This window comes from Panthera onca, chromosome D3, assembly GCF_046562875.1.
Source record: "Panthera onca isolate mPanOnc1 chromosome D3, mPanOnc1 haplotype 2, whole genome shotgun sequence".
NCBI classification, from domain to species: Eukaryota; Metazoa; Chordata; class Mammalia; order Carnivora; family Felidae; genus Panthera; species Panthera onca.
In genome coordinates this window covers 26,920,427-27,056,867 of record NC_138350.1, presented here as the reverse complement: position 1 = coordinate 27,056,867, position 136,441 = coordinate 26,920,427, and the positions used below count along the sequence as shown (strand labels likewise).

At 53.6% G+C, this 136,441-nt stretch overlaps 6 protein-coding genes and 1 non-coding gene across 40 annotated transcripts in view; 5 read left to right on the top strand and 2 right to left on the bottom strand.

Moving 5' to 3' along the window:
- The window catches only part of TANGO2 (transport and golgi organization 2 homolog), a 36,617-nt gene extending 9,989 nt beyond the window's left edge, over positions 1-26,628 (top strand). For 3 of the 6 annotated variants that reach the window (XM_060612933.2, XM_060612931.3, XM_060612937.2), the window contains exons 2-10: positions 2,165-2,261; positions 11,033-11,121; positions 14,869-14,988; positions 15,532-15,646; positions 19,157-19,227; positions 21,903-21,944; positions 22,287-22,440; positions 23,910-24,014; positions 25,565-26,628. In XM_060612933.2, coding sequence (XP_060468916.1) covers positions 2,206-2,261; positions 11,033-11,121; positions 14,869-14,988; positions 15,532-15,646; positions 19,157-19,227; positions 21,903-21,944; positions 22,287-22,440; positions 23,910-24,014; positions 25,565-25,685 — 873 coding nt within the window. In that variant the 5' untranslated portion in view covers positions 2,165-2,205 and the 3' untranslated portion in view covers positions 25,686-26,628. Of the gene's footprint in view, positions 1-2,164; positions 2,262-11,026; positions 11,122-14,810; positions 14,989-15,531; positions 15,647-19,156; positions 19,228-21,902; positions 21,945-22,286; positions 22,441-23,909; positions 24,015-25,564 lie in introns of those variants that run through there. The other 3 variants (XM_078435540.2, XM_060612934.2, XM_060612942.2) reach the window with 3 other exon arrangements.
- Positions 26,629-31,953: 5,325 nt separating this feature from the next.
- On the top strand, positions 31,954-68,753 carry DGCR8 (DGCR8 microprocessor complex subunit). 3 transcript variants are annotated; one of them, XM_078435541.2, is made up of 15 exons: positions 31,955-32,122; positions 36,825-37,053; positions 37,152-37,825; positions 38,306-38,465; positions 40,564-40,706; positions 40,869-41,151; positions 43,270-43,467; positions 43,729-43,830; positions 44,593-44,691; positions 46,213-46,295; positions 61,849-61,949; positions 62,280-62,386; positions 64,157-64,284; positions 65,702-65,815; positions 66,793-68,753. In XM_078435541.2, exons 3-15 carry the CDS (start codon positions 37,163-37,165, stop codon positions 66,874-66,876), a joined length of 2,265 nt encoding a protein of 754 aa, XP_078291667.1. In that variant the 5' UTR covers positions 31,955-32,122; positions 36,825-37,053; positions 37,152-37,162; the 3' UTR covers positions 66,877-68,753. The 3 variants fall into 3 exon arrangements, with proteins under 3 accessions (XP_060468903.1, XP_078291667.1, XP_060468904.1); XM_060612920.3 differs by having other exon boundaries at positions 31,954-32,122; positions 36,825-37,825; XM_060612921.3 differs by lacking the exon at positions 31,955-32,122 and adding an exon at positions 32,300-32,485 and having other exon boundaries at positions 36,825-37,825.
- A 563-nt stretch (positions 68,754-69,316) lies between these two features.
- TRMT2A (tRNA methyltransferase 2A) lies at positions 69,317-74,308 on the bottom strand. Of its 3 annotated transcripts, XM_060612924.3 has the most exons (13): positions 74,194-74,308; positions 73,951-74,031; positions 73,149-73,711; positions 72,782-72,890; positions 72,315-72,496; positions 72,014-72,128; positions 71,806-71,921; positions 71,616-71,727; positions 70,879-71,001; positions 70,590-70,665; positions 70,159-70,353; positions 69,946-70,042; positions 69,317-69,825 (listed from the first exon to the last, which is right to left on the bottom strand). In XM_060612924.3, the coding sequence occupies exons 2-13, from the start codon at positions 73,972-73,974 to the stop codon at positions 69,594-69,596; spliced, it is 1,944 nt and encodes a 647-aa protein (XP_060468907.1). In that variant the 5' UTR covers positions 73,975-74,031; positions 74,194-74,308; the 3' UTR covers positions 69,317-69,593. The 3 variants fall into 3 exon arrangements, with proteins under 3 accessions (XP_060468907.1, XP_060468906.1, XP_060468908.1); XM_060612923.3 differs by having other exon boundaries at positions 73,951-74,281; XM_060612925.3 differs by having other exon boundaries at positions 70,159-70,275; positions 73,951-74,268.
- A 210-nt stretch (positions 74,309-74,518) lies between these two features.
- On the top strand, positions 74,519-82,369 carry RANBP1 (RAN binding protein 1). Of its 2 annotated transcripts, none has more exons than XM_078435543.2 (6): positions 74,519-74,684; positions 76,009-76,145; positions 78,314-78,471; positions 80,576-80,704; positions 81,371-81,436; positions 81,947-82,369. In XM_078435543.2, the coding sequence occupies exons 1-6, from the start codon at positions 74,670-74,672 to the stop codon at positions 82,066-82,068; spliced, it is 627 nt and encodes a 208-aa protein (XP_078291669.1). In that variant the 5' UTR covers positions 74,519-74,669; the 3' UTR covers positions 82,069-82,369. The 2 variants fall into 2 exon arrangements, with proteins under 2 accessions (XP_078291669.1, XP_078291668.1); XM_078435542.2 differs by having other exon boundaries at positions 81,944-82,369.
- Positions 81,468-81,593, top strand: LOC144613973 (small nucleolar RNA SNORA77). Its single transcript, XR_013551474.1, has one exon. It is a non-coding gene; the product is annotated as a small nucleolar RNA SNORA77 (small nucleolar RNA).
- A 3,779-nt stretch (positions 82,370-86,148) lies between the features above and the next one.
- On the top strand, positions 86,149-102,138 carry ZDHHC8 (zDHHC palmitoyltransferase 8). 4 transcript variants are annotated; one of them, XM_060612897.3, is made up of 11 exons: positions 86,151-86,442; positions 93,391-93,512; positions 93,687-93,844; positions 93,932-94,104; positions 94,305-94,407; positions 94,856-94,947; positions 95,114-95,255; positions 95,465-95,585; positions 95,658-95,767; positions 97,120-98,120; positions 101,143-102,138. In XM_060612897.3, exons 1-11 carry the CDS (start codon positions 86,339-86,341, stop codon positions 101,366-101,368), a joined length of 2,352 nt encoding a protein of 783 aa, XP_060468880.1. In that variant the 5' UTR covers positions 86,151-86,338; the 3' UTR covers positions 101,369-102,138. The 4 variants fall into 4 exon arrangements, with proteins under 4 accessions (XP_060468882.1, XP_060468883.1, XP_060468880.1 ...); XM_060612898.3 differs by lacking the exon at positions 101,143-102,138 and adding an exon at positions 99,253-100,490 and having other exon boundaries at positions 86,154-86,442; XM_060612899.3 differs by lacking the exon at positions 95,658-95,767 and having other exon boundaries at positions 86,149-86,442; positions 95,465-95,590.
- On the bottom strand, positions 100,420-105,482 carry CCDC188 (coiled-coil domain containing 188). 21 transcript variants are annotated; one of them, XM_060612910.3, is made up of 10 exons: positions 104,847-105,482; positions 104,556-104,663; positions 104,292-104,456; positions 104,052-104,108; positions 103,884-103,943; positions 103,425-103,482; positions 103,129-103,178; positions 102,653-102,851; positions 102,140-102,221; positions 100,420-100,715 (listed from the first exon to the last, which is right to left on the bottom strand). In XM_060612910.3, the coding sequence occupies exons 1-10, from the start codon at positions 105,378-105,380 to the stop codon at positions 100,628-100,630; spliced, it is 1,401 nt and encodes a 466-aa protein (XP_060468893.3). In that variant the 5' UTR covers positions 105,381-105,482; the 3' UTR covers positions 100,420-100,627. The 21 variants fall into 21 exon arrangements, with proteins under 21 accessions (XP_060468893.3, XP_060468898.3, XP_060468886.3 ...); XM_060612902.3 differs by lacking the exon at positions 103,129-103,178 and adding an exon at positions 103,662-103,726 and having other exon boundaries at positions 100,629-100,715; positions 102,653-103,038; positions 103,425-103,563; XM_060612907.3 differs by lacking the exon at positions 103,129-103,178 and adding an exon at positions 103,662-103,726 and having other exon boundaries at positions 100,629-100,715; positions 102,653-103,038.
- Between the last annotated feature and the right edge of the window lie 30,959 nt (positions 105,483-136,441).

Here is a 136,441-nt window from a genome sequence, read left to right as displayed (position 1 = left end):
CTCTGTCCTGTGGGGGCCAGTGGCCAGCAGCCCATCTCACATAGCTGTTCATCTCCCAGCATCCTGCACTTCTGCAGTGGCACTGGTCACCATGGTGACGTCTCACGTGCACAGCCAAGGGCTTTGCTGAAGATAGGGATTGTTCCCCTGAGGTATCACCAATGTCCGTACCTTTGGGGACAGGGAGGAACTTGGGGCTGAGTTGTGGGGGTCCCTCGAGGGCCTGTGGGAGCCAGTGGTGGCTAGCAGAGTGGATCCTTTCTCCCTGACTCCCTCCCCTCACTTCCCATCCCTGCCAGACCAGTAAGCAGAAATGAATGGAGAGGTAGGGACATGGTGTCATCCACACGAAGACTTACAGGTGGCTCTGAGCTGTGGTTGTGTCCATAGTGCCAGCCTCAGGCTTTGGCCCCTCCTTGGCTCTTCTGTGTTCTGTCACCAGCTCCCTTGCCACCTGTCCACCCACCCTCCCACTCTTGGGTACTGCCACAGCTTCGATGGCAGGATTGTTGTGGTGGGAACTTCCTTCTGTGAGTCCTGAAACAGAAAATGTTTTACTTCACAGACCCAAGAACTGGGAGCAATTGCACTGGCATCAGAGAGGGGCTCTAAGCTCTCTTCAGTTCCTACCCACCCCCACGGCTGGGGTAGGCTTCTCTTGGAACTGTTGTGTATGGATGGAAGGGACCCTAGCTTGGGGCAGTGAGCTGGAGCCATCCTTGGCCTACTCCTGCTGCTCCCATGCCTGGGGGGTGGACTGTGCCAGTGCCCCTCATAGCAGGCTGGTCCCCTCCCCTGTGTGGCTGCTCCAAGGCTTGGGGGCAGAGGGGCAGGAGAGGCAGAGTGTTCATGGTTTATGTTGAAACCTGGAGCGAGGATGGGCAGTGTCTGGGCATCTCATTCTACCTTCTCTATGAGCTGGGGGCCAACTCATAGACCTTCTTTACAGATGTGATCCCTCTCCCACCCAGGGCAGAGCCCAGACCTTGCTCTGGTAGGCACTGTGTGCTTAATACTCTTGGGGGACAGGCTACTGCACAGACCCTCCCCAATCCTAGGGCACCCCAGGCTAATGTGCTTGGAGCTCAGTTGCCTCCTCTAGACACACACATGCACACAGTCACACACACACATGCAGATGTGCAGAAGCACACATGTGCACACATACACAGACATGTCCTTATACTTACACATGTGCACAGACCTTCAGGCCTCACATACATGCACATACTTGCCCGTGAGGTTCTTTTGGGGGCATCTTTTTGGTCAGGGCATCTATGCAGCCTCTTTGCTATCCATTTCATGGCTGTAGGAGCTGGCTGTGCCCTGGAGTGGTGCCCTGGCTCATGCACACATACAGGACTAGAGACCCTCAAAGTCACCTCATCCCAGGTCAGTGGCCTCAGGATCTCATCTCTGTTCTCAACTTCGTTTGGGAAAAGACCTGCTGGTCCTAGAGGTCCCCAGGCACAGGGCCTGTGTGTGCAAAGGTATGCACTGAGTCCCCACTCCCCAGCACCTGGATGCATGTCCATATCACTAGCACATGTGCTTTGCCTCTTGTCTGCACCTGCTTACATGGGTGTGCAGGGTCCTCTGGGTCCTCTGGGTCCCCTGGCTCTGTATGTGCTGTCATGAGGGCATGTGCTGAGGGCCTGCTGTGGTCACTGCTGCAGAGCATCCCCAGGCCGGTTAGATATGATACAGCCCTGCCTTGAGGGGCTGGGGGGCTGGAATTGGTGCCATTTCCAGGGGCTAGGATGGATCAATCTGGGTGGTGGGCATGGAGCAAACCACAAAGCCACTCAGGTGTGGTGTGGGAGGGTACCCACCTGCTGCCCCCGCCTCACCACCCCCCCCCCCCCACGTGGTTCTTGTTCTTGCTGCCATGGCCACTCTCCTGTGGTGTGTCAAGGGCCAGTGAGCATTGTAGGCATCAGGGGACAGTCTGGCCTGTGCTGATATGTGTGAACATTTAAGGAGATGGTTATGTAGTGCTGGTGAGTGTCACAGTGTCTGGCACGTGGTTCTGCCATGTCGGTGAGGGTCAGGGATATCACAGAGGTGGTTCTGTTCTGGGCCAGGGAGCATTGCAGGTTCGGGAGGGGGCAGTGTTCTGTTGTCTGCCATTTACTCAATGCATTTTTTTTTCCTTTTTTCGCAGACTGTGTGGCCCCGTGTGAACAAAGCTGCTCTCAGGGACCCATGTGCATCATCTTCTTTAAGTTTGATCCTCGCCCTGTTTCCAAAAATGCTTACAGGTAACCCCCTTGCTCTGTGTCTTCTGTCCTCTGTTTGGCATAGTGCCTGTGTAGGGACTGGCTCTACAGCCTGGGCCTGTCCTGTCCAACAGTGGTCACTCAGTGTGGGGCACAGCAGAGAATACCCCTTGCTGGTAGGAGCTCTGAACTGACGTGCAGAGGTGCTGAGACTTTGCTAACAGTCACTGTGCAGGCAGGACAGAGGAGCAATGGGGTCCAGGTGGGAGTGCAGTTCTGTGGTCTCTGTAGGGGCACCAGGGGCAACAGAGCTGGCATGATGATGACTAAGAGCCCAGTTTGGACTGGCTGGTCTGTGTTGCCAGTGGGAAGTGTGGGTGCTGGTGCTAACACGTAGGGTCTGTCAGTCCTGAGCTGGAGAATGAGGATGGGGGGGGGGGGGTGGGGAAGCTGGGGGACCAGCAGAGGAGGTGGGGAACTGAGGCCAGAGAGGGGCGAGACGTGATCCAGTTCTCCCTGCTCCTCCCCATGACCCTGGGCTCTGGATGGTGCCCCTCCATCTCCCAGGTCACCCCAGTGGGAATCCATCCAAGTTTATCCAGGCTGAGGCTGAGAGGTAGCCCACAGCCAAAAGTGACATTCGAAACTGATCACTAGTACAATTGCCTGGGAAGTGTTCATTGTTTTAAAATCTGTACCAGGAATTATTTGAACGATTTTGACTAACTTCTCAGATTTGAGTCACCATGCAGAATTACACAGACACCATGCTGCCTAACTGTGCTTAATGAAACTCATTCCAGGCCAGGGGCTGGGGAATGAAGAGTTTCCAGTGTTTCCTTCATGCAGAGGAGTGGACAGAGGGGCCAGGCCAGAGTCCTGGAGCTGACCCTGATTAGCCCCCAGCAGCATGAGCTGTATGAGTCAGGATGCAGTGGGTGGGATCCAGGTGCAGTGATTTAAGCAGGGAAGTGTAACAGACAGAATTATTAACTGTAACAGGATTGGAATACCCTGGGCAGAGCCCTGTCCTCGCCCCCAGGCTGAGATTCAGACCTTGCTGGGGGCACAGCCATGGCGCACTAGATAACAAAGTAATCTCTGGGGTGCCACGGGCAGCAGAACTTGCTTGGAGTCTGCCCTCTAGGGTGCTGGCAACTGTTGCAAGAGGATGCTGGGGGAAGGCGCTGGCCACTGGGTGCATGCGGGAAGCCACAAGTGTATCTGGACTGATCTTAGGGAAGCCACACATGTTGCGGGAATGTCCTGAGGAAGCACATTGCATCCAGGAAAAGAAGCCTCTCCACCTGCGGTGTCTCTCCAGTGCCCTCTACTGATAAAACCTAATATGATACTAGCCACAAAGTTCAGCTCCTTTATCATGAGGAGAAAATGAAGGGCAAATTTGGGGCTGAGACATAATAAATGGATAACTGACACAATCTACCCCCTTGCTAGTGAGGTTTCATGTGTGCCCTTCTATGCTCACATGAACTCTTACACACTGATAAAATGACTCTCCTTCCACCTGACAAATGCAGAATTTCTCACACATTTTGATAGCAGTCTGACAGTTACTGAGTCTGTTGCTGGCTATATCATTACTTCTAGATTTAGGGGCAGCCTCACTAGATATGCTGTTTCTGAAGGTTACCTCCAATCTCCTGCAAGTGTGGGAGGAGGAAGGAGGTCTCTTGCTTTCGCTCAGGACCTGTGCATCACTGCTAAGACCTCTCCTTATAGTGATTCATGGGTTGTGATTCAAGATGGCCTCAGTGTTTCTCTCCAGTGTATTTCAAAGCTCTAAGCCAAAAACTATATATGCCACCTCTGGTGACTGACCAAATACACTTGGTGTTTTCCCTGTTGTGGGAGGGCAAGAGGGGCTTCTGGTGGCTGGTCCTGTTCTTGCTGTGGGGCTGTCTGGCCCATGAGAATGGGTGGGCTGCAGGCCCTTGGTATCTGCGCTTCTGTACATTTGTGATGTGAGAAAAGGATGGGAGGAGCAAGGAGGAGGCTGCCTCGGGAGGTACACTGCAGCAGGGCCAGTGAAGAGACACCTGGTGAGCCGAGCCTAGGCTCATCAGAGATTACAGAGGGGCTCCCGGTGCCTGCAGTGAAATGGGGAGCAGGCCAGGCTCTGGGGCCATCAGCGTGATGGGGAGATCCTGGCTATGCAGTGCTGCCAGGAGCCATCTGGGCCAGCAGGGCCTGCCCATTGCCCCTTACTTGGGCTCCCTCCTGCTTTAGCCATCCCTGTCCTGGCCTGGGATGCACCAGCCTCTGCCTGCCGCCTTAACATCCGCTGCTGTGTCTTCATCTTACCCCCATCTATTAACTGGCAGGAATGGGAGTGCGTGCTGTTCTAACCATTTACAAGTGTCCAGCACAGTGGCATTAAGCACATTCACATTATTGTGCAAGCATCCCCACCGTCCATCTCCAGAACTCTTCATTGTCCCCAAATGAAACTCTGTCTCCACTGAACACTAACTTTCCATTGTTCCCACCAGCTCCTAACAACCACAGTTCTAATTTCTGTCTCTATGACCTGGACTATTCTGGGGACCTCATTAGTGGAATCATAATATTTTTTTGTGACTGGCTTGTTTGACGTGGCATAGTGTCCTCAAGGTCCATCCCTGGTGTAGTATTGTCAGAATCTCCTTCCTTCTTACGGGTGAGTAACAGCCCATTGTATGCATGGACTGTATTTTTATCCATTCATCCATTGATGGACACTTGGACTATTTTCACTTCTTGGCTGTAACGCTGCCGTGAAGATTAGCGTTCAAGTGTCTGTTCGAGTCTTGCTTTCCATTTTTTTGTGTATGTACCCAGAAGCAGAATTGCTGGATCATATGGCAAGTCTGTATTTGACTTTCTGAAGAACTGCCCAATTGATTACCTCAAGTATCTTTGATGGCCATGCAATAGGCTTCCCAAGCCATGTCAGCCCGTGTCCTGTTTGGTGGCAGAGTTATGTCTTCACAGTGTGTCATCATTGAGTGCTGTCCAGACCAAGTCCTTTTGCGCCAAGCCAGACAAGCCAGGTGCTAGTGCCACCATCCACTTGGACTCTACTGCCCATAAAGCTGGTACACAGGGCTGGGACCCATTGAAGACCCTGTGCTCCATGCGCTCTCTTGGGCGCCCTCAATATCATCACGTGTTCAGTAGCCTCTTGACCCTCAGTGTAATGGGAAGTACCTGTTTTTATTTGTGGGTTACGCTCATCCCTGAAGTCAGTGTTGCTCCAAGGTCAGATGATTGTAGAGGGGACTTTTTTAAAAAAATATTTATTTATTTATTTTGAGAGAAAGTGTGCATGAGCGGGGGAGGGGCAGAGAGGGGGGAGAGAGAAGCAGGATCCATGCTGTCAGTGCAGAGCCCAGCATGGGGCTCGATCTTATGAACTGGGAGATCATGACCTGAGCTGAAATCAGATGTTCAACTGACTGAGCCACTCAGGTGCCCCAAAGGGGACTTTCATAGCTGGAATGGTGGCCATCATTGCCATATAAAGTTGACCTTTAAACAACATGGATTTGAACTGTGTAGGTCTACTTACATGCAGATTTTTTTTTTAATTTTTTTTTTTTTCAACGTTTTTTATTTATTTTTGGGACAGAGAGAGACAGAGCATGAATTGGGGAGGGGCAGAGAGAGAGGGAGACACAGAATCGGAAACAGGCTCCAGGCTCCGAGCCATCAGCCCAGAGCCTGACGCGGGGCTCGAACTCACAGACCGCGAGATCGTGACCTGGCTGAAGTCGGACACTTAACTGACTGCGCCACCCAGGCGCCCCTCATGCAGATTTTTTAAAGTACAGTACTGTAAATGTATTTTCTGTTCCTTATAAATATTTTTAAGATTCTTAATTGAAAAAAATTTTTTTTAATGTTTATTTATTTTTGAGAGAGACAGAGCATGAGTGGGGGAGGGGCAGAGAGAGAGAGGGAGACACAGAATCCGAAACAGGCTCCAGGCTCTGAGCTGTCAGCACAGAGCCTGACGCGGAGCTTGAACTCACAAACTGCGAGATCATGACCTGAGCCAAAGTCGGATACTTAACCTACTGAGCCACCCAGATGCCCTTAAGATTTTAATTTTTTTTTTTTTAAAGTAATCTCTATACCCAATGTGGGACTCGAACTTATTGCCCCTAGATCAAGAGTCGTGTGCTCCTTTATTTTCGGTAGCTTACTTTATACTAAGAATATGGTATGTAATACACATAGCATATAAAATATGTGTGAATCAACTGTTTACATAATTGGTGAGGTTTGTGGTGAACAGTAGGCCAGTAGTAGTCAAGTTTTGGTGGAGTCGAAAGTTATATGTGGATTTTTGACTGTGCAGGGAGGGAAGTTGATGCCTCTAACCCCTGTATTCAGCGGTCAACTGCATATGTAAATATTAACTTAAACGTTTCCTCTCTGCCCTACAGAAAAGACTGAAACATCCTCACTTTTGATGCTGTGGGCAGTGTCATCCATGGCTCTGCCGTTGCCAGATGCTGATCTCATGGGAATGTGTTTTTTGGCTTCCCAGAAGTCAGTCTCTGGAAGACGAGCGTGTCCCTGTCATGCCCTCCTAGGACTGACCCAGCGATGTTGCCACTTTGCTGGCCTGTTGTGAAAGATGTGGCTCCTGAAGCATCTCTTCTTCTCTTGGGCCTCATTCAAGCATCATATCCTCTGTTTTCCCACAAGAGAAAGTGTGGCCCATTGCACAGCATGTATCTTGTGATCTGTCTGCCCAGATGTAGCAGTTATAGTCTGTTGCTGAGTGGCACTCAGGGGGCCCAGGAAGGGAGGGGGGAGCCAGCGCAGCACGTGCTCAGGGAGTGAATGTGAGCATGGCACCTTCTGCAGAACATCTCCAGGCCTGATACTGGGCTGGGCCCTGGTGTCATGGATCCCACGGGTCTACACCTCCCATCCGCCATGTCACTGCATCTCGCTGTTGGGGATGCCCATCCCTCCAGAGGTGGCAGCCATCCCCATGTCACATTCCACTGGTCCCTCCCCTCCAGGCACTTCCCTGGCATGACCCTCCAAGAGCCCTTGGGCCTTCCTGTCTGTCTTCTTGGTGCTGAGCTGGCCCTGGAAAGGTGGGCTCCTTGAGTGTCACTCTCTCCTGGGGTCACCCCTGACATGGTGCATCATGACCCCTGCCCAGGGGTGTGATTCCCCTGGGTGGTCCCAGCCTCTGCCTTCCATGCCTGTTGTTACCTGCCACTTAGAACCTCCATTTTTTGGTGACAGTTACCCAGTGTGAGGACTGTCTGAGTGCCTGTTGGTTCTGCTTGTTTTTAATTTTAGTACCAATATCTGCAGCACTCCAGCAGGGAGCATAACAGATAAGAAATTATGTTAGCAGCCTATAAGATGCTGACTTAGAAGTTTTGTGTGGGCTGCAGCCTTGCCCCAGGGTCCCAAGTGACCTTACTCCATAGAGGCAGCTGTATTCCCATGGGATTCCAGTTATTTCCCTGATTGTAAAGGGGTATATCCTCTTTCAAAAAAAAGTCATACCCTACAAGCTATACAAAGTAAAATGGGAGCTCCCATAACCCTTGTGGCAGGCTGATGGCCACCAAGATTTCTGCCCCTGCGTACATACCTGTGTCATCTGTTCTCGTAGTTGTGTGTGGGACCATGGGGCTAAATGTGAAGGGATTTTGCCAATGTAATACAAGTCCCTAATCAGTTGACTTGGAGTTCATCAAACGAGAGCGATCCTGGATGGGTCTGACCCAGTCAGGAGAGCCCCCAAGTGGGACCAGACCCCTCCTGAAGAGGTTAGCTGCCATGCTTGGAGGGGCCCACAGCCGGGAACCGGGGGTGGCCTCCAGGAGTTGAGTGTGACCCCAGCCAAGGATGGGAATTCTGCAGTAACCTCAGGAACGTAAGGAGGATGCCAAGTCTCAGTGAGACCCTGCCAGTCGGCACCTCGAGTGCCACCTCAGGGGGCCCTGAGCAGAGTACCCAGCACAGCCTGGCCTGCACTCCTGACTGCAGACTAAGATAAGAAGTAGGTGTTGCTCTAAGCCGCAATGTTTGGCAATTTGTTAGGCCACATAGAAAACCAGTACACTCCTGATCAGGTAACACCATCCTGGCTATCACCTAACCACCATCTTTATCAAAATGTTTGTTTAGACTCCAGAGCTAATTCCCTTTATTGGCTCCAGACTGTAGGGGCTGCTGGGTGAGCTGTCACATCCTTCTGGGGGCTTCCATGTCACTGCTGGTGACATCACTAGGCCATGGGCCCATGCAACTGCTACCTGACACTAAACTGTCCCCAAATGGTGCACAGACTCACCCCCCGCCACCAGATGGTGCATAGGCCCACCCCAGATGGTATACTGACTCAGCTTCTAGAGGTGCACAACTCATCCCCCAGATGGTACACACCCCTCCCCCAGATGGTGCACTGACTCACCCCCCAGATGGTGTGTAGACTCTACCATCCCAGATGGTGCACAGACACCCCCCCCTTCAAGATGGTGAGCCGACTCCATCATCCCAGATGGTGTACACTAACCCCAGATGATACACAGACTCATCCCCCCAGATGGTGTGTAGACTCACTCCCCCAGATAGTGCGCAGACTTACCCCCTCAGGTGGGACACAGACCCACCTCCCAGATGGGGCACAGACCCACACCCAGGTGATGCACAGACACCCTCAGTAGCAGGGTGAGGAGTGCCCGTTGGTGATGAATAATTAGCAGTTTCAGTTATTAGAACAAAACAAAGCCATGGGTGACTTGCTGTCCTCAGAGCCCCTGACTGTGGTTTGCCTATGCCCTGCCCCTGGGTGCTATGGCACAGATAGACTTTTATTGGTATTGAAGTACCCAGAAGTGGTGAGTGAGGGAATACTTTCCCTTACTTGGAGCCTTGATGTGGGTACTCATCACACCCACATGTTTCCGAATTAGGTATTTAATGAAATCCCCAGCAAACCACTAGAAATTCAGCTAAATAGCGACTCTTGCGACAAAAATAACCCAGCAGTTAATATTTCTAGTTAATAACAAATGCATGTCACTGCTCCATGTTTAAAAATAGGAATTGAGAATCATAGGACAGAAGGTTCTGCTCAGTCAGCTTTTTTTTTTTTTTTCCCCTCAATTTTTCCTTTTCTGGAGACTTATGTAAGAATCAGAACCAGAAGCCAACATCACCAGTCTTAATTCAGGTGCTGCCTTCCTGGTCTCCCAGCCTCCTGGCCTCTGCAGCCCCCTCTCCCCACAGGTATCGGGATGAGTGAGCAGAGGAGGGGTGCTGGGTGTCTGAAGGAGAACACTGTTTCCTGACCACAAGAAACAACCTCCACCCACAGGGGTTGGTGGGATGCCCGGCCCACAGAAGCAACCTGTGGGAGCAGTGCCAGCCAGGTTGGATCTGAAATTCAGTCGCAGAAGAAAGGGACAGAGTAGATGTGGCAGGAGGCAGGGGTCTGGGCCCAGCTGGCTTCTCCCTAAGGCTGACTGCCTCAGCCAGGGGCTGGGGTCTGGCACGTGGAGCTACAGAAGATTGTTCTATGGGTGGCTGGGGTTCGTATCAGGGACAGTGACCTCCCCCCCGCAGGGGCCTATCCCTGAGACCTGGACCACTGTGTCGGGATAGAGAGCTATCGCAGGCCAGACAGGTGTCTTTAAGATGGTGAGACTCCCAGGGCAGACCCAGAGGGTTTGATGGCCATCCATAGTCCTTGGCCATGTTGGTGCTTGTGGAGGTGCAGAGTTGGGTGCTCACCCTCTGTGCACAGGATGAAGGCACATCTGTGGTCCTGGGCTGTGGTGCCAGTGCCAGTTTCACTTTCAGTTTTATGAACTTCTTTGTTAACTCACATTTCACCACAAGCAAATGTTCATAAAAATCTAAGATTAAAATCAAAAATTATTTTTGGAAACTTTTTAGGATCTGACCACATATTAACCCCAGCATGGCCACAGGCTGCCAAGCCATAGCTCCTGGCTCCACGTCCTCTGTGCACCTGCCCAAGGTGTTCAGGACCCTTTGGCAGTCACTTCCTAGACCCAGAGGTCTCATGGATGTAGCAGGGGTGGACCCCTTCCATTCAGTCACTGTCTATGGCCTTATTATATTTTAAATGGCAAAGCTGACTAGAAACTTTTGAAACTAGAACTAGAACTCTTTTGAAAACACGGACATCTTTTCTACTTGCCCACAAAATACTTGTTTGATTCATAATGCAAAAATCTAGAGAAACGCGGAAATCCTTACGTTATGCGCTTCCTTTCCCCAAACACCCCAGAACACAGGACAGCAGCTTCCAGAGTTCCTGCGCTTGGCTGCCGGCTACACGCGTCCCCAGGGCCCTTCTGAGAGGCATGCTTACACTTCCAGGAAGTTCATGGGCTCACTGGGGGTGGCCTCAGGGGAAGGAACACATGGACAGAGGGGGAGTACCTCTGCCACCTGAGCACCTGGGACATGCTTGGTGCCAGCTGCTCAGAGCCCTCCCCCGAGTAAGCCCTGATCTTGTGGCCCTTTTTGGGTGGGTAGGAATATGCAGGGTGGGATGGGATACGTACCTTCACCCAGCATCTACTTGTTTCTTTGGCAGGGCCCTGGGGCACAGTCTCGGCCAGAGGCTCCCTAGGAAACAGCCCTATCTGGTGCCATCACTGACCTTTGTCTCCTGAGGGTTCCTGTCCTCACTAGGACTTGCCTATGTTGCTACTGAGGCGAATTCTTTGGTAACAGGAGAAATAAAACATGGCTTTTCTGTTTTCCCCTGAGACCCTTAGTCATCCTTTCTCTTTCAGGCTCATCTTGGCGGCCAACAGGGATGAATTTTACCACAGACCATCCAAGTTAGCAGACTTCTGGGGGAACAACAATGAGGTTCTCAGTGGTGAGTTTTTCCTCCCAGGGGGGTGGCCACAACATGGCAGAAAGTAGGCGCCCCCAAGTGGTTTTATCTGTTCCTGGTGCTGCTTCTGAGTATAAATGTGGAATGAGTAAGTGGACACTCATGGGGCAAGCTCCCAGTTTGGGGTCTGAGGCCAGCATCGGGGCAAGCAGCCCCAGAACTGTTTACCCAGCACTGTCCACATGGTTTTATGTGTTGTGGATTCCCACAAAAGTAGCTGGAAGGATCAGTTGGTTTTATTTGGATTCATCTTTTCACTGTGGGCATATGGTTGGGTGTGTATGAAATGCAGGTTCACACTCGATCACTCTATGAAGCATCATAGTTGTGTGTGTGTGCTTGTATGACTGCACTTATGCCTCCATGTTTTTGTTTTTTGTTTTTTGTTTTTTAAATTTTTTAATGTTTTTTCATTTTTGAGAGAGAAAGAGAGAGTGTGTGTGTGCACGCGGGATAGGGGCAGAGATTGAGGGAGACACAGAATTTGAAGCAGGCTCCAGGCTCCGAGCTGTCAGCACAGAGCCTGATATGAGGCTCAAACTCACGAACCATGAGATCATGACCTGAGCCGAGGTAGGACGCTTAACTGACTGAGCCACCCAGGTGCCCCACACCTGCACTCATTTCTGTTTACACACCAGCACCCCTTGCTCCAGAACTGGCCTGAATTTGGGGAGTAGAGGCTTGGTTGGGGCATATTCAGATGGGAACTGCCTGAGGAGTTGTCATGGAGGTAACAGTCATGTCTCCTGCCAGTCCAGGTGGCAGCCTCCCTGAGTCCCTTAGAGTGCAGTTCCTGCCCATGGGGCAGGCAGGGGTCTACTTAGAAAGATGTGGACAGGTGTTGGCCAGGCCAGGGGTCCATCTGTCTGTAAGCCAGGCATCAGGGAAGCACAAGAGAGCCTGGCACAGCTGACAGGGATGCTCAGGTGCCCAGTGGGCTGAGTGGGTGGCCTCAGAGGCCTGGGGAGGCTGTGTGTGCCCTGCTTTGCCTGCGGTAGCTAAAAGCTCGACTGGGAGCACTTGGGTTGGCTCAGTTGGTTAAGCATCCGACTCTTTGGCTCAGGTCATGATCTCACAGTTCATGAATTTGAGCCCTACAATGGGCTCATGGCTGACAACCCAAAGCCTGCTTAGGATTCTCTGTCTCCTTCTCTCTCTCAAAATAAGTAAATAAACAAAACAAAACAAAACAAAACAAAAACTTTAAAAGTTTTAAAAACCTTAAAAAATTTTTTAAAAGCTTGACTGTGGAACTTCTATGGAAGGCCTCCTGTGTAGACTGGTCAGGTGGTTGTGTGAGGAAAACCCTGCCCAGGCTGGATCGTCCTGGTGCCATGTGGGAGGACAGGCGTGGGGAGACTAAGGAAGGGCAGTGTTGTGGACAGGAAGTCTGGCAGGTGGTGGGGAAAGTTGTTGTGAGTCTGTGAAGGAGGCTCCACTCACTGAGTACAAGAGGGAGAAGAGGCTGGGGCTCTGGACTGTGTATTGGCCTCATCAGAAGCTGCACAGGAGACATGTGAACTGAGGGGTGGGCTGGGACTGGCAAGGAGACCCCTGTATGTAAGCTCTAGGCACCGCAGGACAGTAATCTGTGTGAAGGGGGTGGCTTGTGTGTGGGGTCCTCAGCTGGGCCAACCACGGCTCTCCCAGAAGTGAAGGGGCAGGCCTGAGGGGCTATGTGATGAGGTTCTGAGGGGAACCTACGGGCCTGGCCAGTACCATGCTGGCCATTCTTGGGCTAGGATGGAATGGGAGGGGGTCATGGGGATGGGGCAGTCTGTGCATGTCGCTGTTGCAGGGCATGATTGGGAGGCTGTAGTGGGGGGGGGGATGAGGGGGATGAGGCCCTGATGGCACTTTTTTTTAATGCTTATTTATTTATCTTGAGAGAGAGAAAGAGCACGTGCACGCACGTATGGAAGGGGCAGAGAGAAAGGGAGAAAGAGAGTCCCAACCAGGCTCCAGGCTCAACATGGAACCCAACACGGGGCTCTATCTCACTACCCTGAGATCATGACCTGATCCGAAATCGAGATTCAGACGCTTAACCAACTGAGCCACTCAGGTGCCCCATCTTACATTTTCGTACATGGTGTGAGGTAGGGTTTGAGGTTCCTATCTCCTACTACATCTCCCCAGTTCTTCTAGTCTTATTTATTGAATAGATACTCTTTCCCCTGTTGCATTCCTAGGGCAACTTGGTTGAACACATGTGTGTGGGTCTATTCTAGACTCTCTCATGTCCCATTGATCTGTTCCTCTGTCTTGATGCCAACGCCACACTGTCTTGATTACTGCAGGTTTTTAAGCAAGTTTTGAAATTAGGCAGGATTAAGTCCTCCGGCTTTGTTCTATCTCAGAACTTCTTTATCCATCCTGACTTCTTTGTGTATGCACATAAATTTTAGAGTCAGTGTAGTAATTTCTATAAAACAGAAAGCTTGCTGGAATTTGAATTTCAGTTCTGTTCACTCTTTTAGTCATTTGGAGAGAACTGTCATCTTACCAATATTGAGTCTTTGGTTGAAGAACAGGACATATTTTTCTCTCTTAATTAGAGCTGCTTGACTTCTCTCAGCGCTGCTCTGTGGTTTTTAGTCTTTAGGTGTTACACATTTTTCTTTAAATGTTTTCCTACTTTTTGGTTTGGTTTGGTTTAGTGCTATTGTAAATGGTATTATTAAATTTTCATTTTCTGATTTTGCTACTGTTTACTTACTAGTTCTCGTAGATTTTTAAAAATTAATTTATTATTATTTTTTTTTAATCTCTACACCCAAAGTAGAGCTTGAATTCAGGACCCTGAGATCAAGAGTCATAAGCTCTTCCAACTGAGCCAGCCAGGCGCCCCCTAGATATATCTATATCTATATCTATATCTATATCTATATCTATATCTATATACCTATATATCTATATATCTATATATCTCTATCTCTATCTCTATCACCTATATCTGTACATCTATATCTATATCTATCTATGTAAATATAAATTTTTTTTTGGTTGAGGGGGTAGATTCCTTTTGGATTTTCTTTATATGTTATCCTGCTGTCTATAAACAGACAGTTTTACTTCTTCCTTTCTGATCTTTATATTTCTTATTTCTTTTATTGTTATAACTTATTATTATAAAAATGACATTTTAATGACTTAGTTGCTTTTACCCCAATCTTCAACTAAAATGATCCTCTAGTCTAGTAAGATGCTTTCCTGTGGCTTTAAGGGCCTCACTGACCCTGTGGCGAGGCCCCTTGGAGTACTAACCATGGCCTGGGCCTGTGGGGTGGGGATGAAGCTCACAGGTGGGCCTGGATATACCCCGGACTCCTAGTGAAGTACCCACCCTAAGGACCTGTGTGTCCTACTGGGAGAGGACAGCCAGTGGCCCTGCACCTGATCCAGGGTGTGGGATTGGGGCATGGTGCCGTTTCTAGGACAGAGCTGACACCGTGCTCCCAGCCCAATGCCGGTCCAGGCACCAGCATGCATTCTGCATGTGCCAGGTTTTACTGCAAGCTTTCAGGGACTCCTGTGGGTATCAGATGTCATCCTAGGGGGCAGGGTCTCTCTCATGTGCCCTGTGGGCTTTGGGGCTGTCTTGCAATGAGGAGTTCAAGCCCCTGTCCCATAGCTAGGACTGCTGGACTGATTATGTGTCTTCCTAGGACATAGGGACAGGGCCGTGGTAAGTGCTACTGGTGGTGACACCGTCATCTGTCACAGGACTTGACATGGAGGAAGGCAAGGAAGGAGGCACGTGGCTGGGCATTAGCACACGGGGGAAGCTGGCCGCGCTCACCAACTACCTGCAACCACGGCAGGACCGGGATGCCCGGGGCCGAGGTACCATGGGGCAGTGGTGGAGCGGGCAGGGCAGGGGGTGGGCTTTCCTTGGGCACATGTAGACACAGGAGGTGGAAGAAGGGGAAGAGGGGTGTTTCTGGTCCTGAGGCCCACTGGCTGCCATTACTGTGGGAACCACCTGCTGCCCGGCCCACGCAGCACCCACCTGCACAGATAGGGTTTGCCCCTCTCAGGGAACACTCTCCACATTTGTGCCCCAACCAAAGTGTCACTTCTGACTGTCGTCATTGTTCCCCACCTGTCAAATGTTTGCAGAGCAATACCCCCTTGGAAGACATACATTGTTCCCACGGAAGATTTTTTTCCCTCATGCTGTACTTCATTAGGGGGTATAATTGAAGAAAAAAAAAAATTAAAACCCAACAAAAACAGAGTTCTTGATGCAGACCTCCTTAGCTGCTAGGTCAACGAGACATGGCTGGCATGGTGGTGTTTAGCTCGTACCAGCCCCATGTCAGTCTCCCCATGAAGAGGGACTCAGCCCTGCTGCCTTGGCCACGTGTGTCTGTCCCCTACCCACAGGTGAACTTGTGACCCACTTTCTGACTACAGACATGGACAGCTTGTCCTACTTGAAGAAGGTCTCTGCGGAGGGCCACCTGTACAACGGCTTTAACCTCATAGCAGCTGACCTGAGGTGGGTCTGCTGGGAGGGGGATGGCAACCCACTGGGTGCTGCCACAGAGCTGGGTCATAGGCTTGACAGGAAGTGGGGTTCCCACCCTGCCACTAAGCTTGGGGTACTGTGGTGGCCTCCCCAGGGACATTGCTCCTGTTGGACATGGTGAGGGTCCCGAGGACCAACCGACTATCATGGGGACTCAACGAACAGAGCTCGGGCTTTCTGTGGTGCCGTGAGGGCCACCAGCTCCTGCACGACAGCTGTAGCATGACTCCAGTGGGCATCTCCAGGCATGAGGTCTCCCCATGTCTGTGGCGAAGGAGTCCCCTGTTTTGGCGCTGCCCCTCACATGCCCTGCTCTCTGGTGGCAGAAGCGTCCCAGGCTAGAGAAGGAAGGTCCAAGCACCGCTGACTGGTGTGGAGCCCGGCACCACGGTGTGGTCGGGTGCTGCTGAGCACTGGAGCCTCACGGCGGCTTCTCCAGGGAGGTGTGTCTGAGCCTGCAGCACAGCTCATTTCAGGTTCTGCAAGGCACTCAATGGATAGCTCCCTCGGCCTGTCTGGAGTTGTCAAGGGGCAACAAAGCTGTCCCAGCTGCCCACGGGCCCTGTCACCGGAGGACATGGACACTCGCCTGTACAGGCGTTTGGGGCAAGTCTTTCCCTACTTGGAGTCAGACAAGTAGGCAAGGAGCAGAGGCAGGTGGAAGGGTCCCCAAGGAAGCACGGGCCTGGAGCCTCAGGGGTGCCTGTGCTGGCTGAGAGTTAGGAGTCTGGCTGCTGGAACCCAGCAGAGGGCCTGGGCCATGTGGGAAAGTGGCATTTGGGGATGTTGTCAGGTCCACGTGAGGCACACAGAGGTGCAGCAGCCAGCAGTTACCTGCCTGGCTGTTTGGGGGATGTGCTGAGCCCTTCATGTGCAACACTTGGCACGTCCTCACAGCCACCACCCTGTGTACACCTGATGTGGCTGAGCTCCGACAGGCAGCTGACATGGCTAAGACCCCTGCTGGAGTGACATAGGGCTGGGGTCTTGTGGTGCTTCTCTGGGCACCTGGCTGGGGGGTCCAGGTGCCTCTGGAGACAGTAGTCACATCCCATCAGGTGGGCACCAGGTTGGGAAGAAGCACTGCACGCACGGCCGTGGTGCCACTGGACACCAGCCGGTAGCATCTGTGTTTCTGGGCCACCAGTGGCTGTAGCCTGGCTTCTCAGAGTGTGTTTATCTCTGTGACTCCCATGCCTGGACCCTGGCCACAACCCTGTATTAGCTCAGACACCAGCTACCCTGCTCTGGACCTCCACAGGGCTGCCCGTAGCCCAGGGCCTATTGGTCAGCAGCATTTGCTGAGTGTCAGTTGAGAAGCGGGCACTGCCTGTGGTCCACTTCCCACTGCGGACACTGAGCTTTGTGGTGAAGTAATTGTTGGTGTTTGGTGCAGGTTAGCAGGAGTCATGCGGGACCCATGTCCCTGGCGGGGGGGATCCCAGAGCCCGTGCCTAGGGCTGGCAGTCAGATGGCAGGCAGAAGCAGGGGGATGGCTGGGGTTGCATGTTAGGTGCCAGTCTCCCGCCTGGCCCTGTCTACAAGCATGCAGACAAATGTGCAGACAGAAGAGTAGACGCTATTGACAGTCTTGGTGTATAAGGCAGATCACGTCAGGTGGGGGAGTGGTAATGTCACAGCCACGAAGGATGGCCAATGTGGAGAGGCCCCGGCTGGGTGTTCCCACCTCTGATGCCCCAGGGCCCATGTGCATTTCTCTGAGTAGGCCTTGCAGAGCTGCTGGAGGATTCAGGCATTTGTGGGAACAGCCCGACAAGGTGGGTAGGGTGTCCTGTGCTCCCTTCCACAGGACTTGTGCTTCAGAGATGTGGCCCAGGAACTGTAGGCGTTTTGTGTATTTTGCCCTTCGGTGAAGTGGGCATCCATCTCTCACATTCTCCCTCCCTGCTGCCCTCTCCTTGTGTGCCCCTGCTGCCAATGCCCCAGAGGTCAGTGGAGGTCGTCAGTTTCCATCAGGGTAGGTGGTCAGTGCCCCATGGTTTGCCAATGACCAGATGCCTGTCCTGAGCCTGTTTCCTTCTACAAGGAGCCCTAGGCCCACTGTGCCTTAATTGTCCACTGCATGTGGACACACACCTGCCGCGTGGATAGTCGCATTGATGTGGAGGCTGAAGTGTCCATGGGAGGAGGTGGGTGCTGGCACAGACACTTGTTCCCTTGCCCTCCATGCTCCCCCTGTACAGGGACCACTTTGCCTATCTGTCGTTCTGTGTACATCTGATCCAGTCTGGGAGACCAGTAACCCAGCAGGACTTGGTGCTCAGCAGCCATGTCAAGTGGCTGGGTGATGAGGGCCCTGTGCTCTGAGTGGATGCATGCATGGGCAGGTGGCCCTTATAGGTAGGACTTGGGCCCATCAGTGCCTGAACAGCTCTCCTGGCTCCTGGGGCCACAGGGTTGGACCATATCTCCCTAGACACAGCCCTCAAGGACGGGTGGCAGCCAGGGGAACCCAGTGGGTTATTCCCGAGGGCCAGGTGTGCAGGGCAGAGGCCAGAGGGAGTCAGTGGTAACCAAGCAGCCCTGGCGATAGGTGCCGGGAAGAAGTCAGGGCCGAGAAGAAAAGAATCCCATCATCATCATAGCTGGTCCCTAACTAGGCATGGGGAGAGTTGGTGTCCAATCCATGGGTCTTCATGCTTTCTAGGTTTTTGCCTACAAACAAAATTCCTGAAGTCATTAGCCAGATAGCTTAAGAAATGAGCCAGCAGCTGTGGGGAGGAAGAAGATGAGCAGAATGTGAAGCCATGTGGGGCCAGAGTGGGCATTGCCGGTGGAACTCCCCGGTAGCACCACCTGGTCTTTGCGATTGTTCATCTTGAAGGCTCAGGTCCCATGTGTGGTGGTCTCCGTGCCTCCAGGAGGGCGGCTCACAGGCCAGGAAGAGTCCTTCTCCAGTTTGCAGAGAAGGCAATTCTAAGTCTTAGTAGGAAGATTTGCTATGGTATTTAGTAGGAGTGGGAACATTTTCAGCTCTGAGCATTTTGAACTATTTTTAAATGTACATGCAGTGCATGAAAGTAGGCAAATGTGATCTTTGATGCTTTGTTCTGAAGCCTCTGTTACCCTGGGGCATCCCTCTCTGTCTGGAGGTATCCAGAGATGAGCTGTGTGGGTGGTGACCGGTGTTTATGGGTACAGAGCAGTTATCGACACATGAGCCTGCAAGTACCCATGCCACGGGAGCATTCAATGAGGCAGGAGGGTCTTTTAGATGCTGTCCCTCCCAGGCTGCTCCCAAGCCATTGGTCCCTGCAGTGGGCCGGGAGTCAGGAGCCAGGAGACTCAAAGCGCCTACCTGAGAGGCCCCTGAGAGGCTGGAGCCCTGACTAGCTCCTGCCCTGGCTATGGCGAGCCATTGTCCCTGTGCTGGGAATGGGGCCGTGGGGATTGCCAGGCAGTAAGAGATCAGAACCCCCCATGGCTCCCTTCTGACCCTCTCTCTCCTCCTGTCTACAGCACAGAGAAGGGAGATGTCGTTTGCTACTATGGAAACCGGGGGGAGCCTGAGCCTGTCGTCCTGGCACCAGGTAAGCCTCCTCTGGTGGATGGTGACAAAGTGGGGGCTGCTTCTATAGGGACACCTGTATACTTTTCAGAGCCTGGGTCCCTGTCACATTTCTCTCCTGGGACTATGCTCTTCTGCTGTTTGTGTATCTTACGGCCCCAGAGTCCACATGTCAGGCTGCCTACAGCCAAGGCCACCTGCCCACAGCTTAAGCCTTCCCTAGCACTGAGCTCTTAACTGCCAGAGAGAATCAAAAACTAAGAGGCAAAAAAGGACACAGGCCCCTCTTACCTTTCTTACACAGGCCCCTCTTACAATTCTATGCATTGGCTCAGAGGCCTTTGTGGAAGCATCTGGAAAACACCCCTGTGATGCCCTCCCTCAGTTTATCAGTACTTGAGATTCTGTGACTGGAGATGCTTGTTTTCTGCTCAAGAAAGGAAGGATGGTATAGAGGGAGGGAGGGAAATCATTTCAAATACATCATGTTGTTTCCTTGAGCTTGACCTTGCCTGATCCGTGTCACTTTTTTTGAATAGCAGCTTTGTTGGGGCGCCTGGGTAGCTCAGTCCATTGGGCATCCGACTTGAGCTCAGGTCATGATCTCATGTTCCATGAGTTCGAGCTCCGCGTCAGGCACTGTGCTGACAGCTCAGAGCCTGGAGCCTGCTTCAGATTCTGTGTCTCCTTCTCTCTCTGCCCCTCCCCCGCTCACACCCTGTTCCCCCGCCCTCAAAACATAAATAAACATCAAAAAAATGTAAATAGAAGCTTTGTTGAGATATAATTCATGTATCATATAATTTACTCATTTTAACTGTACCATTCAGTAGGTTTGAGTCTATTCTCAAAGGTGTGCAATTATCACACCTGCTGTTGAACTGCTATTGAATTCTGTCACATTTTCATCACCCTAAAGGGAAACCCCCATCCCCATTAGCATTTACCCCCCACTCTTCCTACCCCTCAGTTCTAGGGAGACGCAGAATCCAAAGCGGCTCCAGGCTCTGAGCTGTCAGCACAGAGCCCAATGCGGGGCTCGAACTCACTAACTGTGAAATCATGATCTGAGCTGATGTCGGATGCTCAACCGACTGAGCCACCCAGGCACCCCTCTTTCTTTCTTTCTTTTTTTTTTAAGTTTATTTATATTTTGAGAGAGAGAGAGAGACAGAGAATCCCAAGTAGGCTCCACACTGTCAGTGTTGAGCCTCATGTGGGGCCCAGACTCACAGACTGCGAGATCATGACCTGGGCCAAAGTCGGGTGTTTAACCAACTAAGCCACCCAGGCGTCCCCCACTAAGCTACTTTCTGTCTCTGTAGATCTGCTTGTTTTAGGTATTTCATATAAATGCAATCATACAATATGTGGCCTTTTGTGACTGGCTTCTTTCATACCATCATGTTTTCAATGTCCATCCATGTTGTAGCATGAATTAAGGCTTCATTCCTTTTTACAGCTGAATACTAATTCCGTTGCCCAGATATTCTATATGTTGTTTCTCCATTCATCTGGTTGATGGACACTCAGGTTGCTTTCACCTTTTGGCTCTTGTGGGTAATGCTGCCGTGAACACTTGTTACAAGTTTTTGTGGGGACCCGTGTTTTCACCTTTCTTGTTTTTATACCTAGGAATGGAATTTCTGGGTGGTAAGGCCCCTGTGTAGCCTCTTTTGGGAGCTGCCAAACTGTTTTCCAAAGTAGCTGCACCATTTATGTTCTCCCTAGCAGCATGTGAGTTTCCGATTTTTCCACATCCTCACCAACAGTTATTATTGTCTTTTTTTTTTAATGTTTATTTTTGAGAGAAAGACAGAGCATGAGTGGGGGAGGAACAGAGGGAGAGGGAGACAGAGGATCTGAAGCAGGCTCCACGCTGACAGCAGAGAGCCTGATGTGGGGCTTGAGCTCATGAACTGTGAGATCACTACCTGAGCCGAAGTCAGATGCTCAACTGACTGAGCCACCCAGGTGCCCTGTCTGTCTTTTTGTTTATAGCCACCCTAGTGGATATGAAGTATCTTATGGTGGTTTCGATTTGTGTTTCTCTGATGGCAAATGATACTGAGCCTCTTTTCGTGTACTTATAATTCATTTACCTGTCTTCTTTAGTCCTTTGCCCATTTTTTAAAATTGGGTTCTTTGTATTTTTATTATTGAGTTGTTCTTTTTTTTATTTTTAATTTTTTTCGCATTAAAAAAAAACTGGTTGCTCTTGATGGATAAAGCACAATGATAACCCAGCCTGGTGGCCCAGCAGAGCCAGGGCTGTCTTCCTTGGAGGTGGCTATGGCCACCTCAGACTTAGTTGAGATCCTCACCTGAAAGCTTGTGGCTCCCTGTCCTCAGTGCATCTTTCAGGGTGCATGACTCCGAGTTCACCTGCCACTGCTGCCTGCGGCTCCAGGGGCCTCTTCACTTCAAGGCCGTGCCTCTCCTTTTTTTGACATGAGAAACCCTTTTCTTTCTTGTCACACATTCTTTTAACCCACTGAGAACTTGTTGGGAGAAAGTAGCGCTGAGACTCTATGGCTCCCCCTTCAGGGTCCTGGCCAGTATAGAGTAGAGGTAGGCCCTGCCCACTCTCACTGAGTGAGGCTCTTGTGATGTTGGCAGGCTCCCTAACCACTGACATATCCAGCATATACCCCTCTGGCCTCAGGTTGCTGATTCTCCCACCCTTGACCTTCTCAGGTGGATCCATACCTTGCAGCTTTTTCCAGCTTAGAGATGGCGGTGAGATGGGGAGATGGTTCCTTCTTGAGTATCCCCTTGCCTGTGCCCAGTCGGAATTTAGGTTGTCTATTCCCTATTATTCTGCCTATCAAGGCCCCTTGACACCTGTGCCTCAAGGTCTCCTGTGAATGCCCTGCTATGTTGAGTTCTCCACTCCTTGCCACACAGACGGGTCAGAAATACACATAGAGAAGGTGCTAGAGTATGGGGTGGCCTGGCCTCAGTACCCCCGGACCATACTCTTGGCCCCTTGCCCAGGGTGGGTAGGTGGGTGGGTGGGAGTTTACCCTGAATTCAGACAGTGAGGTCTCTGCACCGGCTGGAGTATCCCCCTTTCTGCAGGGACCTATGGACTAAGCAATGCACTGCTGGAGACACCCTGGAGGAAGCTGTGCTTTGGAAAGCAGCTCTTCCTGGAGGCCGTGGAGCGGAGCCAGGAGCTGCCCAAGGATGCCCTCATCGCCCAGCTCCTGCACGTGCTCAACAATGATGAGGCGTGAGTGGGCAGGTCCAGCTGGGGCAATCAGAGCATCCCTCTTCTGCCCTAGCCCTGGACATAGAGTCAGGCAGACTCTCCTGTCCTGGGAGGCTCATGGAAGGGACTGGGACACGTTCCTCACCCTGGGGTAGCCTGTACGGACACACTGTTTTTTGCTCTTCTCCTACCTGCTCCCCTCCTGGGCCAGTGCACTTGGAAGCTCAGTGCTCTCAGAGGCTTGATGCAGGCCTTTGTGGGACAGAGAGTAGCTGGAGGTTCGCTGCGTCCGCACACAGCTACTGGGAGATTGTAGAAAGCTCCCCGGTAGTTCAGAAACCACAGAAACAAGCAGACGACCTAGGGGTATGTCATCAGGTTAACTGTCCTTTCAACATGCTGTCCTATCAGTGCTGTGGCACAGACATGCCTGTCCCAGGAATTGCCTGGGGGAAAGTTGCCCCTGACCTGACTTCCTTTAGGCACTTCAGTGGCCTCTGCACAGGGCACCTGCCCTAGGGACACCACCCCCTGGTGTGTCTTGGCCATCAGCTGGGGGTCAAAGGTGCTGGCAAGCTACCTTCCTTCCATTCAGTAATGTGGCCCATACTCAGGCCAGGCCACTATCCTGCCCAGATGCCCCTGTAGCCCCTCAGAGGAGCCTCCACGGGCTGCCTCCCACTGTTCTCTCCTGGGACCCTCCTGGCCCCTTGCTTACTCTCCCTCTCTTCTCCAAACCACAAACCACGGCTCCTTCTGCTTCAGCACAGCCGCCCCTCAGGAAAGTCCTACTTGGGCTGGCCCAGCATCCTATGCTCAGCTGCAAGTCCACGTGGCCCTTGGTCACTGTCTGCCATCCCCTCTGGCCTGAAATGGGGTCCTGGCTGCCTAGATTGACAGCTGTGGTCCCAGCACCAGCTTCAGTGGCTGGTAAGCCACAGGGCTTGAATGGGCTCCTGTCACATGGAGGGATGCCCGTGGGGTACCTCTTGGAGTAGGCAGGGAGTGTGTGGGGCCAGTGACTCCCTCAGCCAGGCCCCCACCCCTAGCACCCCAACCACTCAAACCTCACCAAGACAGGAAGGTGAGTTTGCTCCGGGAGATGGCTTCTGTCCTTCCTGTGGGTGGCCCTGTACAGCTCTGACTAGATGGACCCCTGACATTTGCAGATTCATCAGAGTCTTCCCCAGTGCTCAGCTCACAGGTGCTCATGTCCCTGGGTCCTAGGGAAGGCTCCTGGTGGTTCTGGAAGGGGGACTGGCCCGGCAATCACTATCTGGCAGCCGGGGCTCAGTGATGGAGTCCTGAATAAAAAATTGGACTGAGATTTGAGGCCTTCATCAGGAAAGTGCACAGAACAGTCCTCATGGATTCCCCAACCACTTCGTGAAGCTGGTGGGCTCCTTAGACACCGCAGGCTTTGAGGACATCAGGAGGGGCTGCAGGTTGGGTGGGTGGAGGCAATGGTGACCCCTCCTCTTTCCTTCCAGGCAGCTGCCAGACCCAGCTATTGAGGACCAGGGCAGGGAGTATGTGCAGCCCTTTCTGAGCAAGTACGCAGCTGTGTGTGTGCGCTGCCCAGGCTATGGCACCAGGTACGAGGGGCTGCTAGGTGTGTTCAGTCCTGTCCCATGAGGAACCCGGCCTTCCCTCAACTCTATGGATCCCAGAGCCTCTGCCCTGTCTAAAAGCAGGTGCTATTTCAGCTTGGGGGGTTGTGGGGCCAGCAGATACCACATTAGTTAATGTTAGCATGAAATGCCTGCTGGCTCCCATGGGTGCTGCAAGAATGGTTCCTGGGCTGTTTCCTGCTCCCTACACAGCCATAGGGGAGCTGGGATGGCTACGGGCACCCTTGGGTTGGCAAATCCCTGTGGGCGCAGAGGTCCCACTGCCCGGCACTTCCCCTCGCTCGCCCTATGTCCTTGAGCCTGTCACATTCCCTGTGTGACCAGGGCAGGGATTATTAGGTTATCTCAGCCTGGGGACATCACCTAACGGAAGGGCAACTACTAGTCTCAGCTGCAAGGAGAGAATGCCTGGGAGGGAGGAGCTGTTGGCATCAGTGTCTCCTGTGCCAGCAAGTTCCTTCCCTGTCTCTCTCCCTCCTGGGCAGAGGAAGATTGGCTCCGTGTGTGTCAGGGAGGCCCAGTCCGCCCATGTGGTTCTGCCCAGGGTAGCCCATATGCTATACTTGGACCTGCCTGGGAAGTACAGAAGAGGGTAGGCTTCTGGACCAGCCAGGATGCTCCAGGAGTGCGCATCTGACCCACCTGGCCTATAGGCCGACTGTAGCCGTGTGCACAGCCACATCTGCCTGGACTTGGCTTACACCAGGCCCCGTGGGTACCAGCCTCCTTCCAGGCTGGAAGCTTGCTGTGACTATGATGGATAGGCCAAGCTCTTAGGGGCCCACAGCCGTAAGGACTCAGGGATGGGGTGCTTGGGTGGTGGCAAGTGCTGAGTGATGCCAGGGTGATGTCACATGTACTCTGAGTGCATGGTGATGTTGCAAGTATGCTTGGTGTTCGGGTTCAGGTCAGCCCAAGTCTTCCATCCTCCAGGAAATGACAACTTCAAGCCCTCTAGCTGGGGGATAGGATGGTAGGCAGGGTCAGGGTGGTGTCAATGCCCAGCACTGATGCTCCAGCACCTGAGTGTTATAGACTTGAATGGTGGTCTTTCCATTGGGCAGGGTTTTCCCTTAGCAAGTGGCAGGGCATCAGTTTTTTTCAAGCTTGTCCTCTGTCATAGACTTATTTTCTTATTTTCCTGCTCACGTGTACTCATGTGCATGAGGCAGAGTGCCAGGTCTGCTCCCTGGCTGAGTGTGTGGCTGCTGGGTCCAGCTGCAGCTGGACCAGTCTTCAGCATGTGTGTGCCCACCCTGGGTGTTGGCCTGTGCTCAGCTGCTCAAGGACCTGGTGCCTGCCCTCTGTCAGGGGGAGACAGGAGCTGACTAAGTGAGGTATGGCCTTGGGGAGGGCTGGCAGGAGGAGAGAAGGTGCACTGAGCATTTGGGATGGGTAGTGGGGAAGGAGGACAGGAGAGAGTTCCCGGTGACCGAGGCCTCATTTGGGGCTCTGACAGGCAGGCAGGAGGCTGAGGGCAGAGGGCTAAACGTGGGCCCCTTGCTCTCTTTCAGAACCAACACAGTCATCCTCGTGGACGCGGATGGGCATGTGACCTTCACAGAACGTAGCATGCTGGACAAGGACCCCTCCTGCTGGGAGACCAGCACCCACGAGTTCAAGCTGCAGAGCTAACCCTTCCCCCTGGATGTGGCCACTGGGCTCCAGGAAGGCCCTGCCTCGAGGGCTAGTATGGATAGGAACTATCACATGTACTGCCTGTGACTTGGCCAGCATCCCCCAGGACCAGGGTCCTCTGGTGTTTGTGTGACCTGTCTGTGTTGTCATGTCCAGCTCAGGGTCCACCCTCATGCCAGTGGGAGTGACAGAGTCACATGGCCAGGTCTGAGGGGGGCTCAGGTGTGCTATGCATGTGTGAAGGCACCTGGGCCTACCCCCTGCCCAAGCACAGAGGCACATACTCAAGGCACATGTTTCCACGCATACCTGCAGGTGCATGGTCACACACACACACACACACACACACACACACACACACATGCACATATGAGCAACAGAGAGGTACACACACACACTCCCAGGCATACCCACACATGCGTGCCACACAGGCAGAGGTGTGCCTCTCACATCCACATGTGCTTCTGGCTAGTGGGTCTTTGCTTTGACCAAAACAACAGGAGTAGACTGTTATTTAAGAGTGGCTCCTCCTCTCCTGGCTGTAGTCCACTTCTGGACAACCAGACTTGCTCTTAGAGAGGAGAGGCCCCATTTGGAATGAGAAATGAGAACAACTCCAGAAGAACCTGCTTTCATAACAGAAGCACCGCCTGGTTGGTTGTCCTTTGTGCTCTGGGGGATCTCCTATGTGCATGGGGTGGTCCTGTGGGGGAGGGGAGTGGTCTTGCATGCACCAGGGGTCCTGTGTATGCTGAAACACCTTGCCACGCTCTCAGGCACCTACTTGCCTGCCCACTGGGATCATGGGTCCTGAGCAGGCCCATCTCAGCGATGGGACACAGCCAACCCTTGCTATTTCCCTTCTCCTTGGGGAGTCGGACTTCATAGGAATCTGTCCTTGAACGTGAGACCTTGATAATAAAACTCTGAGGTGTGGTGAGTCCATGCATTTCAGATCCTTGTGTGATGGGGGGACAGCTGTGCAGGGGATCAGTGGGGTTGCTCTCCTGGCCTGCAGGAGCTGCCAAGACATTTTCTTCAGAAGGAGCCTCTTCCCACTTTCTTCTTTTGCTCATGGGTTCCTGAGCACCATGATGGAAACCTGAGGGTCCGTTGACCTATCCATCCATCTGTCCTTGGGCAGAGGCTGGGGTCTGAGAGAGCTTGTGTGTATGGGACACGGTAGGTACCAGATACAGGGCCTCCTGAGCTGGACTGAGGAACCAGGGACTCATCTGGGTGAAGAGGAACCTCCTGAGAGTGTAGTGTGATCAAGCCTGCACTTGGGGTGGACTGTGGAGGCCAGGGGATGGTAGGAAGGAGTGGGTTTCAGGGCAAGAGGACAAGTGGAGTGTCTCTTAACCCCAGGATCCTGGTTTTGGACAAGCACTTGGGAATTCTTGTCCCTAGCCCCAGCTGAGTATCAAGGAGTCCCACGTGTGTCCAGTGCTGAGACCCAGGCTTCCATTGCCTTTGCAGCTGACCCCCAACTTGGCCTTTTCAGAGCCAATGAGAGCTTGGGGTAGGGTGTGGACCTGCACTGGGTCCTACTTGCGTCCTCAACCCTTCCCTCTTACCACCTCAAGCACCCCTCAGGGGCCCAATGTCCTCCTTGGCTCATTTTGAACTCAGGAAAAGTGTCTGAGCACGGTCAAGTTTGAATGGGATCCCCAGCAGCAGCATAGCCCATGCCTGCAGGCCCAGGGGTAAACTGGCCCCAAGTCCCACGTTTGCTGGTTGAGCCTACTGAGCCAGGCTCCTAGCCTGGGTACTGCTGATGCCCTTCGTCTGCCTCAGTGGGCCATGCCACAACATGGACCAGTGCTCCACACCAGCACTCACCCTGGCCAGGCGTGTCGGCCCTCATGGGGCACCACTGGGCTGGTGCAAAGCCATCTGAAGACTTTCCTAGTTGTTTGCCTCTACCCAAGGACAGGGCCTTCATGGAATACTCCTGCCCTCAGCCTGTCCTGAGCTCCCCAAGGGCCTGAGCCCTCTGAAGATAGGGCAGCCCAAGATGTAGTTCTATCATTATGGGTTGAGTTGTGTGCCCCCTGAAAGATCTGTTGGTGTCCTAGTGCCCGTGCCTCAGAATGTGACCTTAATTAGGGTCTTTACAGAAGTAATCAAGATAAAATGAAGTCATTAGGGTGGGCCCTAATCCATTGTGACTGATGTCCGTATCAAAAAGGGAAAATTTGGACACAGGGACAGACATGCATGCAGGCAGAATGGCCTATAAAGACGAGCTATGCTGCATCATGCTAAGAAACTACCAGAAGCTGAGAGAGACCTGGAACAGATCCTTCCCTGGTGCCTTCCAAGGGAGCGTGGCCCTGCTGACACCTTAATCTCAGACTTCTGGCCTCCAGAACTGTGAGACAATAAATTTCTGTGGTTTAAGCCACTCATTTGTGGTACTTTGTTATGGCACTCTAGCAAACTAATACAATTGTGACCTTCGCTCTACAGATGAGGAAATTGAAGCTTGGGGAGATACCATAATAGTGTGTCAGTCCCCTGGCAGGTGGGAAGGCAGAGTCATGAGGCCAGGAGGGAGCAGGATGAGGACAAGGTACATCCTGGGGTGTCTTCCCTTGGGCCATGGCCCTCCCATGTTGGTCTCATCTGCTGCCCTGTACCACCCCCATCACCTCACTTACCTTGCCCTTGCCCCTGCCCCCACCCTTGGCCATGCTTTCTGCACAGCTCCTGCCCCGGGGCCTTTGCACTTGCTGTCCCTTCTGGTTGAAGAACTCTTCTCCCCCTATATCCAAACCACACTCTCCCTCACATCCTGCAACTCTTTGGTAAAGTCTTGGGAGGCATCCCATGTAAAGTTGCATTCTGCCTTGCCTTGGTCCCTGCTCTATTTTCTATAGTGGTTAGCACTGTAACGTGCTATACATTTTGCTTGATTGTTTCTTGAAAGTCTCCCTGTCAGAATGAGAGCTCCAGGAAGGCAAGGCCTTTCCTCTTTTGCCCATCACTGTATCCTCATGCTCAGGCCAAGTAGACATTTGAGCCAAGTATGATATTGCTGGCACTTCCCAAACTGCCATTCATTTAGGCCTTGAAGTGAGACCCTTTTGCAGTTAGAAGGGACCCTAGGAAACTATCCCTTCTAGAAGTGCTTTTGATGTGCCACACGGAAGGCTTGGACCTGACCTTGGCATAGCTTAGCTAGTCCTCTCTGCTCATCACCAGATGCATCGGATCCCTGAGTCCCCTGTATGGGTCCTCTTTTCCCAGATGAATGGGGAATTCACTGCCTCTTCAGATGCCCCTTCCCAGATGAGCTGCTTCTGCTCTCTAGCTCTGAACAGCCAGTTGAGGTATGTTGGCATGGAGTCTGGAGGTGTGGAGCTGACCAATATGGAAGCCAAATCTGTGAGTAAACAAGACCAGTCCAGTAATGCAGCTTGGCCTTGGGGCTTGTCTTGGCAGGTCTGAGCTGCTGGCCTTCTACCTGCAGAGACACCCTCCCATCCCTCTCCCTCCCCCGACAACCCCTCCTCTGCCCCCCACCAACACCTGGTTTTTTGGTCTCATCTGCCAGCAGATAGCATCATCTAGGCTCTTTAGCAGATACCTGGTTCAGCAGATACCTGGTGGAAACAGGAATCCAGAGAGAAAAGTTTCCTCCCACAGCTTGGGCTAGAATTCCAGCTTCTAGGCATCCATCTGAGGATGGAGTCAGATGGAGACTGTGGGAAGCCAGCTGTAGTGTGTCTGAGGTCTCAAGGCTGAGGCAACTTGCCAAGAAAATGACAAAGTGTGGAGAGGTTGCTAAGGCTGGATGGTGCCATGCCAATGGATCCTATGAGCTCTGACCACTGGGCCAGGGCCAGCAGCTTGCCCAGCCACAGGGAAGCTGGCCTCCCTTGGCCAAGTCCAGGAGCCAGAACCTCATGGGGCTCGTTCACATTTTATTGTGAAGTAGCTTGTGCTAACCACTGGAGCAGCCAGGTGAACAGAAAAGGGGTAGGAAGGGACGGATGAGCCTGGGTAGGCCTCTAGCTTCCTCACTTGCAATACTCTCTCTCACCACCTTTTTGTTTTTGTTTTTGAAGTTTATTTTTTAGTAATCTCTACACCCAACATGGGGCTTGAACTCACAACCCTGAGATCAAGAGTCACATGCTCTTCTGACTGAGCCAGTCAGGTGCCCCTTTCCCTACCTTTTAAAATATTTTCATTTTGAAATGATTTCAACTTAACTAAAACCTTGAAAAAATAGAACAAAATATTCCAGTGTCCTTCACCCCAGTTCCCCAACTATTAACACCCTATCATTAGCTCTAGTAATATAATTACGACCAGGAAATTAGTGTTGATATAATACCACCAGCTACCACCTACGTTGAATTTTTTTGTTTTTAATTTGAGAGAGAGGAGAGAGAGAAGGGCAGAGGGAGAGAAAGAGAATCTTAAGCAGGATCTACCCTGGGATCATGACTTGAGCTGAAATCAAGAGTCGAATGCTCAACAGACTGAGCCACCCAGGTGCCCCAGATCTTATTTGAATTTTACCAGTTGTTCCACTTATATCCCTTTCCTGAGTCAGGTTCCAATACAGGTTCCAATACAGGTTCCTGAGTCATGATCCCACATCACACTTAGTTGTGTCTCCTGTAATTGAAGACAGCTTCTCAGTGTATCTTTGACTTGAATGATCTTGACACGTGAAAAGCACCTGCCAATTTTTTTGTAGAATGTACCTCATTTGGGTCTGATCTTTCTTCATTCAGGTTTTGTCTTTTGGGTAGAAATAACCACAAGTCAGTCATGCATGTCCCTTCAAGAGGCCCACAATATGTCCCTTTGCTGGTGCTGACTTTTCTCTTTATTTTTATTGAGGTTACATTAGTATACCACAGAAGGTACATTTTAAAAAATGTTTTATTTATTTTTGAGAGAGAGAGAGAGAGAGAGAGAGAGAGAGAGAGAGAGAGAAAATGCAAGTGGGGGAGGGGCAGAGAGAGAGGGAGACGGAATTCGAGGCAGGCTCCAGGCTCTGAGCTCTCAGCAGAGAGCCCTACCTGGGGCTTGAACCCACGAACCATGAGATCATGACCTGAGCTGAAATCCTAAGCTGAAGTCGGACTTAACGGACTGGGCTACCCAGGAGCCCTCAGAAGGTACATCTTTAAAGTGTAAATTTTATGTTAGGAGGTGTATACATTTGCTGGTGATCTCTTTCATTTGGCTAGGTGGTGTCTCAGGTTTTTCTCCACTGCAGTTACTATTTTACCTTTGAAATTAGTGTCTCGGGGAGAAACTTTGCAGCTCCCTAAAACAACAAAAAAAGTCCGTGCCAGTTCTCACACTTTTGCCCGCTATTTTTAGCATCCATGACTTTTGTCTGCAGGTTTGTGCAGGCTGCCAAAAGGGAGATGTTCTATTTCCATTTATTCACTGGGATTCTGGTCTAAGGATAAACTGTCTCTTCTCCCATTTTACTCATACCCTCCCTTTTCTTAAGTTTCTGAAACGGTGTGTGTTATTACCGAGTGGAAAAATGCCGGACAGTTTAGCATATGTCTGGTTTTTTTTTTTTTTTTGTTTTGTTTTCCTCATGATTATGTTTAATGGTTTTAATTGGAGACGTGTAATGCCGGTCTGTGTACTGTGTCGTCCGCATTATCTAACAAAAAGTTTTTAACGTCTATTTATCTTTGAGAGAAACAGAGTGCAAGCAGGGGAAGGGCAGAGAGAGAGAGACACAGAATCCTAAGCGGGGTCCAGGCTCAGAGGTGTCAGCATAGAGGTCCACGCGGGGCTCGAGCCCACGAACCGTGAGATCATGACCTGAGCTGAAGTCCGAGGCTTAACCGACTCAGCCACCCAGGCGCCCCCATTTTTTTTTTTTTTTTTTTCCGAATGTTTTCCTCCGCAGGATCTAAAGCAGCTAGGCGCCCTGTGCTCCCGGCGCTTCCCGCGCTCTCCCGTTCCCGGCATCCTCTGTGCTCCTCCTTCCCCCGGCATTCCCTGCGCTTCCCGCGCTCTCCTGTTCCCGGCATTCGCCGCGCTCCCAGTTCCCGGCGCTCCTCGCGGCCGCCGCCCTCCTCACGGTGAGCCCCGCCCAGGAGGCGACCGTTAGCGCGGCCGGGGCCTGAGCGCCTGGTTCCGCCCACGCGGCCGCGCTATTGGGCCTAGCGCCGTGGCCGCTAGCGCTGCGCTTCGCCGATTGGCAGCCTCCGCAGCCCGCTCGGCGGTCCCCCCCAATGCGGGGTGGCCGCGCGCAGGGATTGGCCGCGAGCCGCCAAGGCCCTCCCTCTGCTCGCCCCGCGCGGCAGGCGGGTCCCGCCGACCGGAGAGAGCTTGGGCGGCCTTTCTAGATAGCGGTATCCGTGGCGGTAGCGGCCAGGCCGTGAGGGTCTCCCTGCTTTGGTCGGGCTGCGGGCAGCTCGGGCAGGCCGCGGGTGCTGGAGGTAGGTGCGGGGCGCGAGGGGCGCCCCGCGGGGTCGGGGCGGGCGCTGCGGCCTGCGCGAGGGCGCGCCCTTCCCCTCCCTCCTTCTCGGGCCGAGGGCTAAGGGCCCGGGCAGCGAGGCGGGGCGGGGCGGGAGGGCGCGAGGCGGGGCAGCCACGCGGAGTCCCAGTCTTTGTGAAGCATCATGGCCGCGGGCCTCAGAACGCGAGGCGGAGGTCCCGCTGTGGGGGGTGGAGGGGGGGCGGGCCCCAGGCCCAGGTGACGCCGACTCCGGTCGCACTCCCGCCCGGGTAAACAGCCCGAGTGTAAAGAGGCCCCTTACTCTGTGGGCCCGAAGCTGTAGCGTCGCTTTCAGGCGGGAAAGGTATGAACAAGAGTAGTGTTCGCCCAGGACCCTGCCGGGTGTAACAGTTTGGGAAATCTGAGAAGTCGCCCAAGTCTTTTTCTCCACCAAATGCTCATGGATTGAGTGTCACGTAGATGAACGGATTGTGGTTTTGTTGTAACAATGGTCGGGGTAAAAATAAACGGAGCGGGGCAACCTGTTGATAGTGATACCTGTCAAGTATCATTCGATGGACTTGGGTTGCTCATGGTAGGAATTTGATTTGCTGTTCTGCATGCTTGCATGTACCTTGTTATCTGATGCACGGCAGTCCAGGCTAGGGCTGGTGACTGTGAGGACAACCACCAGGTGGAGACCCTCTGTTTCCTGGCCGCAGACTGGACTCCAGTCACGGGGCTTTTGGCAGACTGGCCCAAACCCTGCCGCAGGCTGTCACTCACCAAAGAGAGTGAATGGCCAGTCAGCGGTGCGCCTGTGAGTACAGGATGTGAGGTCTGTTAGAGGATGACAAAAGGAATGGATGAGGTCATACTGCTGCTGGGTTGGGCGGGAGGCTGCAGTGTGAGAGGCTTGACCGAAAGGCAGCAGCCCCAGCATTGTACATCACAGCTGCTGCCTCGATGGCCACCCCAGCAAGTGGACTTCAGTGAAGGGTGCTATCCAAGCCTGTTGGTTTTACCCTATGTGCCAGGGATCCAGGGGAGCCTGCTGCGAGTCTCCTGATGGCTCACAGTCCACTTGGCAACCAAGGTTTACGTCCATATGTTCAGTCAGCTGAGGCAGTAGTGGGGCCGATGGCAGGAGTCACTCTTTGAGCCCCTTTACGGCCAGGCACTCTGTAGGGCACTTCCTGGGGATGATTTTATAATCTGACCATGACCTTGGGGGTAGGAAGCCTGAATTTCACTGGTTTGCCTGGTCTTGGTCCCTCATAGTAGTTGCCCTCCCCCTTTTGGTGGTCTCATCCAGGTTCCTGGCTTTAATGCCCTCTTCCTGACATCTCCCATTGCCTTCTCCAGCCCAGGCCTCCCTTCTGAGCTGCTGCCTCTTCCATATATCCATGTATTACTTTGATGTCAAGTAGCCACGTCCAAAACCAAACCCTGATCTTCACCCACCCCACAACATTTCTCATGCTGCCTTCATCTCCTCAATGCATGACAGCTTTGTTCTTGAGTTTAGAGTCACCTGGATTCCTCTCTTAGGCTTCCGTGCAACACTCAGGACCATTTCTTAACACCTCCAGCTTATCACGCTGCTCTGAACTGCCTGGTGAGCCTCTTAGTTCTTCTCTTTGCTCTCACCCTTGCTCTTCCCTCTACTCACCCATGGTAGTTTTTCTGGACACAGAATGGTACTTTTAAACTGTAAGATAGTGTAAAACCAAGGAAGTGAGGAGGGGAGCCACCTAGCCTGGGTGGTAAAGCAGCTTCACTACTTTCTAGCTGTGTGACCTTGAGCAAGTTGCTTAACCTTTCTGTCTTTAACCTCTCTCCGTGCTTTGTGAGAATGCCTAACACTCTTAGAACAGGGCCTGGCTGAGTGTTGGCTGCCACTGCTGTCCTTGGATCATGTGACCTCACTGCTTGGACCCTCTTGTCCAGTAGCCCATCTCTCAAGATAAGGGCTACAGTTCTTGTCTCACTCCACCCTTCAGCACACTGCTTTTACCTGCACTTCTGCCCCAGGGCCTTTGTTCTTCTCTGTTAACCTGGAACATCCCTCCTCCCACCCCCCTAGCAGTGTCACTCTCTTCTGCCTACAGATGGACTCTGGCTGTGCAGCCTTCAGTCTGCCCTTTCTGAAACTGCTTCCCCTCCCCCAACTCCTTGCTTTGTTTTCTCTGGAATACTTCTCACCATTTCTTAGTTGTTTGTCCATCTCTCCTGCTAAAATGTGAGCTCTGTGGGGCAGAGATTTTGTCCATTGTGTCCTTAGCATCTAGAATGGTTACATGTGCCACATGGAAAGCATTCAGCAAACACTTGTTGAATGAGTAGAACAAGCTTACTAGAGGAAAGTAAGGAACTTACCCAAGACTGCTCCATTGTGAGCTCTGAACCTTGAGCTGCTGCCCGCCCCCTCCCTCCCCCCCCCCCCCCCCCCCAAGGGCTGGGCAGGCTTTCCTGATCTCCCAGGGAGAAAGAATGGTCTCTTTCTCTACAGCTCTCTGACTCCACCTTCTGTACCTCTTCCAGGGTCATTATCATCTTTGCTTTGTGCTTTGATCCTGGCAGCTGCTTGGCCTTATAACATGGTGGCAGGTGTCCTCCTCCTGTACCACCCATTGTTTTCAACCCCCCTCCCCCCGCCATTTTCAGCCCCGAGAAGCACAGATTGGTTCTTGATCTGTGTTCTGTAGTACTGAACATGCTGACCTGTCTGTCCTTCTCTGAAATGATCTTTGTTGGTTGCCAGGAGACTGGCCTTATTCCACTTGGTGCTCCTCCTGCCTGTTCGGCTGTAGCCACCTTAGCGTTTACTGCAGTTCTGTGTCTTGTTATCCGCATGCTGTATTCCCTTGATCTTTAACACCTTTAACAGATAAATCTTTGGGGGAAGTATCATTAAATTTCCATTGAATTCAGAAATGTAAGGACATCTTAGAATCTAGGAAACAAGAGTGACAGCTCAGTGGTCATGGCCCTTCCAACTGCATCCAGGCAGTGGGGACCTTGTTTCTTGTTCGTGGTAGTACATCCCTTAGAGTAGATGGCCAGTGAATATTGATTGAATGAATTAATTAAATCTAAACAAATCTCTGGTTTGTATGTTGCATCACCTTGAAACTACAACCACCACCCTCTAGTCCTTCACTGTAAACTTCTTAAATGTGTGATGTCTGCTGTCTTCTGTTCTATCTGTGCAGCCAGTCAAGCTGCCCTGGGTGGGCATGGGCATGCATGTGCATATCTGCACCCATGTGCATGGCATGTTCATGCGTGTGTGTGTCAGCATGGCGTGGGAGTGTGTGTGCATACACATTTGCGTCTGCACGTGCTTCTCCTGCTTTGATGTCTGGCCCTCCCGCGGACCTCTGGGTTTTTGGATTGTCCCTCTGACCTGCCTTTTCATGTCATCCCTTTTGTTGTCCTTTCTCCGAAGGGAAGCTTCCCAGAGTGACATCCTCAACCCTCTTCTTGGTCTATGTTGCTTCTCTGGGCAGCCTCTCTCCTGTGATTTTGGCAACTACCACCTCGCTGATGTGTTCTGGCCTTCTGTTTCTGGGCCAGTCACAGTTGCAGAGCTGCCGCCTCAGACCTGTTGGACAGGTCTGCCTGGAGGCTCCGTCCATTCTCCTCTGCAGGCTTCTGCCTGAATACTGGAACACGGGGGACCCTCCAGGGGAGAAGCCTCATTCACCTTCAGTTCCCTCTTGTCTCTCCTCTCCACCTCTGCACGGTCAGCAGTGTGGTCAGTTCTGTGTCTTCACTGTTCTTGAGGGCTCCAGCCCTGTCAGCAGAGCCTCTTTCACACCTTTGTCCTCTGGCTTGGAGGACTGCCTTCTATGCCTTGGGCATAGGCACTGGGCCTGGCACAGCAGTCAGTCCCCTTTTTCAAATAGGGACTGAGTTGTGGTGTGTGAATCACTTGACCCTTGGTGGCTCCTTATTGCCCCCAGGATGGAGCCAGGCCCCAGATGGCACCCAGGACTTCCTATGCCTTGGCTCCAGCTGTCTCCTGAGGCTCCCCCGACCGACCCTGGCCAGGTTCCCTTCCCCACAGCCACCACCCCCTCCTCTACTGGGAACAGAACCATGCCACCTCTGGCGACCTCAGCACGCTGCATCACTGTCCCGGTCCACGTGCCACCTTGTGGGCCCAGGAGAGCCCTGGGGTCCCTGGGTAGCAGAGCGCCTGGCCGTATCTCTGAGGCCCTAGTGCCGCAGAGTTGAGCTGAGGGTCTCGCACTCGCCCTCTGACTGACCCAGCCCTAGCAGGTGAGTGGATCCATGTCGCTCTGATGGCCAGAGGGAGGCCACACACCTTATGTGTATTCTGGAAAGGGCAGCCTTGCACCGCGAGCTTGCTTACCTAATAAACTGAGTTAGGGGAATGCTGCGGTGAAGTTTAGCCTAGTTTTTTAAAATCTTTTTTGAGTGTTAAGATAATACTGTTTTTGTGCTTCTGAAGTAGGAATTACAGTGGACAATTAATATATTTAACTTTGGACTTAAATTATAATTTAGGTTTTGAAGGAAAAGCATAGAGCTAATTTGTTTTGAAGCCTAGAAGGTTCTCTAAGGCAGTAGTATTTTAAGTTCTTTACTACACTGTTAATAGCACTTGGTTCTCAGTGCCAATGAAGCAGAAGGTTTCTGTCATTTTGTGACGATGTTTTTAAATCTCTTTGCAGGTGGAAGAAGAAAGGTGCCACTTTGGCATGAAGACAGACTCGCTTAGTCGTCAGTCATTTAAGCTGAGTGCATTGTGATTTCCAATAATTGAGGCAGTGGTTCTAAAAGCTGTCTACATTAATGAAAAGAGCAATGTGGCCAGCTTGACTAAGCCGCCAGCGTGTGCAGCGCGGGCAGGACGGTACCCGGGTCTCAACGGACTTGTGCATGTTAGCTGTATAGATTTATGTAAGGTTTTTTAAAACTCTGGTCTTTTAAAATAGTCTTAACCACTTTTACTATGGAGACATATGAGAGTCCCTCTCCTCTCCCGCGTGAGCCCGCAGGAGAAGCAGTGATGGAGAACCGAGCTTGCCCCCTCCAAGCGCTGCCCCGTGAACAGTCTCCACCACCTCCCCTGCAAACGTCCAGTGATGCAGAGGTAATGGACGTTGGCTCTGGTGGTGATGGACAGGCCGAATCCCCTGCTGAGGACCCGCTCAACTTCTACGGAGCTTCTCTTCTCTCCAAAGGATCCTACTCTAAGGCCCGCCTCCTCATAGACCCGAACTGTAGTGGCCACAGCCCGCGCACCGCCCGGCACGCACCTGCGGTCCGGAAGTTCTCCCCTGACCTTAAGTTGCTTAAGGATGTAAAGATTAGCGTGAGCTTTACCGAGAGCTGCAGGAGTAAGGACAGGAAGGTGCTGTACACAGGAGTGGAGCGCGACGCTCGCGCAGATTGCGGTCTGGCCCTTAGCCCTGTCAGTGGAGACGTGCATGCTTGTCCTTTTGGCGGGAGTGTTGGGAACGGGGTAGGCGTAGGGGGTGAGAGTGCTGATAAGAAGGATGAGGAGAATGAGCTGGATCAGGAAAAGAGAGTGGAGTACGCAGTGCTCGATGAGTTAGAAGATTTTACTGACAATTTGGAGCTAGATGAAGAAGGAGCAGGCGGGTTCACGGCTAAAGCAATCGTGCAGAGAGACAGAGTGGATGAAGAGGCCTTGAACTTCTCCTATGAGGTATGTCGGCGACCCCTCCTTTGGAGCACTCTTAGCAAAACCCAAAGAGAGGTGTTGGGAACTGCAGCATCTTTTGAAAGCTGATGTTGCAGAGAAAAAAAACAAAACCAAAAACCCGTATGAGGTGGAATGACGTTAATGTGGAAAAGAAAAAGCCGTAAGAAGTCCAGGTTTTTAAGTTTTCCAAAGGTTTGGCTGAGTAGTCGACCTTGTACTCTTTATGCAACCTGAGTTGGAAGGTGCTGCCGAGAAGCACTTCCTGGTGGGATGTGCACCTGTATCAAGCATCAAGCATGTTGGTTGCAGTTGTCAGTTTCATCCTGTTTGTTTTTCAGATGATCACGCAACATAAAGGCATACCGAGGCCCCACTTGAGAGTGCCTCATTTCTGTGTCTGTTCTCACTAATGCTGTTAAATTTGCCTACGGTACAGGAACGCGGGCTCCGGGGGCCATGGTGTCTGAACAGCATGTTTTGCAGGATGATTTTGACAACGATGTCGATGCTCTGCTGGAAGAGGGCCTTTGTGCTCCCAAAAAGAGGCGAATGGAAGAGAAATACGGAGGAGACAGTGACCATCCGTCTGATGGAGAGACAAGTGTGCAGCCAATGATGACCAAGATTAAAACCGTGCTAAAAAGTAAGTCAGCCGGTTAGAAAGTAGAGTGTTTGTGGGACAGCAGAAGTGTAGGTTTGAGAGCCCTCGGGTGCCAGGTGGTGGTCTGGGCAGTGGGCACATATTTGATGGAGGACGGCCATGTCTGATGAAGGGGAAACAGATAAGACACAAGGATGTAACAGATGCATGACAACCCAGGGGCAGGTTGGGGTGTCGGCTGTGGATACACACCACAGAGTGGCTGGTGTTGTGGAGAGGAATGGGGAGGGCACTTCTGATGGGGTGAGGAGGAGGGAATGTTGTATGCTGGGAGATGACAAGATAGGCAACTAGAGAGTGTGGAGGCCGAGGCCAGAGGCAGGTACAGCACCACGGCAGGGGATGGTTGCAGTCTGGGTTCTGGATTCAGTAGAGGCAAAGGTATTCCGAAGCCGCACTTGGTTTTTGGGGGTGGTGGAGGGAGTTGGGAGGCACCCAGTGACATGCTTGTGCTGCTGCTTTGCCAGTGTGGTATAGGTCAAAGAGAAGTCGGTGTCAGTTTCTAGCTTTCCTGGCCTGGAGGTACCTGTGAGTGTCCAGGTGGAGATTAGGCAGTGGAAAGGGGCTGAACAGATGCGTGGGGACTTGGACACACAGTTGAGACCTTAGGCTGGGGGCCGGGTTGCAGAAAGTGGCCTGGTGTGATGGGAGGAAATTGAGGGGCCGGTGGTGTCCTGTCTCTGACTAGAGTGGACGTGTCAGCAGTGCTGGCTGCTGGCACGTGTCTGCCTGGGTTAGCTAGTGGTTGGAACAGAATGGGTGTTGGGTTTATCAGCTGTAGATGGGGATAAGCCTAGGGCCTCAGCTTCTGGGAAGAAGGGGTGTGGGGGCAGTCTTTACTTCAGTGCCTCCAGATATTTGCTTTGTACTCTTTCTGTGGTTTCAGCAATCTGAGCAGACAAAGTCCTGTTCATCCTGAGTGGCCCACAGGTTCACAATATGCCTGTGACTGCAGGCATGCCACTTGGCCTGCCTGCACTGGGCAGTCCTGTACCTTTCTCTCTGCAGCCTTCTCCACCTCACCCACCTGGCAGCCTGCCCCATAGTGCAGCCTCCCAGGAGCTGCAGCATGGGCCTCATGCTCACAGGCGGCGTGTGAGCTGCATGTGAGCTCTTCAGATGGCTGAGCCAACTTTATGACTGCTGGTTGTCACAGATGAGTGATCCAGGTGCACCTGCCAGTATTGCCATGTTCTGGTATCAGGTCAGGGGTTAGCACTGCTGGGTGGGGACCTGGCACTGGGATACCACTCCCTTTACCATGAGAGTCCCTGGTGCCATTTTATTGTATGTATATTTTTTAGATTTCATTTGCTTTTTTCCTTTTGTTTCTAAATTTCTTACTTGCACCCAGTACCTGTAAGATAATTAAGTTTCCGTTGAATCTTTGTGCTTTTCCCAGTAACCAGGCCTGTCAGTGGCAGATGTCAAGTGGGTAACAAGTCTTGAGTCTTTTTCTATGACTGCATGTTTACATGGTTTAGCAAGAACTGACTTAGAAATTTATGAATTGTGAGTGTTTCACATGCTAGTGAGAGCATGCAGCTTAGGTACAATGAAGGCATGTTATCCAGTCACAGGGAGCAGTGGTCGACAGACATGCAATTTATTAGCAAAGCTAACCCAGTCCCTGGGGTGCCTCTGGCCACAGCCAAGGCAGGCAGTGAGGAATTAATGCCCTTGATGCCCACAGCTGTGCAGGCAGCAGCTGAGGCTATGATTTGTGTCTTATAGAATCTCATCCCAGGCTCCTTCACGCACCACATGCTGTTCTAGGTCTAAGAGTACAGCAGTGAACAAGGTGGACAGCTTCCTGTGTTGAGGAGGAACTTAGATTCTATGGGTTAGAGCTATGTAAACACAACAATTGAGCAGAGTTTCATGCATAGGAGGTGCTGAGCAGCAGATGGGGCTGGGACAGGCTCTGAGGAGGGCAGGGTACTCCCCTACTCTCCTAGTTCTTAGAGGTTTTTTTCAATACTTGGTTGGCTTTACTGTTCTCATCTGCTTGTAATTTTGAAGACTTCCATAACTCGGAGAGTTTTTGAAGTGATTGTGGGATGTTCTTGTCTTTATGTAGGTCGTGGCCGTCCTCCTACGGAACCGTTGCCTGATGGATGGATCATGACATTCCACAACTCTGGAGTCCCCGTGTACCTACACAGAGAGTCTCGGGTGGTCACCTGGTCCAGGCCGTATTTCCTGGGAACGGGAAGCATACGGGTAGGGGATGCATCAGTCATGAATTTAGTCTTGTAAGTTTGCAGACTGAACACACACACGTTGCACTTGCATCGTAGCCAAGCAGAGGCAGGTGGAAGGCATCGGATGTTCAGACCTTTGGGGTCATCCTTGTAATCTGTGTTGCAATTTCACTATCCGCAGAAACATGATCCTCCTCTGAGTAGCATTCCCTGTCTGCATTATAAGAAAATGAAGGATAATGAGGAAAGAGAGCAAAGCAGTGAGCTTGCCCCCAGTGGGGAAGTGTCCCCTGTCAAGCCGCTGAGCCGATCTACGGAGCTGGAGTTCCCCCTGGAAGAGCCTGACTCCATGGGAGCTGACTCAGGGCCCCCTGATGAGAAGGACCCACTGGGGGCTGAGGCTGCCCCTGGGGCCCTGGGGCAGGTGAAGGCAAAGGTCGAGGTGTGCAAGGATGAATCAGTTGGTAAGTTTCCTTCCTTCCTTGTTGGTTGGGACCCATCTGCAGGGATGTGGCTATATTCCACGCCTTCCCTGCAATCACATTCCTACTGCTGAAGGCCACTTGTTCCTAGTTATGTTTGTGAGGAAGGGGCTTCTGGGGACCTGTGTCCACTCTTATGTGGCTAGAAAGGTGCGTCTCCCTGATCTTAGAACCCGCCTGGTCTGCAGGCCCCACATGGCCAGTGCTGCCACAGAGGTGGCTACAGTCAGTGCAGATCGGCCTTTTTCTCCAGTCACTTTTGTGACCTTTCCTGAAATTCTGGTTTTTCAGCAGGATGTGCTCTCCTGGCATTGTTTTGATTTACCTTGATGGGCCCAGAGTGAGCTTTGTCAGTCCATGGACTCAGCACTGGGGGATGGCCACTATTCTGTGGACATTTCCTGCTTCAATCCCACTATTGTTTTTGGCTGTGTTGGTGTTTCTCTTCTTTTTTTGTGTGTTTTTTAGCCTAGGCCTCCCCATTCAGTTTCTTTTTCTTTTAATGTTTGTTTTTGAGAGAGAGAGAGAGAGACAAAGTGAGAATGGGGAAGAGGGAGAGAGAGAAGGAGACATAGAATCCGAAGCAGGCTCCAGGCCCTGAGCTGTCAGCGTAGAGCCTGACGCGGGGCTCGAACTCATGAACTGAGAGATCATGTCCTGAGCCAAAGTTGGCCGTTCAACCGACTGAGCCACTCAGGCGCCCCTAGGCTTCCTCATTCAACTCTTAGTTTGTCTCTATAGTGGTGGCAGATCCGTTTCAGCCCACCTGCTGAATCTCATTTCAAGGAGGACTTTGTGTTTCTGAGGATTTTTGGTAATTGCTGTTTGGATATTGTCAGTATTGCTGCCCAGCCTGTCTTGTAACTCTTATGTATGAGGAGCCTAGAAGAGCTGGGATCAGGGGAGCACCACTGCTGAAGAAGGGGAGGGTGTCTCAGAGAGGGGTGGCCTCTGTGGAGAGAGGTGTCTGGGGAAAGGCAGGGTGTGTCACTAGCTCCCAGCTTCCCCAGTGGACAGACTGCGTTCTCCCCACGCCTGCCTGCCTGCTGTCTCCCTCCTTATCCACGTCAGCCTCCCCTGTCTTCTCTCCGGGTGCTGGAGCTTTTCTCAGGACCTGTCTGAAGGGAGCTTTTGCTTTCAGCCTTTATCGTAGAGGTTTTTTTCTTCATACTATCTTTTAGGCACACAAACACCTGAATGTGTTCCTGTTTTTTTGAAAACACCTGCCTTTTATTTCTAATTTCATTCCCATGGGAGAGGTTGACCACTTGTACTTGTTTGCAGACTCACTTCCCTGCATTCACGTGTAAAGAAATATGTGGTTTTGGTGCATAATTAAGTAGGTGCAGGTACGTTGTTTCACAGCTTTGTGTTTTAACCGTATATTCCTCAGTCTTCACACATGGAACTCCTCCCTCCGCTTCCACCGGCACTGCTCTTTGGGCTGGCCATGAGCCATGACAGTCCCTGCCTCAGGGCTTACACTTGAGTAAGAGACCAGTTAGGCTGACATGATTCTCTAGGATGTCCTGGGAGGGAGAGGGGTAGTGGATGCAACAGTAAAAGCAGGAGGCCCCTGGGAACTTCACTGAGTGGGGTGGGTGGTGAACAGTGGGGATGGGCCAGGGACTGTGTGGGGCGAGGCATGACAGGTGCCAAGGCCCAAGCCACCTGCTTGTGTTGCTGAGTGTGCTTGGGGCCAGGGTGCCGGAGGGGAGAGTGCAAGGTGTGCACTGGGTGCATAGCGCTTTGGCTGCTGTGGTACCTGTTTTGATACAGGGAAAAAAGGCTTGAAGGCCATCTGATTTTTTGTTAGTTTTTAAAGCTTTTTCTTTTTCTCCTTTTTTCTTATTGTTCTTGTTCCAAATAAACTAAAAGAGCATCCTAGAGGTTTGTAACTTGAGTAATTTGAGGAGCTGCCAGAGTGAAGGGACCTGATCCTTTGCTTTCTTTGCTCTTTGAAAGGAAAAGTGAAAGAATGGGGATGGTGTGGTGGGACCTGTTTGATGGGCAGCCCGTTGCTGCCCAACTTAGTGGGCAGAGAAAACATGACTCTTATGTTGGAAATTAGCAATTTTGTTCTCTGGTAAATCCGCACAGATCTGGAGGAATTTCGGAGCTACTTGGAAAAGCGTTTTGACTTTGAGCAAGTCACTGTGAAGAAATTCAGGACTTGGGCTGAGCGGCGGCAGTTTAACCGAGAAATGAAACGGAAACAGGCGGAGTCTGAGAGGCCCATCTTGCCAGCCAATCAGAAACTCATCACTCTGTCTGTGCAGGATGCACCCACAAAGAAAGGTGAGTTGGGGCTTGTAAATTTTATCATTGGCAGATTGATTATACTGTTGTTTTTCACTTGATGGTCTTAGAACATATGCTTTGTGTGTGAATTGCGTTTACTTCAAAGCTTATGTTTACCCTATGAATGCAGAGGTGCACTGTGTTCATGGTGGTGAGCCCCTAATTGTGAGTGAGTCGCTAACTTGGTGGTGCCAGGTCCCAAGTGCTAGCTTGCGGCAGGTCCTCATGCTGTTGCTGAGATAGGCCTTCTTGTCACAGAGTTTGTCATTAACCCCAACGGGAAGTCCGAGGTCTGCATCCTGCACGAGTACATGCAGCGAGTTCTCAAGGTCCGCCCTGTTTATAATTTCTTTGAATGTGGTAAGTTTGACCTCCCCCATCTCAGCCCCGAAGAATCCTACACCTTGCTGGGGTCATGGCTGGGAGGCGGGAACTGACCATTAGCCCCACTCTTTGGGATAGGAGTGAAAAGGCAGGGCAGGGAGAAGGGCACTGCAGGTGGGCAGGTCATTTTCACAGTAGTGTGCCCCTTCTGAGGGCCAGTGCCTCTGCTTCCCCTTCCATTATCCATGCTCCCTCCACCCCCACCTTCCGTTCATTCCTTGCTCCAAGGAAGGCCTCCCTTGCTGTGTTTCCACCTGCCCCCAGGTGGATGGAGTGGCCTTAGGCCTGCACTTCCCACCAGCTGTCTCCTGTGGCCATCCTCATCACACCTTTGTGAAAACCAGTTTATCCTTTTCTTGGAAGTCTGAACCCAGGAGTCACGCATTATTTTTCATGTTGTTTCTTTGACTTAACTGCATCTGTGTGTCTCCGCTGCTCACAGCCCTCTGTCCATCTTTCATAGACATTGATCCCTATCCCGGCTTGGCCTCTGGCCTCCTGTTTCCCCTCCAGCTTATGAACCCGTAGTCTCCCATTTCCCAAAATTTTCCTGGCATGCTCTTTGCCTGCTGACCAACCCTTGGCCCTGTCTCCATGCCTCGGGAGCCCCTGTCTCTGCCCTCCAGCAGCAGCCCTGACCCTGCCTTGTCTTTTGGTGCCAGCAGATTGTATGTATACGTGCGTGCATGCTTTTAATGTCTTGGCAAGTGTTTTTAAAACAATAATTTTAATTTTAAGAGAACCCAAGTGAGCCTTTTGGTGCCTCGGTGACCATTGATGGTGTGACCTATGGATCCGGAACTGCAAGCAGCAAAAAACTTGCGAAGAATAAAGCTGGTAATGTGCCTATTTGGGTGTCAGAGACCCATGCTACCTACTGTGTCTGCCTCTCCCCTTAGCTGGGGAGGGCTGGGGGTAGAGCAAATCCATTTTATTTATGTAATCATCTACCTTGGTTTTTTAAAAGTATGTGCTCTTTGGAAAAGACTCAAGTAGAGGAAGTAAAGTGTGAGAAATAAAAGTAGAAAATGCAAACCTCTGCTCGGTGGAGGCTGGGCCTGAATCTTCCAACCTTGTCCCCACCACTCACAGAGCTGACTAGGCTGTGCCTAGCACGCATACTAGAGCGGGTTTGTATTTAAACTGAGCAAAACGTGGGCATCTTAGGAGATGACAAACAGGTGGAAACGTATGCAGTCAGCATTCTCCTTGAGTGGTTTTGACATGTGCGAGGACGATTTCCTGAGTCCTTCAAACTGCCATTCATTGAACATAGCCTGTCAGATCCCTGGGAAGGCCTATGTTTCTGGTTAAAATGGAAACCGTTCTGCCTCACCATTAGGATTACTTGACCTCTTCTTGGGAGTAGAGCATATTGCATGGTGCATGTTGGGTGTACCCACACACTGGCACCCACAATTCCATTCTTGAGGTTTCTCTGTTGTGTCTTCCAAAGCATGAAGCATGTTGGTTTATCACATTCTCACTAGGCCTCGAGGGTGGTGAAAGTGCTTTTGCTCACGTGACTCAGAATTTCCTTTGGAGTTGCTTTCTTTGGTGATGTATGCTGAGGATGATTGGGAGAATACGTTACTTTCTATCCTTTCGTCACGGGTTCTCCCTCAAGGCCTGCTGTCCATCTTAGGCAGAAAACTGACAAAAGCCTTTTTCAGCTCAACAAACTGGTGCTACTAAGGTCATGGGGCACATAACCAGCAGAGTGGGGCTCACTGTGGGAGTGGAAACGTCCTGGCAGTGGGGCTCTGCTCTCCCCATGTGCAAGGATCCACTTCTCTGCCCAGACCCCAGCTGCTCTCTTGATTCCTCACTCGGATGTCTTGCCAGCACCTACAACTCTACAGGGTCAGACTTTTGCCCCTCCCCTGTTCTGCAGCACCCCCCACTTCCCCACCCCAGTGGTGAGTGGCAGTCCTGCTCACGCAGAAACCTGTGCTCAGCATTGAGTCATCCCTCTGCTCCATCCTGCAGATGCTTTCTCCAAAGTATCTGTCCAATCGCTCTGCTTTTCCCTGCCACACTCAGCAGCCTGTTCACTCCTCAGGCCTCGCTGCCTGGCCTGCTACAAGTACCTCAGGGCAAGAGTACACACAGCTTGGTGTGGCTTACAAGGCTGCCCACAGTCTTAACGCTTGTCCCACGGCCTCTTTGTTTAGGATGTGCACCTCCCGTCCTCTGCTCTCCCTGCCTGTGAAGTGCTGCTTGCTGTTCCCCAGGGCCCTTGCTTCCCTCTGAGCCGTGGGTACTCTGGCCCTACACAGGAGTCAGCATGTAGCTTGCTCTGGAGTTAGGAAGCAAGCTGGGCCTGAGCCCTCACCCTTGGGGTTTTTCTTTTCATAGCCCGAGCTACGCTGGAGATCCTTATCCCTGACTTTGTCAAACAGACCTCTGAGGAAAAGCCCAAAGACAGTGAAGAGCTTGAGGTGAGTGTTGTGATCCTGCCCTGTTTGGAGCTGTGGTTCCAGTGCAGTGTCCGCACCCCACCCTCCTCACTAGTGCAGGTTATGCTCACGGATTTAGTCACCCAAGCTCTAGGTGATTTTGTTTTGTTCATACTTTATAAAAGGGGAAACTAGCTTGTCTTTGTGCAAACAGGGGGAAAGGTGTTATTTTTGTCAGAGATTTTTGTCCCATGTCTTGCAGTGAGTGGTAAAGAATGTGCATAATAAGTGTATACGGGAGTTCGTCAGCTCTACCCTGACTGGAGATCCATGGTGAGAATGAAACTTTGAGACTGTCTGTAAAAGTTATGTTGTTCTTTGTATTAAGAACTACTTAAAACTACTTGTGAACTTTCTTGGGTAAATATGATAAAATGGATATTTGTAGTAAGGGCTTCTCAAATTCTGAGGAAGGTGTTCTTTTTTATAAGTTCATTAAAAAGATTTTTTTTAAAGTTTATTTTAGAGAGAGAGGGCATGAGTGAGGGACAGAAAGGGAGAGAGAGAGAATCCCAAGCAGGCTCTGTGCTGTCAGTGCAGAGCCCAATGTGGGGCTCAGACTCACAAACCATGAGATCATGACCTGAGCCAAGATCAAGAGTCGGATGCTTAAGCAACTGAGCCACTCAGAAGCCTCTCTAACAGTTTTATTGATGTGTAATTTATATACCATGAGTTTTGCTCTTTTAAACCGTACTGTTGAGTGGATTTTTGTGTATTCAGAGTTGTACAATCATTGCTTGCAGTGTTCTAATCTTAGAATATTTTCATCTCTCTGGGAGGAAACCCCATACCCATTAGCAGTCACTCCTAATTCTCCCTGTTCCTTGCCCCTCAACCCCTGGCGACCACTAATCTCTCTGTCTTGATGGATTTACTAGTTCTGGACACTTCATACCAATGGAATCATATGACATGTAGTCCTTTGTGACTGGCTTCTTTTACTTACCATGCTGTCTTAGCTGTAGGTTTTATCAGATTGAGGAAATTTCCTTCTGCTCTTGGTTTGCTGAGAGTTTTTTTTAGGAATGGATGTTGGATTTTGTCAAATGTTTTTCCTGCTTGTACTGAAATGATTGTCAGGTTTTTGTTTTTTACTGTAGTCATGTGGTGGTATATTGCATAGGTTTTTGAATGTTAAACCAACCTTGGATTTCTGGGATAAATCCCACTTAGTCATGGTGCACGTAACTTTGATGTGTTTGCTGGATTTAGCGTGCTGGTATTTTAAGGACTTTTGCAGCTATATTTATAAGGGATACTTGTTTGTAGTTTTCTTGTGATGTCTGGTGTTGGTGTTGGGGTAATACTGTCTTTACAGAATGAGGTGGAAAGTGTTCCTTTCTCTACTATTGGTGTGGAATATTTCGTGAAAGGTTCGTAGTAATTTTTTAAACATTTGATAGAATTCACCAGTGAAACCATTTGAGTCCAGACTTGAATTTGTCTGAGGTTAGTTAATTACTAATTCAATTTTTTCACTTTTACCTCTGTTCAAATATCCTTTTCCTTTTTGAGCTGGTATGGAAACTTTGGGTTTTTATAGGAATTTTTCATTTTGATCTAGACTAATTCTTTGGCATACATTTATTCGTAGTGTTCCCTTATGATCCACGTTGTTTTGGTAAGTTTGTGCTGCTCCTGCTTTCATTACTGATTTTAGTAGTTGAGTCCCTCTTTTTTTCTCTTGGTCAATTTAAAGTTTGTCAGTGTTGTTGATCTTTCAATGATCTAACTTCCGGTTTTGTTGATCCCCACCCCTCCCCACAATAGCTTTGTTACTGTCTGTTTCATTTATTTCTGCTGTAGCCTTTGTTTCCTTTCTTCTGCCAACCTTAGGTTTAGTTTGTTTTTCTTTTCTAGTGTCTTCAGAGTATGGATTGGAGATCTTCTTTTTATTCATTCCATTTAATGTTATTTTTTATTTATTTATTTATTTATTTTGAGAGAGAGAGAGTACACACGAGTAGGGGAGAGGGGCAGAGGTAGAGAGTGTGAGAGAGATTCTTAAGCAGGCTCCATGCTCAGGGCTCAATCCCACAACCCTGGAATCATGACCTGAGCTGAAATCAAGAGTCAGGTGCTTAACTGACTCAGCCACCCAGGTGCCCCCTGAGATCTTTTTTCTAAATATTGGAGCTTGGGCTATAAATTTTTTTCTATGTACTACTTTCACTGCGGCCCATAAGCTCTAGTGTGTGTGCTATTTTTTGTTCACCTCAAAGTGTTTTTCTCATTTCTCTTGTGGTTTCTTCTTGAACCATTGGTTATTTTTGGAGTGTCTACTTTCCATCTATTTGTGAATTTCCCGAATTTCCCAAATTTCCTTTAGTTATTGATCTTTAATTCCAGTGTGGTTCAAAAACATAGTTTGTATGATTTCAGTCAGTCTTTTAAATTCATTGAAGTTTGTTTTATGACCTAACATACGATTTGCCCTAGAGAATGTTTTATATGCAAGTGTACTATGGAGTGAACCAGATGCCTGTTAGGTCTAGTTGGTGTATAGTGTTATCTTCCTTTGTTGGTCTTCTGCCTAGTTCTATCCGTTCTTGAATGTGGGTATTGGAGTCTTCTGCTGTTGTTATTGAATTATAGCTACTTTCAATTCTGTTTTTGCTTCATGTATTTTGGGGCTGTTGGTAGCTACATATATGTTGGTGGTATTGGGAGGTAATTAGAAATGTATGTTTGGTCTTTGTTCTTGGTTCCTGGTGCAGAGCTTCTAATGTAATACAGTACATTAATGCGTTTTTTGTCCCCATTTCTTTAAAAAGCTGCAGGTTGATAAAGGTGAATGTTTTTTGTTATTTTTAACAGACTCCTTTTTTTAAGATTTTTTTCCTATTTATTTATTTATGAGAGAGAGGGAGAGAGAGAATCTCATGAGGGGCAGAGAGAAAGGGAATCCCACACAACAATGACAGTGCAGAGCCCGAAGTGGGGCTTGAACTTGCCTGAAGCCGCGCTCAAACTCACGAACTGTGAAATCATGACCTGAGCCTAAGTCAGATGCTTAACTGACTGAGCCACTCGGGCACCCCTTAACAGGCCCCTTTCAACCACATCTGAGTTTATGTTAATGAAGTAGCTTTTGGACCATTCCTTTGGATGGGAGCTGGTTGCCCAGGGAATTTACCATCTAATTAGAGGGTTGGGACTTTCAGGGCTTCCCCCTCCCGTGTGTTTGGGGGGAGTCACTGGATGTTGAGCTAATTGCTAATGGCCAGTGAGGTAATCAGTTATGCCTGTATAGTGAAGCCTCCATTAAAAAACTCTTAACTGAAGGGGTTCAGAGAGCTTCTTCGTTGATGAACACATTGAGATGCTGAAAAGATGGCAGGCTCAGAGAAGGCATGGAAGCTCTGTACCCCTTCTTTTATACTTGCCCTATTTATCTTTTCCATCTGGGCTGTTTCTAAGTTATATCCTTTTGTAATAAAGCAGGGCTCTAGGAAGTAAAACGGAGGAAGGGTTGGGAACCGCCAGTATATAGCTGCTCAGTCAGAAGCACAGGTGACAACCTGGACTTGAGGTTAGTGGCAAGTGGTGGCAATAGTCTTGTAGGACTGAGCCCTTAATCTGCAGGATCTGCTCTAACTCCTGGCAGTTAGCATTAGAACGGCTTGGTGTGGAAACACATTCATTTGGTGTCACAAGTGTTCAAACCAGAAGTCAGTTCTGTTTAATGTTTATAATGGTTATGTCACCTTGATGGATGAACTCTTTGTCATTATTAAATATCTTTTATCTTTAGTAATATGTTTTGTCTTAGTGTCTTAGAGTCAGTTTTCTCTGATACAGTCATTCCTACGTTTTTTTTTTTGTTTGTTTGTTTGTTTTTTAATATTTATTTTTGAGAGAGAGAGTGTGAGCAGGGAGGGGCAGAGAGAGAAGGAGACACAGAATCTAAAGCAGGCTCCAGGCTCTGAGCTGCCAGCACAGAGCCCGATGTGGGGCTTGAACTCACGAACCATCAGATCGTGACCTGAGCTGAAGTCGGACGCTTAACTGACTGAGCCACCCAGGCGTCCAGTCATTCCTACTTTCTGATATATCTTTCCATCTTTTTACCTTTAACCCGTTTGTGTGTTTGAATCTAAATTGTGTTTCTTCTACACAGCATAAAACTGGGTTTTGTTTCTATGCATTCTGTCAAATCTCTGCCTTTTGATCAGAGAGTTTAATCAATTTGTTTTTTAAAGATTTTATTTTATTTTTAAAAAAAATTTTTTTTAACGCTTATTTATTTTTGGGACAGAGAGAGACAGAGCATGAACGGGGGAGGGGCAGAGAGAGAGAGGGAGACACAGAATCGGAAGCAGGCTCCAGGCTCTGAGCCATCAGCCCAGAGCCTGACACGGGGCTCGAACTCACGGACCGCGAGATCGTGACCTGAGCTGAAGTCAGACGCTTAACCGACGGAGCCACCCAGGCGCCCCAAAGATTTTATTTTTAAGTAATCTCTGCACCCAATGCAGGGCTTGAATTTATAACCTTAAGATCAAAAGTCAGGGCGCCTGGGTGGCGCAGTCGGTTAAGCGTCCGACTTCAGCCAGGTCACGATCTCGCGGTCCGTGAGTTCGAGCCCCGCGTCGGGCTCTGGGCTGATGGCTCAGAGCCTGGAGCCTGTTTCCGATTCTGTGTCTCCCTCTCTCTGCCCCTCCCCCGTTCATGCTCTGTCTGTCTCTCTCTGTCCCAAAAATAAATAAAAAACGGTGAAAAAAAAAAATACTAAAAAAAAAAAAAAAAAAAAAAAAAGATCAAAAGTCACATGCCCCACCGACTAAGCCAGCCAGGTGCCCCTTTTATTTATTTATTTATTTATTTAAAAAAAATTTTTTTTTTTTTAACATTTATTTATTTTTGAGACCGAGAGAGACAGAGCATGAACGGGGGAGGGTCAGAGAGAGGGGGACACAGAATCTGAAACAGGCTCCGGGCTCCGAGCTGTCAGCACAGAGCCCGATGCGGGGCTAGAACTCCCGGACCATGAGATCATGACCTGAGCCGAAGTCGGATGCTTAACCGCAGGTGCACCTTTTAAGTAAAGTTAATCAACTTTTTTTTCATTTTGGAGGGGCCTTAGTCAATTGAAATGTAATTACTGATAAGGTAGAATTGATATATACTATTACACTGTTTGCTTTCTGTTTTATGTCTTTTTGTTCCTCAGTTCCTTTGTTACTGCCTCTTCTGTTTTAAATACTTTCTAATGTACCAGTTTAATTCTCTTGTTTCCTTCACTGTATATACACATATTTTTAAATTTTTTTTAACATTTATTTATTTTTGAGAGACAGCGTGAACAGGGGAGGGGCAGAGAGAGAGGGAGACACAGAATCTGAAGCAGGCTCCAGGCTCTGGAGCCTGACGTGGGGCTTGAACTCACAAGCCATGCGATCATGACCTGAGCCGAAGTTGGACACTTAACCAACTGAGCCACCCAGACGCCTCTATATAGTTGTCCTTTAATTCAGAAAGGAAAAACAGAATTAGAAACAATATATGTTTATATTGTCTTTTATTTACTGTAGTTAGCTTTATTTTTTGTAATGCCCTCAATTTGTTTATGGTCTACAGTGTCCTTTTATTTTGGCCTGAAGGCACATCCCCCGCCCCCCCCCCCCCCCCCCCAATCCTGAAGGCTCTTCAGTATTTCTTGGAGGGCAGTTCCACTAGCTGTGGATTCTCTCAATTTTTGTTTATCTGAGAATGTCTTAACAATTCCCTTTTAAAAAAAATTTTTTTTAAATGGTTATTTTTTGAGAGAGAGAGAGTACGAGTGGGTGAGGGGCAGAGAGAGATGGGGAGACAGAATCTGAAGCAGGTGCCAGGCTCTGAGCTGTCAGGACAGAGCCTGACGTGGGTGCTCAAACCCTTGAACCATGAGATCGTGACCTGAGCTGCAGCTGGACGCTTAACTGACTGAGCCACCCAGGTGTCCCTTAATGATTCTCTTTTTGAAGCATAGTTTTGCTGGCTGGGTATAGAATTTTTTTTAAGTTTATTTATTTACTTTGAGAGAGAACCAGGGAGGGGCAAAGAGAGAGGGAGAGAGAGCAAGAATCCCAAGCAGGCTCCACACTCAGTGCAGAGCCCTGTACGGGGCTCAAAGTTAATAACCGTGAGATCATGACCTGAGCCAAAATCAAGAGTTGGACGCTTAACTCACTGAGCCACCCAGGCACCCCTGCGTATAGAATTCTTAGTTGACATTGTTTTTCTTCATAGTGGTGATCTGTCTGCCTTCTGGCCTCTATAAGGAATGAGAAATCGGCTGTTAATCTTACTGAGAATCACGTTATTGATGAGTTGTTTCTCGTACTGTTTTCAGATTTTGTCTTTGGCCTTTGACAGAAATGTGTAGGTATAGATTTCTTTAGTTTATTCTTTTTGGAATTTGTTGAGCTTCTTGGATACGTAATGTTTTCCATCTTTAAGAAGTTTCAGCCTTTATTTTCTCATAATTTTTTTTGCCCTTTAGTTTCCTCTTTTTCTGGGAATCCCATTATAGGTAACCTAGTACACTCAGGGTATCCCACAGGTCTATGGGCACTGTTATTTATTTATTTATTTTCTTTGTCTTAATTGATAGTCTGGTGAGATACTGTTCTTATGCTTTCCTTTAATTCTTTAGATGTGGTGGTTTGTTTTAGTTTTTTGAGCATATTATAGCTGGTTTATTTAATTTATTTTTTAATGTTTATCTTGAGAGAGTGTGCAAGCATATGCATGAGCACTTGAGCGGGGGAGCGGCAGAGAGAGGAGAGAATCCCAAGCAGGCTCCAAGCTGTCAGCGCAGAGCCTGATGTGGGGCTTGATCCCACGAACTGTGAGATCATGACCTGAGCCAAAATCAAGAGTTGGACCCTTAACTGACCAAGCCACCCAGGTGCCCCTCCTCAGGGATGGTTTGTATTGACTACTTTTCTTTATCTTGTATGGCATATACATTTGTGTTTTAGTTCATGTCTCGTTAAATCTGGGCATTTTAAATAATGTGGCAGCTGTGGATATCAAGATTACCAGTTAGAGGACAACTTTTTAAAAAAAATATTTATCATTTTTGAGAGAGCACAAGCAGGGGAGGGGCAGAGAGAGAGGGGGAGACATAGAGTCTGAAGCAGGCTACAGGCTCTGAACTGTTAGCACAGAGCCTGATGCAGTACTCAAACCCACTAACCACAAGATCATTCCCTGAACTGAAGTCAGACCCTTAACCGACAACCACCCAGACATCCCAAGGATATATTTCTTGCCTCACAGCTCTGGAGACTGGACATCTAAACTCAAGGTGTCAGCAAGGTTGGTTTCTTCTGAAGGCTAGGAGAGAAAGATCTCTTTCAGGCCTCTCTCTGTTTGGAGATAACAGTTGGAGATAACCGATAACAGTCCTTCTCCCTGTACTGTGTGTTTGTTTCTGAATCTGTTTATAGGGACAGTAGTCATATTGGATTAGGGCCCACCCTAATGACCTCATTTTAACTTGATTATGTCTTTAAGGACCTTATCTGCAAAAAAGGTTATATAATGAGGTACTGGAAGTTAGGATTTCAGCCTATTTCCAATATGTGGGTGGACAGAATTGAACCCATAATAGTGACTTTCCTAGACTATTTTGTGAAATCCAAGTCAGAGATTTCCTGACCTAAATCAGTAAGTCTCCCAGCCTTTGCTAGGGAGCTCTTTATGCATGTTGGGGTCACCTTTAATGCTCTAGTAGTTGACAATTGTGCCTTAGCCTTTACTTCCTTCCCACTTGCACAGAGCTTCTGAGTCAATCAGGAGATTTGGGCCTTCCCAGGACTTTCCTGGGCATGCAAGTGGCCACCTAGATCTCCAGACAAGTTGGAGCTTTTCAAAGCCTTTTAAGGGCATCTCATTCTCTAGCTTTTCCTTTTATGTTTTCTGACCTGTCTCTTGCTTGCCAGCTGGTATCCCAGCCTCAGGCAACTGCCGTATGAAACAGTTGCCACTGATTATTTTTGATAGATTTCCTGGGGAATTGGGCTGTTTTCACCGAATGAACTCTGAGTTGGGTCGCATAAAGGCAAGTTTTACAATGAGCTTTTCTGTAGAGCTGCCACATGGACCAGACAGCAGTGGTTCTCTGGGCTTGGGTTGTTGGGGAACCAGTTTGCCTTCTTCATTGAACCAGCCTTGCTGGTTCCCAAGGCTACCACAGAGCTGGGAAGAGAAGACAGGAATGGGCCAAATTTTATAAATAAAATGCTACAAAGCTCATTGTTCTTAGCAAAATTCAGCCATTTTTTTCTTGAATAAATGCTCCCCAGATTGTTGTCTTTAATTTCCAGAATTCTGAAAAAGTTGATTTTGACAGTTTTAGTCAGTGTTCTTGTTGATCCTGTGGAAGAGCAAAATTTGGAGGTTTTTTTATTCTGTCACCCTAGAACTGGTATAGGATGTGTTTAAAACTTTTTTTCAAAAACAAAAAAGACAAAATATAAAACAGTATTCACCTGGGTGGCTCAGTTGGTTAAGTCTGACTTCAGCTCAGGTCATGATCTCATGGTTTCAAGCCCCACATTGGGCTCTCCTATCAGCGAGGAGCTTTTTTCTGATCCTCTGTCCTTTCTCTCTGCCCCTCCCCTACTCGTACGCGTGCACACTCTCTCGAAAATAAATTAACGTTAAAAAAACTAAACATTTTTTCCAATCTTTTTAGACTGAGACTATTCTAAAATATGGTAAAGTGCCCATGACAGTTTAAATTACACTCGGGTGTCTATTTTTTGTGCTTTATTGTCATAGATGGGCCATAGACAGATCACAGAGCCCACTCAGCAAACAAAATCTCAAAAAGACTAGCTCCTTCAGGAAAAATCACATTTTCAACTTTATTTCTCAATAACCTAACTATGGAACAGTGGTTGTTGAGGGAGGCTTCCAAGGCATGTTGGAGAACTTGTTACCTACACCTCTACCCATAGCCTGCCAAGGCCCTTAGGATTGGTTGTTGCAGTTGATGATGCATGGGCTGTATAGGTTGCACGCCACCATTCTCTGATACGGGGTAGCAGAAACTGGAAGGGGTAGCTATGGTTCTGGTGCTGGGAGTCAGCTTGGCCTAGGCAAGTAGGGGATGTGCGGCTCCAGCAGCCTTTTTGGAAGATGGAGCTTTGCTTTGTCATAGCAGCTCATCTGAGTAGCCTCTGCTGTTGCCCAATGCGGTGGGGATGTGTGTCTTACCTGTCTAAGCATGCAGCACCCACGCCCCACTGCCTGTGGCTGTTGTGGTAAAGTTTAAAGTAACTCAGTAAATTATAGTTGATTTAAGAAATTTTTGACATGTTGAGATAATGGAAAATTCTCCAGGGTTAGTACAGCAAGTGTTAGGAACACCTGGTTTCAAGATAAGATCCAAGACGGTCTCCATTTAGTGTTGTGGCCTCTAAGATACCAGCATCTGGCTTGGTTGGTTATTAACTGAATGAATTAGCATTTCAGTCCAGTTTTTAATCTGAAAGTCTCTGTGCTTACTGTTGGCTTTAGTTCACTTTTGTATTTAGCACCATTGTAGTTCCCTAAGCAGGGACCTCCCAGTTTCATTCTGGCCAGCTTAGGGACCCAGGGGTGTTCCATGGCTCTCCCAGCCTTGTGTGTTGAAGAATGGTCTGTCGCTCCAGTTACCTGCTCTGTCCCAGCTGCTTTTTGCAGTCCCACCACCTGCATGTGGCCTCATATGTGGCTGTCTGGTGGTATACACTCTTGGAGGGCTACAAGCTTGCCCCAGACTGTGATGTCAGCCCTGTCTCTACCTCATGCTTGGTGGTCAGAGACTGGTGGTTACCTCTTCTCTAGGGTGCATGGTTTTGATGATGACCAGCTGGCAGTCTTTGTGCTCAGTTCTTTCATTTTCCACCTTTCCTCCTGCCCTGTACAGTCTGTAAGGTCATTGTGGCTGCACCCTTGTCCCTGGAGCCTTTTACATTAGCACCTCTAGTGAGGCATCTGCTGTGACAGAGACTGCAGGTTTCTGGAATTTGTGCCTCAGGTTGTGCTGGATAGTAGTAAGATTCAGGATCTGGCCATGTACTCTAGGGCTCTTCTGGAAAGTGAGGGATCTTTCCAGAAATAACATCAGAAAGTAGCCTGAGAGGGGTGCCTGGGTGGCTCAGTTGGTTGGGTGTCCAACTTCAGCCTAGGTCATGACCTCGCTGGTCCCGAGTTCTGGCCCCACAGCAGGCTCTATACTGACAGCTCGGAGCCCGGAGCCTGTTTCGGATTCTAGGTCTCCCTCTCTATCTCTGCTCCTACCCCACTCACACTCTGTCTCTCTCTCTAAAAAATAAACATACATTAAAAAATTAAAAAAAAAAAAAGAAAAGGCAAGCTTGAGAGAGGAGGTCTTCCCAGGTAGAGGAGGCTATGTGGGCAGCTCGGAAATCCCAGGTATAAAAGTTCCCTTGTACACACAAAGGACTTTTTCATGTTGGTTCTCCAATTCTCTGACACCAGCTAGGTGTCTGCAACTTTGCTCAGTTCTCACACTATTTACATGGAGTTGGCTCAGTTCCAAAAGACTGCCCACACTTCACATTCCAGCCACAAATGGGGTGCACAGGCCACCCACATTGACCAGCCAACTACAGATTCAGGGGTTTCCGTGACTTCCCTTGGGTTCATTAATTTGCTTGAATGAGAACTTTTTTAGAATTTGCTCTCAGAACTCAGGGAAACTTCTTTACGTTTACTGGTTTATTATTAAGAATACAGGGGCGCCTGGGTGGCTCAGTCGGTTAAGCGTCTGACTTCGGCTCAGGTCACGATCTCGCGGTATGTGAGTTCGAGCCCCGCATCGGGCTCTGTGCTGACTGCTCAGAGCCTGGAGCCTGTTTCAGATTCTGTGTCTCCCTCTCTCTCTGACCCTCCCCCGTTCATGCTCTGTCTCTCTCTGTCTCAAAAATAAATGAACGTTAAAAAAAAAGAATACAAATGGACAGCCAGATGAAGAGGTGCTTAATCATGGTTGGTCTTTCTGGTGACCAGCCCCATCATGAAGCTGTCTAGGCCCTGCCCCCCACCATGCCTAATTAGCATAAACTCAGATGAGGTCCAGAGGGACTTCTTTGAATAACAAAAGATACTCCTATTAGGAAATTCTAAAGTTTTAGGCGCTCCCTGAACTGGATACAAGGACCAGATATGTGTCTGATGACCAAAAATGTCTTCATCCTCTGGAGAGGTTTTTTTTCACACTTAGAATTTAATTGTATATGTGTGTACTTATTTCCCATTTTAAAATTTGTCAGAGAAGAAAGTAGCTTTTCTGTCAGGTTGAAAGTACTAGAGCAGCACAATCGTGACTGATAGGAATTGCTGTCTTGCTCCTGAAAAATTGTGACAGTGTTTCTGTCACATCCTTGTCAGTAGCTTGGTGGGTGGGTGGCAGTCCCTCTTCCCCATGGTGCCCTTGTGGAGGTGTGGCTCCAGAGTTCCAGCTGTGGGGGCAGGATGCCAAGGTTGGCTGGGCAGGCCCTGGTTCTTTGGGAGCTCTCGCTATGCACTGCTGTCCTTGACGTACAGTGGCACAAAGTCCACATGCAATGGTGGTGTGGATATAGAATATCCAGAATTCTAGAATTGCCATGGAAGCAGAGGCTCAGGGCATAGCATGTTTGGTGTTGATTAAAAAGGCAAAAACAGATGAGCAGAACTGGTACTGAGCCTTTTCACAAGACCTGGGGTGATTTCTTCTTAGTATTTTATAGCTTTTTAGGTAGCTGTGGGTTGTGGTTGGTTCATGCTTGTTCTAGAATTTAGTCATTAGTGACTTGGTTTTTTTGGCTCCCTTCCCCCGCCCCCGACTAATTTAGGTTTTAATAGAGAGTTCGGGGCACTTAGGTGGCTCGATTGGTTAAGTGTCCGACTCTTAATTTTGGCTCAGGTCATGAGATTGAGCCCTCCATCAGGCTCAATACTGATAGTGTGGAGCCTGCTTGGGATTCTCTCTCTCCCTATCTCTGTGTCCCTCCTCTGCTCGTGTGTGTTCGCAGTTGCTCACTTTCTCAAAAAATTAAAAAAAAAATTATAGAGTGGTAAATGCACTTTTTGGTACACTTCTGTGAATTTTGAAACGTGTAGTTTTGTCATGTAACCAACAGCGCAATCAAGACATTTTCAAATGTTCTCCCCCTCCCAGTTTTCTTAAACTGCCCCCTTCTGCCCCTTTGTAGTCAAAACTTTCTTTTTACCCAGGTAGCCACTGAGCTATCTCTGTAGGTTAGCCAGTTCCCAAATGTCTTATCAGTGGAGTCACAGGGGAGGTAGCCTTAGAACCAAGCTCCAACTCAGTGATGCACTTGAGAATCATCTGTGTTGGTGCTGGTGTCGATGGTTGGGTAATTTTTGCTGCTGAGTGTGCCTACTGCAGGGCAGTGCCTAGTATGTTCTTCTTACTTGAGGGGTGTTGAGTGCATTTCCATTTTTGGGTGATTAGCATTTGGCTGCTGTGAGGCTCTCCGGTTTTCCACGTGAGTGTAGCTAAGCACCCAAGATGGCCTTGCTGGGCCGTATGATAAGTATATGTCCAACTGGGTGCCTTTGCATGTCTGTCGAGCCAGATGAGCATGTGTGTGTGGGTCTATCTCTGCACTCTGTCTCCTTGATCTGTGTGACCTTTCACCAATGCCATACCTTCTTGATGACATGAATTCTTGGAATCCGTGCGAACCCTCAAACTTTGTTCTTTTTCAAAAGCACTTTTTGGTTACTCCAGCTACTTTTCCCTTCCGTATAGAAACAGTATGTCAGTACAAAAAGTTCTGTTGAGATTTTGATTGGAATTGTGTTACATCTGTAGATAAATTTGGAGAGAATGGACTTCCTAACAGTATTGAGTCTTTCAGTTCACAAACCCAGTGTATCTCTCCATTTATTGAAGTCTTTGATGTCTTTTATTAGTGTTTGGTCATTTTTAGTATGCAGATCTTTCACATGTTTTACTAGATTTGGACTTGAGTATTTCACATGTGTTTTGGAACTGTTGTGAGTAGCACTTTAGTTTCAGTTGTGTTGATTGCTAGTGTATAGCGATCTCATTTACTGTCGTATATTGATCGTATGTCTTGTGGCTTTGCTGAACTGCTTTATTAGTTCCAGTAGTTTTTCTGTAGATTTCTTTGGGATTTCTATGTACCGACCAGGTTGACTGTGATGGTTTGATTTCTTCCTTTCCAATCTAGATGCCTTTTGTTTCTTTTTCTTGCCTTACTACTCTGACTAGAAGCTCCATTACATGTTGAGTAGCAGTGGGGAGAGTGGACATCCTTGTCTTGTTCCTGATCTTGGGGTGAAGCATATAGTCTCTGACCATTGAATATGACGTTAGGTGTTAGTTGTTTGTTGATGCCCTCTATCAGGTTGAGGAAGGATTCTTCTATTCCTAGTTTGTTGAGTATTTTTATCATGAAAGGATGTTGCATTTTGTCAAATGCCTTTCCTTATCAATTGATATTACAGACTTTTTCCTCCTTAATTTGTTGATATAATGTATTATGTTGATAGATTTTTTTTTTTTTTTTAACGCATTCCTGGGCTAAGTAAGTCCTTTCTTGGGCATGGCATAGATTTGTTTTTATGTGTTAATGGTTACGAATTGCTAATACTCTATGTAGGATTTTTACACCTGTGTTTGTGAGGATTATTATTTTGTAGTTCTCTTTGGTGTTAATAAGGGTACTGCTAACATCATAAAATGAACTGGCAATTGTCCCTCCTCTTGTGGTGTTTTGAAAGATTGTCTAGAATTGGTATAATTTTTTTTTTCTTAAATATTTGGTAGTTGTTGCCAATGAAACGATCTGAGTGTGGAGTTTTCTTTGAAGGGACCTTTTAACTACAAGTTCAACTTCTTGAATAGAGCAGTTTGGGTAATTTGCACTTTTCAAGGAATTGGTCCATTTTATTTAAATTGTTGGGTTTATGGGTGCTGGTCTGTCTGTGGTGCTCTCTCAGGGTCTTTCAGTATCTGTTGGGCACCAGTGATCCAAACTTCTTCTGTACTGTTGGCATTGGGCCACTTCTGCCCTTTGTACTATAGTCTCTACATGCTCCTTGCAGGTTAACCTGCAACATGTGACTGTGGCTCTTGGTGCAGGTAATTGTGGTATGGGCCTTTGCCAGCGTCTGTTGGATATCTTTGGGCTTCTTAGTGTGTGTTCTTCTGCCATGTGTGTGTCTGCCTCGGCTCTGTCAGGGAGGATCGTGGGTACACAGGTGGTCTTGCTCAGTCTGACTACAGGTCCACAGCCCAGGTGCCGACTGCTGGTTAGAGACTGGGTTATCAAAGGGCTGAAATGAGAGAGCCAGCCACCATGGATGGGTCGGCTGCCTGGCTAGCCACTAAGGATGGGTCTAGGGCCTGATGTCTTGGTGAATAACTTTCCCTGGAAACTGATCCATGCTGATGCAGATGCTCGTAAGTGGAGGTATCTTGTGGGGACCTGTTGGAAACTGTAGCCAAATGAGAGTAGGGAGATTTCTAGCTCACCAGAATCAGCAATTCCCTTTAGAAATGTCACCTTGCTTTCCTTGACTCAGTCACAGTCCGCTGAGAGAGGAACCCCTGCCTCCCTGCCCAGAGTAGTGTTCTTGTAAGTGTTGTGTTCTTGTAAGAAGAGGGAGGGAAGTGGAGAGAAGGCTGGGTGGAGTTGGGAGTGATGCTAAAGAAAGCTTGGTGCTGCCAAAACCTGGGAAGGTCCAGAAAGAATCTCTCATAGAGGTTTCAAAGGGAACGTGGCCTGCTGACACCTTGCTTTGGGACTTCTGGGCCCCAGAATTGTGAAAAAATAAATAAGCCACCCACTTGGTGGTACCTTGCTATGGCAACCCCAGAAGCCCAGCAGTCCCCACCAGGGAGGTGGGCTGTGCTGAGTGAACTAGGCCACATCCTCCGTTCACAGAGGGCGGCTCAGCAGAGGCCCAAGTCTGGTTGGGGTCAACGCTGCCTCCTGGCTGCTGCCTGCCTCTGTTGTGCAGAACTTCTCTTTTTCCCCCTCAACTGGTTAAGTGGTTTCCCATTAACCCTTTAATTGTTCTGTTCTCTGGGCATAGCAGTTGGTCTCAGAGCTAGGACAGGATGACTCTGTGTTTGAAACAGGAGCCAGGCCAGGCCCTTCACAGCCTTCAGAGAGCTTGGCCTTTTTAGAGTGCATCTCTTTTGTCTGATTTACCTTTTGTCTTCTATAATCTCACTTATGATGATCTTCAAAATTCTTTTCTAAGGTTGTCTGTCTTTAGATTTCTGACTAATTGATCAGACTCAGATTCAGAAAAGGCTCCCAGGCAGCACCAAGCTTTGCCACCCCGTTGCAGCATACTCTCCAACCTAGCACAGCACTGCTTGTCCTGTCTCAGAGGGGCTGCTGGACAATGAGGTGGGGGCGCAATGTGCTCTTCAAGGCAGTAAAGATGACAGGAAGCTTCTGGGGGAAGCAGACAGCATGGGGAACAGCTCCGTGAGGCCAGCAGGCTCGGTCCAGCACTTAGGAGTGGCTGCTTTGTTTTGTAGTATTTTAACCACATCAGTATCGAGGACTCACGGGTCTACGAGCTGACCAGCAAGGCCGGACTGTTGTCTCCCTATCAGATCCTTCACGAGTGCCTTAAAAGGTAGGGCGGGTGCTTCCCCTTCTGAGTAGGGTTGTGTGGGGGCTTTTCTGTTGGTGCCCAATGTCTTTACTAGCTATTTATCCTGGTTCAAGAGGTGATGCTAAAGGCCAAGCCATTGCAAGTATTCCCTGTGTGCACAGAAGCCCCTGTGCCTGCTGGTCAGTCAGAGCCTGTGAGATCGGATCAGGAGAATCCCCTCCTTTTCAGCTGAGAAGTGCGGTTTGGGGAAAGGGTTGGCATTGTCTTCAGAGAGCCTTTAAAGCCTTTCCTGAAGCTGTCATTTCTTTGTCCTCAGCCGATGGCACTGGTTGTCTTTGTTTTTTCTTTAAGAAACCATGGAATGGGTGATACATCCATCAAGTTTGAAGTGGTTCCTGGTAAAAACCAGAAGAGTGAATATGTCATGGCGTGCGGCAAACACACAGTGCGCGGCTGGTGTAAGGACTGCCTCCCTCCTCCCTGTCACCCCACTGCAATTTCCCTTGACCACTGGGGAGGTTGCACACTGCCATGTGGCCTGTCTGGGAGCCCTGAGCCTCTGGGGCTTAGTCTCAGGCCACTACCCTGGCATCACTCCCAAGCTCCTGCCTTGTGTGCTGACCACCCGCAGTCCTCCGTGTCCACTGGCATCTCCTATCGACCTCTGTCTGAAAGCCGGTCAGTCTGAGGTGGGACTGTGGTAGTCCTGCCTGTACCAACCCTATCCTCCTAGTTCCTGGGCTTGGGCTGGTCACTTTGGCTAGGCCATGTTTTCCCCCTCCTGCCACTAGTGCCCCATCCAGCCCATGGTCCCTGTGGTAGGAGGAGGGATGTCCTAGAATGGCAGCAGAGCCCTTGCCCTGCCCTACTCTGTGTCCCTGTGCTGGGTGATGTGCCTGCCCCATTTCTGGTCTTTGTGTACACCACCTGCAGTATTTACCAAATTTGGTTGGTTATTTATTTTTAACTTCTTTATTTAAAAAAAAATTTTTTATGTTTATTTTTGAGAGAGAGAGAGAGAGTGTGAGCAGGGGAGGGACAGAGAGAGAGGGAGACACAGAATCTGAAGACAGCCTCCAGGCTCTGAGCTAGCTGTCAGCATAGAGCCTGATCCAGGACTCAAACTCACAAACCATGAGATCGTGACCTGAGCCAGTGGATGCTTAACTGGCTGAGCCACCCAGGCGCCCCACTGAATTTGGTTTTTGAAATAACTACGTTTTATTTTATCTTATCTTTTAATGTTTATTTTTGAGAGAGTGTGCCATGTACGAGTGGGGGGAAGGGCAGAGAAAGAGGGAGACAGAGAATCCCAAGCAGGCTTTGCACTGTCAGTGCAGAATCTGACGTGGGGCTCAAGCTCACACACTGAGATCATGACCTGAACTGAAATCAAGAGTCAGATGCTTAATTGACTGAGCCACCCAGGCACCCCTAAAGTAACCACTTCTGAAAACAACTTTATTTTAAAAGAAAACTTTGTATGACTACTATAAACACAAACCCAGTGCTGTGTAAACTAGAAAGTAACACACAAGTTGACCTTGGGAAAATCACAGAACTCACAGACCTGGGTGTCCCCTGTGATTCAGCAGATATTAGTCCTCACTGAGCCCCCTTCTGGAGCAGACAGGTGTGGCATAGAAGGAGTGCTGGCACCATTGACCTCCCTATCTGGGAAGTGTGGCCACCTTGGTTTGTCTGGCCATAGGCATCTCCTGGCACTCAGACCCACTCTGTTCTCCAGACCCACTCTGCTCCCTGGCCCCACCTTCCCTCTGCATACATAGAAACTCCTCTTTCAAAGTTCATACACCCTCTGGAAACTCCTCTGGGCTTTCTGGCAGAGCCTCCCTCCCCTGTGCCTGTCCCCAAGGAGCCTTGGGCCATGTGCTTCATGGTGCTCGTTTTGCTTGTCTGTATCTCTGGAAGTGTAGGGTGTGGTGGGAGGGAGGCCTTGTAAGTTATGACCTTGGGCCCATTCTGATTTTCTGAAGCCTTTGAGGGAGCTGTTCTGCTAAATGGGGTTAGGGTGGGTCCTGGTCTCAGCTTTGTGAGACTCCAGTGCCGACTGCAGTGGTGGAAGACGTCTGTACCCCCTCCTGTAGAACATGCCGTTTGCTGGGTGGGGGAATGGCAGGTGTGTCTCCTCTCTAGGCAAGGTGGCCATGTTGACAGCTGAATGTTCTAGTGACTCCCTCTCCACATTTCCTCTTCCTTCCTCACAGGTAAGAATAAGAGAGTTGGAAAACAGTTAGCCTCTCAGAAAATCCTTCAGCTGCTGCACCCACATGTCAAGAATTGGGGGTCTTTATTGCGCATGTATGGTCGCGAAAGCAGCAAGATGGTCAAACAGGTAACCAGGCTCCTCCCTAGGACCTAGGGCAGCCTCTGTGCTTATCATCCTCCCTCCACCGTGGCACACCTGTTTGAGGTCCTGCTGTCACCGGAGATAGTGTTGGGCAGCTCTGCTCTTGTTCAAGGCTGCTTCTCAGGCGCTTTGCTGGGCCATGTCTGTGACCTTGAGGGTGGGAGGTGGTCATTCATGCTGTGTCTCCCTCCCTGAGAAGCCTGGTCCTGGCTCTGGCTGTGTGGGCTGAGCCTGTCCAGCAGGACGTACAGGTGGTGAGTGCTGCCAGCCCCAGTGGAGAGGAAGCTTCTGAGCTGAGACCTGGTGTCTCCCCTTCCCCCACACTGGAACTGCAAGCCCTTGGATTAATTTGAGGACCCCTAGAAGCTTAAGGGAGAGTAAGAGATGCAGGGCACCTCTTCCTGCTTATGAACACCAGTTTTTTTTTAACTAAACACCTGTACACGTCATCTGTTTAGTTTCTGCTGTTTTGCCGGGATCGAGAGATTTAAACCAGTACCCTTAGGTTTGTATGTTTTGTGGGGTGGAGGGAAGTCCTGGGAGGTGTTTACGTTTATTTTTACCCTGATGTTTCCAGAAATAGTCTGGGTTACCTGCATCCCAGTGAGGGGAGGGGTGGCCATGTGGCATCTAAGGAGGTGACACTGGGCCCCCAAGGTGCTTAGAGAGGAACCTCCAGATATGTGTTGCTGAGAAAACTCCAATGACTGCAGATGAGGTTGAGTTCTGCCTTCACGTGCCTTTACTTTTGTGCTGTATCTTGTTTGGGCTAAGATTGAGAAAAGCCTGCTTTGGCCTGTGAGTGGGAACTCTCCCTAAGTTGGAGGATGAGCGTCCAGTCTAGGCACAGCCTCAGCCTGTATCTTTTGGAGGACAGGTGGAGTCTGACACTCGAAGGCACAGCAGGCGGCCTCAGAGATGGCCTTTTCAGACAGGAAGGGCCTCAGGACAGCTTGATCCTGTTCTCAAAGTTGGAGGGTTTGCAGATATGCAGAGAGCGCAGTGTCTAGGGCTGATGGGCTCCCAGCTGGGCCCCAGTGCCAGGGTTTATCCCATTGGGCAGCACGCTGTCCCTGCTGGCGGAGGCCGTACTCTGATCGTTCCACTCTGAGGGTCTGGGCAGTACGAGTGCCCAGCCGATGGCAGGAGTGGAGGCAGCTGGGTGCCAGGATGCCTTTGCCCCATGAAGGGAAGAGGCTGTGGCTTCTGCCTGCTCAGGGTGAGGCAGAAGTGGGGGTAGTATGGTCAGAAAGTGAGCTGGGCAGCTGTGGACTGGTCTGCGTTCTCTGTGGCTGTGTCAGCTGCCAGGTGTGGGTTGGGAGTGCAGCTCTGGCTGCTGGCCGTAATATGTCTGTGGGGCCTGCCCCAGGCAGTCCTGAGAGCAAGGTGCTGTGCTCCCCAGGAGACCTCGGACAAAAGTGTGATTGAGCTGCAGCAATATGCCAAGAAGAACAAGCCAAACCTGCACATCCTGAGCAAACTACAGGAGGAGATGAAGAGGCTGGCTGAGGAGAGGGTGAGTGTGCAGGCCCGGCCAGCACCAAAGGCCCCTCCGCACCCTCATCCTCTTGCCCTCAAGGGAGGGGAGGGGCACCTAGCACAGCCACATTGGCAGCTATGGGAGGGAAGTCAGCCTCAACACTTCTAGGGTAGATGTGCTTTTCCTTGCGTTTCAGCATTCATGACATTTGCATCAGATCAATTCACTTTTTAGTTACATTATAGAACTCTCAGCCCTGGCCTGTGGTTGTGAAGGACCTGCCTTCTGGGTATTTCCACTCAGTACTCAGTTTGAAGGCAGGGACGTTATACCAGCCAGGCCTCCCATTCTCAGGGTCTTGTGGGACACAGACTGCCATCCTGGGCCTCTTCTTCTTTGGGTCCTTGTCATTTCTGTGAGGGAGGAGCATGGTTCACAGAACATTGAACCTGGGTAAGGCTTAGTCCTGATGAAGCTTCCTAAAACCACTTGCCTGAGGGTCTTCTAGGCTAGGACCTTGTGAAGCTGTGGTATTTGCCTGGAGGCCTATATAAAACCCCAGGGAGGGGGAGGTGGGGAATGAGAATCTGTTGTATGTTTGGCCTTTCTGGTCCAAGAGATGCCTCAAGTTGGGGCGGGGAGAGAGAACCTGCCCTCAAGTTGGGATGGGGAGAGAGAACCACCTACGTGATTGTCCCTGGTGGCTGTAACTTCCTTGGCCCTTCACTTCTGGGTGTGTGGTCTGCTTCCCAGGGAAGCACCAGCACACAGTTCTCTGAGATGGCATCCAGGGAGACCCAGCCAGCCCCCATCTGGTCCACTCCTCAGACTTTCCTTCTCATGTGGTATACTGCAAAGCAGTGGTGCCCTCCTACTCCAGAGGCTACCTGGCACCAGTGTGCTGAGCTTGCCCCCTCACATATCCACCCTGCCTCAGGAGCCTCTTGCCTGAAGTTGCGCTTGGCCTCATGTTCCTACTTTGTTGGCATCCCTGACCTTTGTTGTTCTTTCAGGAGGAGACACGAAAGAAACCCAAGATGTCTATTGTGGCGTCTGCCCAGCCTGGTGGCGAGCCCCTGTGCACTGTGGACGTATGAGGGAGGCAGCAGGGTCAGGCGCGGGGACTGCCAGCTCTGCTGCCAGGGAGACCTCACGCCACTCACTCTGCAGCTTCGGGCCTCCGATCTGAGTTCCTCCCCTGCGGCCAGGCATCTGCCGTCAGGGCCAGAGGGGTGGGGCTCTGGTGCAGGGGGACAGCAGGGCCACAAAGCTCTTCCTTGGGGGCCGCCCACAGGTCTGAGTGGGCGTGTTCAAGGATGGACTCTGCTTGTCCACACAGGTGGAAGCCAAGAGCTTGACAATAACTGTGGATAACCTCTGCTTATGTGGACTTGCTGCAGACTGGTTTGATGAAGGTTTTCATGTGTGTCAGTACATAACATGCACTGACAAATGTCAGATAAAATGAGAAAGTGGTGGCAAAGTTCTGTGGTACCCTGTGCCCAGGATTCCCGCAGACCACTGCAGGGACCTGGTCAGAAGGCGCACGCTGGGACCCCCATCCCCTTCCCTGCCTCTTGTGTTTTCCCTTTTTCTCTGAAAAGGTTATAACAGGAAGGAGTATTTCAGACCTTTTTGGTTTAAAATAAACACAATTTTAGAATCAGAACTATTTTTCAGAGATTGTAGGCAAACCCTCAAGGTGATTATTTACCATCCTTGAAATGCATTGCCAGTGTATGTCTGGCTCGTTGCCCTGGTCCTGGGTTGGCGTGCGGTCCATTTTTCTGAGTAAGTCTTAATGTCCTAAAAACACGCCTTCTTAAGACACTGAGGCCCCTCACCTTCACTGGCCTCTGGCAACTTTTTACTAATGATTTTTGCACAGTCAAGTCCATCTGTCCACCCATCAATTTTTAAAGCTTTTATGAAATTTTAGCATTTGGAAAGAAACTTTTACAGTGAGAGTAGAAGGTAGATTTGGAGTCACGTAGCAGATATAAACAAGTTAATGCATTTTAGCATGGGGATTTTAAAAGAGGAAATAAGGACCCTCAGTGCAATCCATCCGTGATCACAAAGTGGCACTCTTCTCCAGACCTGGCATAAACACATGGATGGTGGCTGTCTTCCCTGTGACAATGGCTTCACTGGATTTCAAGGGCAGTTGCCCTATGCAGCCAGACCTGGTGGCCAGCCTGTTACTTTGACCAGCAGCCTGTGTTTTCCAAGTGGCTCCTGTGGACCAGTGCAGGGATAAGTGTGTTCCTGCCCTGAACCCCAGAGGATGTGGGTGTGCTTAGGGCCCTTGGTTGTCCCCATGTGCATTGTACAGGTAGTCATCAGTTCCCTATCACCAGGGCCTGCTCAGGGTGCTGTGTGCTCCTGGTGCACTGTCAGCTGCAGGAGCCCAGTGCTGGGTTGCATTGTCACATTCCACGGGTGTGCCTGTTCTCCATCATGTCCCCCGTGGTTGGTGTTGATGGCATTTGTTTTCAGGAAGACAATGTTGGGTCTTGTGTGCCACCCACAGTGTATCCCTCCCTTGCCACCTATGCGACTGAGGTTGGCTTCTGTGTTGACGTTTATAAACAAAACCCTTAAATCAAGTTGCTGTAATTAGACACTTGCTTCTGTCTTGCCTCCTGTCTGCAGCTGTGAATAATCATTTGACTGTGACTGTTTGCTCTCAGAACAGCCAGATGCGCCATTGTGAACCAAAGCTTCGTGCACACGTTACTAGAGGCAGCGAGCTTTGCTGCAGCCTCCCCGTGTCCTTCCTCTGTCCCTCCTATGTGGGTGTGAGTGTTGTGTGCACACAGCCACGCTGTGGCTGCAGAGGGCAGGTGGAGCCTGTACTGATGCCACCTCCATGTGGCCACTGCCTGTTGTGTACCTTCCAGGTGGTGGCTAAGCTGTGGCTTTAAGGGTGAGCCTTGATTGTCTGAATGCATAAAGCAAAACTGTCCCAAAAGGGAATGACTGGCGTTTGTTTCTTCTAACCATGTGAAGCTATGGGGCTTTGTGGACCCTCAGCTGGCCAGTATCCCCCTCTTTAGCCTGTCTCACAGGGCTGAGGCATTTGCCTGGGGACACTGCTTTTGCAACATCTGAGCAGTGTCCCAGCCTGGCCTTTGGTCATAACAGTGGCCTCCCTTCAGAGCTCAGGGCCAGATTGGGGATGGAACCTCCCCTCGGGGTGCAGGAAGAGTGGTGCAGCCTGCTGGGCTGACCTGCAGCAGATAGGCCTGGCCCCCTGCCATGTCTCCACCCCACATGCACAACTGGCTCTGAGCCATGAGCTCCCGGTTTCTTCTCTTAGGATAATAAGCATGAGATCTGGCACTGTTGGCACATTTTCTGTGACTCCCGGCCATGTGGAGGGACTGGCAGCTGGGGGGGGTCAGACTTAGTCTTGGCAGGGTTCTCAAGGGGCCCTGCTGGCTTCCCCCCGCCCCCCCACTCCCCCACCCGCAGCAGGGGCTAAAGTAGGGGCAGGCCCCATCTGCCAACCTTGAATGCTCATCAGTCATGCCAGTAGTTCAGCAATGGTTTATTCTGACCCTGTGCCCCAGCTAGCCCAAAAGGAACTTGGGAAGAGGAGTGTGGGGGGAGGGGGGGTGGGTAGGGGACAAGAGCGTAGGGTCCATGGGGACAGGCTGACCCTGGTTGGGGCAGCTGTGTCTCATGCTCTCAAGGTGCTTGCCTGAGCATCCTGAGGTGAGGCAAGGACTTGGGGAGCCCCTTGGCTTCTGCCCCAGTGATGAAGACTGGGCCCTATTCTGAAAGGGCAAGTTTCTAGTGCTCCAGGGACCTAGGAAGAGGTGGAAGCCCCAGTTTCCTGCAGGGTATCATCTGGGGACCCTGGTGGGGGCTGGGCTGGAGGGTCCTGGGGCTCCAGGGCCCCTGTGCCATTGGGGTACTCCACCCTCTCAAACAGGATGAGCATCTCACAATGCGGGGTCTGCGGGAACAGGTCCACGGCCATAGCCTTGACAGGCCGGAAGGGAGTGCCCTTCACCCGATTAGATGGGGCCCTGCAGAGGCTGTGGTGAGAAAGGAGTGTCAAGATCAGCCACGTGAGTCTGGAAAGGGCTCCTGTGGAGGAGGGGGAGGTTGTGTGCAGGGCCCCAATCCACCCCAGATCCCCCCCACCTCACACTCACTCGACAAAGTTGCCCATGGCTGCCCGGGGGTTGCAAGAGACATACAGGAGCCGTTTGAGGTTCTCGGCTCTTCGGACAGCCAGGATCACTTTGGAATCTGAGGAGACCCAGATGGGATGGGCATCAGGTCTGAGGCTGCACAGCTTGGTGTGCCATCCCAACATCCCTGCCCACCGTCTTCCCCTTAACAACCCCCAAATGGAGACCACTTACGCAGGCCAGCACGAGGAGGGTCCAGGATGGCAACGAGCCGCTGGGAGGCCAGTCTGCTCACCAGAGCGGGTACCAGGTCCTCGGCTCTCCCACAATGGAACTCAACATTGCTCAACTCTGGACATGGCATGACAGCCCTGTCAGGGGACCAAGGACACTCTCCCCCACAGGGCTTTGCCTGGTGTCCTGAAGTCCCTGGCCAGAGATGTATTAGGAAAGCCTGTTGTCTAGGGAGCCTGTTCACCTTCCCCCATCAGGCAGCCTCAGGCATCCTGGACATGTGTTAAGTTCACGTAATAGGAGCCCTCCTGTACTCTGCCCTCACCCCACCCACCATGGGCCCTAAGAACCACCTGGTGGGTCCCAGGTGCTGTGCTGAGGTATGCAGCAGAGGCATCTGCTGCCCACCTTTGTGGGGCGCTGGCTCTCACCATTGTCTTGGGCATTCACCCGGGCATCTTCCACAGCCTCCTGGCACAGCTCAATTCCTACAACTCTCTTCACCTTCTGAAACCAGTAAAGGACAGACTCATGGCATTCTGACCCATCCTGGGGACTTCTTAGGGAAGGGAACAGCAGGAGGCATTTGGAGAGTGGAAGAGAATCTGGCAGACTACGGTTAACCTTAGTCTTCGGGCTGGGGATCACGGAGGATCATGAGGCAGGTGACAATATGGGTAGTGTGGGGAGGGTATCCACAGGCAGGGCAGGAGGGCTCACCGGGGCCAGTGCCAGGCCAATGGTGCCAGTGCCGCAGCACACGTCTAGCACTGTGCTCCCTGTGTCCAGCTGGGCCCAGTCCTGGATGACTGTGTAGAGCACCTCGGCTGCTGGGGTGTTCACCTGGGGGGTGAGCCGGCAGTGTCAAGGATGTCAGGGGAGCCCTGCTGCCCAAGTTGGCTTCCCCTCCTGCCCACCTCCCCCACTGCCCCATGCCAAACACTTGCATTCCCTGGGCATCTTTCCTGCCTCTGTGGCCCAATTCCTGGCTCGCTCACTTTCTTCCTAGGTCTCCTGATCCTACCCCTCCCCTACGTCTAACCATCAGGGAGCCAGAAGCCTAGTCCTCAGACTGACCCTCAATCCCATGAGGGTTGCCTGGCAACCTCAGTCTCCTAGCTTTAAAAGGCAACGATGCTGATATCACCACCCCTCGATCAATTTTCATAATTGCTCTTTTCTGAGTACTAGAGCTCACACCAGAGCCCTGGCATTACTCCAGCTCCTGTTCTCACACCCCACATATGGCTCTCCAAGAGGGTTGTCAAAGAATCCAATGGCAAATGATCTTTCATCTACTTTACAATCCTTGTGGCTCCCCTGCCTGGACATTATCCCCAGGTCTCTTGCCAGGCTAATCCTTTGTCACTGCCCTAGCCCACTGTCTCCATCACATCTTGATATCATGTCAGGTCTCCCTCCATGTGTCCTCATGATCCTAAGAAATTTGGGGCTACCTGAAAGAAGGCATGAGGGGAGATCCGGAAGGTCAACCCCAGCAGGTCCTCGTGGATGCATCGGTCTCCAGCCACGTGCTCCAGGGGCAGGCCCTCCAGACTGGGAGTCTTTCTGTGGATGGTAGGGTAAGGTCCATCAGTATCACTAGCCCTTGCAGAGACCCACCCCATCCCTACCCAGGGTCCTCACCGCTGTCCCTCCTCTACAAAGTAGAGGCAGGTCACCCCAGTGGCCTTGCCTGGCCCTGCCATGAAGTGCTGTGCCAAGGAGGCCTTCAGCCCAGCCAGTTCCTCAGGGCTCAGCTTCTGGGTAAGCAGTAGAAAAGGCCTTGTAAAGTTGCATCACAACTCACTGTGGCCCAGACACCCTCCCCCAGCAGGGCCTCCTTGCCTGAGACCTGAGGGTGGAAGTAAACAATGGCCATGGCTTGGCCACGGCGGCTGGTGCGCACAGTCAGCTGCTTCCAGTGGCCTGAGTATGTCTCTGGGTTGTACGCTGAGTATGGAGTGGACCTGTGGTGGGAGCCATGAGCGGCCCTGAGTCCTCAATATCTGCCAACCAGGACTGGGCGAGCAGTCTCCCTGCTCTCCCCTCCAGCGCCACCCACCAGATCACAATCCCAGGATCCCCCAGGCAGGCCCTCTGCTCCCACCACCTCAGGACTTCTTGGGGCCCCTAGCCCAGCCATAAGCCCTCACCGGATGAACTCCTGGAAAGCCTTCACCACTTGCTTGGTGGCCCCAGGGATGTGCACGGTGTCAAAGGGGGCTGCCACAGCACATGTCCCGCCCTTGTACTTGCCAAGCCGACAGCCGACTGTGTTGTCCTCCCCATCCACCCCGACGCCAACCAGAAACTCACACTTATTACGATATTCGGTCTGCAGGGAGGGTAGAGGGAGGCAGAGAGACATGCCTGACCTTACCCTGGCCATCCAGCACTTGTGAGTGGACAGAACAGCTCATCAAGTGAGATGGTGGTGAGCAAGAGGCTCTAGTTCCCCCACAGTGCCTGGCAGTCCAGGAGATGGGGCTGACAACAAGTAACAGTCATGTGAGAAATAGGAAAAATAAATACAAAGCATGAAAAGGGATGGCAAAGATAAGTGAGAAGAGCTCCTTTAAGAACATGAGGTGAATTTCTGGCCACACCAGCCGGGCCTGACCTGCTGGGGTGATGGCCTAACCCCCTCCAGCGGGCAGCAGGCCTTGTTGTGCTTGTGCCTCTGTGAGAGCAGCCAGGGCAGCAGGGCGCGGTTGGTGCTCCCAATTTCCCTGCAGGATGAGGTGGGGCCAAGGTTGGACTCAGCCCGCTGCCCCTGCAACCCTCCCCAGCCACTCTCCAAATACCCAGGTCTTCTGGGCCCCTCCCTTGGGATCTCAGTGTCCCCACTGGTTACACATGGGTCTCAGTGGTTAGCTACCCAAGAGACCATGCAGGCCTTAAGGATGTCTATACAGAGCACGGGATGGCTGAACAAGCATAGAGCTGAGCAAAGTTCCAGGGCCAAGAGGGTGATCACCCGCACTCACTTGGCGAGCTTCTGTAGCACCTGCTCGCACTCCAACCGCTTCCGCTCAAGCTGCTCAGCATAGGGCACGGTCCAAAATGGGGTCACTACATCTGCGATGCATGTGGCCGTGGGCTCACCCTCATCCTCACGCCGCCTCTTTCTGGCCATGGGATCAGCCTTGGGTCGGGCCAAGCGCACGCTGAGTGGACGGCCCTTCCAGAGGGCACCGTGCAGCACGCGCAGGGCCTTGTCCCGCTCAGCGGCGCTACGGAATGTCACAAAGGCGCAGGGAGGTTGCCCAAAGAGTTTGGTCTTATGAGGCTGTAGGCCAAAGCGGCCCAGAAAGCGTCGGACATCACTGAAGCTGGCGTGGCGAGGCACATTCTGCAGCTCCAACTTGAAGATCTCCGAGGTAAACAAGTCGTCCCTGATGTAGCTGTAGAGCCCAGGCTGAGGTACAGACTCTGCAGCCACCCCAGCCCCACCTTCCTCCTCCTCCTCTTCCTCCTGAGGGGCTAGGGCTTCAGGGCTGCCCTGGGCACTGTTGCTGTCCTGGCTGCAGCCCTCCATGGGCACAGGGCCCTGTGTGGAGACAGGCAGGGGCTGGGCTGCGGGCTGCACCCTAGAACCTGAACGCCCCAGTTCGCTAGCCCCACATCCAGACCTCCATTAGTGGACCCTATGCCCAGCCTCACCCCCCATTCCCTTCCCTCCTCTCCCAACTCACCTCCGATCCCACTTTTCTCCCAGGGGTTTCCCCCTCCGCCCCCATCTCCATCCCTTCCCACCCGGTCTCCCATCAGAATCTCCCTTCACTTTACTTCACTGTCGAGTTTATCACTCATCGTCCGCTGCCCGACTGGGGGCTCCACGAGGGCTGCCTCCGCCACCTCGTCCTGGTCCTGGCAAAGGGAGGCAGGCGCTCAGAGGGCGGGTGCGACGCCGCGAGGTCTATCCCCGGCTCCACCCCGGACAAGGCGGGACTCGAACCCTCCGTGCTCAGGTTCGGGCCTCGGGCATGGGGTGTGCCGCCTGCCCGCCAGGGGCCTGCGCCGGCCGCTCACCTAGCCGGCCGCTCTCCCGCCGCCAGCGCGTGCAGCCGAGGCCGCGCGTCTCTATCATCCTGGCTTCCGGTGACATCATCACCACGCGTCACCTCCTACCCCCAGCCCTTTTCTCGTGCTCGAGGGGCACGCGCTGCGGTGGGGCGGAAGCGCGCGCGGGGGCCGCCGGGAGTACTCACTCCCCTGGCTGCCGGGAGGGCCGGGCATGCGCCGCGGGCGTTTTGGCGGGAAGCGCGGGGTGGGCTGGACAATGAGATGTCCGCCGTGTGAGCCAATAAAGCTGCACTGGTTTTGAATCGCGTCGCGTTTCCCGCCGCCGGGGTCAGGGGTCGGGGTTCGGGTCGCGGGGCGGAGGGAAGAGCGGGAGGGCGGGAGGCGCCGGCGCCAGACGCGGAGGAAAGGAGCCACGACTAGCCGCCGAGAGGCCGCGGAGCCAGCGACGACCGAGCCAGCCGAGCCGCCGCCGCCGCGTCCCCATGGCGGCCGCCAAGGTGCGGCCGGGCTCGGGTGGGGACTGGGCGGGGGCCGGGAGGCCGAGGCCGCTATCGGCGGCCACGTGGGCGGCCCGCGCCGCCGTTGCCAACCCCTGCTGGCCTGTGGGCTCGGCTCCTGTGGGGCCTCGGTGGCGCGGGGTCGGAACTTTGGGGAGCGCGGCCTGGGGGCTGGAGGCCTTCGGAGCCAGGTCGCACGATGGCTCCGCGGGCTCGGGGGCTGCCTGGCGCCCGCGTGACCTTGGGGCGGTCCCAAGTGGGGCCGGGAAGCTCCATCCAGGCGTGGGGCGGCCCGCCGCCCCGACTCCTCGGTCTCGAGTTTACTTCGCCGCTCGCCTGAGAAGTGGGGCGGGTGGCGGGTTTCCCCTGGCTCGGCCCACTTGCAGGCTTCCCACCAAAACCGTGCGTCCCTTCCTCCCGTCGCCTACGCAGTACTTCATTCATTCTGTTCTCACGTCTTGAGCCGCCACAGGCCTCTGTGGCAGAAACTCACGTTTCAGCGGGGTGGACGGGTCCTGGTCGAACCGACCCAGAGTCGGGGTGGCTTTGTTGTCCGAGGGCATCTGCTCGGGTGAGCTGACCCTGGTGGAGCCGCAGTGCTTATCCAACCAAGGAAAGCAATGAAAGCTTATATATTTTCTTTTTTGGCTCGAGTCTGGTAGGGAGGTCTCCCAGCTTACGGATTTATAGATCATCAAGCCACGTGTTCTGTGAGACTTGAACCTCAAATATGATTCTTTGTGCCCTGTAGTTTAATAAATTGCATCAGAATCTTAGGGTTCATTGTACGATTTCTGTTGACACATCAACTTTCTGATTTAAGATCAAATTGCTGATAGAACTGTGAATTGCGTGTAAGCACTAGCCATCCTGTAGCAACCTTTTTCCTTTCTATTAAGCAAGAGCACAGATTTTTCTCAACCAGTAAAAACCCAAATGGTTGCTTTTTGATTAAAGGGTGACAACTCCACTTGAGACCCTCTTCTGTCATTGCATCTTTTAATCATTTGCCCTTGTGATTATCCACATTTTACAGATGAGGAAACTGAGGTTCAAGTGATGAGGCAGTTTCTCATCTGCCAGTAGGTGGCTCAATTTAGGAGCCCCAGTATGTGCACAGATGTGATTGATGCATCTGGGGAGGGTGCTGAAATTCAGCATCTTATTGCACTCTGTGCATGCAAACCCTTATGTGAAAGACTGTGGGCTTAATCTCTTGTTTGGGGATGAGGCCGTTCACTAGGAGGGGTGCCCACTGCTGAGCTCTGGGTGAGGGGCACGCTCTGGCACCAGCAGAGTCACCTCTCTGCACCTCACTCCACAGGACACCCATGAGGACCATGACACTTCCACTGAGAATGCAGATGAGTCCAACCATGACCCCCAGTTTGAGCCTATAGTGTCTCTTCCTGAGCAAGAAATTAAAACGCTGGAAGAAGATGAAGAAGAGCTTTTTAAAATGTAAGTAAGCTCATGTTGCTCCAGAAACATGTATCTTTTTTTTTTTTTTTTTTTTATGTTTGTTTTTTGAGAGACAGAGTGTGAGCAGGGGAGGGGCAGAGAGAGAGGCAGACAGAATTTGAAGCAGGTTCCAGGCTCAGAGGTGTCAGCACAGAGCCCGACGCAGGGTTCGAACCCATGAACCATGAGATCATGACCTGAGTCAAAGTTGGAGGCTTAACCAACTGAGCCACCCAGGCATCCTGAGAAACACGTATCTTTTAATGTAAGATTGAAGTTACAGTTTTTACAGGTGTCAAGGTCTTGGCCTGACCTTAAATTGGACTGGGGCTGAAGAAAGGGCTTGGAATTGTGTGATGACTAATCCTACGTGGAAAATCAGGGCTGCTGTTAGAATCTACTCTTTGGATAACTCTTCACTGGGTGCCCCTGTTTCCCAGCGGCCAGTGCTGTGGAGAGCACAGGTGCTCCCTGGTGTCCTGTCCCTGCTGCTCTGCCCACCAAGGTGCATCTCCACAGCCTCCTGTTCATGTCACCTTACAGGCTTGCTACCTCCCAAAACTCCCATGGCCCCCTTCTTCTGGTTGAATAGGGAGTCTCTACCATTATTAATATTATTTTTCTTTTGCACGCCAGACTTTGGCATCCTGAAGTTTGTGAACTCCCAATTCAGCGTTTTTAATGCACAAAATAATGCCTGGAATTACAAATGAAAATGGATGTGTTATGCTTATCGAGATTACTTTCTAAATACTATCCTGCATGTGTTTGACACCTTCAGTGTGAGGCTATGACGGCATGTGTCGTTTTTAAGTATTACTGGCACCAGCCATGTGTTGAGATGTCTGCGACAAAATCCACACTGCTGAGACTGACCTGTTGTCTGTACTCAGAATCACAGGAAACGTTAGACTCAGTCACAAGTTAATGGAAACAGGCTGGAGCATTTTTCCTGTCCAAGTGGAGTTCCCCCACCTTCTTCAGATTCTAACTAAGAAGCCAGATGAGGATTTGAGTGCTTTGCTGTGAGTGGGGGGCAGGAACAGTGATCCCTCCCTCTGAGGAAGGCAGACTGGGGAGACCAGCCCTTTCCCACCACCCCCAAAGGCCTGGGGAAGGAGAGTCATATACATCCTCTTGGTCTCAGAGTGGTAGGTGAGTCCCTGAAGATACTGGTTTTCCACGTCTCTGGTTTGCCCGGAAATGGTGCTGCAGCCAGGGGCTGGCTCCTCCCAGCAGCTGGTGCTGCTGTTCTTACCCTCTTCAGCCCTCACAGGGCCGAGAACTGCTTTCGGTGTCCTGGACACAGGCCTTTCCTGAGGGAAGTGAGGCCAGCAGGTCAGGCCTTTGCGTCTGGGCCCTTGGGCTCCAGGTGAAAGCTTTGGGGGCATCCTTGTGAAGGCACTGTCTCCCGTAACGGAATTGAGTTTGGGAGAGAGAGCAGAGTGTGGTGCAGGAAATGGACCAGCAAGGCTGGGGTCCTGTGGGTAAGGCAATGGAGGACATCAGCCTGAAGTCCTAAAGGCAGGACTGCTGGGCTCACCATGGGAGCCCATCTGGGTGGGAGCCTTGGCTGGGCCCAGTGTGAGGTGCTACTCAGAGCAAAAAGGCAAGACTTTGGGCCAGAGCCTCGTGGCCTGAACAGAGAGGTCTGCAGAGGTCTCTCTGGGTTGGGGGGCCTGGGAAACACAGGGTGCATCTCACAGCAGAGGGAAGGGCTGGCCCTGTGGAGGGCAGGGGTCCTCAACCTCCATCTGCTTCCTTGCTACCCTCTGCAGCCCTATGGGACACCAGGGGCTCCCCTGCACTACGGTCACAGGCAAGCCCAGCATATTCAGGAGGTGTCTTTGTTGAGAAGTTGTGTCTTTCTGTTGGAAAGTTTTGTGGTTGTTGTACTCGCTTCGGCAGCACATATACTAAAATTGGAAAGTTCTGTGGTTGTAGAAATCCCTTTTCTTTTTCACTTCATTATTCCAAGTAAATACTAGGAATGTTGTTTTGCTTTTTTGGTAATTTTTTGACTTAATCGTCCTAGAAGTACAAAGAAAGGAAGGGGCGTCCGTGGAGACGCCAGGTACAGGAAATAAGTGTTGTTTGCCAGCAAACGTTTGACTGTTTATTCTGTCTTCACACACATTTAAGCTCTCTTGTAATGGCTTTTCTTGAAGGCGGGCAAAGCTATTCCGATTTGCTTCAGAGAACGATCTCCCAGAATGGAAGGAACGAGGCACAGGTGATGTCAAGCTTCTGAAGCATAAGGAGAAAGGGACCATCCGCCTCCTCATGAGGAGGGACAAGACCCTGAAGATATGCGCCAACCACTACAGTAGGTGGCCTCTTGGGAGTGTGTTTTCACTCTAAGTTCCAGCGCTGCACATGAGGATACCTTTCAGATCTTTGGGCAGGTTGCTTTCAGTGCTGGGCTAGGAATCTGGGAGTGCATTATGACATAGAGTGCATATTTGCAGTGTGTTTTGAACTTAAAATAGGAAATGAAGTTTTCCAGCATGCTCTGTACTCAGAGCAGACCTGCAGAGAAGCTTATAGCACACAAGATGTGGAGCCCAAGCAGAAAGGACATGATGGGGTGGAAGCAGAGCCCCAGTGTGGGCTTAGGTCCGTGGAGCACCTGCCCAAGGATTGGGCAGTGCTGTGAGGATGTGTGCTCCCATTTGTATTTTGATGTGCCCAGTAGGCAGCCTTCCCACTCTTTGGTGTGTTCTGTCCCTGCCGGGTGTTCCCTGGTGAGAACACAGAGGGGAAGGGGTGCAGAGAGAAGGTGGCTGCCTCATCTTTAGGTGTCTGTGAGACCAAACAGGTAGTGGGTGGTGACAGGTTGAGGCCCTTGAACAGGTGTGATGCATTAACCCTGGGCTCAACATGGTTGGGGGATGGGAGGGTCTGGGGAAAGCCACACCAGGCCTGGCCTGTGAAGGGGTGACAGTAAGTCCCCGCCATATCAGTCTTTTGGCTGCTAGGTTGTTCTGCAGTGCTATGTGTGTTTGGAAGTAGATGTGTCTTGGGCTCCATTCCTGATCCGGTGCTGTGTCTGTGTTACTGGGTAGAATGCATGTCTGGCAAGGGAGGGCCCTTCTTCTGGACACCTGGGGTGACCTGGCAGGAACCTGAGCAGAGCAGCTCTTGAGGGTGATGTGGAAAGATGGGCGGGTTTGCAGAAGTCCTGAGAGGTGGCAGGGAGGGGCTTTCTTGCCTTCCTTAGGGGCCATTCTGGTAGTCCTCTTGTGTCTCTCCCTCTTCCCCCACCTGTCTCCTCTGGCCCCTGGCCTCCACTCCAATTTGAATCGCTCCCCAGGGGACTTCCTGACACCCTATGCTTCTTCAGGAGCCTTGTCAGATCACTGGGTTGTTTCTGAGTTGCAGGTGTGTTCTGGGACCCCTACATACCATAGACCCTTAATGTGCCAGGTGGGTGGTGGCAGCAGGAGGCCATGGCATCTCTGTGCTCTGTAGAGGTCAAGGGCTCGCCAGGTGTCTGCATGGGGATGGTGTGACTGTTCCCGGTTCAGGTGGTCAGTATATGCTCAGGTCCCTGGAGACCTCTGCCAGGGGCACAGGGGTGCACAAGTGTGCTCTTGTTCTTTGCGCAGTCAGTTTCTCCTTTTGGGTCTGTGCAGAGCCTGAGGACATGGGTGTATCTGCTTATTCCAGATTCCTACTTATTCCATGGTGTATGTGCATGTCACTAGGGCCCATGGTATCTACTTGTGGTGGCCTTGTCTCCTAGGGACCCTGGCAAGTGCAAAGCTGACTCCATGTCCTCCTGGATGATTACCCCACTTATGGCTTCTGTCCCCCACTTCCCAATGGGCCAGCTACCTGATGGTGTGGTTGAGCAAGGACATAGCTACATGATGGGTGCTCCACAGGAAGGGCTGGGCATGAGTGGCTCTCTTGGCGTTGGAGCCCTTGTTCCAGTGGGATTGGAGATCCTTTCTGAGGTGTTCTTCTCGTCAGGGAGCAGGTCACCCTGTTCCCAGATTTAGGACAGTCCTCTGGGTTTTTTTTGTTTTTTTTCTGTTTTTTTTTTTCAATGTTTGTTTATTTTTGAGAGAGAGAAGGAGACAGTGCGCGAGCAGGGCAGAGAGAGAGGGATACACAGAATCAGAAGCAGGCTCCAGGCTCTGAGCTGTCAGCACATAGCCCGATGTGGGACTCGAACTCACAAGCCTCGAGCTGTGAGATCATGACCTGAGCCAAACTGGGCCACTTAACTGACTGAGCCACCCAGACACTCCAGGACAGTCCTGGTTTTAAGTGAACATGGGACATTTTCAAAGAGGTTTGAGTAAGATCCGGTATCCCACAGGAGTTTGTCTAGGCCTGGTTGGTGGACCCCAAGGCGGGACCTCCTGTTGGCGGGGTAGTCTCGCAGCAGTTGTCAGGATCCTCACATGGCTCTTCTTCCCCAGTCACGCCAATGATGGAGCTGAAGCCGAACGCAGGCAGCGACCGTGCCTGGGTCTGGAACACCCACGCCGACTTTGCCGATGAGTGCCCCAAGCCAGAGCTGCTGGCCATCCGCTTCCTAAATGCTGAAAGTAAGCAGAAGAGCCACCAGGCCCTTGGGTACTGCTTTTCAGGAAGAACTGATAGTGCCTGTGAAAAGCTTGTGGGAGGGACCAGTCTCACTGTGCTGTCTGGTGCTCTCTCAGGGGCAGGAATGTGAGTGCTGCAGTCGACCTGTGTACCCTTGAGGCTTCATGTGGGCTCTGATGAGAGCAGTGCCTTTTCCCTCTTAACCTCAAAGGGAGCTGGGCATCCAGTCTACCCAGGGCAGGCATGTCCCCTCGCAGCCACCTGACTGCCAGCAGGTGCTGGGATCCCAGGCCCATGGTGACCTCTCCCCAGCTTGGATGTCTTTTCCAGCCCTGATTGTCACAAGTGCCCAGTGGGCCTCATCTAGTAGCTACTCTGACATGAGTGGAGAGCAGAGTGTCTGGCCAGGAGGCTCCTGACCCCTTGGTTTTACACGGCCACCAGTGCTGTGTACCATTCTGCCCAAATTGTCACAGAGTCAGGTGGAGGGAGGTGGGCCAACCTAGCTACCAGTCCCTGGAGGGACTTGAGAAACAGTCACTGCTTGGTCCAGGCAAGAGTGAGCCCAGGGCTGTGTCCTTAAGTCACCCATGGGACGAGCCCTTTGTGAATCTTGGCTCTTCAGACCTTTTAGGGCTCTTAGGAGGTCTCTTCTCTTCTTTCTGCAGATGCACAGAAATTTAAAACAAAGTTTGAAGAATGCAGGAAAGAGATTGAAGAGAGAGAAAAGAAAGGTGACGTGGAGTTGGGGGTGGGGACTGCCTCGCAGACTCACTCTGCACCTGGCTGCAGCCCCAGGCGGGTGCTTTTTCCGTCTGCCAGAGTAACATCCCAGGGTGCTGTGACCACCTTGACCTATCAAGGGTGATGCAGTTGTCTGGGGACACGGTGCTTCTGGGGAGTGAGGTAGCCATAGAGGCCCCAAGCATGTGCTCACTGGCCTGGCCTCACAGCACCCAGGCTGGCCGTCAAGTAAAATGACGTCTGGCTAGAGCCCACCAGAGGCCAAAGGGGCTTCAAGAGGTCCTCACAGTCACTTGCTTACTTGGAGCCCGATATAACTGAGCTGCCTGACCATGGTCCTAGGTGTGAGCTCTTAATTTGGGTGACCCTGGAGGCTGCCTTGGCTGGCACATGGTGAAGTGGCCTGCCCTGTGGCCTTCGCCCAGGGTCACAGGAGGTGGGTGGGCTGGGAAGAGTGGTGCTTCTCTGTTTTCTTACTGTGTCCCCCTATGTCTTAGCAGGGTCGGGCAAAAACGACAATGCTGAGAAGGTGGCCGAGAAGCTAGAAGCTCTCTCGGTGAAGGAGGAGAGCAAGGAGTCGGAAGACGCCGAGACCAAGGATAGAGCGGAGGAGGAGCAATAAGCCGCCTTCCCTTGTTTTCTCTTCCTTCCATTCTTTTCCTCTTTTTTCTTTTTTAAAATTTTGCCCTGCCCCTTCTTTTCAGTTTGTTTTTATTCTGTTTTGTTTTTACAAGGGACTTTATATAAAGAACTGAATTCCAACATTCAGGTGGTTTTTTTCTAAGTTTTTGCCCTATTGAAGATGACTTCAGAAAATCCATTCCCCAGTCATGAAAATGTACTGTGCTAACTTTCTTTTCCATAGTGGAAACACTTATTTATAGTCATCAAAAATAGTGAATAAACAACACATTTGAAACCTGCGCGGAGGCAGGACCATGTGTGCGCCGGCCCTGTCCTGGGAGCAGTGTGGGTTCCTCCTGGCTCCAGGATGTTGGAGCAGCGCTGCGGGTCTCACTCATCGCCTCTGGCTCTGCTGTGGGCTCAGGGCAGCTGTTGGTCCCTGGGGCCATGATGCAGCTGAGGTGGGGCAGGTGTGCTGGGGGGGGGGGGGGGGGACTCATGCGGTTCTGCCCTGTGGCAAGGAATAGGCTTTTTTGTTGTTTTTTTGCCTCTGAGGTAGGGAAAGGAAGACTGCCAGAGTACCCTGGCTTTTGGTGCAAGACGGCCAAGTGTGTTTCCAGGCTTTGGTTGAGGCCGTGTTTGGTTGGCCCTCTGCCCTGGTGGAGGGAAGGGCCAGTCCCATAGCACACATGTCCAGTCTGGTGCACTGTGTTGGTGGGACTCGGCCCCACAGCCCTTGTTGGACAGCTCACTGCCATGCTTGGAGAGAACTGTCTTACCCGCTCACTCAATGGTGTCTCCATCTGGGTGCAATTTTGGACATCTGCAGTAGCTTTAAATAAAGGGACGTTTTCAAGAATGCAAATGGGTTAGTGCCATTTAGGGGTTTGTCTTATAAAACAAATGGTCTCTAAACATTATCTTAAGTGGGGGAAAGGCTTTTCAGTGCACCAGCAGGTTTTTCAAAAGCATATGTGGTAAAGGGTCCCAGGAGACCGCCTGGGTTATGAAGTGTGGCCATACTGCCCTCCAGTGGGGGAGGAGCAAGTTAGGACTGGGGTCTGGAGTGGATGCACTCTCACTCGGTTATTGGTCATTAACACCTGCTAGAGGTGCTTTACGTTGTGGCCAGTCTTTTAGCCGTGTCCTGTTCTGTCCAACTTCCCAATGTGTCCTGTGACTTGTGTCTGATTCCAAACCTTGGATCCTTGTTCCCTCTGGGGGATGCACCTCCAAAGGAAGCTGCTCTTTTTTTGAAAGCCAAACAAAACTTTGCTGGTCAGCATTGTGTTCTGGCAGCCTTGGGCCTCTAGAGGTACAGGTCTGGATGCTCTTGAAGTTGGTGTTGGCACAGAGGTCCTTCCCGCCAAGGAAGGACATTGAAGCTTGTGAAATGCACCTTGCCTATCTTGAATTGGAATTTTGGTGTTGTAAAGGACAGGTGTTGCTTCTGTATGGGCCTCTGTTGGATGCACTGATGTGTGTAAGTCTGCCCAGGGCTTGATCCTTCAGGGAAGGGCAGTCAGACATCCCTTTCAGCACAGAATGGTTGTTTAATAGTCTTTGCTTTGGGCTCCAAAACAAGATAAATCCCACTTGATGTAAAACCACAGGCTGACTTCTTTCCTCTTGGGTGATGAATTGTGTCTCCAAGGGGTTAAAACCCTGACAGCGGGGTAGGCCCCTCAGAATGGCTGGGGAACAGAGCTGTGCTGTGACCAGGCTACATTAACGGGGTGCATTTAAAGGTGTGGCTTGCTAAAAAATAAAATAAAAAATAAAGGTGTGGCTTGCTGACAATGCAGAATGTGCTGCAGAAAGGGAGACATGCAGTCCTGACAGTGGGTCTCACCAGTGAGCAGGGATGTCAGCAGGGGTGTGTTGGGGGGTAGGGGGGGCTCTGCCTTGCTCCCCAGCCAGTGTTTTTTCAGCTGGGTTCCTCCCTGTGGCAAAAAGGCAATGGTAAAGTCAGAATTGAGATGCTGACAATATTGGGGCTGGAGTAAGAAGTGAGATGATGTACCTTTCTGTTCCAGGTCAGTCCACTGGGCTGCAAATTGGGCAAGCTTTCTGCTGTGGTTTCCTTCTCCTGGGCATCTTAGCTCCTTAGGAGAGGACTCCTGGGCCGGAGGCCTCACTGGTTCTCCCCCCAGCACTCCTCTCCCCCACCAGGACCCCCCTCTGCCCAGGCAAGTCTGCAGGGATGTCACCAAGGAGGTAACAAGCACCCCTTCTTTCCATGACCAGTGCTTGGCACTCAGAGCTCTCAGCCATCCTGGTACCCCTACACAGACCTGGAGTCAGACCTGGGCAAGAGCCACCAGTTGGGAGCGTGTTGGGAGGAATGCCTCCCCAAGGGTGGGCCTGCATCCAGAGGCTTCCGGGGGCCTGGGATCCCAGTGCTGGGGTTGCAGAAGGGCAGGAACAAAGGCGAAGCTGTGGGTGGGGCATGTATTGGCTGGAGTCTTTGTATGTGAGGACCCTGGATCTTCTATCTGGTGACCTGAGGCCACTAGAGTGCTGAGGCAGAGGTAAGGACGTGTCCGCTCAAGCATCCGTGCTGCCTTAACCCACTTAGTGCTAGGGTATCCCTCAACCCCATGCTGGGCCCCCTGGAGTGGGCTCCCCACTGGGCAGAGGTTACAACTGGGATGTTATGGGAAGAAAAGCCCGTTACCATTTTTACTGTCAGGCAGCAGCATTAATGCTCCAGTTCCGGCCCCCAGCCTGGCATCTTTTCTAATGGCTCACAGCCAGCAGCTTGCAGAGCTGTTGCTGGGGCCTTCATAAGGCTCTCACACAGACAGGGAGGGCACAGGGTGAAGAAGCCCCAGGGCCTGTGGTAGCATGGCCTGAAGAGGTGGCCCCTGGGCAGCAAGGGATTCTGGCCAAAATGTGGAAGTCAGGCTGAGGAGGGTGGGGACCATTCCCTCCCTGCCAACCCCCCCGCCTTGTATTCCCACCTGGGGAGGCGGCTGGTGGGTCTTGGTTTTTGGGCAGAGGGCTCTGGGAGTGTGTAGGAGGGAACAGACTGGCTGGTCCTCACTGTGGAGGCTTCAGAACTTGCCCCAGGTCCCAACCTCCCAGAGGTTCTGCACTGCTGCCAGGCTGCTCAGCCCACTCCAGCCATACCGCAGCTAGGCACTGCAAAGCTTGCAGGTCCACCTTAAGCGGCAGCGGCACTGGCGGGTGGGATTTCCTGCAGGAGGTGGGCCTGCCCACAGGCCTATCCCAGGCAGGGGCAGGGTGCCCCGCGCTTCCCGAGGGGCACTCCACCCTGCTTTGGGGAGGCTGAGGGGCTCATCCGGCCCTAGCTCTCCCACATGCACACATTCCCAAGCATGCAGCTTGGGCCAGGATCCTGAGGCACCAGCGCCCCCTGCCCTCCTTACCCTGCCCACTAGCAGGACAGTTCAGTCGAGGGGCCCGAGGGCTGTGGGATGGACAGGAGATAAACAATGAAGGTGCCCATACAGTGTCACAAATATTCCACCCCCTTGAATGCTAGGGGGGCTCCAGGTGAGAGGGGTCTGGCCCTATCCGGGAATAGCAGGGACATCAACCTGATCCCAGGGACAGGCTCCAAGGTGTTTAGGGAAAAGTCTGCAAATAGAGGCACAGGAGGCGACCTACAGGCCACAGCGCCAGGGCCTGCGGAGTGGGAACAGGGGCCCTGGCGTTTGCCGCGGTGTCCACCCGGCGGGCAGGGACTGCAGGTGTGCGACGGCTGGGTGGCTTCACAGAGCCGCGGGCACACGCCTGGCTGGGGCACCAAGGCGAGGAACGGCGCCGCCAGGCCCAGGTCCCGAACGCCACGCAGGACGCCAGCACAGTCGGGGCCGATGGAGCTCGGTGGCTCCCTAGTCTGGGCGGTTCCAGCACGCAGCGCCCCGGGAGGAGGGCGTGGGGCGGGGCGGGGGCCGGGTGCGTCTGCCTTGGGTCCGAGCTCCGCCCCGCCCCGGCCCCGCCTCTGGCCCCGCCCCAGTCCCGCGGCCCCCCTTCCTCCCCGCCCGGTCCACCTTAAGGGGCGCGCTGACATCAGCGCGCCGCCGCCGCCGCTACCCGTGGGGTGGGATTTCCTCCGCCGCCGCCGCCGCCGCCGCCGCCGCCGCCGCCGCCGCCGCCGCCGCCGCCGCCGCCGCCGCCGCCGCCGCGGGTCCTGCGCCGCGTCCAGCCCGCCCCGCCCGACCCCGGCCCGACCCCGGCCCGACCCCGGCCGGCCCCGCCCGCCCGGCCCCGGGGAGGGATGCGGCGGCGCGGCGCCCAGGATGCCCCGCAGCCCCGGGACGCGCCTCAAACCCGCCAAGTACATCCCGGTGGCCACGGCCGCCGCGCTGCTGGTCGGCTCCAGCACCCTGTTCTTCGTGTTCACGTGAGTCCCCCGCGTCACCGGGGGCACAGGCGACCACAGCCGGGCCAGAAGGGGCAGGGGTCGGTACAACAAGGGATGAAGCTTGGCAGGGCTGGGGGGACAGGGCCCGCGGGCTGGGCAGGGCAGGGGGGCAGGGGCAGGGAGGGCTGGGCATGGCAGGGCTGGCACCAGGGCTATGCGCACGTGAGCCCCCCGCCTGGGCTGAGACAGAAACAGTGAGTGTACCTATCCTGGGGCACCAGGGACAGGTGAGTTCTGTGTGTGGGGACACTAGTGGCTGGTGGGCATCTCATGGGTGTGCCAGGCCCTGAGTGTGAGGAGCTGGGCCCGAATAGGGGAGTGTGTGCTGTGGCTGCCCAAGGTGTGGCTGCAGCCCTCCCCTCCCAACAGGCTGCATGAGGGGACAGGGGCTGTAGAGAGCCACCAGCCTCCAGCAAGGAGCTGAGGGCAGCTCTTGGGTGTCCAGCCCAGTGCCAGAGCCAAGTTGTTCCTGCGTAGGTGTGGCCTGGCCTGGCTGCCACGTGCCTGCCCCAAAGCCACCCTTGATGCTGGCTTGGCAATGCCCTCCACCCTCCCTTGACCTTCTCAGGAAGGCTCAGGGTCGAAGCAGGAGGGCCCAGACCAGGTCACATCCAGGGACACCGGTCATGTCAGGCACTGGGACCCTTGAGTCAGAAGGTAGGCAGAGCCCTGGGCCCATGCAGCCATAGCTTCTTCACCTGAGACAGGTTGGCTCACACATCAGCCTGTTTACAACACAATTGTTGTGGGGCACCCCCCACCCCAGGTACAAGTAGGGGTTGGGGGTTCCAGGCTTTAGCCGTACAGATTTGGGACCACCCCCTTCCACAGGTCCCATGCCGAGACAGCCCAGGTAACTAAAGCTATGACCACTCAAGCCTTCCTGGGAACCTGAAGCCTGACAAGTGGCTGTAGCCAGTGAGGCCTCTGTTCTGAAGCAGGTCAGCCCTGGAGTGTGAGCCCAGAGCAGGAGTGAGCAGGAGCTGGCTTGGCACCCTTGGCCTTAGCAAGAGCGCGGAAGAGTGCGGATAGCAGCTGTGAGGATAGCGAGTCTGCACTGGGTGCCCATGGAGGTGCGGGAGCCCTCTACCTGGAGGCCGGGACTGGGTGGGCACCACAGGCTGCCAAGAGTGTGTTTAAAAAAGGCCTGTGTGGACGGGCTTATTTCTGGCTTTGGCAAGCAGGCATGTTCTTGTTATTCAGATGCTGCTGGCTGTGGGGCAGAGAGGAGAGGGGCAGGTGGGCAGTGGGTGCAAGGTCTTCTGGAGGTGTGGGGCCCAGTCGTCCTGGCCCCGGGGCCAGTGTCTGGGACTTGGAAGGGCCTCAGGTGTGCTTCCTGGTAGCCTGACCTCCACTTACTGATCCTGGTTTCTCACTCCCAAAGTGCAGTTCAGTGTTTTTCCTCTCTAACATTAAAAGTAATACGTGTTCTCTTTCAAGAACTTGTGAAATGCATGGAAATAAATCTTTAAAGAAATTGAAATCAACCTTACCCCAGAGAGCCCGCCTGTATCTCCTCCTAGGCTCACCTAAGCCCCACTATAGTGAGTTTGTTGTGAGCCCTTCCCGTGATTTCAGAGGGCCCCTACAAGACTGCCCTATGAACTCGACTCCCAAGATGTGGGCGCTGATGCTCCTGGACCCTGCCAAGTTTTTCCTTCCTCTGTTCTCAGAGCTGGGGTTCTGGGTTCAGGGTTCAGGAACAACAGCCCAGCGAGGTGCAGGTTTCCCTCAAGGGCACTGCAGGCCTTTTCCTGTGTCCTGCCTTGTATGTGACCCACTCTGCCTGAAAGAAGGTGGCATGTGTCCCTGCGGTAAGATGGGGGTAAAAGGTCACTAGCTGGGGGCCAGGCTCAGTGACCATCTAGCCAAGGGAGGCTTGATTGCCCTTGGGACCGGGCTCCCCTGAGCCTCTGAGGCCACATTCTCCGGGCCAAAAGGCCACTGGGGGCCCTAACCCACCCCCACCCCTGGCTCCCCTGGAGTCCTCCAAGACAACTGGGCTCCTGAGAGGGGTTCTGCCAGGCAAACCAGGCCTAGTGACACCACTCACAGCATGCAGATTCCAGGCAAGCAGGGCTCCCAGTGGTCCCCTCCTTGGGACAAGCCTCTGGTCACCCTAGCCCCCACACTTACACTCTCTTTCTGCAGACTTAGACATGTGCTCAAAAAGGAGCAGTCCACTCCTGTGTCCTCCCCACCCTGCCCTTGGGGCCCCCACAGGGTTCTTCTCTGTCTCTCCCCCTTGAACTTCACTGGGTGCTGTGTGGCCCCAGGCCCCCTCTCTGTTCAGCAAACAGGAGTTGCCCCCTTTGAGGCAGGTCTACACTGACATCATACAGGGTGGGGAGCCAGGAGCCTAGAAGACCGAGGACCCCTTCCTCGGGCCAGTTCACTGAGGGGGCTGGGACAAGCCGGATATTCAGACATGTTGCCCAGGAGAGGCTGGGGTGTGGATAGGATGACCAGAGGTGGGGCATCCCCCTTGGAGGATGGGGAGCATCACACTGAAGGGCAGGTATCCAGAGGCATTTCTCCTCCAGGAAGCCTTCCTAGGTTCCTGGTACAGTCGTGTCCCCTTGGGCTCCAGAAACCCTTCACATTGTGGCTCAGTGCCAGGTTGGGTCAGGTGCTGGGGTGGGAGGTGCCGTTTCTGAGAGCCTCCACCTCAGCCCCTTTCTCCTCCCAGAGCCAGTCTGCAGAATGACAGAGGACCCTGTAGACATCAGAAAACTGGAGCTGCTTTCAGACTACCAACACCTGGGGCCAGGCTAGGCCATCTTATGTCTGTCCAGGACCAAAGGTTTGACTTCTGGGATGTCGCAGTTAGTTCCCAGGACGGGCCTGAGCCTTCCCCATCCTCAGAGGCCCAGAAAGGACAGAAGGCCCAGGTGGACAGAGCTCCTGGCAGGGTCCACATGGGAAGGAAGGAAACTTGAGATGAGCCCCTTGGCAGGCTTCACTACCTGTGGCCTAGGGTATCTTTGGCCTCCTGAACCTCAGTTTCCCCATCTGCTCAGATGTCTGCAGGGACTGGAATGGGTGCACAAGGACAGAGGCCCTGCCTGGCCTGACCAGGGCAGAGTGGCCACAAACCCTCTGGTCCCAGGTGCTCCCGTGTGTGAGCATTATTCTTAAACACAGTGTTAATGAAGAACCCGATTTAAATGAAAACTCCTGAGGTAAAATTTTCCATTCCACATTTAGCTGCGGTGCGCATACTGTCCCTGCAGAACCCCCCACCCCCACTGGGTGGTGTCTCCCTGCTGGGCCAGGCAGACTTGGGGCCTCAGTCTGGGTGGGGCCCATGGCGGTGGCGTGTGGCCCTGACACTCAGGAGGCGGGGGCTGGATGGGGAGGAGGGCTTCTAGCTTCAGAGCTGGGCCATCCCCCACTCGGGCCCACCCTGGGCCCAGAGTATGGCTGCAGCCAGCAAGGGGTGGCCATCCTCTGCCCGGAGTATACAGTCCCCTGGGTGGGAATGGAGTGTTGTACTTGTGGGCAGAGGGGCCCTCCTGGAGCCTAGGATAGATTCAAGGTGGACTGAGCAGTTCTGCCTGCCAGGCCTTGCCCACAGAGCTTTCATGTCCTCACATGTCCTCGCACTTGCCTGGTCCATGGGAAGCATAGGGAAGGGGGTCAGTGTGAGGAAGGGCACGTCTGCATCTATGTGTGTGTTTCTGCACGTGTGCCAGCATGTGCACAAGCGGGCCTGTCTTTGCAAATATTTATGCATGTGTGTCTTGCGTGTCAATACGTGTCGATGTGTGCTTGAATACATGTGCCTTTTGAATGTGGTTATGTATGCACATGCGTCTGTGTGCGTGCATGTACGGACATGTATTCACACAAGTGTGTCTTGGAGCATATTGTGTATCTGTGTGTGCATTGCTTATGTGTATGTGCGTGTGTCCCTGCATGTTCATGAGGATATGTATTCCTTAGGCATGACCCAGGCTAGGACCCTCCTTATGGCATGGCTTAGGGGCAAAGGCCCCCTGAGGGAGGATGGGGAGGACAAGAATGCATGGGGAATGCCTGATCCTGCATCTGAGTCAAGCCTGGGGGCTTGGCAATGGTGGGCAGAGGGGCCAATGGCTCAGGTCCCTGTTCAAGAACCTGCCCACTACCTCCCCAAAAGCCTGCCCAACACCAGCTGAGGCCCCACCCCACTCTCCCTGGTATGTGTGGCCCAGGCATGCAGGGGGTTGGCGCCCACGGTGAACAGAGGCTGCCCACCACCTCAGTGCAAACGTTGCCCCATCACAGTGCAGATCCCAAACATGGGCCCATTGCTGTGCAGGTGCTGTCCACTCCCCCCAGCCCCAGACATCTCATTCAGGGCCACCCATGCAGCCTGGCGGGATCATTGAGGCTCAGGGAGGACAGGCCACCTGGGCCACGGGAAACTCTGGTCAGTGTGGCTGGGGCGTTGCCCATGGGGTTCAGTCCCTGCCTGCCTGCATGGTGGTTAGAATCCCAGCCCAGACGTAGGTTTACCCCAAGGCCTTGATATGTGACAAGCTCTCCTATACCTATTCCTTGCCTCTAAAATAGAGAAAACAGAAAAACACCCACTCCCCACAGCTGGAAGGGTGGATTTCATGTTCTACTGCACAGGGCAGGTAGTATCCACTGGCAAAATCTGGACAACAGTAATGGACAGGGCCCTTGCTCTGGCCTCCCCTATGTGTCCTCTTACCTTCAGTGCCCACCCACCTCCACCTTGTGTGTGCACATCTGCAGGCCCTGGAGCACCTCAGGACCTCTCAGCTCCTTCCTCTCCCAGAGCAGGCTGGCCCCACTGATGCCACGGGACTCACAGGTGCATGAGAGCCCACACTTGCCCTTAATGATTTTGCTGTCAGTGTCTTGAAATTCTTGATACTTTTTAATTTTTTTTAATGTTTATTTACTTTTGAGAGAGAGGGAGAGACAGAGTGCAAGCGGGGGAGGGGCAGAGAGAGAGGGAGACACAGAATCTAAAGAGGGCTCAGGCTTGGAGCTGTCAGCAAAGAGCCTGACATGGGACTCGAACCCACGAAACACGAGATCATGACCCAAGCCGAAGTTGGACCGACTGAGCCACCCAGAAGCCCTTTGATACTTTCTAAACAAGGGCGCCCGCATTTTCATTTTGTATAGATTGCATAGCTAGCCCTTCCCAGAAGGCATCATGGAGAGCTGGCTTGTACCACCTGAGCGGGGCCCACAGTCCCGCACCTCTCCCTGGCTCCTCGGAGTACCTGGTTCTCTTAAGCGGGCAGCTCTCACTTGCCTGGAGAGCCCATCCCCACTGGCATTTTGGCTTCTGCCCCCACCCCGCCTAGCTGAGCAGACCATGCCTCAGGAGCCCACTGTCACTTTGCTGAATGGGATTGGATCAGAGACCACAGCATACATTCAGCACCATCTGTATGCCAGGCTTCAGCCCACAGGGATGGGGAATGTGGAAGGCGTCTACTGGTGGGTGCTCTGGGCTGCCTGGGCAGGGGGTGGTAGAGAAAAGCCCTCCCGGCAGAGGGGACCTGTGTCCTCGGGGAGTGCATCCACCTCCACAGCAGGTCCTGGAGAAGAGGATGGGGTAACTTGCGGCTCCTGGCCCGCTGAGCCTGCTGCCGTGGGAAGTGGAATCTTTAAATAGCCTCTCGCTTTCCACTAAAAATAGCGAAGTTCTGCTACCATGGAGGTGGTTGCTGGGGTGGCAGGGCTGGCTCCTGGCCAAGACAGGCGTGGGTGCGCCAGCGTGGCCAGTGTGCGCTGGGGCGGTGGGTAAGGCCATGAGTACTGCTCACCCTGCTGGAGGCCACGATGCCCTGTCCTCTTAGGGCTACCGTAGGGGATCTCCTCTGGCACTCCCAACTCCACAGAGGGGCTAGTTATGGGAAGGGGAACAACCCCCCCAACTCCCAAGTGGGTGCCCCCCACTTGTCAAAGCAGCCAGGAGCCATGGGAGAGATCAGGAACCTGAGGCCAGAGGAACTTTATGGGAATCAAGTGAATGGACTCAGGGACCCTGCTGCAGGGTCAGGGCAGGGGACCACAGGCCATGTGCCCAAGTACTGGTTGTCTCCAGGGAGGGGTCTCTGATCAGGTCCCAAGAGGGCTGAAGAGGACACTCTCTGTGACAAAACACCCACCAGGGAGGTGTGTGTGACCCTTATGGGGTGCCAGGAGTCTGGAAAGGCTTCCTGGAAGAGGGGGCAGCCTTGGAGCCAAGGGCTGAGGGGTAGAAAGAGATGATGAGTGGTTGCGGGGTATTGTGCTTTTCTAGAGTCTCCAGGTATTCTGCACTGCCATATGGATAGTAAGGTGACAAACTAAAAAGAAGGGAAAAGAAGGGGCTGCCTGGATGGGGATGTGCCCAGTGGCCCAGACACTGAGACTGCACCCCTCAGGGAAAACCGGGGGTGACAACCCACCGTGCATTTACTGACAGAATTTTCCCTGGTGAAGGGGCCTTGCTGGGCTTGGGGACAGGGCTGGGTAAGGGCTGGGGCTGGCCTCTGTCTATCATAGTACACAGGCAGAGTGGGCTCATTTCTCATCCTGGGCTCCCGCCCCCCAGTCTGCCACCCCTCCGGCCCACGGGCTGCTCTGAGCCTCAGTTTCTTCAACTGTGAGTTGAGCTCCTAATAGCCACCTGGAGTATGCTGGAGTTGGTGTTGGCATAGAGGGAGCCAGCACACCATGCACAAGGTGCTCAGCCCCAATGGTTGAGTAGAGGAGCAGCAGGCTGATGTACAGGCGTCTCCCAGCAGGGATGTGGCAGCAGTGGCCTTCTTGACTCCCACGCTGAGCACTGATGGTGGTCTCAGTGGCCCAGTCTTCCTATGTGTGGCCATGCCTAATTCATCTGCTGCCACCTCCCCTCCCCACCCAGCTTCAGCACCCCCAGACCCACCTCTATCCTGCTGTCCAATGCAGGTGCCCATGGTTGACTCGAGCTGTGTCCCCAGCTGTTCCCGTCTACAATGGCATCATCTTTCTCTTTGTCCTGGCCAACTTCAGCATGGCCACCTTCATGGACCCTGGCGTCTTCCCCCGAGGTAGGGCCCTGTACCGGGCACATAATCTGCTCACTTTCACTAGAGTGTAAGTGGCTGACATGAAAGAGCCTGGGGTGGGGTGGGTCCTGGTGTGTGGGCTGGCAGAGATTCGGGAAGGGCTCTCCTGCCAAGGAAGTCACTTTCCTGCCACCTTCCCCTGGTTCTGGCTCACAGCGGATGAGGACGAGGATAAGGAGGATGACTTCCGGGCCCCGCTGTACAAGAATGTGGATGTACGGGGCATCCAGGTCCGAATGAAGTGGTGTGCAACCTGCCACTTCTACCGTCCACCTCGCTGTTCCCACTGCAGCGTCTGCGACAACTGCGTAGAGGTGACCATCCCACCACCCTGTCCGCCCCCATCTCCATGTCTCTCCTCTCCCACCCACTTTGTGCCCTGACTCATTGCTCCTGCCCAGGACTTTGACCACCACTGCCCCTGGGTCAACAACTGCATCGGGCGCCGCAATTACCGTTACTTCTTCCTGTTCCTGCTGTCGCTCAGTGCACACATGGTGGGTGTCGTCGCCTTTGGCCTGGTCTATGTGCTGAACCACGCTGAGGGACTGGGAGCCGCCCACACTACCATCACGTATCCTTGGCCTAACCGCAAAGACAGTATGGGCTGGGGGCACATTCCACGGGGGAAACTGAGGCTCGGGGTGGGTTGGGGACTGCCTGGGAGTCCCCAGGGGGTGGGTTGCCACTCCTGGTTGGGTGGTGGTGGGAATAGTTTGTTCACAGGCACCTGCTCCATGTTTTTGCCTATGGCCATTGGCCTTAACGGGCCAGCATGGCCGTCATGTGTGTGGCTGGCCTCTTCTTCATCCCTGTCATCGGCCTCACTGGCTTCCATGTGGTGCTAGTCACTCGGGGGCGTACCACCAACGAGCAGGTGCTGACCTTAGGAGAGGGCCATGCAGTGATGGGAATGGGGGGGGTCCCCTATGGGCCAAGAGGGCCAGGACTACACCAGGACCATGTAGGGGTGGTGTCAGGGAAAGGGCTACTGGAGCCCTCTAGTGAGGTGGACTGTGCAGCTTCTATAGGGGGAGGATCTGGCCCTGGAGACTCTGGGTGGGGGAATGGAGTATGGGACCTCACCTGCCCTGTCCCCCTGCTCACTCCTACCTGTGGACAACTGTACTAGCAGTAACTCAGGGCCCAGAAATTCTACAGCTTCCTGCAGGGACACTCGGGGTAAATGGGTGGGGGGGGGGCACTCATGGGCTGACCCTGCCCAGCCTACATCTGAGGAACCCCAGCTGTCCCTGCCTGTCCCCTGGTCCACCTTGGCCTGGACCTTGGGTGGCCAGGCTGGCTGAGGGGTCCCATGTCCACAGGTGACGGGGAAGTTCCGTGGGGGAGTGAACCCCTTCACCCGAGGCTGCTATGGGAATGTGGAGCACGTGCTGTGCAGCCCTCTGGCACCCCGGTGAGGCCTGAACGGGGTGTCAAGGGACCCCTGCAGGGTTTGGGGTGGGCAGGTGCGGACCCTCAGCCTGGTCTACTTTTGCCCTTGGCAGGTGTGGCCAGCCTTGTCTTTGGTGAGCGTTCAGGCCAGGTCACCCTGGCCATTGACCCCTTTGCCCCTGGTGCAGGTACGTGGTGGAGCCTCCCCGGCTGCCGCTGGCTGCTCGCCTGAAGCCTCCCTTCCTTCGGCCTGAGCTCCTGGAGCGAGCTGCCCCACTCAAGGTCAAGCTTAGTGACAACGGGCTGAAGGCTGGCCTGGGCCGCAGCAAGGTGGGGGCCCTGGGGTCAGGTAGGGGATGGGGTGAAGGCAGACCCTTGAAGGCAGGAAGCAACTATGTTGGAGGGGACCTAGAAGTGGAAGGGGGAGGAATTGGGTAGATTCTGGGGAATGGTCTAGAGCTCAGGGCCCAGGGAGGAGTCCCCATTATGCCCCACCCCTGGCCCATGCCCTGCCTACCACTGACCACGCCCCCTCCCAGTCCAAGGGCAGTCTGGACCGGCTGGATGAGAAGCCGCTGGACCTGGGGCCGCCACTGCCCCCCAAGGTGGAGGCCGGCACGTTCGGAGGCGACCTGCAGACCCCACGCCCAAGCAGTGCTGGTGAGGTAGGGGTGGCCAGACAGAGGGAGGGACATGGACTGACCCCAGCCTGACCGCGGTCCATCTCCCCAGAGAGCGCCCTGTCGGTGCAGAGGACCAGCCCCCCGACACCTGCCATGTACAAGTTCCGGCCTGCTTTTCCCTCGGGTCCCAAGGCTCCCTTCTGCGGGCCTGGTGAGCAGGTGAGGAGGCCTGGCCCCGCCCCAGGAGATCCTGCTCTACCCCTTCTGGAGACCCTGTCCCCAGAGGTCCCACTCCTAGAGGCCCCACCCCTGGGGCCATAGGGTCATAGAGAGCCTTGTGGGTACCAGCAGGGCCTCACCCTGTGGGCATCCCTGCTAGGCATGAGGGAAGGCCTGGCACAAGCAGTCCTGGCTGGCCCCTTCTCCTTGGCTGGCATTGCCCACTGGCCTGGTAGGCGGCTGCCCCCAGGAGCAGTATGTGCCAGGATGCCTGAAATTCCACCATTAGTCACTCTGTAAGGCCCACGGGAAGGCTTCAGAAGAATTTGAGATTGTTTAAGAAAGCACATTTATTTTTTCTGAGTTGTATAAGTATTCTACAATCACTGTGGAGCGGTTGGCAGCCCTGGACAGCTTGAGGAATGATCCAGAACCCTGAACATTCCCAGGCTGCCCACCCTCCTTCATGGCTGGCTGAGAGGCTAGCCTGTGACTGGGCCAGTATACCTGGACCACTCCCCTTTCCTCAAGACCCCTGGCCTGTTTGACCCTGCATCTCAGGACCCTCTGGGCTGGGCAGGGCATCTGGGCTTCCCTGGCCAACATGCCATAGCCCTGCCCCAGGAGGAGTGTCCTTGGGAATGGGAGGCTTTAGGTACCCTTACCTGCCTCATCTCCTTCCTGGGATTGTCCTCGATCCCATGAGGATTCTGGCTGGTTGGCCAAGTACCCCAAGGCCACATTTGTCCCTACCAACACCCTGTCTCGGCTTTGAGGTTATGCAGGCTCTCATCCCCAGCCCAATCCGGCTGCGGCATGCCTTGATTCCGGGAGAATCAAAGAGGCCCCTCCTCCCTATTGCTGTGGCTGCCCCCCCGCCCCTCCCCAGGAGATCCTGCCCAGGTGGGCTCTGAGGGTACTGCCCTGGGTGGATGTAGCAGCCAGCTCTGGTCTTACCCTGCAGAGACTCCAATCCTCAGCTGTGAGGTGCCCAGCAGAGGGCTCTGGGCCACTGTGTGGTTATTGTGTCTCCTCAAGGTCCAGCTCCTGTGGCTGTTTCCCACAGCCCTCTCCTCTTCCCCAGGGAAGTAAGAGCAGGAGCAGGGTGCAAAGCCTTCTCTGGAGAGGCAGCATCTGGGTGCTCTGGTCTACCCTGTACCCACTTGCCTCTGTGGTGGGCAAGGAAGAGGTAGTCAGGGGATGGAGAGCTTCCAGGAACAGCTTGTTGGTTGCACGTGTGGCTACTTTTGATGTCACCAGGATTGTAGCTTCTGTGTGGACACAGAGCGCGTGGTGGCTGGGTGGGACATGGTGGCTGGGCAGTGGTAGAGGTGTGCCCTCTCTCCTTGCAGGTCCCGGGCCCTGACTCCCTGACACTAGGGGAGGACAGCATCCACAGCCTGGACTTTGCATCAGAGCCCAGCCTGGACCTCCCCGACTACACGCCCGGAGGCCTGCACGCAGCCTACCCGCCATCCCCGCCACTCAGTGCTGCTGATACCTTTTCGGGTGCCTTGCGCTCCCTGAGCCTCAAGGCAGCAAGCCGGCGGGGCGGGGACCACGTGGCCCTGCAGCCTCTGCGCTCTGAGGGTGGGCCCCCCACACCCCACCGCAGCATCTTTGCCCCCCACGCGCTGCCCAACCGCAATGGCAGCTTGTCCTATGACAGTCTGCTTAACCCTGGATCTCCCAGTGGCCACACGTGCCCAGCCCACCCCTCGGCTGGCATGGCCAGCTACCGCTCGCCCTACCTGCACCCGGGGGCAGTGGGTGACCCGCCACGACCCCCGCCCCGTAGCTTTAGCCCGGTGCTGGGTCCCCGGCCACGGGAGCCCTCGCCTGTGCGCTATGACAACCTGTCCAGGACCATCATGGCCTCCATCCAGGAGCGCAAGGACAGGGAGGAGCGGGAACGGCTGCTGCGCTCTCAGGCCGACTCGCTCTTTGGCGACTCAGGCGTCTATGATGCGCCCAGTTCCTACAGCCTGCAGCAGGCCAGTGTGCTGTCCGAGGGCCCCCGGGGCCCTTCCCTGCGCTATGGCTCCAGAGATGACCTGGTGGCAGGGCCTGGCTTCGGTGGTGCCCGCAACCCCGCGCTGCAGACTTCACTGTCCTCGCTGTCCAGTGCCGTGAGCCGGGCACCGCGGACCTCCTCCTCCTCCCTGCAGGCTGACCTGGCCAACAACAACGCCCCTGGGCCTCGGCCCGGCAGCGGCTCGCACAGGTCCCCGGTGCGCCAGGGCCCACCCTCCCCACCCAGCACACCCCGCTCACCCTCCTATGCAGGCCCCAAAGCTGTCGCCTTCATCCACACGGACCTCCCGGAGTCGCCACCCTCGCTGGCCATGCAGAGGTGGGTGCCAGGGGGCAGGGGGCTTCCCAGCACCAATCAAGTGTCCAACCGCCTGTGGGGCCTCTTGGCTGAGCACGTGGGGGTTGTCCAGGAAGCCAATGGCTGCCTACAGGGGTGAGCCTCACCCTCCTTGGAGGCTCCTGGCCAGCCTATATGGGGGTCACCCAGCTTTAAGGACACCCCGGCATGTCCCAGGATGGGAGGCAGGAGGATTTGCATCTTGAACACCTTCTCCCCTAGCTGGCATGATCAAGTGTAGCAGGGACCCCAGGGCTTCTTCCTCTGGAAATGGTGTCTGTCCAGGAGGCTGTATCTGGGGGACATCACCCCATGGCAGAACATGCTGCCCTGGGTGCACATAGCCCCAGGAAGTAAGGGCCTTTGCTCAGAGATGGGGAAACCGAGGCCTAGCAGGGCAGGCTGGTTCTAGGTCCCTAGCAGACGGATAATTGGAAGTTAGGCTTGCTGCCTTGCCAGGTCGGGTCCAAGTATATGAGCTGAACACATGGTGTGTGCTGAGCCCCACAGTGGGTGCATGGGGATCGTCAAGGTGTCACCCCTGCCACATTGAGCACAGGCTCAGTCAGGGAGGAAGTCCCTGTTGTGGGTGTAACTGTCCCAGTGGGTGGCAGCTAAAGGAGGGAGTGGCTCCCACCCTTGTGGATGTTTGGGCAGTGAGATCAGAAATGCTATTGGTCAATACTAGGCAGGCTGGAGGGCAGAAAGACCTCCCCTCATCTTCCTAGGAGGTAGTAGGGAAGGGGTCCCACAGTCACCCCTGGGCTCCCCAGCTTGGGGCGCTAGAACAGTGCAGGGCTTGGGGTTTTGGCCAGTGTCCACCTGGCCTCCCTGCACTCTGTGATCTGTGCCAGTGGGAGGGACCAAGGGACCTGGGAGGGGGGTGATGGCCATTCTGACATCTGTCTGTCTGTCCTGTGACAGCAATAGCCCTCCCTCTGCAGGCCCTGCATCCCCACCCATTTGCTGGTGGGACCTTCTGGGCTCAGAGGCAGGGGCTGCCCTGGGCTCTATCTACGTCTGCGTCATCTGTCCTGTTGCCTCCGCTGGCCTCTGTCATGCCGTGATCCCGTGTTCACTGTGGGTGTGCGTGTGTGTGCTTGTTTTGATGCAGGGACCACCCTCAGCTGAAGACCCCCCCAAGTAAGCTTAACGGGCAGTCCCCGGGCCTGGCCCGCTTGGGGCCTGCTGCTGGCCCCCCAGGGCCCTCCGCCAGCCCTGCCCGGCACACGCTCGTTAAGAAGGTGTCCGGCGTGGGTGGGACCACGTACGAGATCTCAGTGTGAGGACTGACTGCCATCCATCCGCCGTGGAGCCCCGGGGACCAGGACCCCCAGCAGCTGCCCCCCCTCCCGACTTCTCTGCCCTGGGAGATGAGGAGGCCCAGTCCTGGTGTGGACACGTCAGCAGAAGAGACCACGCCTCCACAAGCCTGTCCCTCTTCCTCCGCCCGTCCATCCACCCATCTGCTCTCCAGGGCACAGCTGGGCTGAGGGCCCCCAGTCTGCAAGATCTGTGTGTTGGTACCCCTGTTCCCACAGGTGGGGGCGGCAAGGTGGTGCGGACTGCATCTGCACCGACTGCACCCATGCCCCTGAGGTTGTCCCCAGGCTGGTCCCCACCTACTCCCCTTACAGACGGGTCACTGTGGCCCAGAGATGGACAGAGAGGCCTGGGTCCCTGGCTGTACTGGACCGAGGCCCCACCGCCCGGCTGCTCCTAACTCGTTGCCTTTCAGGGACCTGCTGGAAGCTTGTAGCTTGGCAAGGCCAGTTCTTCTTCGGGGAGTCCAGCCCCGGCCTCCAGGCACCCAGCTCTGGGACTGCTCTGGGTTCTGACAGACAGGTGGACGATGGACAGACAGACAGCCAGCTGTGGGTGGGGTCTCGGCTCCGTGTGTCCTGTCTCACCCAGCTGGTGGGTGCGTCCCCGTGTCTGTGCGCTGCGCTGCCATGCCACGTCCCATGTGTTAACGCTCGGGCCCCCGCTGCTCCCACTGCCGGGAAACTCGCTTTCATTGAAGCCTTAACCTCTGCTTTATGCTCTTGTGGGAGGCGACTGGGGGCAGGTGGGAGCAGGCACGGGCCGGACGCTGCTACAAGGTGCCCATGAGACCAGGAGTCCCCTCCCTGCCAAACTGGAGATTCCCCACCCCATGGCATGCAAAGTCTGGGCCCTACTGGAGCCTCGGCGTCCTTGTGGGAAGCACATCGGGGAGGGGGTCAGAGTTTTGCCTGGCGCCAGGGACCCGAGAGTAAGCACACGGCAGCGTCCGCTTGCGTTGTGTCTGTTTTATGTTTTTATATCTACATCTATATATCTATAATTTTATTAAAAAAAGAAAAAGAGTCATTTTGATCCTTTCCTTCAGCAAGGCCAGGGCTGTTGCTGCAATGCGGGGGCTCCAGGGGCAGGGGGCAGAGTGGGTCAGGCTCTGGGAGAGGTGTTGGCCAAAGGTGTGGTCATTCCTCGTGGGTGTTTCCACTGACTTAAGCTGAGTTGGAAGCCTGGAAGGTGGGGGCTGGCCGATGGGTCTTTGGCTGCCAGGTATGAGGCTCCCATGGGTCTGCGTCATCCCTGGTAGTAACAGGCCATTTAGAGAAAGGTTGGGGTTGCAGCCACCCTAGGGCCCCCTGGGAACCCAGCGGCTTTTGGGGGAGATGGAGTAAGGGAAGTAGAGGGTGCTTTGGGGGCCACCTGCTAGCTGAGGGCCCTGTGGGTGCCAGTGGTGCATCCTGTAGCTACATTTACTAGAACTCACCCTCCTGGCAACCTGAGTGCCTCCCCTACTCCCCCACCTCCCACTGCCAAATGTTGGGGGTGGGGGAATTGGGAATTCACAGCTTTTTAGGACTGAGACAGCCAGGTCAAAGACTTGGGGTCTGGGGCACGGGCTGGCCCAACATGGGAGGCTAGCTGGGCCTCGGACCCTGCACTGGGCAGCTGTGCCCCATGCTGACCTCCACCTTTCTGCTTCTCTCTCATGGGACGCTGCGGCCCACAGGGGGCGGATCGGCACCTGCAGCCGTGGATGGGGCCGGCGTGGCCAGCCCAGGGTGCCCCCCGGCCTGCACCTATGCCACCTTGGCCTCCCTGAGGACCGCCCGCCACTGCGGGCACCCTGGAGCCCGGCCGCCAGGGCGCCTCCCCGAGGGGCTATGTGCCGCCTGCACTCAGCCGCCTCCAGCCTTTTCCCCGGTCTCTCGGGGCCTGAGCGGGACACCAAGTAGGCAGCTCCGGGGCCCCGAGAGGACAGCCCAGGAAGCCAGGCTGCCACAGACCCTGGGCTGTGGGCTGGGGGTCCCTTCTCCACCAGCCGCACCTTGACTGACTCCCAGCCCACTGGGGCTTGTGACCCTGTGCCCACCCACCTCAGGAAGTCCCCACCTGCTGTAGGGGGTCCAACACCCCAGGCAGGGGCCCTGGAGCTGCTGGGACCAGCATGGCCTTCCCGGGGTGTTGCACTAATCACCCCGATCTCCCTGCCTGACCAAGCACTTTAGATGCCACTTCCTCCCCAGGGAGCCCAGGCCTCTGTGGGTTGGGCTGGGGTGGGGGTCTCAGGTTGCCCCTGCAGGTCACTGCACTCCCCCCTCCCCACACCCAGCACATGAACAGATGCCTTAACCTCTTGGAGCCGCCAGCCTGGTGAGTCATCCAGGCCCTGCCTGGGCGGGGAGGAGATCCTGCCAGCCCAGTGTGTTCCTGGTGACAGCTCTGCCTGACCCCACCCAGCAGTCTTCACTCTTTCACTCCGAGATGTGGCACCTGGGGGACCTCAGACGGCCTGGCTGCCCACAGCCCTACAGTCCCTGCCAGCCAGCCAGGGCCTGGACGCCCCCAGGGGCAGGGCAGAGCTCTGGCCAGCCCTTTTCCTGCCTGGGCGGTGCCTCTAATTCTCCCACTTGGGGATGAGCAAGCCACAAAGTTACTCTCTATTGTCCTAAAAGGTATTTCCCCCAACCCCATTTAATGCCCTAAATAAAATTTTTGGTGTTTACCTCCATGGCTCTGTCCACCAACGTGGTCCCCCTGTCCTCCGAGCCTTGGGGCAGTGCCAGGAGGCTGGGCTGGACAGGGACCCTGGGTCAGGGAGGGGACAGGAGTGGGAGGTGGGAGGGTGATGGCCGGTCAAGTGTGGGGAGGGTGGGGTGGTCGGCTAGATAAGGACAGAGGGTTACATGAGGGGTGTGAAGTCAGTGGGTCAGCAGATTCAGGACTGAGAACCTCATCCCTGAGGTCTACTGATTGGGCCCAGCCCCAGGGATGAGGCCTGAGGATCCTCATCCTCACTTTCAGTGGAGACCCTCCTGCTACACCCTCTGCTCAGAGCCCTCCCTGGTGGCCAGGGGTGGGCTGGGGGCTTCCTGTGGAGGCGCTGATGACCAGTGGACAGATGGGGTGTGGGCACTGAGGCAGGGGCACCACTCTGAGGAATCCCCACTGTGAGATTGCCCTCAGAAGGCTGCAAAACCTCCTGCCCCTCTCCCCTGTTTCCATGGAAACAAGCTCACGCGCTGCCGTGTGTGTCACCACTGTATGTCCAGCCGCAGGCCCAGCCCTCAGGACAGACCCCGCCTCCACCCTTCTCCGCAGCTCCTGGTGGGGATGGCGTGTGGCAGTGCCGTGGGCAGGGGCCGGCGCGGCCGCTGGGCACCCGGGGCCGCGCCGGCCGCCTGGCCTCCTCCTCGCTGGGGCCGCTGGGCCTCCGGCCTAGAAGGGCAGGAAGTCGTCCACCTCCAGGTGCAGGAATGGGCCCAGCAGGGCCCGGAGCTTCCAGACAGCGGCGCGGCTCAGCAGGGGAGGCACCAGCCCCTCGAAGGGCGCGGGGTCCACCACGTACACGTAGGCGGCGGTACAGGCCAGCAGGGTGCCCAGCAGCAGCCTCAGGGCCAGCAGCCTGCGGGCGGCGGCGGTCAGGGGGCGGGGGTGCCCATGGGGATGGTCCCAGGGGACTGGGCTCTACCAATGCACTCACATAGCCACCTACCAGAGCTGGCTTTTGAGGCCCTCGGAACATCCCAGCTGAGGCCTTGCCTTCTGCAGGGGAGGGGCTGGGTCAGAGCTTGCCCCCAATGGCAGGGGTCCCTGTGCTGCGAGTTCTTACCTTCTCCCCACTACCCCACCAGTGCCCAGGACAGGCACCTGCAGCCATGTCTCAGGGTCATTTGGCTCCTGGTGTGGCTCCCTCCCTGGGGCCTCCTCCATTGTAGCCTGCATCTCCTCCCTGAGAGGGGCCTCCAGGGTGAGGTCAGACTGGGAAAGGGTGTGGGGTGGGGGGCTTACCGCTATGCATGCCATCTGCTGCTCCTTCCTGGCCTGGGTGCGGCACTGGGCACGCTCCCTGGGGACGGGGGCTGTATAGTCAGGGCCATGTACGTCCCCCACCCCAGCCTGCAGCACCTCTCGGTCTGGTGTAGTGGAACTGGGGAGGGGTCAGGGGTTGATCCACCCATCCTGGTCAGAACACCAGCCCCTTTCCCAGTTCAGCCAGGGCCCCAGACCCCTGACCCTGCACATCACCCTAGAATCTCCAGCTGAATGTCCTCCATCTGGTCTAGTACTCCCCGGATGTCCTTCTTAAGGTTCTGGCGGGGGGCGGGGGGAGGCAAAGGAAGTAAGACAGGTCCTTTAACCCTGACTATTCTGCTATATTCCCCTGTTTCTCAAAGCTCCCCTGCCCCTGCACACTTTGCCTAGTCCCTGTTCCCTTCATTCTCCAGGTGTCACCCTTTGAGTACCTACCAGGAGCCCAGTGGCCTGGTTGTTCAGGGCCATATGTACCTCGGCCACGCCATCCCATACCTGGTGGGAGAGGGGAGGCTGGGTCACATGCTCCAAGGAACAAGACCCATGGATGTGTCCCACCAGGTGGGTCCCCCAGCAGCTGTCCCATCCCAGCCAGGCAGGCACCTCGGTAATGGCCATCTTCTTCCTCTCAAAGGACAGTCGGATCTGCTGCAGTTCATTCTGGAGGATGGTCACCATGTGGGCACAGGCAAGGCCAGCAGTGTCAGTTCTTTCTTCCTCTAGCCACTTAGGACTGCTGCATAAAGAACCCCTGCCCCCCACCTCTGGCCCAACTCCTGGAGACCCACCTAAGACTGCTGCATGAAGGACCCTGCCCCCTCAGCCCAGTTCCCAGGGACCCACCTGAGACTGCTGCACGAAGGACTCTTCCCCCCGGCACAGCTCCTGCCGCAGCAGCTGCAAGGGTGCCCCGTCCTCCAGGGGCTGGGCACTGGTCTGCTCAGGGGTCTGTGGAAGAGCCCTTGGGTCAGCCCCAAGGCCATGGGCAGCATCTGTGGTCACGGACTGCTTGAGAGCCAGAGCAGGGGTATGGTACATGGAGTCACTGGGTCATTCCTGACAGCTGCCCTCTGTCCAGCTGGGGCCAGATGTCTGCCATGCACTTACCCAGGCCAGGGCCGTGCAGCTCGAGTGCTCCGGGCATAGGGGCAGAAACTGCTGCCCTGGCCCCAGGAGGGCCCCCAGCTGCTCTCGCAGATCCTGGTTCTGTCTTTTCTGAGGATGGGAGGCAGAAAGATGGGAGTGCTTGTCATAGCCACTTCTTGGGCAGGGGACTGAGCGGGGGCTGGGGCAGAAGCTGGGGCAGAAGCTGCGGCTCTGTGAACAGCTTCAAACCCATTGCACAGATGGGCTCTGAGCCTGGGCTGGCCCCACAGCCTCGGTGGGCTCTTCACTTACCAGATTCTGGTTTTCCTGCTCCAGCTGGAAGAAGGACTGCTCTGCAGGACCCAGGGGCACGTTCTGGAGCTGGGAGGGGGCTGCCTTGGGTGAAGCCGGGGTTCCTGCCCCTGTTGGCAGGGGTGGGCAAGGGCCGGGTCTGGGCCCTGAGCTGGGGGATCCCCCTGGCCTGGAGGCCCCTTGCTCTCGTCCTGAGTGCAGGGGCCAGCTCCACCCCAGCCTTGCCTCCTCTTGCCCTCGTTTTGTCCCCGTTGGGTCTCTCGGTCTCTGTTGCTGCATCTCTCCCTCTTCATTTGCCATAAAGCTCCCAGGTACCTCAGCCCCTACCCTGGGCCCCCCGCCTCCTACCCCCGGAGGTGGGAAAGGTCTGGCCGACTCTATTGAGAGAGTGGAGCTGAGAGGTACCAGGCAGGGCCATCTTACAAACCCCTGGCAGGGTGGATCCAGGCAACCTGCATGGCTGCTCGAAGCTGATGGTTGGGGGCATTGGGGGTGGGAGTGGCCACAGGGACCCAGGGTTTTTGGCCCCTCCATAACCCCTTCTAAACCCCAGGTCCAGGCTCTAGCCTGGCCTGACGTGCCACCCTCTTATTGAGGGCCCTCTAGGTGTCATGGCTCACAGGTCTTCCTCAAGGGTGCCTGTCACAAAGGCCTGGGCACATCCAGGGAGGTCACAATGGGTCAGGGCGGTGGCCAGAGCCAGGGCTGGTGGGGCCCCTCCCACCCCATCCCTGTTTTTGAAGTACCCTCCTCCACTCACCCCCTCTGCCTCTTCTTCACCCTAGCTCACTCACCAGCCTTAGCTATTTTCTGAAAACATAAAACAGATCATGCAGACACAAGGTTAAAACAAAAACAAACGCCAAACAAGGTGTCCAGTGTGACTCTCCCACCTCAGTCCCCCGCCCCCCACCACCCATAAGCCTGATCATGAAGCTCTTTCTGGGGTTGGCTGCACATTCTGCACAGCTGAGCGCCCTGTGCCTTTACCTCCTCATCACACAGAAGAGGTTAGCCCACCACCTGGCTTTTTTACCTGACCTATCTTTGGGATTTTACTTTTAAAAAATCATTTATTAAACATTTACTTTAATGGTTCTGTAAGGATGATTATCATCCTCTTTATTGGTGGGGAAACTGAGGCACAAAACATTGTGTCACTTGCCCAAGGTCACATCACTGTTAAGTGATGGAAGCAGATTCAAGATTGTTCTTCAGCATTTCAGAGGCCTTCCCCCACCTCTCAGAGAACTTTATTCAAAAATTTTTAACTGGAGTATAGTCAGCATACAGTGTTATATTAGTTTCAGGGTAAAATATGGTTATTCAACACATCCATAACCACCCAGTGCTCATCACAACCAGTGCCTCCTTAATCCCCATCACCTATTTTCCCATTCCCTGCCCCCCCACCTCCTCTCTGGCAACCATGTCTCTTTTCTATAGTTAAGAGTCTGTTTCTTGGTTTCTCTCTTTTTTTCTTTGTTTTGTTTCATAAATTCCATGTATGGGTGAAATCATACGACATTTGTCTTTGACGGACTTATTTTACTGAGGGTTATATCCTCTATATCCATCCCTGCTGTTGCAAATGGGAAGATTTCACTCCTTTTTTTTTTTTAATGGATGAGTAATATTTCATTGTATATATATACCACATCTTCTTTACCCATTCACCTATTGATGGACACTTGGGCTGCTTCTGTAGTTTGGCTATTATTGATGATGCTGCTGTAAACATTGGGGGTAGATATATCTATGTATCTTTTCGAATTGGCATTTTTGTATTCTTTGGGTAAATACCCAGTAGTGGAATTACTGGATAATATGGTGGTTCTATTTTCAATTTTTTGAGGAATCTCCACACTGTTTTCCAGAGTGGCTGCACCAGTTTGCATTCCTACCGACAGTGCACGAAGGTTCCTTTCTCTCCACATCCTTGCCGGCACTTGTTGTTTCCTCTGTTGTTGATTTTAGCCATTCTGACAGGTGTGAGGTGATATATCATTGTGGTTTTGCTTTGTATTTCCCAGAGGATGCATGATGTTGAGCATCTTTTCATGTGTCTGTTGGCCATCTGGATGTCTTCTTTGGAGAAATGTCTGTTCATGACTTCTGCCCATTAAAAAAAGTTTTTTTAATCTTTATTTATTTTTGAGAGTGACAGAGATAGAATGCGAGTGGGTTAGGGGCAGAAAGGGAGGGAGACACAGAATCCGAAGCAGGCTCCAGGCTCTGAGCTGTCAGCACAGAGCCCGACGCGGGGCTCGAACTCACGAGCTGTGAGATCATGACCTGAGCCGAAGTCGGACGCTCAACCGACTGAGCCACCCAGGTACCCCTACTTCTGCCCATTTTTAAAGTGGATTATTTATTTTTTGGGTGTTGAGTTTTATAAGTTCTTTATATATTTTGGATGGTAACCCTTTATTGGATATGTCATTTACAAGTATCTTCTCCCATTCAGGAGGCTGTCTTTTAGTTTTGTTGACCATATCCTTTGTTGTGCAGAGGCTTTTTCTTTCAATGAAGTCCTAATAGTTTGTTTTTGCTTTTGTTTCTCTTGCCTCAGGAGACATATCTAGAAAAATGCTGCTATGGCTGATGTCAGAGAATAATTACTGCCTGTAATTAAAAAAAAATTACTGCTCTCTTCTAGGATTTTGATGGTTTCCTGTCTCATATTTAGGTCTTTCATCCATTTTGAATTTGTTTTTATGTATAGCATAAGAAAGTGGTCCAGTTTCATTCTTCTGCGTGTTGCCGTCCAGTTTTCCCAACACCATTTGTTGAAAAGACTGTCTTTTTTCCATTGGATATTCTTTCCTGCTTTGTCCAAGATTAAATGATCATATAATAATGGGTTTATTTCCGGGTTTTCTATTCTGTTCCATTGATCTATGTGTCTGTTTTTGTGCCTGTACCATACTGTTTCCATTAGTACAGCTTTGTAATAAATCCTGAGATCTGAGAGTGTGATACCTCCAGTCGTGTTCTTTTTCAAGAATTTTTTGGTTATTTGGGGTCTTTTGTGGTTCCATGCAAATTTAGGATTATTCATTGTAGTTCTGTGACAGAGATCTTTTAAAAAATTTTTTTAATGTTTATTATAATTTTTTTGAGAGAGAGAGAGAGAGAGAGAGAAGTTCGAGTCTCAAGTCAGGGGAGGGGCAGAGAGAGAGAGACACACACACACACACACAGAATCCAAAGCAGGCTCTAGCACAGAACCTGATGTGGGGCTTGAACTCACGGATCGCAAGATCATGACCTCAGCTGGAGTTGGATACTTACCTGACTGAGCCACCCAGGTGCCCCTATGTAACAGAAATCTTTTTAATGGCTGCAGATCACACATCCAATGCTAGGGCCAGATTCAGGCCCCAGGTTTGCTGCTCCTCCCTTCTTTCTAGCAGAGCGTTATGTGGCCTGTCTTACCACAGCCTTCCCCACTGCTCCTGGAAGTCCTGATTCCATGCCTTCCTCTTTCTCAGTGTCTTCCCTTGTTCTGTGGAAGCCCATCCTCAAGTAACATCGTCAGAAAGGTGGATCAGGCAAAACTTAAGTCCTTGAGTGGTAGAAATGGCCACAAATCCATTCTCTCCTTGCCCTTGTCCCTCTCCTTGTACTTTGCCCTCCTCACATCGAGACAACGTTCCTACCCTCTTGCACTCTTGATGGAAGTGCAAACTGGTACAGCTACTCAGGAAAACAGTGTGGAGGGTCCTCAAAAAATTAAAATAAAACTACCCTATGACCCACCAATAGCACTATTAGGAATTTATCCAAAGGATACAGGAGTGCTGATTCATAGCGGTACATGTACCCCAATGTTTATAGCAGTGCTTTCAACAATTGCCAAATCATGGAAAGAACCCAAATGTCCATCAACTAATGAATGGATAAAGAAGATGTGGTATACCACATCTTGTGGTATGTGTATATATATATATATATATATATATATATATATATATATATATACACGCAATGGAATACTACTTGGTGATGAAAAAAGAATGAAATCTTGCCAATTGCAGCAATGTGGATGGAACTGGAGGGTATTATGAAGTGAAATAAGCCATTCAGAAAAAGATATTATATGTTTTCACTCATATGTGGAATTTGAGAAACTTACCAGAAGACCTTAGGGGAAGGGAAGGAAAAATAAGTTACAAACAGAGAAGGAGGTAAACCATAAGAGGCTCTTAAATACAGAGAACAAACTGAGGGTTGATGTGGGTGGGGAAAATGGGAGATGGGCATTGAGAAGAGCACTTGTTGGGATGAGCATTGGGTGTTGTACGTAAGTGATGAATTGTGGGAATCTACTCCAGAAGCCAAGGGCACACTGTATACACTATAGGTTAGCTAACTTGACCATAAATTATTTAAAAAAAAAAAGAGAGAGAGAGAGGGAAACAGGGTTCCTCTATTCACCTGGATTTTGGGCTAAACTTGTACATCATTTGGGCTTGTGTGTTGGGCCTCTTTTGCTGCCCTGAGGACCCTCTGCCACTGGGAAGGCATGGCCTTGTTGTCAGATGAGAGGTAAGGGGGATAAAGGTTTCTGTCATTACAGCCTGTCCCCAGTGGGGCCCAAAGGTGGGTTGACTAGCCCAGGATGACCCTCAAAGAACTGCTCTGAGAGGTGAGCCAGGTCTCCAAGCCCCAGGTTACGTTGTGATTATTTTAGCCACTAAGTTTTGAAGTGGCCAATCGCATGGGAATAGATAATGAGACAACTCGCAGGTCCCAAAGCACCTTACTCTGACCTCGGGCCTTTTGGGTGTCAGGCTGAGGAGAGAATGAGCTCAGAGGGTGCTTTCCCATGGGAATTTGAGGAAGGCCTCAAGGTCCTCAGTGCTGCTAGGAGCATGGCTGCTGGGCTTTTGAACATCAACAATTGTGTTTTAAATTTCCAAGATATCGTTATTGTTCTTTGAATGCCCCTTATTCTTTTTCCAGAACATCCTGTTCTGTTTTAGGGATATAGTAGGTTTAGAGGTGAGGGGAACTTTTTGCTTCCTGCATTTTTTTATTCTCTTTGTGGTTCTTTTCTTCTTTGGTCTTGGGAACTCCTATTAGACACTGTCCCCAAATGTCTGACTTTCCTTTTTATTCTACTCCTGTGTATAAGTGAGGCAGGAAAGAGCTGACTGGCATTATTCTCTCCCCATTAACTTTAGGAACTGCTGGAGCATCCTAATGTCAGGTCCCTGAAAGGAGGTCCTCCCACCTCTGAGCAGTCTACCTGCTGCAGTTCTGTGGCCCGGAATAGGGGACGATGTGGGGAGTTCCTGGATCACCTGCGGTCCTGCCATCGTGATTAATAGAGCACCGTTTGCCTCACCACAGTGTTGGATGGTCACCCAAGCTATCCTCTAGCAAGTGCTGTTTTCCTGCTTATTCCCACCCAGGCTATTCCACTAAGCCAGCCCTCACTTCCTATCTGAAGAAGTTTGTCAAAATCCCTCATCTGCAGATGTGTTTCTGCTGTCCTTTTTCCATGTGGGGCAGGTGTACTGCAGGGACCACTGCGGGGTGGCTCAGTGACTGAGGAGGCAGTGTGCACAGTTCATAGGTCGTGTCGGGCTGGACACGTGGCCCTGGCCCCAGGAGGCCTCTCTGTGTTTCTAGGGGGCGGGGTACATCTGTGCGGCCTGTAACCATAGGCTCTGGCTGGGGATGACCTGGGGCAGGTGCTCCTGGAGCCCAGTTCAGGCATCAGCTGCCCCCCAAACTGCTCAGCCACCAGAGGCAAGAATGAGCCTCTATCCTGTAATGCCTCTATGGAATCCCACAGGTCTCAGGATGTGCTCGGTTCAGAGTACCCTTCTGGGGGCAGGGCAACTCAAGTTTAGGGCCAAGGAAGCCTTCTTGGAGGACCTCTGGGTGAGGCAGCCATGGGGCAGTCCAGGCAAAGGTCCTGAGTGGCTGCTGTGGGGAGGACAGGGCAGGCGAGGGGGGTGCTGCATTTTGCCCTCAGTGTCTTTCAGCTTGCCAGGTGCCAGCAGGTGCTCAGGAATGTGAAATGGGAGAGGGAGAACAGGTCCTTGTGGAGACCAGTGATTCCCACAGTGACAGTGGCCGTCACACAGAACTACTGGATGGGGTCCTCATATCTCACTGTGGGCACCCTGGCCAGGCTGTTAGGCCCAAGGGCAGTGGTAATCCCTGAGTGGGTTTGAGAAGATGCTCAGAGCACCCTGATGACACAGGGGCTCCCGCTCCACTGCCTGTGACCTTGAGGCACCTCCCTTCCCAAACTGGAAACCTCACATTCCCTGAGGTTTCACCTTTACCCAGGTTGTGCCCCCACTTGCTGGAGGCTCAGAGCCCAGCCCTGAAGACCCAACTCCCTGAAACCATCCTCACCCCCTCCCTTGGTCCTTGCAATGTGGCCCTGAGCTGGACAACACCCCAAGTTGGGGGGGGGGGTTACTCTCAGAGGGAGAGAGGGTGCTTAGGACCCATAGTTGTGATGACATTCCCATGAATAGGGACAGTTAGGCTAATGCATGCATTTCCCAGGATTCGGGTGTGGGGGGTTCTGCAGTGAGTCTGGGCTTCAGGATGTCCATGTGAGGGTGGGTGTGAATCTGTATTGGGTCCTGGTACTGGCCGGAATTCCTGTCCATGGGCGGAAAGCATGGCTCTAGGGCATTGTAGGGAGCACTAGGCCATGGCCCCTGTTGCCTGGCAGCACACCTCCCTGGACGCCAGTTGCCATGGCAGCTGCTTCCTGCCCAAATTGCCACCATGCCCAATGGCCTCAAGGAGCCTGGGGCCTGTGAGCAGGGGGTGGCTAAGGAAGTGGTGGTGTGGCAGACCATGCCCTTCCTGCCCCGAGTCGGGCTGGGGTGTTCCTGCTGGGAGCTGGGGTGGCTTCAGCATTCAATGCCCCATTCATATCAAAAGCTGGGAAACAGGCCTGGAGCAAATGGAACTTGGGGTACCTGGGCCAGTGCAGCCCCTTAGGAGAAGCCCCATCACTGTGTCCCCTAATCCAGGGTCCTGGTCCAAACTCTCCCTTTCCAGGACTCAGAGCTGCCTGTATGTCCCTCAGGCCCTGCAAGTTTCCTGGAGCAGCCCGAGACTGGGAGTTACCCTCTTACCTGGGGCCTCGGATCACTCTTGCCCCCTCATTTCCCTTCCAGGGCCTGGGAAGGGGTGAATTCTCTTTTGCTCTGAGCATGGAGCAGAGGGTGGTCTATGGCTGGGGCCCATAGGCTCCAAGGGTGGTCTTGCATCTGCAAGAGGACGGATGGGTCCACTGGGTGTGGCTGTGGGAGGGATAGGGCATCCTGGGGAGTGACCACCCCCCCAGGGCCAAAGGGCAGGCAAGATAGGTGCCTCCCCTCTCTTCCCTGCCTGTGGGGCCAGCCTTGCTGGATAGTGAACAGACTGGGGGTGGGCCTTAGGATGGGGTGCAGTGAATGGCAGGGAGGGCACTGGGAGGGGAGGGTTCTACGGGAGGACCTAGGGTGGTCCCATTTCAAAAGCTGAGGCTTGGGGGTAGAAGGCGATGCTCCCATGTCTGTCCTGTCCCTGGCATGATCATGAGCAGTGGCAGGACATTTGTCTTCCCTTCCAGGGTGACTCTCTGGACACCTACTGCTCACATTTTTTATTTAAGAATCAGAGAGATAATAAGAATGTCAAGGAAAATCCTCTCAGGGATGCACAGCCCCAATAAATTACTATCAGCCAAGGAAGGCATTGAGGGCTCCAGGCTGGGGAGATGGTCATTCTGGGGGCTTCCAGAGCCCCTGTGCTCCAGAATGGGTAAATTTGGTGTGCCTACTCCTGCCTGGGCCCAGAGACCCTTCCCTGCAGAATATCCCATCCAGCTAGGCTTGTCCCTTTCTTGATACTCCCATGGCCCACTGCCCCCTGCTAGCTAGACAGTACGCGGGGGCCAAGCCTGGCCCGAGTGTCTGGTCAGTGCCAGGGTCACTTCCACATGTCCTTACCGGGCCAGCATACAGGATGATTGTCCACCTTGCTGCCCACCCTCTGCCCCTACCTTGTTCTTGCTGAGAGTGGACAGTGCTGCACCATGAGCTCCCTGGGTGTGTCACTGCACCCAGAAAATGTGCTCAAAGAGGTTGAGAGAGAAACTGGGAGTCAGGTGAGGCGGGGAGACCTGGAGTGGTCAGAAGCCTGGCTACTGTCAATGGGTGCCAGGGCGTTCCCACCCTACCTTCTTCCAGCCAGCCCAGGTGTGGGGCCCAAGACCTACCACCAGATGGCGCCACAACTCTGCAAACAGGCTGATGGCTCTAGGGGACCCCAGGCCCTGGGCAGGGGGCTGCCCCGGATGGAGGAGAGACAATGCTGGGGCAGAAACCTCCTCCCCACTTGAATCTGCGGTTCTGTCGCGGTTCTGTCTGTCTGGCTGACTGGGACAGAATGTTCCTCTCTAGTTCCACCTCACTGTTTATGCCATGATAAGTTGCCCTGGGACTCTTACCACTGCATACCTCAGGGATCCCTCGCCTGCTTCCTCCCAAGGGCCTGGGGCTCCCATCTGTGGGCCTTCCCCAGGTGGAGCCCTCCTGACAAGCCACCTGGGCTGGCCCCATGGTGCCCTGCTTGTTAGTGGACAGCTACGATGGCATGAGGGGTCCCAGGTTCACGGTTGCCCCTGGCCAGTGCTTGGCAACTGCTGTGGAATGGGCTTGGCTAGAAAGTGGCGCAGGTGCTGAGAGGGAAAAAGACAGTGGAGCCAGTGAGGGGGTCAGTAAAGGAGTCACCTACAAAACATAAAACACAAGTAAGAGTTGCCTTGACCCCACAGTGGCAGTGGTGGTGTGGGGTGGGGGACACTGGCACCCTGTGCCCAGAGATGCCACCCCGGGCTTTGGCCTGGGTGGAGGGCTGGCCAGGTGGCTAGGCAATGCCACTGTTTTGGTGTGACCACGTGGCGCCTGGCCCAGAGAAGGTGCCCTGGCTGTGAGGGCTCTTGGGTGGGCCTGGTCAATATGAGGCCGGGCCTGTGAGGTCAGAGGGAAGTGGGCAGGGGATGGGCTAGGGGCTCTTGGGTTGAGGCATGGGGCTGCAGGCCAGAGATGGTGGGGGACACAGGCTGTCTCAACCTTGGGCTTTTGGGGCCTGAGCCCAGCCTCGCTGTCCCTTGTAGCCCCAGGCAGTCTCTCCCTTTAGCTGTAATTCCCACATGGCTGGGAGGGTGTGACAAGGGAGTGTCAGGGCTTCCCTCACTCAGGATCAGGACGCTTGGCTGGAAGGTGGACTGAGGTCACACTTTGCCACCAGACCATGGGGTTTCAAGACCAACAATGCCAGCAGAGCCTCCATACAAGCCCTGGGCTGCATGGCTGCCTGCAGGGCTGGATGGGATACAGAGAGGTGGTGGGTGCATAGTCGTGGGGTGTAGGGCATTTAGTTCTTTCCTGGGGCTGTCCATCATCCTCCCTTGCCTGCCTCCCCTGCTTCCCCATTCCAGTCCCCTCTGTTGCTCTGCCATAGGGTTTAGTCCCAAGGCCACTTGACCTTCAGAACCAGCATCCCAGTCCCCTGGTGACCCTGGGTTGTTGCCCTTGACCCAAGTACACCCAGACGTCTTCAGTGGAAAGCTGCTCTTTGGGCCTTACCCTTCCTGTCCCCAGAGAACAGAGACTAGCACACTACCCTCCTTCTCCCCCCACTCGGCTTTTTTATGTGAGTAGTGTCCCTATTGGGTCCTTTGAAGGTGGGTCTGCTGGGTGCAGCCTGCAAACACTTGTAGCAAACTCAGTCAACAGTCTGGGGGCTTCAACTTTCCTACCACCCAAAAAAGGCCACCCACCCACCCAGGCAGCAAGAGGTTAACTCACCTACTATCTAACTGTGACCACCAACCCCACCAACAAGCTAGCTAACAAACTTACTGACCGTTCAAGTGACTGGTCACCTACTTCCCTTTTCCCGTTGGCACTGCTTCTGCACCCCCCATGCCTCTTAGGTGGCTGACCTTGAGATGCCACAGGGCCCCTGGGTGCCCAGCCCAGCCCAGTGGGCAGTTGGCTCCCTGGGTCAGCTCTGGTCAACAGGAGGGGGCTGTCTGACTCACTGCTGCCCCTCCCTGACCTCTCCCTCCCTGCGGACTCAGGCCTGGATTTCTGGGGAGCCTGGGCTGAGACACTGGCCAGCCCCCTGCCAACCACCCACACCATTAGCCAGCTATCCAGCAAAGGGGCCAGCCGCCCACCCACCTGCCCAACTACATGCTTGCCGAGCGCCTCTCAAGCTGACAACTGCCCACTCAGGGCTGTGTGGTGGAGCCAGCAGGCACCTCCCGGGAGGTAGCGTGAGGCATTCTTCTTAACAAGGCCCCACATGGATGATAAAGGGCAGTATCATCCCTCGATGATGCGCCGCGAGCGGGCTCGCCATACAAGGGAGACATTTAATTTATCTCAGGAACTGGGAGCAAGTTATAAAAATGGTAATTTCTTGGAGATTCAATTACGTGTTTTCATTGTTACCCTCAGTAATCAAGGAAACGATTTTAAAGAAAAGGTTGTGGGACCAATCTCTGGAGGAAGATCAGGGCCAGTGGTGATTTGGGGACCAGGAGGACAGGGTCAGCTGGGAGCAGGCAGGGTAGAGTGGGGCTGAGCTGCCTGGCCTCAGTCTTCCCACCAAGATGGGCCCATCTGGGGCCCTGCCGGCTGGTGGGGGAGGGAGATGAAGTGATCCCATGGCTTCCAAGGACACCCACTTCCCTGCCCAGCACCCTCACTGGGTATTGTTTATCTCCCAAGGCCTTTGCAGGGAACAGAGTGGGACTACTTGTGGGGTTCGGACCTGATTTTTCCCCGAGTGATGTCTTGGCTCTAAATAACATTCCCAGGATTAACGGTGCTGGCAACCAACAGCACCAGGTGATTGGAAAAGGGTTTTATGGCCCCGCGGGTGAAATTGAACTTGCATTGGACGTGTATTTCTGAGATGGGATTTTCCTCCTCGGCAAAGGCAGCACGTTTCGCGCTAATTACAGCGGCAGCTCTTTGCAGCTCATCACCCCTGTCCATGCATGCGTATTAGGGCATGGGGCCAGCCTTTGCGACCTGGGGTCACTGCCAGGCCCCCTGATCTCAGGAGACACTGGTGCTGTTTCTGGGGGTGGCGACCTCATCCAGTCAGGGGCCGTGGAGGGACGATGAAGACCTTGAGGGAGGGTGAGGTGGCCTGGCTGGGTCACATCAGGAGGGGGCCTGGAAAGAGGCCCTCAGGTGGGGGCTGGGAGGTCTGCCTGGCACCAGCATCCACAGGCCCCCAATAAACAGACTTGGGGCAGGGGCTAGTCTGTCCTGGAGCAGTTGGCCGTAGATCTGGTTTTCTACCAGAAAGTCCTTTTCTACCAGACTCCAGGCTGCCCAGTGCCCAGCCAGGGTGGGTAGGTACCACCCTGATTGAGGGGGCTTCAAGCCTCAGGGTTCTGTCTTAGAACGGCACTGGGGACACCCGAGGGAAGGTGCTCACAGTGAACCTCTTGTATTGGGTTGGAGTTTGGGGAGGGATGGCAAAGCTCCCCTGTCTACACAGTAGACCTTGTCACAGACCGGCGGCTCCCCACATCCTGCCATAGGGACACATTAACATGGACTGTGGGGGACAGCTGCCTCATCACCCATTTTCCAGGTGAGGACACAGGCCCAGAGAGGTGACTGGCTTGTCTGGGGTCACACAGCAGGTGAGCAATAGAGTGGGTGAGTCAAGGGCTTGGGGATGTCTAGAGCCATTCACTTCTGCCAGGGACTGGAGTGTGACTGTACCCAGGCATCCGGGGGCCATGGGCCAGGACCTGGCTGACAGTCAATAGTGGGGCCAAGGAAGAGGGAACACTGTTAGCCCTGCAGGGACAGAAGGGGGAGATATGCCCCTGGGGAGGGGTTGGGTGATCCTTCCCTGCTCCAGGCGCACCAACTGACCCCACCTGCCACTTATAACCTTGGCAGGAGGGGGATGGTGCCCAGGATCCTTAAAGGGGACTTTCCCCAGAGTAATTACCTTTGATTCACTTGCAGTAAATACTAGGCTATTTTTTCCCTTTCCAATAATTGAACTTATTTATTTTTAACTAAGATTAACTGTTCTTTGTGAGCTCAAGATATACCACTCTCCTGTCGGGCCTGGTCAAAGCTCTCCCTCTTCCTGCCTCCCGGGGACAGCCCGCCAGGAAGAAAAGGGGCCAGCATCTGGGGTATGGGGTGAGGGCAAAGACATGGCTTATTGGAAAAACTCTGTACCCTGGAGAGTCAGTTTTCCTCAGCACTGCTGTCACCAGGAACATGACCCTCATTACCTTTACCTATATCATCACCTCCACCATCACCACCGTGTCACCACCACCACCTCTACCATCACTACCATCATCACCACCGTCACCACCACCACCACCACCACCATTACCACCTCCACCACCACTGTCACCGTCATCATCACCACCACAATTGCAGCACCATGTCAACAAACCCACACTGGTTCAAGACCACCATCACTTGGCACTAATCGCTTGGCTCAGCATATGCTCACTTCCATGCTCTTCTGATTGTAATTGAAGGGATGTCAGACGTGGCTATTTGTGGGGAAGAGGGGCAGGCTCAGGAAGGTCTTGAAGGACTTGGGCCTTTGAGGGTCCACAGCTCAAGGACTCCCACTACCACTTCTACCTCCACTACTGTCACTATCATCACCACCTCTCCTGTCTCAACACTGACCCAAGTTCTATCTTTGACCATGCTGGGGCAGAGAAAGCTGCAATGGCTAGAAGAAGGAGCAGAGGAAACTTTAGTCCTTCCCCAAATCCCCAGGCCAACGTGTAGCCTCTGTGGCCTTCCCAGAGCTAGGAAGTGCCTGGATGGCCCAGCCATCCTTTCCCCCACGGACCTCATCCAGTGCTTAGGAAACTAAGGGCGTGCCTTGGGGTGGGACCAGGTGCTCCAAAGATGTGTCCAGCCGAGTGTCAACTATGCAGAGCCTGGTTGTGCCAGTCTGCTGCCTCTGAGCCTTGGTTTGAAGCAGGCCATGGGGGCAGAGTGTGGTGATGCCCATGAGGGACCATAGAGCACTTCCACATAAGATGGGGCTGTGGACCAGTGATGGCAGGATGGCCTTCCCATGTCAGCTCTCTGAGAATAGCAAGACATGAGCGGGGAGCTTATGCCCACTGTGGTGCTAGGTCACTGGTGTCACATAATGTTACTCCATAGTGCCAGCTGTGTCCCCTCATCCCCAGGGATGGGATCCCAGCTTCTGTCAGCCACCAGCATGGCCTTCTATCCTCTCTGTGGCCCAGGCACACAAAAATAGTGACTCCTGGTGGCTCCTCCAGTGTCTGTTGGCCATGGGGCCAAAGCCAGAGCTCCTGGGGACACTGGAGACTGCGGTGGGGTGAATGGTCAGTGAGGCCTGTGGAGGAATACAGGCCTGGAATGACAGTTGGATACTGACCTGGGGACATCAAGGTCATTGGGGGGGCACCTTGCAGTATCCCTGATGCAATCTTCATCCCAACCTGTGGGCCTCATGGAAGTTGATGGTAGTAGGACAGGGTGTGGATGCTGGGGAGTGGGCCATACTTCTGGAATGGTGTTTGGGGGCTCTTATAGGTCACTGGAGAGAAGGTTGGGTCATACCCAGGGCCCAGGATGCACTCATAGGGGAGCAGCCTGCCTGGCAGTGCTAGTGAGGGCAAGGCCTCTCCCTGCATTAGGGTGGCCAGGTTGAGGTGCCTTCTGAGGCCCAAGGGGACCCTCCCTGTCTCACCTCGGGCAGAGAGAGAATATATGAAGGTGCATTAAATCTCCCTCATGTTTGGGAAATATTATTAACAATTAAAAATCTTAAATCTTGGTGACATTCCCAATGGCCAGATAATTAATACAAGAGCAGATATAATTACTTAATGATTAATAACTACACTTAATAGTTTTCAAAGTAATTGTGACAAAGTTAAATTGCTGATATCCTGCACAGTACAGACACCTTGGTGCTGGGGGTGGCAGAGTCATGGGGGCCAGGATGTGGCCCCACTGGATTCCTGGGTCCCCCGCACTTCCTGGGGCCTGCCTACCAGGGGTGGGAGTTATCCATACACAGAAGGTGAGGACTCCCACACCCACTTGCAGAGAGGTAGGGTCTTGCCTAATCACTGGGCCAAGTGAATGGTGCCTGTCTCATTCCCTAGGTGGGGCTCATGGAGTGGCCACAGTGTTGTCTCATTGGGCCCAGAAGTCACTGCCCCATACCTGCAGTATTCTAGGTCTCAGGGGTGGTAGGCAGGGACATCCTCTGCTCCTGTGGGCTGGTCCTTCATCCTCCCCCTGCCCACAGCTCCTTTGGGCCTTGGGAATACCCCTCCACCATCAGACTTAGCCTGTCATTCTCCTGGGATCTGGCCGAGGGCTGCTCCATCCATCAGTTCTCACTAACGTGTGAGTGGTTGCTCAGTGCTGCTCTAATTCTCTAGGTCTACAGCTTCAGGCATTTAGCCGTGTGAAGCCTTCAACTGCAGGAAGAGGAGGAGGGCAATTCCAGGCAAAGGAGGCCTGGCACTGGCTTCCGTGAGACTGACTCTGTCACTCCTGGACAGCAGCTTGGAGGATACCAGGAGCCTTGGTAGAGGCAGGACCTAGAGATCTGCTTCCCTTTACATAAGTCATTTTTTCTGATCCTGGTTCCAGGCCCTACCTGGCCAGACTGTTAGCGGACATTGCCATGCAATTCCTTCACCTGGTCCTCCAAGAAGGACCATCCTATTTATGCCCCTCCCCCCAAGTCATCACAGCTTCCAGAACCCTCAATGCCACTTTATCCCCTACTGGGGCCAGTGCTGTCCTTGAGCAGCCTGCCACAAGATGATGGGATGGGACAGAGTGGTGGCTGGTGCCTGATGGTGGGCCAGGGGCAGGCAGGTGGCCACTTAAACTTCTCTTGCAGCTTTTTTTTTGGTAGTTTCAAGTTTTTAAAAGCACAAGATTAAGAAAAGGTAGCAGCTGGAGAAACAAAGGGGTGAAGATGGTAGCCCCATGGGGAGGGCTGGTTGAGTGACTTTCTGTGGCTTGCCACAGATGGTCCTCACAGTGGAGGGCTAGGCAGGTGTCATTCTGGCCTCAGTTTCCCCATTTCCCACTTTGGAAAGCCCGAAAGTGCCACCTCCTTCATTGCCCCTGTTTCAAGGACACACCTGGATGGATAAACTGAGGCCCAAGGTCCTGAAGGCAGAGGCTTGGTCCCTGCTCTCCCAGACCCCTCCCCCAGCCCAGGTGCTTAGGTCTAGCCCCTCTCAACCTCTGGCCTGGGGTCACTGCTCTGGCAGTGCCCTTGGCCAGTGCTCCCTCATTAGCTCGTCATACTTCTATGTTCCGAGGCCAGAGGCTCTGAGACCGTTAACGGGATTGAGGCTCCTCCAAGCCTGATTGCTCATTAAGGTTCCTCCACAGGGCCCGCCTGCTCTTCTGTGCCTGGTAAATGTCCTTCCCAGCTCAGGAGTTGGCTGCCCACCCGTGTGAGGACCCAGTGGCCTTGGCCCTGACCCCATGGGCGATGCAGCAGGCTGGGCAACTCTGCTCACTGCTCCCCTCCTTACATTAGCCTGGTAGGGGCTGATGGTCTTGGGGGGTTGCTTCCAGGATGCACCCTAACCATAGGAGCCAGGAGGTGGATGGAAACACAGGCTTTCTGGGCAGTTGGGAAGGGCCTGGCCCCAGTCTCTGCCTTGTGGATTTCCTCCTCTGTAAAGTGGGTTTGGGTGAAACAGGTTCAGCATAGGCACTGTCATTGGGTGCTGAGGTTCCTGTTATCCCTGCCCTCAGGGCCTATGCCAGTCCGATGGCAGGCTCCATGTGACCCCAGAGGAGGGATGCTAAGTGGGCACATCTCACAGTGAAAAAGCAGAGTGCTACTGTGGGGCCCACAGTCAGAACAGAAAGGTGCTATGTCAGCTTTACTCCTGGGGGCTGACTCTCCCTTCTCAGAAGTGGGGGGCTGGACAGAGAGAGAGGACAGACCCCTGAGGGTCTTACTCAGACACACTTGGCATGGGCAGTGACTGTCCCACTGACCCCGACTCAGCTCCCCCAGTAGGGTCAAGGCCTGGGAAGTTGCTGCCATGACTGTCCTCTGAACCAATAGCAGCAACTCAGCTGGGTTGAGTTGATCCAGAGCAATTAGGCTTTCTGGGGGGCACTCGGGCTCAGCCAGTGACTGGGGTCCCCAGGGCCATGGCATTGATTACCGTTGAGCTTCTGCCTGGCGCCTGGACACCACTGGAGTCTTTGGCACCCAGAAGCCCACCCACCTGCGTCTTGCTAGATGTTCCTGAGGGCTTGACTACTCCCCATTGGTCCTCAGGGATTCAGGGTGAGACCGAGTGATTTAGTGGTCTATTTAATTAGGTCTCCTCATTAATAATACATTCCTGCTAATGACCTTCTCTCCTTTGTGACATTAAACCTGCCGGTGGGGCTGGTGGTGGTGGGAGACTGTGGGGTAGCTGGGGAGGCCTGGGGTCCGCAGCAGTGAGAGGGCCGTGAGGGGCTGAGTGGAGAGCTATGGGCTGGGTCCCCATGTCCTGACATTGTCATGAGAAGCTCTGGAGGGTTGGCAGGGCCAGTGGCCTGGCCCAGAAGACAGCTGGTCTGGTGGGGGCGGGGTGCCAGGCAGGGAACCCACATGAGCCCTCTCTCTGTGTCCTGTGGTCAGTGAGTGTGATCAGAGCAGTGTGGCCCTGGGGATGATGGAAATGTTAGAAGATGAGGTTTGGGCAGGAGGCTTGGACCGCATGTTCTGTCTGGGCAATCCTGTCGGGTGACAGAAGAGAAACAATATGGCAATGCTCCTGTGGGGTGGGGCCTGGGTCATTGGGCAGGGGCAGGGGGCATTCTTGCCCCACTTTACATTTGAGGAAACTGGGGTCGGGGAGGGGAGGGACCTGGCAGTCAGCACCTGGCACCCGGCACTGTCCAAGATTCAGCTGTGGAAGTGGGGCCTAGGAGGGGGGTCCTGCCCCCACTCACCAGGCTCTTTCCCCAGAATCCAGCCCTAGTCCAGCCCTGCCCCCTGAGCTGAGTGAGATTCAGACCTGGCTGGGACAAAGGATGGGGTTGATCTTGGGGGTCCGGTGGGGGGGGTCTGAGGCCAGGGCCTGAGGATACCCCAGGTGGCAGTCCTGCCCCACCTTAGGGTCAGGCAGACCAGGGTCCTGTTCTTACCATTTCCCCGCAGCTGGCAGAAAGGAGTCCTATAAGGTACGGTCACAAAACTTCTAAGACTTAATTAAAATCAATCTCCAATTACTCAAATGCCATTGATTCAGGTCTCGACTGATGGGGAAAATATGATCATCATTATGGGAAATGTCAATATTAGAGCAAGGAGCATTTGTCTCTTCCTAGAGCAGGCTGGGACCCCACCATGGTGAGAAGCCTGCACTCCGGGCCGGGGCTGCACAGCCATTGCTCAGAACCTACTTCCAGACCCTTCTGGGAGGGATGGCTCTGTCACTTACTGTCCAGGTGTCCCTGAATCGTCACCTCCTGGTTGAGGCCTGTTTGCTCACAGAAACAGGGATGGCTGGAAGGCTCAGAGGTTTCCGAAAAGTGTGTGTCCCCGGGGCGCTGAAGCAAATGCTTCGTGGAGATAGCCCAATATCGTTGTGTGGCTGAGATCTTCTTGCTACTGCAGTGGGGAAGCCTGGCTGAGTCTCACTTGGGGTCCACAGCTACTGCCTAGTCAGCCTTCCAATGATCCAGTGCAGGAGGGAAGGGCCCTGTGGCCTTGACATAAATCCATCTCACTCATGTGGCTTTCAAGGCCTGGGCTCCACCCAGGGGCCCATCAGGCAGCAGGTGTATGGTGAGCAGCATCAGACACCTGGACCACTGTGCCCCTCAGTTTAGACCTGGGGAGCTCCCACAGGGAGCAAGGATGGAGAGCAGGACATATCAACAGAGGTAGAACATCTGAGAAGAAGAAGGTGATGCCAAACCAGGGCTGGGAGAAGTGGCTTAAACTAGAGATCCTTGGGCTCTGGTCTGACCTTGGAGCCTGGAGCGTGTCCTGGGACTGGGGGTAGCCACACCTATGAGGCCCTAAGTGCAGGCCAAGGACAGAAGGAAACACTGTGAGCCAATTAAGGTGGCAGAGGAGTAACTGGGGTCATATTGTAAGCCACCTAATCTAGTATTCTGTTTTTCCTCAGAGAAAGAAATATAAAACCCTCAACTCTCTTGCCCTTAAAATAAAAAGTTACATAAAGCGCCTCCCAGAAATGTGGCAAATTTCGTGTGGTTGGAAATCCTTGTGTGATTCTCCATAATGGCTGCAGAGGGGCCAAGGCCTAGTAGGGCTAAGAGAAGGCCAGGAGACAAGGGAGGCTCAGGCAGAGGGAAAACGGAGGGAGGTGGTTATAGTTCGCATGTGCTGGCTGCAGTGTTGAGATTTTGTCTCTTGTGTCCTCTGCTCTTGGCCACTGTCCCCAACTGCCCCTGGGACTGAGCCCCTTTGCTTGTCTGGAGCAGGAGAAAGGGGTGCTGAGGGTGGTCTGTGCACACAGTGGGGGGCCAGGCTTCTCCTGGGTGGGGCCACAGGGCTATGGGGAGAGGGCTTTGGCCAGAGCTGAGCATGGGCTGTGACAAGTCTCTAGGGCTGCCAGGGCCTGGACAGCATTGGTAGGGGCTCTGCCTGAATTCCAGGGTGTCCCCTACCCTCTCTCCCTGGGAGAACAGCACATTAAGCTCAAAGAGGCCTAGCTCTGGGCCATGCGTGGCCAGGGAGGTCAGGGTGTAAGGCTCCAAGTGGCCTTCAGTGCTTGGGCCTAAGGGGTGAGTGGTGACGGAAGATTCGAGACACTCAGGCTAATGGTGGTTGAAAGCCTTTGGGATGAGTGAAGGGGGCTCCCTCCAGGCTAGCCGTGCTCTTGGCCTTTCCTGTGTATCTGGACTGCAGCCTTTCCAGAAAGGCCCGGCCCACTTTGTGCTGAGTCTTTTGTTACTTTAATTAATGCCCAGCTTCCTGATGCCTAATTAAACTGGAATTGCTCCATGTCCAATAGCCCAGCGTCCCATTAGATACAAGTTAATGTAACTGTCGCAGTGGCAATGAAATGAGGCTGGCCTGTCCCTGGGGAGGGGCGCAGAGCACACCTCCTGGGAGGAGAGACAGCTGCGCACAGGGAGGGTACCCACCTTGCACCCTGGAGGGGGCTCTTCACTGGGCCTCTTGCTTGGGGCCCGGCCTGAGAGAGCCCGACCCTCCTCTGAGCCCTGGGCCTCAAGCTCCCGCACACGCCCGAGGGGAGCCTGGTTTCTCCCTGCTGACGCTCTGTTCCTACTACATGAGAAAGTTGTGCCTGTGTCAAAATTGGAAAATGCACAATTAGAGAAAGGAATGTGAGGGCCCCCTTACCACAGAAATGGGTGTCCCTTTCCCTGCATTGTCCACCTGTGCGCCTGCCTCAGGCTCAGCGAGAGGCCAGAGGCCTGTGGTAGGGGCAGGAGTGGCGTCATTTAGGTAGACGGTGGGCACAGACACCAATAGTGAGGAGCCCTTTGTTCCTCAGGATCTGGCAGTTCCAGGAGGACCCCCCGGGACACAGGGGGCAGCCAGGCTGGGACCCAGCTGGGGATGGCAGTGGGCTCTTACCCTGATGGCCCCACTGTCCAGGGCAGCCCTTGGGAGGGGCTCTTCCAGTGGCCAAAGGGGTCATGCCTGGTTGGCCTGTCACTCCAGCATCTTGGTTCCATTCCTGGAGGAACTGGGAGGGGTTGACAGGAGGAAGGCCATTGGGGGAGCTTCGTCAGGGTCACCACATGGATGCTGACTGCCCTCTGGGCCTGGAGGACCCCCGAGGCAGGAATGGCCCTGGCCCCAGGGTGGGTGTCAGGGTGGGGCTGGCTGTGCTGGTGGTGGGTGCAGGCGCAGGATGCAGGGCAGGTCTCTGGTGGGTACTGCCTGGCCCAGCACTTCGTCTACAGCTTATATGCTGTCCAGTTCCCACTTGAAGCTGGGACTGCGTCCACCCTGCCCCCCAGCGACCAGCTCAGTGCACCTGAGTGGCTGGGCAAGCATATGTCCTAGGAGATGGCCTAGGATCCCATGCCTCCCCCTAGGAATGCCTAGGGGTCACCTCCCACATTCCTGCTCCAAAGGACACAGCCCTCCACGGCCCATTGTGCATTCAGTTATTCTCCGAGTCCCTCATTTGTGGTGCGGCAGTTTCTGCTGTTTGCACAGAGCAAATCCGGGGCATGTTTGTTCAGTGAGATTGCCTTTGCCAGAGCCACCCCAAGGGACAGGCTAGGTGCGGCGGGGGAATGTGTGTGCACACCGAGCATTGCCCAAGAATGGCTCTGTCCACTGCTGGTCACTCTGGAGGTAGTAGTGTTGCAGCCAGTCCACAGGGCTGGATGGCACAGTCATGAGGGAGCCACCCACGGCAGGGTGCTAGACTCACACAAATCGAGCTCTTGCATGGTGGCCCCACCACACTCAGGGGCCGCACTGCCCTTTGGCTAACCTCTGAGCTGCCCTGTGCTTGAGGTCGGGAAGGGAGACCAGAGAAGCCTGTTCACTTGGAAAGGGGGCACGCAGGAAGAGTAGGATGTGGCAAGAGTGGGCAGCGGATGTAGACACTCTGGGGGCCTGGCTGGGGGGAGGGGCGGGGCCAGTCTGTGGCTACGACATGGCCCTGGAGCCAGGGACACCAGGGTTCATATCCTCACTCTACCATTTGTAAGCTGGGTGACACCGGGCAGGTGGGTCTCTCTTTTCAAATGGGTGGACTGGGGACAAGGGAGAATCTGTTCCATGAAAGATGAGCGATGTGCTGGCTGTGCTTGGGCCGAGCCCCACTGGGTCCTTGGCAAACAGCTGCCAGGGAGCCTGTGGGGGGAGTCATGCTGGTGGTGGGGCATGCGGGGGGCATTGAAGACAGCAAGCCCTGCCCGCCTGCAAAACCCGAATCCCACTTCAGCACAGAGACGCCGCCTTGGCAAAGATCCCTTAGCACGGCTCCGCCTCCTGAGGGCATGTCCTGGGTTTACCTCACACCTTCTCTACTTAGGAGTGGAGGGAGCCCTACGTTGTATTTTATCTCCCATCAATATTCAAATAGGGCAGGCCCCAGCTAAAATCATGGGGTCACTCCCTGGTCATTTTTTGTTCTGGAAAGAACACCCATGAGGGCATCTATTTGGAGGTGCGGACACTTCAGTTGATCCTATTTTTCAGGGATCACGTTGGTGCCTGTGGGCTCCTGGCTGGGGTCTCAGAGGGCTTCTGCTCCTTTTCTTCCCTCAGCATTCTGTATTGGGCCTCCCCTGCTCTGAGGCGGCCTGGGACAGCCTCGACCATTAACATCCGGTGGACCTGCTGCTGTATCACCCCCTAGGCCCTCAGAGCCTGGAGCTTCCACCTCCTGCTTTTGGCTCTGCTGCCACAAAAGGAGTCTGAGCACTGGAGAGGCTGTGCAGAGGAGGGCAACCTGCTGAGCCTGGCCCTGCACCCGGCCTGCTAAGGCCAGGCATGCACTGAGTACCACTGAGGGACCCTTGTAGGCACCGCATAGAGCAGAACCTCACCCCCCGTAGCCCTGCCCAGATTCTGTGTGCACCCATAGACTGTGCACACAAAAGCAATAGGGCTGGTTTGTTACCTGTGGCAGGTAACTGGGCACTAGCTCTCCCATTCCCCTGCCTTCCCCTTACAGCCCGAGGGGATGTAACTCGGGTCCAAGGACTAGAAGCTTGTGCCCTGGGGCTTGGATCCCTGAAAAGGATCCCTGCCAGCCAAGTCAGCCTGGGGTGTCCAATGGGATTGGGGTCAGGGTCTGATTCAGGGCTCCCTTTCTAACCAGAGTCTGGATCTAGTGCTGGTGGCACAGAGGATGATGACTGGCCATTCTCACATTGGTGAGCTCCTACCTATGCCTCAAAGCCCAGCTCCACAAGGCCCCTGTGTTCTCCCATTGGGGCACCATGGCACCTGTGCCTTCCTCTGTTACACCATCAACCATTTTGATATTATTTGTGGTTTTATGTATGCTTCATAAAAGACGTGTGCAAGGTTTAGTTGACCTCCCCTGGTTGTTCAGGAGGCCGTGAGCTGCTCGGGGCAGGGTGGGTTGGGCTCTTCCCTTGGTCTGTGTGTCTCTGCAGACAACAACGCGGAGCCTGAAGGGGAAGGTCCCGGATGGGGATGAGGAGGAGCAGCAAACCCTCCAGGAGGGGCAGGGACCAGAGAGGGGCAGGCCTGGCTGCCGCCCTCCACCTTCGTTGTTTCAATAGCAGCCCAGGAGAAAACAAGGACTTTACGGCTGTCATAGATATTTCATCCTGCACATTTTACAGTCCACAACTGCTGTGAACACTGGGCTCCTGTCGGAGCCAGGAGATTCATAAAATGCATGTGAATTTTTATGTTCCATTATCTCAGGTCCCTGCTTAGGGGTCCATGAACTGCCCCAGGTACCCGCCCCCCAGAACCCCGGCCCTGTTTTGGCCCCACCCCCACCCCACCCCAGCTCAGGGGAAAAGCCTGGCCCCCTCCCGTCTTCTTAACTGCTATTTCATACAGCCACCCACTTCATCTTGGGGACAAAGAGGCTCTGGCCAGGCTCTAAATGCTGTGCCCCTGTCTTGTGCCCCCCTCCCGCCTGCAAGGGAGGTGAGAACTCCTCAGTCTACCAGAGGCCTTGCGGGAGGCTCGCTGCATGGGTGAAGCCCTCTCACGGAAGATACCTCTTGAGGCTGGAGGGACTTCTGCACTTACTGCCAGGGTAGGGGGCGGGTTCTAGCTTCCTGGAGTCCTGTGGGGAGGGGGGGAGCTGTATACCTACGAGGACCCGTCACTCAGACAGCCTCCCTGGGCCTCGGTTTCCTCTCCTGGAAAATGGGTTTCCGACTAATGCCGCTGCTGAGAAAATTCATGTCAAGAGCTTGGCACTCAGGCACTGTGCCCCAGGCCCAGGGCGGGTGGCAGGGCTGCCCGGGGTCTGGACACGCAGGGGAGTAGCCGCCATGGCCGGCATAGCGGGATGCAGCGGGGAGCGGCTCATCACTTGCGGCCTCACGTCCCTTCATTACGGCGCCTGCAGAAGATGTTCTCTGATTAGTCTGCTGAATTATGAATTAGGTTCCGGGTCCCCGTGCAGCTGTTCCCGGCTTGTCATCCCCACCACTTTATTTCCCCATCTGCTTATAAAACCAGGAGCGCCGTCCTGCAATAAACACTTCAAACGCTTTTTTTAGGGGCTAATTAATTGTGTTGCATTTCTCCGACACAGCATGCAGGCTGGACCTGCCCAGAATTCCCAATGTGGGTGCGGCTCCCGCCCAAGTGCTTGGGGAGAGGGCTGGGGTGTCTGCAGGGCCCAGAGCCCGGGGCTGCATGTGGCCTCCCGAACCCATGTCCTCAAGGGTGGCTCCCCAGCCCCTGTTCAGACAAGCGTGATGGGCGTGGGAATGAGCCAAGCAGCAGCGCTTCTCCTCTGGATGCCCACCCGCCCAGGGACCCTCTGGTTGCAGGACTGCAGCCAGGACCACTGGACTCCCCCACACTCATAGTAACACATCCAAGGTGAAGTTCCCACTCTTCCCCCACCTGCACCTCCCCACTGGCCTCCCCAGCATCCAACCTTCACCAAACTTCCCTCAGGACCCACCCCTACGCCTCCCTGCCTTTACCCAGACTGTTCCTCCTGTCAGGAATACCTTCGGCCCTCATGCTAATCTCCTGTCCCCGAGATCCCGCTCCCACATTCCCCCAACAGGTGCCTGTCAGGATGGGCACTTTTAGCAGAGCAGTCTCTTTGAAACTACTGGGCTCTTTGGAGGAAGCCTCTGGGAGACCCACCTCTGCTCTGCACCCCGAGGCCCAGCAGAGAAAGTGGTGGAGGAGATTTAAAACAATGACATTAATAAGAAAACAAAATCACAATTATCGAGTTACAAAACAGAGAGCTCAGAGACAATTAAGTTACAGCAGCCATTTGACTGTTCCCAATGCTAGGCAAGTGGCTTTTTATTAAGTTGATTTTTAAAATGGGCTCTGCATCAAGTCGGTAAGAGTTTTTGGTGTTAAACCTCTGGCCAGGCTTTGGGGTCCCCACCCAGGGGACCTCTGTCCTCAAGGCCAGCATGGCTCCTCTGGGCCGCCATCATGCCGTTGGAGCTGGCCAGGCTGGGCATCTCCGATTCTCACGACCTCATCTTCATGCCAGGCAGGGTGGAGTCTTGGCCTGTCTCCCAACAGAGCTTCCAGCTCTGTCTGGCGCCTCAGTGCCAGCTCTCCCCAATGACATGCCGGGAGAGGGTCCTCCCACTGAGACCACAGCCCTCATCCTTGTGCATAGGGTGTAGGGGATGCCTGGGCCCAAAGTCTAGCTCGGCTGTTGGGCCTCCAGACCCAGGGGCTTGGAGGCAGCATCCCCAACTTCAGGGATCTCATTCTCTAGCTAGGCCCTGACACCAGACATGTCGGGGAGAGCCATGGAGCAGGCTTTGCTGTCCAGGGCCAAGGGTGCCTTGACTCTCGGGGGTGCCCTGCAGCCCCAGTGGAGGAAGCAGAGCCCAGGGGAGGAAAGGCCCTCTCCCGGTGAGCCTTCGACCCCTTAGGCTGAGGGCACAGGGTGACAGTACTCGGCCTGTGAGGCATGTGCCCATGGGAGACCCAGGGGAAGCATGAGCTCAGGGGGGACACCTGGACAAGTGAGCCCCAAATATGTGGAGGGCACACTAACTGCCATCTTAGGCATGGGTCCTCAAAGTGGACCCTGGCTGGGGGTAGAGGCTTGTTTGGGAGGAGAAATCCAGGAGGTGGGGTACTATAGACTGCTGGGACTGGGTCCACTGGGGTGCTTCAGGGAGCTCTGTAGGACATACATCTTCCTGAGGGATGCAGGGTTGGGGGAAGACCTGACAGCGTCTATCACACCCAGGAACAGAGCGGGGGAGCAGGCAGATCCTCCGACCTGCATGGGGGCAACTGCTCTTGAACAGAGAGGAGTTCTAGGCCTTCCAGGAGGAGAGCCAGGTGTCCTGGGATTATGGGACCTGGGATCATGCTGTGCCCCACCCCTTGCCCCCCGCAGGCCCAGCAAGCCCATGGGATCCTGTCGGCAGGAGAAGGAGATGCACTTCCCCAGTTGGCGGGACTCAGCTCAGAACATTTTTATGGGCTGTTAATTGTTACGCTTCCATTTAATTCTGGGTGTCATTCCATGTCAGCCAAGCCCGACAGGCTGGGATTTATGCTTCCAAATTATGGGGCTCGGGCTGTTCAGAGGTAAAACAATTACCCATCAATCAACGACCAACTGGCTCATGCTCCGGGCTGGCAGCCCTGTTAGCGGGTGTGGGTGGCCGTGGCCTCAACAGGACCCCTTGTGGGGTGGGACTTCCCTTCAGGGCAGGGGCAGGGGCAGGCAGAGCAGGGGTCCCACCCCATTTGGCCCTGTCCTTGTGTCAGGGCTCAACTTTTTGAGTAGGCAGTCCCTGGAAGGGAGGAGCCCAGGGTCTGCCCTTGGAGTCCTCCCACATGTATGTTGTGACCCTGGGAGGGTGTGACCCAGATGGGCTGAGGTGCCCTAGGCTGTGAGGTGCTGCAGACTCAGAGAGAGTATAGGCCCACATGTCCTGTGTGCTGCAGGGCATGGTCAACCATGGGTCAGGTCTCCTGACTCAGGTACCCCACCCTAGAGGAGAAGGGTAGCTTTGGCCCTCTGTGGGACTTCCCAGTGCTCCAGTACAGGGGACAGCCAGCCCAGATCTATGAATACAGATACATGCAATGAGTCCATCTACTGACCGGCAATGGCCTTGGCCAGAGATTCTGTGTCTCGATTTCCCTCTGGTGACCTGTGAGTACTGACTCCAGAGTGTTGAGAAGGAAGACCACGGTGTTCCTGTGGAGAGTATGCTCTGCAGATGCCCCAGGCCGAGTCTTGAAGCGCTCTTCCTGGGGAAGTGAGATGGGCAGTGTCCTGGGAGCTTGGAGGTGCAGGGACACATGTGAGGTGGGCTGTAATGGGGCTGAGGTGGGGTGAGGTAGAGGTGAGGTAGGCCGTGAGGTAGGTGTGAGGTGGGAATGAGGTAGGGGTAGGGTAAGGGATGAGGTGAAGGTAAAGTAGGTGGTAAGGTAGGGGGGAGGTAGGGATGAAGTGGGCCATGAAGTAAGGGTGAGGTGGAAGTGAGGTGGCGGGGGGGGGGGGTGGAGAAGGGGTTGAGGAGGAAAGGCAGGGCCAGGGGGACAGTTCCAGAGAGCACCACCAGACTCTAGGAACCTGACTGGCAGAGCAGACTCTGTCCCAGCCTTATCTTAGTTTGGTTTGGAGTCCACGTGGGGGACAAAGCTTCATGGTCCCTCCTTTGAGAGAACCATCCAGTGCTCCCTTCTCTCATGTGTCTTACGGGGATGGGGGCAGAATGGTGGAGGGTGCTGACCCCACAGAGAATGGGCTCCTCTTGGTTCTGAGCTGGCTAGGCTCCCCCTTCTCCCCATGATGAGACGGCCCCTCCGTGCAGCAGTGTCTACCCTCACTCAGCTGTCTTGCGGTGTCTGTCCCAGGCGTGCCCAATGGCCATCCAGGCTCCTTTGCCGAGGGTCAGGCTGGAGTCTCCGGGAGCATGTAAAGGGCTTTCCCTATTCGCCTATTTGCTGCTCTGAGACCTGGCCGACAGGGATATCTTGCACTCAGACCTGCAGCCTGTCAGTGTGAACATCCCTCTCTGCATATCCTCCACCCACCTGGTCCCTCTCATCCTGACTCTCTCTTCCTGCCCCATCACCTGCATCTTCCATCTGGCAGTGGAAAGGATGGAGGCAGCCCCTGTAGGTGTCCACCCTGTAGGCCCAAACTTGGCTCTTCCAAGCCTTCACCCCCCTTCCTCCATGCTGTGTGATCAGCATGCAGCTTCCTGCCCTCGGTGGGTGGGAGCTGAGGTGCCTGGCTGGCTTCTCTGGCACCCCTTACCCTGGTCTCCCCACTGGAGCCTGCCAGGCTTGTGCCTCCCACATGGGCCAAATGCCCTCCCCAGGCCTTGGTTTGTTAGGGTTTTGAGACCCTGCCCTAGAGAGACCCTTGGCCGCCTGTCTCTGGACAAGGAGAGTGGACCAAGCCCCAGACTGGAGGCCTCTCCCGGTGCCCCAGTCCCATGTCCCCCCTGTCCCACCTGGATCCCTCCCCCTGGGTCTGCAGCACCTCAGCCCACTTGTGGTTGAGCCCACAGCATGGCACCTCAGCCCACTTGGGTCACAGCCTTCCAGGGTTCATGATGGTTGTGTCCCTTCTGGGACCTGGAATGATTCACTCACCTCGGTGTCCTCACAGGCAGGAATCAGTTCAGCAACAAAATCTCCTATATTTTGTATTGAAATCTTACAAACTGTAAAGAAAAAGCCCCATTTATGTTTCCTCAGGCTTATTATGGTGCAGTCCTGTTGCAAGTATGTTGTGATGAGTGGTGTCTGCTGGCCCAGACCCTTCCCCGGCTGCGATAGCAACGCGGTGGATTCAGAGGCTTGGTGTCCCCCGGTCATTGCCAGTGTGCGAATTTGCTTTCCAGTGCTGGTGTTGGTGTGTTAGCCACAGGGCATGGGGCTTGAGCCCCTCCCTCATGGCTTCTTCCTCCACTGAGGACCAGGGGCTAACTGCTGTCAGCCCCTGGGTGCCCCAGATGGCTGACTTTCTGGGCTGAGGCTCAGCATTGGCACTGGGAAAACTTCTCCCAAATCAGCTGTGGGAGCATCCTGGGATAGAAGTGGCTTTGATTCTCAGGCCACGTGGGGCCCTGGAGGGGCTGCTCTGAGCTCCATGCACAGGGCTGGGGAGGGGCAGAGCCAGGCCCGGCTGCGCGGCTCCCACCCCTGTTCCCAGCAGCCAGAGGCTTCAAATAGGGGAAGGTGGAGGTGGCTGTGGGGACCTCTTTCAGCTCTTGGCCAGGAGGCAAGCTGGCACCCTTGCACTTGGCACAGACTGGAGCTTACCCCTCACCCCCAGGGTGGTGTCAGGGAGACCAGCTCTAGGATCCCCACAGCACCCCCTGCTGCCATTGCTCTTGCTGGGCTGCCTGACCCCAGCGGGGCTGCTGGGCCTCTCCCTGCCATGCTTGGGCAGCCATGCTGGCATTTGGAGCCTGGGGAGCTGCTGACAGCGCTTGTTCTGCTGCTGAGAAGTGTTGCCAGCCTGTTGGGAAATGTCAGGCTGGTGGGGCGGCAGACATGGCCCCCCCTGCCACCCCCTACTCCCGTCGGATGATGCTGGACCCTGGGCTGCAAGCCCCAGTGATGGAGCCAGGACCCATTGCTGAGTGGGGGAGGGCGCACTGGGGGCCCCTGGGCTGCTCGGGGAGGGGCAGAGGAGGGCAGCCTCCGGGGGGACGCTGATGGACCAGGGCCTGTCCCGGCCAGTTTTGCAGCCCTAGAGGGCTGGTTGATGCAGAAGAGTGATGGTGCGCTCAGGGCCGTGGGTGTCTGAAGGAGGTTTATTGGCGTTGGCTGATTTCCCCGGGGGCCCCTTGCTGGCAGCGGCCCCCACGCTTCCCAAGAACTAACTGTGGTTGGCTGGCAGGGTGGTGGGGAGGGCGGCTGGGCCTGATGGAGGGATTCCAGCTATCGGCTAATGGGCACACTATGGGCCGTGATGAGGGGGTCATGGGCACGGGGGGGGGGCATGGGTGGAACAGGGGCCATGAGGTTGCTGGGGGAGACGGGCCAGAGTGAAGGAAGACAAACTCCTAGGGTGAGGGTCTATGGGATGGAGGGTGCCAGGTGACACAGTGACAGGACATCTGAGGGACCCAGGGGGTGGGGTCCAGGTGGGACAGGAGGGGACATAGGCCTGAGGTACCAGGAGAGGCCTCCAAGTTGGGACTTGGTCCACTCTCCTTGCCTTTTATAGCACAGCCTGGCTGTTTCCTCCTGCTCGCCCTGCCTGGCTCAGGCCTCCATGGCCTCGCTTGTAGCCAGCACATTTCTGTATCCTAGCCACTCATATCCAAGTCCCTCCTGGTGAACTCCTGGTCCTGACATCGGGGAGGGGCACTGAGCTGCCTATTCCAGGCTTTGGCTCTAGTTGGGGAGAGGCCCTTCCCTGGCTGGTGGCTCTGAAATAGGTTTTATTGTGGATTAATGCCAAGGAGCAAGGCCTGATCCAAATGACATCATCACACAGTCAATAGAATCTCCTGAGTCTGTGCTCCCTGGAGGTGAGTCCTCTGCTACTTGCTGCTACCTAGAGGGTGACTCCCAGCTGGTGACCTGTGTGATGGGACTGTGTGGCCCTCTCATCTGAGCCCCTCCTCTGGGTTTCACTGCTTCCCACACCTGTCACTGGTTTCTTCCCCATCAATGTCTCTCCCTGCTCTTTGTCTCCATTTCATGTTATCACCAGCCCAGGTGACCATATCCCCTCTTCTCTGGACTCAATGTCTCCATTCTAGAATTGGATCTGCCTCTTCCGGACCCTCGGGCCATGTGGTTTTGTGGAGACTGCAACCATGCTGATCTGGGTTCAGTCCTGGCTCAGTATGATTCCTGTGTACCCTGGCCCTGTCTGTACCTCAGTCTACCCAACCTGCCTCATGGGCCAAGGGCATCTGCCTTGTGTGTAGCAGTCAGCCCATTGGTGTCCCACAGAAGCGTCTTCTCTGCTTCCTTAGATCTGGCCACTCCAAGATGCTGTCAGTGATGCCCCATGTCTGTTCCATGCAGCCCTCGGCACATTCCCCCACCAAGCCTGGTCTGCAAAGGGGGCACCCACAGCCTCTGGCAGGTACCTCCCTATGTTGCTCCTGCATGCCCCAAAGACACACAGAGTGCATACAGAGTTTCAGCCACCATCCACCCAACTCACCCACATCCTACGCTGGTTCACACTCTGCCCAAAGTCAGACTTGAGGGTTCTCCAGGGCAGTGACTAGCTCAGAGCCTAGCTGAGCATGGTCAGCCGGGGCCTGACCCCTCAGGGAGGCCCCTGGCCCTAAGAGGGCTCAGGGTTAGTAAGGCAGTGACAGGTGGCCGTTTTGAAGTCCCTGGCGGGGGAGACTGCCTGGGGTGTCTGATACACAGTGGGGACAGATGGTACTTGGCAGGACACGTGCCCCCACCTGTGGGGCCAGCTGCCCCAAATTGGCATGGAGCAAATCTTCTGGCAAACACAGAAGAGCCAGGTCTGGTGGTGGCCAGGGCACCAGGGACTATTTGGAGCCTATAGTTGGCGTTCGAATGCATGGTGGGGTCGGGTCCCAGGAATGCAACGATGACTGTCCTGTCCAGCATTAACTCTTCATTGTTTTTTTGTCATTATAAAAGGATACACATTTCTGTGGAAATGGGAACATAATAAACCTGAAAATGATAAAGACAAACTAGATGTTATGCCCCACTGCCTGACCTGCTTGGGGTGGATTTCCTGTGCGTCTCAGCTGGGCTGGTCCCACAAGCCCCTGTGCCCGGGCTGCACTTGATTTTGAGTCTTGCTTTTCCATTAACATAACTTCACATCTCCTGCATTTAGAGACTCCCCAGAAATCCAGGTTCATGGGGCCACCTGTGTTCCCAGAGTGAGAATCCATCATTTATGGTGCTGTCTTCCTCTGGTTGGACATTTGGATTCTTTTTGACTTTGCTGTATTATAAATAAGGCTCAGAGAAAGGTCCCAGAACACACGTGCATCTCTGTTTTCTCCTTCATGTCAATTCATGGCAGTGGCTCACGGGGAGCCACAGCGGACCTGGCTGTCCCCACAGTCTTGCCAACACTGCTACTGGGAAGTAAAACTTCACTGTCTTCTGTGCCATCTGCCAACACATTGGACCCACCACAGACTTGGCCCCACTGGTGCCCTTGCCAGCTTGGCCTGAGCCTTTGGGGCCCTCACCTGGATCATCTCCTGTGAGACCCATCATGTAGCCTCACTGAGTGGCCCAGAAGGAAAGAGGCCTAAGCAGATGCCCTGTGGCAGATGCCCTTACAGGCCTGAGGCTCAGTCCTGGCTCTGCCACTTGCTGGGCCTCATAGTTCTGTCTGGCAGGGGGCTGGTAGTGCCACGCTGGCAGGGGCCTGTGAGCATTCCCTGAGTGGGCGTGTGAAGACAGCCCTCAGGGCCTGGCCTATGAGTATCACTGGATAAAAGGGGTCTGGGCCTTGCCAGACCATCCATCCCCTCACCACCTTGAGTCAACAGGCATGGACGATTTAGGGCTGAAGAAGCTGAGTTTGGCCCTCTGTCCTGGCACCAGCCAGATTGTCCCAGGTACCTGTCCACAGGCCTTGTCATGGGGCTTCTTGGGGCCACTTTGAGGGGTGAGTAAGCTGTTGGCTGGAACATGCGTGTCCCAGTCCTGGCCGCTTGCCATCCCAGAAGCTGTCAGGGGAGATTCCAACTGTGAAGCTCTAAGCAGGTGACTCAACCTTATTGGTCTAACTCTTGTCCTCCCCGTGACAACCCCCCCCCCCCCATGGACCCCACAGTCCCTTTACAGCCCTCCACAGCCTCTGTAACTCCCATGGGCCCCCATGGCCACTATACATGGATGCAGGCTTCTGTCCAGTGCATTATGGGATGGAGCTGACTCTGTGGCAACAG

Coding starts and splice junctions, on each gene's coding strand:
- DGCR8 (XM_060612920.3), top strand. CDS start 37,106: ATGGAGACATATGAGAGTCCCTCTCCTCTCCCGCGTGAGCCCGCAGGA. Junction 46,296..61,848: donor AAGACAGTGAAGAGCTTGAG/GTGAGTGTTGTG, acceptor TTTGTTTTGTAG/TATTTTAACCACATCAGTAT. Junction 62,387..64,156: donor ACACACAGTGCGCGGCTGGT/GTAAGGACTGCC, acceptor CCTTCCTCACAG/GTAAGAATAAGAGAGTTGGA.
- TRMT2A (XM_060612924.3), bottom strand. CDS start 73,974: ATGAGTGATAAACTCGACAGTGAA. Junction 72,891..73,148: donor GTGCTACAGAAGCTCGCCAA/GTGAGTGCGGGT, acceptor CTCATCCTGCAG/GGAAATTGGGAGCACCAACC. Junction 70,354..70,589: donor GGTGAATGCCCAAGACAATG/GTGAGAGCCAGC, acceptor ATCTCTGGCCAG/GGACTTCAGGACACCAGGCA.
- RANBP1 (XM_078435542.2), top strand. Junction 78,472..80,575: donor GATATGCGCCAACCACTACA/GTAGGTGGCCTC, acceptor CTTCTTCCCCAG/TCACGCCAATGATGGAGCTG. Junction 80,705..81,370: donor CCGCTTCCTAAATGCTGAAA/GTAAGCAGAAGA, acceptor TTCTTTCTGCAG/ATGCACAGAAATTTAAAACA.
- ZDHHC8 (XM_060612897.3), top strand. CDS start 86,339: ATGCCCCGCAGCCCCGGGACGCGCCTCAAACCCGCCAAGTACATCCCG. Junction 94,105..94,304: donor GCCGCCCACACTACCATCAC/GTATCCTTGGCC, acceptor TTAACGGGCCAG/CATGGCCGTCATGTGTGTGG. Junction 94,948..95,113: donor TGCAGCCCTCTGGCACCCCG/GTGAGGCCTGAA, acceptor CCCCTGGTGCAG/GTACGTGGTGGAGCCTCCCC.
- CCDC188 (XM_060612903.3), bottom strand. CDS start 105,380: ATGGAGGGGCCAAAAACCCTGGGTCCCTGTGGCCACTCCCACCCCCAA. Junction 104,664..104,846: donor AGCAGGAAAACCAGAATCTG/GTAAGTGAAGAG, acceptor TCCCATCCTCAG/AAAAGACAGAACCAGGATCT. Junction 103,944..104,051: donor AGAAGATGGCCATTACCGAG/GTGCCTGCCTGG, acceptor CTCTCCCACCAG/GTATGGGATGGCGTGGCCGA.